At 35.8% G+C, this 144,179-nt stretch overlaps 1 protein-coding gene across 1 annotated transcript; it reads right to left on the minus strand.

Moving 5' to 3' along the window:
- Window positions 1-18,548: 18,548 nt before the first annotated feature.
- On the minus strand, window positions 18,549-109,207 carry kuz (zinc-dependent metalloprotease kuz). The gene is given in 16 exon segments (XM_089094844.1): window positions 18,549-18,750; window positions 22,184-22,313; window positions 24,012-24,056; window positions 24,058-24,177; window positions 26,343-26,459; window positions 30,238-30,462; window positions 45,901-46,072; window positions 48,780-48,960; window positions 51,935-52,109; window positions 56,994-57,178; window positions 70,296-70,503; window positions 77,233-77,379; window positions 85,376-85,698; window positions 94,091-94,276; window positions 96,687-96,953; window positions 109,034-109,207. Coding segments are annotated over 16 exon segments (2,631 nt in total). The 5' UTR covers window positions 109,104-109,207; the 3' UTR covers window positions 18,549-18,670.
- Window positions 109,208-144,179: the final 34,972 nt, after the last annotated feature.

The following is a 144,179-nucleotide window of genomic DNA, read 5'->3' on the forward strand; positions in this document are numbered from 1 at the left end:
TGTGAAATAACCACAATTTTATAAAATAAAAAAACCATGTTCATTTTTCACCCCATCCACAAAACTCACTTCCTCCTAGCATTATTTTAACTAAATACTTGCCTCTACCCCACCCCCTCTCCAGAAAGTTCAGAAAGACGCAATAGTCTATTTATCCTGAAGCATTTCAAGTAAGATGTTTACCAGGATATTGAATAAGTACCATTTTTCACACCCCCCTCAGAACTTAATTTCCCCCTCCTAGCATTGTTTAAGTAAATACTTGCCTCCACCCCCTCCCCAGAAAGTTCAGAAAGAAGCAAAAGAGTGATTTCTTTGACAATACAAAAAAAAAAATTATATTCAGCTATCTCTGAGGGGGGCAGAGAAATTTAAAACAATGGTTGTTGCGGGGGGGGGTAATATTTTAATATCTCTGACACACACACACTCTTAGAGTGTTGAAAAAAAAATAGCGAGAAGAAAAGGCTAAAAAAAGGTTGAAAAGAAATAGATAGATATTTCTATAATAAGGTAGAAGGTAGAGGTAAAATACCTACATTTCCAAATTCAGACTGCACTTGTATGCATGAAGCCCCTGGCAAAGCATAAAGGGGAGCGTCCCTGCAATTTTAAGTAGATGGGAATGATGATTTATGGGAAGCCATCCACTCTCTTCTCATTTATCTGCCAAGTTGTATAGAGGTTTATACAGAGCTGAAACTGGCGTGAGAGGCTCTTGGCATTAAAAGCTGTTTGGTCTTTGACTGGACCAGAGCAGGTGTGATTGAACCAGCATATTTGATGATGGAAGGCCTTGTAGCTTGCATCGATGTGGCATCGTTCCATCTTGCTCTCTTTTCAGGGGGAGTAATTGTAGGAATCCTCCTCCTTAAAAAAAGAAGAAAATTTTAGTATGGAAAAACGATCCCCCTTTTTACAGAAGAAAAAATGAAGATATTTATGCAAAGTTTCAACTAACTATGACTAAGTTTGTTAAAGGCGAGCTATTTTCTTGCGAAAACACACAAAATCAGAAAAAAAAATGCTCATTGTTCCTTTAGTACCGACGCAATTAGACTAAAAATTATGATATTTATGCATAGTTTCAACTAACTACGGCTAAGTTTGTTAAAGGCGAGCTATTTTCTTGCGAAAACACAAAAAATCCGAAAAAAGTTCTCATTGTTCCTTTAGTAACCACGCAAATAGACTAAAAATTAGGATATTTATGCATAGTTTCAACTAACTACGGCTAATTTTGTTAAAGGCGACCTATTTTCTTGCGAGAACACAAAAAATCAGAAAAAAATGCTCAATGTTCCTTTAGTAGCCACGCAATTAGACTAAAAATTAAGATCTTTATGCACAGTTTCAACTAAGTACGGCTAAGTATGTTAAAACCGAGCTATTTTTCTTGTGAAAACACAAAAAATCAGAAAAAAAGCTCATTGTTCCTTTAGTACCCACGCAATTAGACTAAAAATTAAGATATTTATCCCCAGTTTCAACTAACTACGGCTAAGTTTGTTAAAGGCGAGCTATTTTCTTGCGAGAACACACGAAATCAGAAAAAAAGTTCATTGTTCCTTTAGTAGCCACGCAATTAGACTAAAAATTAAGATATTTATGCACAGATTCAACTAACTACGGCTAAGTTTGTTAAAGGCGAGCTATTTTCTTGCGAAAACACAAAAAATCAGAAAAAAATGTTCCTTTAGTACCCACGCAATTAAACTAAAAATTAAGATATTTATGCACAGTTTCAACTAAGTACGGCTAAGTTTGTTAAAGGCGAGCTATTTTCTTGAGAAAACACAAAAAATCAGAAAAAAATGATCAATGTTACTTTAGTAGCCACGCAATTAGACTAAAAATTAAGATATTTATGCACAGTTTCAACTAACTACGGCTAAGTTTGTTAAAGGCGAGCTATTTTCTTGCGGAAGCACAAAAAAACAGAAAAAAAATACTCTTTTTTTTCTTAGTACCAACTCAATTAGACTGAAAAACCGGATATCTATGCTTACTTTCAAGTAACTATGGCTAAGTTTGTTAAAGGCAAGCTAAAATCCAAATTAATAGGAAATTAAATTTCTTCCCAAGAAAATATATTTGAATACGATTTGGCTGTATATCAATTCTGAGTTTCTGGCTATAATTGCACAAAGCCCGTCTTAATCATTCCCATTCCTAAATACCAAACCTTTGTTTGCATAATTTAGATAAAGCACGTGTGGAATCTGATTCCAAAAACGACCCTTTTTGTAGTGATAAACACAGATGGTTTTAGACCGGAAAAGTTTGCACACTCTATTTTTGATAATGGGAAAGAGGACATTTTGAACGAAAAGAAGTATTTGTAATGAATTAAACTCGTAAACATAGGAGGGGAGGGAGGATGGGGTTTACATAAGAGAAAAAGAGCATATTTTACGTGTTCTATCGACTATAATCCTCACATTTTAGATTTTGTATTGTTGGGGGGGGCTATGCCCCCCTGAAATTCGAATTTACTGGAGGGATGGTAAAATTATTTTATTTGGAAATAATTTAAGAAATTTACCAAACTGTACTCACGTTATAAATCGAAGTTGGTATAGCTTCAAAGTCAATAATATTTAATGTATTATCCATGGTATGTTAAAACATTATGGAAATCCAATCGTAATGCATGACCATTATATAGAAAATCTCAAGGACGAATGAAAATCACTCCTTTTTATTTGTATCCAATCACGAATCAAGTTATCGTATATAGAATAACCTCCGCTGTCTCTGATTGGCCCTAAAAAATGGGTGTTGCCTCAAAAAAACCAGTCTGGTTGTCTTATACAATCACAACCATACTCTCAAAACGTGTTTGGCCACTTTATAGGTTTGCCAGCGTTTAAAAATGTCCACGTGAAACTGTATATTCTTGTAGTCGTCAAACATTTACACTGTATATTCTTGTCCCCGTCCTTGTCCCCGTCGCGCCTTTATATAAGTTACTACTATCGTACCGGGTAAAGTTTCTCAACAGGCACTGCAACCCTGCGCGGATTGGGTGGATCAGAGATTGTCTTCCAAAATCCATACAGAGTTTCTCTCTTCTTTTTTTCAGAGTTTGCATTTTAAACTTTGTCAGCAGCTTTTCATACGGTATTTCTGCCTGCTGTAATACTATCATTAGAGCTCTTTCCATCCTGGCGCTTTGCTCAGTCGTCAGTCCAAAATGCCATACAGTAGCTGCATATTCCAGAATTGAGCGAATAAAAGATGTAAATATTCGGAGGAGGGGATCTGGAGGGGCGTCATGTTTCGACATAAGCTAGAGCATCCGCAGCCCAGCATTACTCCTTTTTACTAGACCAGATGTGTTTGCTTCCCATTTACCCTTTGATGCCTGAAGGTTCCCTCAGGAACCACAAATTTTAGAATTTCTTATTATCAAAACTACACAAGCTAGCCCCTCGGGGTTGCTATCATTGTGTGATAGTCAACGACCTCTATTCCCAGTATTTTTGTCAGTTTATGATCGTCAGCCTTTGGGTGAAATAATCACGGTCGAAGTAAGTACTTTTTGCCTCCTTGGATTTTTCAGAAAGGTGGGCATGTATTTTTGTAATTGATAACGGAGTGATTTGTTCTAGATTTTTATTTCCCTGACCTGGCAGAGAGGAAGGTCTGACAGTTTAAATGAAGTGTCGTTTGCATCTATAGTGAGGAAATTAAGCGAAAGTAGGGGCCCTAAGAATCGTGGTTCCTAGAGGAACCATCCGTCAGAAATGGGAACATTTCAGGCGACTGAACGTATAGAGAGTGTGATCATGCTAAGATATCCCGTAACCACTGTTTTTACGCCACAATCTTATAATTTCTGATGGCTCGACCATGCTAAGTAGCTCTGAGGAATCGTCCTGAAGAACTTGAGCTTGGGATTGTCACTCTCAAAAGTAAATTACTAAACTTTCTGTAGCTAAATGACTAAATTTCCTGTAGATACAATTAGTAAGATTGAGTAAGTTCCTCAACCAATACGTCTTTTTGGGGTTGCATTGGACGAATCTACAACAACTGCACCAAAGACAGCGGAAGATGAGCACTCGACAATTATGAAGAAACTATGTTCATGCCCAATTTCATTGACACAAGCTGTGAATTTTTTTCTTAGTCCAGATAATACTTCTGATCTGGAAGACCTGCCAAGCGAAAATGAAGACCTATCTCATACACAGTATGTTCCTCCTGACGAAGTTTTAGAAGAACTGCTCGAAGCTGAAATAGAAACCGGCAGAATTGAGGCCAATGACTGTGACAGTCAGGATGAGTCTCAAGGTAATGGAGGTGAAGAAACCCGACCACAACAAGCCCCAAGTATTCCTACTTCCAAACCAATGAGACGACGAGACATTACTTGGAGGAAAGTAGATTTTATCCCATCAGACACTCTATGGAAAGGTCGACTTCAAGTTGACCAAGAAATGAGCGGTAAGACCCCATTCAAACATATCAGTTTGTTTTTTCACTACGAAGTAGTAGCCACATCTATGATAAGATGACTATATAGGCAATTCAGAGAGATGGCAAGTAATTAAGTATTTCATTGGCTGACATTGAGCGTTTCCTGGGAGTCATTGCGTTTACAGGAATAGTGAAAAGGCCCTCCTATCACAGCTACTGGTCAAACAAAACTCGTTACTCCGTGATGGCCGATGCTATGTCACGTGACAGATTTGAACTGATAAAGAAGTATTTGCATTTCAATGACAATGTATCGCACAAGCCTCAGGGAGACTCTGGTTACGACGAGATTCATAAAATTTGTCCCTTGATAGAGAAGGTTCGAGCCAACTTCATGAAGATACATCCGGAAGAACACCAGGTCATTGATGAGCAAAAAGTTCCGACGAAGCAGCGAATATCACTGAAGCAGTACAATCCGAAAAAACCACATAAGTGGGGATACAAGTTCATCTCCAGAGCGGGAATAAGTGGATTTGTGTATGATTTAGAAATGTACACTTGCGAGGAATCAATTGATACAAGCGATTTTGGGGTTGGTGCTGATTTTTTCCTCCGACTTGCGAGGGGTATTCCAAACCACATGAACTACAAGCTCTTTTACGACAACTGGTTTTCGTCACTAGACCTGGCCCAAACCCTAAATGACCAGGGTATACTTACATTGGCTACAGTTAGAGTAAACAGGTTAAAAGGCTGCACTTTGGAACTGGATAGCAAAATGAAAGCGCAAGGAAGAGGCTCGTATGACTGGCGGGTGGAAACGCAGTCGAATTTTGTAGTGGTGAAGTGGTACGATAATAGGCCGGTTCTCTTGATATCAGCCTATGCATCAGTGGATCCTGAATATATCTGTGAGAGGTGGGATGGCAAGCAACAATAGCATATGGAAGTGAAGAGACCACACTGCGTGAAGGAATACAATCGCTTTATGGGTGGTGTTGATCTTGCCGATATGCTGATAGAGCTGTACAGAATTGACTTCAAGTCTCAAAACAAGTGGTACATGCGAATTTTCTTTTTCTTGTTTGACCTTGCCATTGTAATTGGGTGGATCCTATATTGCAGGTGTCTTCCTACTGGACAAAAACCCATGAACTTGCTGCAGTTCAAAACGGACGTTGCATGCGCCTTACTGTATGGTGCATCCTCAGCGACACCTAAGAGAGGTAGACCACTCAACGAAGCTCTATCCCAAAAGAAAAGAAAGTATAGTTGCCGCCACCCAGACTCGACGAGACTCGACGGCCAGGAGCACTTTCCAGCTTGGATAGACAGCAAACAGAGGTGCCGAGCTTGTGTTCAAGCCCACTCCAAGGTGAAGTGTATGAAGTGCGAAGTGTCTTTGTGTTTCACGCCAAACAGAAACTGTTTCCTATCTTACCACATAAGCTAAGCGATGTGTGACTATGTGCTGTTACTGCCGGATGTTGCCTGTGGGAACCATTCTGTAGTTTCTTCACTTTCATCAATAATTTTTTTTTCTTGACATTTTCGTCGCGCAATGACCTTAAATAAAGCACAGAAACATGCGCGGAATTTTTTCCTCTCTTTTTTCAATATTCAGGCATCAAAGGGTTAAATCACTGGGAATAATAACTCCCAAGAATTTAATATTCCTGACTTCAAGAGAATCAGAGATAGTTGGTAGAAAAATGATCTAGTGCTGAACAAACTTTGCATGACCATTCTGTTTTACGTCTAAGCGAAAATACCATTCAGGATGAATCCGAGGACTTTTGTGAGATAGGCATCACTGGTGGTGCATCTGTTTATAAACTTAGCAGAGGGGAATACCTCTGCTAATGAATTTTGTGGAATAGAAGAAAACAACAACACCTCTGCTTTTGTATTTAGTGTAGCAGGAGAATGTCCTATTGCCCTGAGAAAGAAGCGAAAGATAAAACCTTGCAAATCTTATAGCTGGAATGATACACATTAGTAGTAAAAGAAAGCCTTTGTCAGAAAGGACTATAAAAGGATCTTGGAAGTGCAAGACGAAGTATTCTGAAACAATTCCGGAGGAGACTCGAATAACCATTTTTAGGTCCTAATGGGAATTAGGTAATATTAACAGAAAAATTATATTCTTCCGCAACTTAGTTAACCAAAAAAACGATCTGGGATGTGTAAGAACCAGAAACCATCAGATAATGATAATCATGAAAAAGGAACAGAACAGGTATAACACTGAAAAGGCAGGGTGGAGGGTGTATTCAGTAGCGTGTTCTTTCTGCATCGACATGGAACCTGAAAAAGGATATTGACCGTTTTTCATAAATACACTAGGAATGTCCGAGCAAAGGGTTAAAACTGCATTGAACAAACAAGGGCTTGGTACGGAAGCTACGAAACGGAATGGAAGAGAAATTCCGCAGATTAACCAATATGAGATAAATTAATTCACGCAGGGAGCATATTGAACTTTTGAAAAACGCTCTGAGCCACTATTGCAGAGCTTGATCTAAATCTCAGTACTTAGAAGATGGGATCAAGACTCATGCTGAATTTTATAGACTCTATCAAGAGTGGTTTCTGGAAAACAATAGACGAACTACAAGATCCGACGAAAAAAATGACATTTTTGAGCATGAATTCAATCTCAGCTTTTTCCATCCACAGAAAGAACTAGTGTGACAATATGTTGCGATGGAAAATGCTAGCCCACCGATGAAAAAAAAAGTCGAACACACAGCATAGTGACTACATAAGAAATAACAAAGAAAGTTTATGGCAGAGGAAGAAGAGAGAGGAAAGATGGACCCTGAAAGGATTATCGTATCGGGCTTTGATCTGTAAAAGGTTCTATATTGTCCGTGTGGAGAAGTTTCTTCTAATTTCTATAAGTCGAAACTCGACTGCAAGTTGACAACTTCTCTACGCTCAACCTGTCGCAACTTCTACGCCTGTGTGAAGATAGATGCTCATACAGACGCCACTATCAATAACATAGTGAATGAAGAGTCCCCAAAACAACCTTCGAGGATGGATGGGACTTAAGTAAAGTAAGTCAAACTTGGCTGCAACAATCTCAATACCTATAACTGTAATGCTCACGAAGGAAACTGCTACATGTAGCAAGCAGGCACTGCTAAACGAGGCTCGTCAGACATCGGGAGTTATGTTTACAGATTTGCTGTGAGCATGGGAGAGAAATGAGCAAAAGAATTCGCTCCCCTAAGTGACAATTGCGGAGGGCAAAACAAGAACTTCCCCCCCCCCTTTATTTACACTGTGCCAGTGAATTTACTCACATTTATCTTGAAACGGGGCACACGCAAAATCAAAATCATCCAGTTCATGCTGTGATCAAGATACTTGCTAAGCACCAAAGAGTGTATGTACCTTTTCAGTGGTTTCAGATTGCAAGAAATTCATGTTTGAAGAATCCTTAAAAAGTCAAGGAAATGAGAACGTCTAATTTCTTTGATCATGATAAGCTATGTAAGAAACCAGTTATAATTTTAACGTCGATATAAACAAGGATAAAGTGAACTTCACAGAAATCCAAGTATTAAAAGTTTTTTAATACTTTTAATACTTTATTTTTTTTCTACTTTATTTATTTTACTTTATTTACTTTACTTTAAATACTTTATTTATTTAATTTTTAATACTTTAAAAAATCCAAGTATTAAAACACATTGCCTGACACGATTAGCGTTCGGACCAGCTGGGCAGCTGAAGAATTCAAGATGATTGAAACTGTCGGGAGGTCGAGAAGGGGGAAAGCTTCTGCGAAGGAGCGTCTGGACGGGTCAAGGGGGAAAGCGTCTGGATGGGTCATGCAAATTGTAAAAGCTATATTCTGGTCCAGTTGTAATTCGCGGAGGAGTATACCGCAATGTTCAAGATCTTTGTAAAAAGAAATTTATTCTTGAAGCCTACCACCAGTTTTCAAAGATCTTTTGTTTGATTCTTCAAAAAATCGTTCTGCAGATTCAGGTGATTCTGACTAACGGGATTTTATTTCCCACTTTTGATACTTCGAATATTAATTTTTCATTTTTTCATACTTTGAATATAAATTAAAACTGGATGAAAATTTATCAGCTTGAAAGGAAAATTATAAGTATTATGGTGAAATCTTTGATATAATAGTAGCATAGTATTGACTCTACCTTCCTTCAGCAGGGATTCTCAAATCTGTAACTATCCGTCCAAAAGTGGGACTGAGGAAGGTTTGGTTCTGATGTAAATAACATGACTATCTATGTCCAATTTTTTGACGTTTTAAGCAGGTCAAAAATATTCTGATTAATACATAATCAATATAAAAGAAACTCTACAGTTCGGTTGTTCTCCTATAACTTCTTTAAGTACTGGAAAAACAATCTTCCAAAGCTCTCCCAAAAAGTTATAGTTTTGGACATACGATCGTTTCAATCAAAACCCATCCGGAGGTAGGATAGTTTCATTCCAGTATAGCGGCTTGCTTTTACTTCCCACCGAGTTTGGTTGTGATTAAAATTTGATACCCAAAGAGTACAACTAGGATATATACTCCTACTTTATACAAAATTTTGTTGAAATCCTATAGCCTCTTCTACTTGACGCGATCATAGCAAAAATATAGGAATCCCTTATCCTGGCCACAAGGGCAGCATCTGGCAATGACCCTCAAATGGCGTAGCCATGACAATTAGTCATTACTATCAACAGATATTGGTTGCCCTCAATCATTTTGCTTTTTGTTAAATGTCCTGACAACAGTAATATAGGAACCTACAACAGATGATGATTTGTGTCCGAACCCTAGAATGCCCAACTAAAACACTTACTCTGACTTCCCATGAAGGTTGTTTAAGGTCCAATACCTGCGTTTGCTAGATGTTCTGGTGACTGGAATTTAGGAGTGCTTACACACCCCCACATGTCCCACAGCAGCTGGATCACAAATTGACTTGCAAAACCTACATATAGGGCACTTATTTTACACCAAGTTCCATTGAGATCCGTCAATTTCTTCCGTAAGATATCACGGTCCAAATTATTTAAGGATTCCCCCTCTCGTTTCCAAAAGATACTGGGTGGTACACTTAACTAAAACACTAGCTCTTATTTCCCCCAGGTTCGCTCGACATTTCGAAATCTGTAATGGTAAATGCCTGATAACACAGATTAAGGGGTTTCCCGCAGATAATCACACCAAAAGCCCTAGTTCTGCCTTCCCACTGGCAGAAGTTGGTTGAGATCCAACAACTTCTCCAGGAAAATTTTCGGGAAAAAAGACATTAAGACCATTTCCTCTCTCCTTTTCAGAGTTTGAATCAGCTCCAAACTTATTAAAGGCAAAAATAGTACATCCAACGTTACTTCTGAGTGTTCTTCGTTACTTCTGAGGAGTATGGCAAATCTGGATGGTTATTCCTCTGATGAAAAACGTTTGGGGAGCTCCTCTTTCCTTGAACTCGGATAATGATCAAACAAAGACATGGTTAAGATATTAGCCCTTCCTTCCCATTAAGTTCCGTTAAGACCCGATAAAAGTTTCGATTAAACTTCCTGATACAAATCAAGGGCACTTCTCCTTAAAAATGCTGGACAAGGTATGAACTCCTAAATGTAGACCTAGCAAATTTACTCTCACAATTTCTTACTCTCTACGTAAGCATCCCTACTTTCCAATCAAACTAATGAAGTATAGCATCTTTTCATGAGAAGGCCAGATTATTTGTGAAGCTTGCTAACCCTTCTACTGTTAAAACTGTCTTAGACTAAAGATCAGTTTATGCAGTGGCGGTTCTAGGTCTGGGCAGGGGGGGGGGCAGCTGCCTCCCATTTTTTTGATATTAGATTTCCTTTTATTTTATGTTTTTACACTCCTATAGTATACCTCCCCCCCATCGGATTATGGGGCCTAAAACTGCTACTGAGTTTACGTCTTAACAGGTGCTTCTTTTAGGACAGCAGCAAAAGAACTGTCTCAGGCAGATAGAAAATTTATCGCATTTTACAGAATTTTTATAGAAAGTTTATAGTTGTACAGTTTTTCATGCTTCTCTACTTCTACAAATTTCACGTTTAATTCCTGGTCTGAAATGTTGAGAGCCAAAATAATGAGACAATATCAACGCGGTAGCTCCCAAAGATGTGAAAACACTCTTCATCGCAACTGAGACCACGGCTGGAGGCTCATAGGGAACCGGTTTTAGACTAATTTGAAACCAGTCTCATCTGGATTGCCTCGTGGGCGGGCCCCCACTCTACTTCAAGGCCATGGTCACAAAACAGTTGCGTGCGCAAGGCCTTACTTATGCACAAGAAACTTCCACCTGTTTTCTTGTCTCCCACTTTTGTATATGACAGCTGGTAATATTACCTACAATACACCGGTTTGTAACAAAAAGGTCCTAACTGACATCCCTAGTCGAAATTGAAATATGAACGCTACCTAGCATTATTTTTTACAAGCTTTCTAGTGGAATAATCCATTTTGTCGCTCTCATCCATAATCATCAAAATGGAATAATCCGTTTTGTCGCATGTTGGCTCTCAGCTGAACAAATCAATAATACAACTTTATGGCTAAACTGCGGAGGCTAAACTTAAAGCAAGGAAGGACACTTCTTCCATAGAAGTGGTGAGTTTCTTAGGGTACCAAAGCCGTGGGATCGAAAACCTGTTATTCCAATTGAAAACATCAAATATGTGCATTAACTCTATAAAGGTTTACGTCTCCTCTAAACCAGACATACTACAAGTGCGTTTTTGATAGCATTGATCAAAAAACAACCGCCCACCGACCGCAGTGCAGAAAGCATGCCCAAAAGAAGAAGCGGTAGCCCCCCCTCTCACCGAAAAAGCTGAGAAAGGGGAAAGATAATTAGTAAAGGCCTAATCAGTTACCTTGCTTTGTTGTTTTAACCATGTAGTTGAAACTTCAGGCGTTGGTTTATAATCATTTTGAATTGAAGCTCAATTTAAATCAAAGTAGTGCAAAAAGGTGGAACCTCCGCGTTTACACCCTAAGATAAACCTTGGTTATTCCCAAGAAAACCTTGGCGACAGAGTCGCAACACAGTAAAAAAAGAACCGATGAGCTGTTTGCACTTTTGTCATAACTACCTCAGTAGCAAACAGGAGGGGTAAAAATGGCGTATTCATTTTTGCTTGACCTTTTGACCTAGTATTGTCACAAACAGAACCAAAATTCTACCAAAAGGTGTGCCAGACTAGCGGCTTTTAACTGGTGTTTAATTTTTTTTCCTATATATCATACCTGCACCTTCAGCTCCATGAAAATTAAGTTTCAATTGTATTTTTCTCGAAATCTGAAAAAGTGCAGATACGACCTTTTGCTATCAACCGGGAAATGGTCTTTCACGGCCAGTTTTAGTAGATATCGAAATTAAGGACTGAATCGCCTCACAAAGGTTAAAATGGGATGGACTGCCAAAAGACACAGCTAGGACACGTCTTCTTAGTTCCAACCAAATTGGTTGGCATTCAATAATCCCTTCTGCTGGATATCCTGATGAGAAGAGTTTAGGGATTCCCTCCCCCAAATGGTTGCTTCCAGTCAAACAGATTACCAAAAGGATAAATAGAACACTAGTCATAGGTCCCACAGAGCTTGGTTGAGATTTGATTATTTAGGCCATGAAAAACATCAGTTCAGTCAGTCCTTTATGTCATGAGATGGTGATGACAAATAATAGAGCCTTTCAAAGCCAAACCAATGATGCCAACTTGTTACTTTTAAGGAATCGCTATCAAAACAATTAACTAACTTGCAACTTTTTACATTCACAACCAAAAATAAGGATTGATACCGAAAAATGATATAAACCCTTTTCCTAATTGACAAAAAGTTAATTTACCCTTGTGAACACTTTCTCGAATAAAATCCATAAGTAAGCAAAACAAATGCTAGAAAATGTTTCCAAAAGATAAATGGTGCATTAAAGTCAAAATCACCCATGGCTTTTCATTTTGAATTTATAGTGAACAGATGTCATCTCAATTCCTTTCAGATATTTGTTGCAATTTTTTTTTAGTTGCCCTACATGTTAAAGGAAAAAACTTTTAAAACACCTTTAAAACGTAACACAAAATTTTAATAAAAACAGTTTGCCTTAATACAATGAAAGGAATATATATCCCCTAGACTCAGAGAAAGTGGAGTAAAAAAAGAAAGAAAATATATCAGAGGCATGAATTCATCAGGCACGTAACCGAAGGAGGGCGAGGGGTGTGCGGAGTTGAGGCCTTTAATTCCCTCAAAAAAGAATATTTTTTATACAATTTCAATATTTCGTTGATAAGTAGATCTTTTGTTGTTCTTGTTTTTTCTTTAGCCCCCTCCCCCTTATGCCCTAGCAAATTTCTGCAGCCGTGCCAGGAATTCAACATGGAGATATTACAACACTGGACTGATTCGATATTCAATAGGAAATTTTAAGGCTTTTATATGACCAAATTTATTCCATGTCAGATTCCCTGCTGAAAATCCAACAGGCAAAACAACATCAACGGTTTTTAATTCACAGGCAAATAGTAATCAAGGGTGAACCCAGAGTCTAGATTCACCTCCCAACCATATCTAAAATTTGGAAAATCACTCAAAAATTGACACTTTTTGGCTATTAAATGAGGCTACTAAAACATTTGACCCCCCTTTGAACAAGAATATGGCGAAGTCCTTAAGGACATAAGAACTTCTTCTCTTAACGAAATAAACATATTATAAAGGGTAAAAAAATGAACAAGGAATCAGTAGAGGGTTGTTACAAATAAGAGGAGCCAATACCAGTCCCAACTCAGGCAGTTTTCCCATTAGCTCACCACTTTCATTGCACAGATCACTCAAATAATACAGACATGAAAATATGCTATTGGAATGAAAGGAAAAAGCATTATATACAATTTATACCTAGAAAAATATTTGACCACAAGTGAAAAAAATATCTATAAAAATAGAGTGGCAAACTAGAGAGAAAGGGAAAGATAAACGTTTCTTTCAAAGGAAACAAATGGGCTATTCAGAGGTATTTAAATACAACCATTATACCAGAAATAAACTTTGACTATAGATTGAAAAGCAAAACATAAAGGACATATAATAAATTAACAAAACACTTAAAGAGGCTAAAAAAACAGTATACATAACATAAAATATCAAGAGACAAGTTGAGCGCCCAATCAAAACTGGTCTGATGTTAAGGAGTAGCGTTGAACCATCTAAATAGATTTATTCGTTCAAAAAACCTTATTCAGATTCATAAAAAAGGATAATTCTAAGGTTTATCAATTCTTGTCTTCCCAGGTTTTTGTTTCTTTTTATTTGATAAAGTTCTGTAAAAATTCTAAAAATCACTCAGAATCCTCATTATTAAAACAATATTCCGACTGTATTCATTTTTTTAATATTGCGGTTTATAAGTGTACTTACTTATTTTTTCTTTAATATATTTCTATTAGACAACTTTAACAAAAGTGTGTTCGTATTATAATATTTACTCCTGAAACATTATTTACTGTTATGTGCGCTGGATTTAGGATTCTCTGTCCGAGAGGGCGAGGATTCGAATCCTAGTGTATCCAATTATTTAGTTTGGGACGAGGGTCAGTGGCGTGACTCTGTAAGCTTAGCCAGAGTCGACCCAGCTCTAAATGGGTACCTGGAGAAAACTGGGGAAGGTAAACATGAAGATTATGCGGAAGCACAGGATGGTCAGCCCCCAACCCACCATTGCACTTCCTGGCTGAAGGGCCAAGAAACGGAGATCAGCACCGCCGGTAGGGACTGTAAAGTCCAATGCAGTATTCTTTTTTTTTACCTTTACTAAGTTAATACGTCCGCCCCAAAGCTGCTGTTTTCCGGTGTTTTTTTTTTGGGGGGGGGGGGAGAGAGCTATCAGACAGTTCACAGAGTAAGCAGAAATAGGCCCAAAGAACCCAAATCGGTTTACAACAAAAGCAAGCATATTTTACACTTTATATTTGGATCTTATACCCTAGGATCGATTACAACTGCATTCTCCCCATTTTTTTTGTGAATTTGTTTTATCAAACCTTTTTTTTAATATGATTTTAAAAATTAGGCTGGAGGTAGATGGAAAAAAAATTGAAAAATGAAGGTCAGCAGCAATGTTTTCCAAGTTCAAACTACCGTTTCATTGGATGGGAAGCCGGATTTCAACTATATCTAAAGTTACCATTAAAGAGGGTGTATCTAGAATTAAAATTCCTTCAAACCGTCTAAACCCTCCTACTTTATTGTATATTTTAATGGGTTCTAGATAGAAGAGAGCTTGAAAGGTTATTTTTTTATATTGGATCAGTCATAGCATTCTTGAAGTATTATTCAAAGAACAATATTAGAGATTTTTGTTCAATTTTTTTTTTTTTACAAGTAATGAGAATGGGGAAATAACGAAATATTAGCTTAAACGAAACATGCAAAAAGATGTCTAGAGTTAAACTTCAATCTGCGATGGCTTCAATAAAATATATAAAAAGCTATGTTACAATGAAACATAAGGAAAACGTCGAGGAGTTAAAGTTTAACCTTCAACGTAAATTAAAAAAAAACAATGCCCAAAAATATACGCTTGGCACTTCCATGAAAATTATCTGCGAAACCAAGAATTGTGCAAATCTAGAGAAATGTTAGCATATAGGGTTTATTACTTCCGGCAAGTAATTACAGTTTTGTCTTTTCTTCATAAAATTTAAAAACAGACCGATCTCATATTTGAGTGGGGGTGGAGGGGGAGGGATCAAGTCACAATGATAGAACCCTCTCCTACAGCAGTACTGTACCAATAAAGTGGAATTGAACATACTAAATAGCAAATCCAGATAAAAATGCCCGCAAAGACAGAGATAGGTTTTATGTTGAAAAGAAAGACTTAAAAAATAATAGACCTCAGTGAGTGGGGGGAGGGGAGAGCAAAATAACCTCCAGAGATAGAGCGTTATCTAACAACTTTACTATAATTTGAAATTTTGCTGATAATTGTTCCACAAGGAAATCTCAATCCTGAAATGAAAGGCTTATTGGAGCAAAGAAGCTACATTTTTTTACGACAACTTCATATTTTATTCTAAAAATATAACACTTTACAAATAATTCAAATTTTTTCCTAGGAGCTTTCTAAGTTGAATAAGTTTTACAATTTAGTTTTTTTTTCTTATATAGTTATTTTGTCTTGTTATGAAGAACTAAAATTTTATCAGAAACCACTTTTCGTGCTCAAATATAGGGATGTGCTCAGAATATTCTTTGAATTTCCAATAGTTTCCTGAATTTACAATATTGGTAATTGTCCGTAACATCTACCCAATCACACGAGGTTACACAAGATGTAGTTGACAGCAATATTTATCTGGAGTAACTTTACAATCATAGTCCATTTGGTTTCCAATCATTCAAAGAGAGCATAATCAATTTTGTCTACCGGCTGTTTTTTCCCTATTGGAGGGAAGGGGGTGAAGAGACTTAGAATCTCGCACTTGGAGGAATGGTCAAAATATTTTTATTCTGGCCCTAACTATATTATACACTATGTTTTTTTTGTCTTTTTATTTTTTTTAGATACAAATAAAAAAAAAATTCTTCCCCCGTTTCAAATCAATTCAATTAAAATTCAGTTGAAAAGCCAATAAAAAACTAATTACCTTATAAAAATATCATGAAGCAAATTTTTTTTCTGGCTGTGAACAAAATTTTATTTTTCCAAAATGAGGGTCCTACGCACACAAACAATAAGAGCTTCGCCCCAGATGGGGCACTTCCGTATAAACCTCAAACCCCTTAACCCTCTGGATTCAGTCTTGGGGAGGGATACAAACCGATCTATCGTTCCTTTTTTTATCAACGCCAAGAGCTAGATCAGGCCAATGTATCTGCGAAGGGGCGATATATTGAAGAATATAATTTTTCTGCTTTAAACATTTACAAAAATTTTTTTTATTGTTTTTAATTAATTTTCTAGTTATGTTATAATTTTGAATGGTAATAACTCAGGTGACAAAGACTTGATACATAAGTTATTTTCTTCTTTTTTTTTCTTTCTTTTAGTTTTTTCCGCCACTCTATTCAGGAGATACAAACCAGTCTATCTTTCTTTAATTTATCAATGCTGAGAGGTAAAATCACTAAAAACCAAACAAAATTCACGAAAAATATAAAAAAAGAGTAAATAGACTAGCAGATATATACAAGCACTGAAACTCCGAAAAGTACAAAAAAGCACAGAATAGGAAAATCCTGACGTAATAATAGGGTACACATCAGCACTAAAATATTGATCAGAAGAATGTGCACATCCGTAAATACAATCGTCTAAAAAATATCCGAGAACACGTAACATAAGATTTAGCATGTACATGGAAGAAAATCCGCTAGGAGGGGCTCAGAGGGCTAGAATCTTTCAAAAAACATTTCTTACAACAATAATTTATATTAAAGAAAATACAAGCGTATGTATTTACCATTTCTTAATGTTCATTTTGGTATTTTTTGGTATTTACCACAAAAAAGTTATCTTTTTGGACGTTGTATAATATTTTGATTATGAAAATCGTTTGCAAAAGAACAAGCAATAGATATAAATTGAGGCGATAAAGATATTTGATAGTGATAAAGTAACGTAAGTTTGACAATATTTTGAAACATATCGAATTGACTAAATGAGATTGGACAATTTCATCAAAATAAAGAGTCTACTGATTTTTGAATTAAAGTCAACTTGGTGGAAGTGATGAAAAACTTGGGAGCCATGGCTAATTATAGAAAATACAAGACAAATAGTCCCTGTGAGAGGCAAAGCTGGAAAATATATGCAAATTATGAAATATGAAAATTTGTAAAATTTATGGATGGACAGATTCCTCTTGTACATATTACCTATTTTGGGAGGGGGGGGGGGGTCAGCAGATTTCTAATTGGCAATATTATAATGTAAAGAAGCAATTTCGCTTTATTATGTCCAGACATCCAAATTTCTGAATCTCAAAATACTTATGACTTCCCCGATAATGTCGTATTTACTTAACTCAGGTGTCATTTGTCTGTTTTGTTTCCTATCAGGTTTATATTTTTGAATTTGAGCTTCCGTTTAAGTGTTGGATACCCCCTAAATAAATTGTGCGCAGAATAATAGAATACAATAAATAAAAATGACAACTTCTAATTTGAGTTTTTGTTTCATTTTGATCTCCACGTTGTTTATTTGTCTTTTTATTTTTAGTTGGTCTACAATCGCTGAAGAAGGGAAGACTCGTCCCCCGAAATATCCGTTTGAGGTTATTTGTTTAGGGTGTTAATGTCAGAGAGTTTCTATGGGGAAAGACATGTTGAAAAAGCCCAAGAATTGTATATTTGGAAAATCACAGCTCCTTTAGCTATCATACTGTAACCTCGAGATAATTTTCAATTTCTCAAAAATGTCCTTGAAAAAATTGGTATAGTGTCATACAGCAGCATTACCGGTAAAGTTCGTTAGTGAAATACACAGCAAGGTATCTTAATGTTCTATCTGTACAGCTTTCTCACCACTACGATTCACAACAGAGGCAATCCAAGCATAAATAAACTCTCACGAAAATTGGTTCTATAAATTAATTATTGAAATGGTGAAACACTGATATTGGTAAAAGTTTAGAGGAGGGATTATCGCTAACTCACAAAGTTGTCGGGTAAAATAAATGGTTGTTTGGTAAATATGTTGATGGGCAAATAAATTGTTGTTGGGTGAATAAATAAGTTGTTCGGTAAATAAATTGTTGTTGGTATATAAGGTCGGTAAAGCTTGGCAATAAAAAGTTTGGTTGTTGGGTATGTAAATTAGTTGTTGGGTAAAAAACGGAACGGATATACGATTTCCCAGTCTGGGAAAATACTTCTGCGCTCCTACCTCCATTCATTCTCTAGTTGCAAGACTTGGAAGATTTTGTCTATATTGACTTGAATTTATATTGAAAAAAAAAAAAAAAATTGAGCCTATATTAAAATTTTTGTTATAAGTTAGGCCTTCTATCCATAAAATTTTGAAGTCCCATAAGTAGAAAGGAGTGAGTGCAGGAGGCACTTCCATAGCCAAATTTAAACTGTATACCTGATTTTAAAATTTTTGTTTTATCTTGAAGGACCATAATGTGATTAAGTAAAAAGTACCCTCTTCTATACTTTTGCCCTGATATCAGAAACAATAATTTGACTATATATTCACAGTGGCTATTTCCTTTGTGGTCGCATTTCCATCTGACCACTACGACTTCCATTCGGCCCCGTCCATTCTGCTGTTGGGGCATTGCCTTAAAAAAAAGTTTTGTACAGTCAATTTCTATTCGACATATACTTAGAAATTAAATGATCATTGGTCTCTAATTACCTAAAAAAATGTAAATATTCTGTTTCATTTTTACAAAAAAATGCTTGATTTTTTCTGAAATATGAATAATAGCACAAGAAAATAATCCTCCTCTCCAAGGCCGTATCCAGGGGAGAGGAATGGTAACCGTGTTTACCCCCCCCCCCCCTAGATTTTGTCCGACACGAAAAACCGTAACAGGAATGCATAAACAAATTTTGATGCGTTTTTAATGTTTTTTCGTAAAATTCCCCCGTATTCAAAAAATTAACCGTAAACCCCCCCCCCAACCCTAACAAAAATCCTGGATATGCCCTTGATATTCTAACAATACCCGACAGAATTTTCTCCTTAAGCATTGCAAGTTCTTTTTCTATTCTATCAAGTGAAGGATAATTTGATACAGAACCTATACTGACATTCAGGGGTGAATCTCCAGCATTTTTATTAGGGGGGGGAGGGCCCAAGAGGGGTCCATATCTGGATAGTCCAAGGGCATGGGATGTATAATATTTTTTCTCCAAATTATAGGGGGGCAGCTACCCCTGCTACCCCAAACGACGCCCCTGTTGACATTATAATTCAATTTTGAAACAGACCTTGTTGAGAACATGTGGTGAACAGAGAAAATTTTCGATCAAATTCTCCAAAGAAGAAAAACAAGAAAGCAAAGAAAAAGTAGGAAGAATTATTTTTCGTAAAATTCATCAAAAATGAATAAACAAGAAAATAACTAAAAAGTATAAAGAAAATAGAAAATACTGCTGAACATGCACTCAAAATGACTGCAAAGAAGATGAAGAGACACAGAGCCTGAAGATATAATAAGCCATTTCGCCCAACCGGCATAGTAGGACTATATTTACAGCCTTTATTGTTAAACCAGCCTCAGCTCTGCATACCAACCCAATTCTATTGTACAATCAATAAAAAGTATTTTAAAAACATAAACACGGTTCTATTCGAAAATTTCAGGTAAAAGCAGCCTAGCCCTTAAATTGAAACCATTTTTAATAAACTAAGTATGTTATCGATTTTTTCAATTATGCTGGGCAACACTACCCTGTTCAATTATGCTGGGCAACACTACCCGTTTTAATTCCTACTGAAATCCATGAGAAAGCGACACATTTTTCGGTATTATTAGTTTTTTTAAATTCTTTGAGGTTACCCTAGCAGAGGGCAAGGGCATATTCAGAATTTTTGCTCCGGGAGAGGAGGGGTTGTGTTTTCGAAACTTTAAAGACGAATCAAATATTTGCATGTAAATGCATTTTAGTTGCATTTTTACGAGTCAGACCAAAAATTAGGGGTGGCTCAAACCTGGTAACACCCCTTCCCCTTGATACATGATACATCCCCTCTTGCTCGTGGTAGTTCTTTTTAAGAACTGAATGTATCCTAATCACTATGAGAACGTGACGAGACTGTTATGTATTCAGAATTTGAAATTGGTAAATCATGAAGATTTCTGGATTTCTACAATTTCTGGGAAAGCATGAGTTAGCTTTTAGTTTTCTATCATTAATTCATATCTCTTCGCTCAACAAGTTATGGCAATACCGCTCAATCAATTGTAGATAGTTTGGTCACACAAACTGAAAAGTTTATAATGGAGGAGATAGGGGACCCTTTATTAAGGTATCACATCACCATAACGGCATCGCAAATAGGCTCCGAGATCATTTAATATTAGACAGTTATAGTTAAAACTTAAAAATATTTTCAAGATTGAAAAGACAATGAAATACCACGTAAACTATGTCAGCAAGGTTTTAAATTAAAGCTGTTAGCACCGAAGAGAACTCCCAAAGCTACCAAGTTACTCAAATAATATTTCCTTTAAGCGGATGTTTAGCATTTTTCTAGTAGGTAGGCTTGAATATTTTTATGAACTGACCTTTCATAAACTTTAAAAAACAAATTTTGCTCCATGATTTGCAGTTTCTGACGATGAAAGTTTCACTAAAACTGGAGGGTGATCCGTAAAACTGAAGGGACGAGATAGGGTGATTCTTTAAGGTAGCCCTTGCAAGGGGTAAAGGCCGCATCCAGGATTTTTTGGTGGGGGGGGTCGTCTTTCTTGCAAAGTTCTAAACAAAAAGACTTTAAAAAAACGCATAAAAAATGTGCATGTTAAGGCATTTTGACGAGTAGGGAAGAAAATTGGGGCGGTTCAAACACGGTAACACCCCCCCCCCCCCTGGATACGGTCGTGCTGGTGGTGCTTCTTTTTAAGAGTCGAATGTATCCTAATCATTCTGAGAACGTGAGGAGACTGCTATGTATTTACAATTTGAAATTAGTAAAACAAGAGGTTTTCTGGACTTATAGAATTTCTGGAAATGTAGGTGTCGGCTTTTAATTTTTGTCATTTTGTCTCGTATCCAAGGTATGCAAAGTCGTAGCAAAACCACCCAAAAACTTCTAAATAGTTTGGCAACAAAAACTGAAAAAAAATTATAATGGAGGAGATAGGGTGATCCTTTAAGATATCGCATCACCATAACGGGATCACAAATAGACTCCGAGATCATTTACAATTCGACAGGCATGGTTTATGCTTAAAAATGTGCTTTCTATATTTCCAACATTGAAGAGACAATCCAATTTTACGTCCTTTGTGTATACAAGGTATTAAATCTAAGCAAGTAGCACCATAGGGAGCTCCCAAAAGTGCCAAATGGCCCAAATAATATTTCCTTGAGCGGATTGTTAGCGTTCTTCTAACAGGTTTCTTCTAACAAGTTGTTAGTGTTCTTCTAACAGGTTTGCTAGAAAATTTTGGAGACTGTTCTTTCCTAAACTTTAAAAAGCAAATTCTGCTCCATTTAATCGAAAACACAAGATTCACACTTCCTGAGAAGGTATGTTTCATTAAAACTAAACATTTCATCTCCAGCATAAAACGGGAATTTTTTTTTTGATTTCTAGGAAAGTAGTTGTTCGCTTTTAGCTGTCCTTTATTCAGATCTTTTCGGTCTAAAAGTTATGGCAAGACTGCCAAATCAATTCTAAATAGTTAGGTCACAAAACCTGAAGTATTTATAATGACGAGCTAGGGTGATCCTTCAAGATGCCATATTCGCTGCAAGATATTGCCTTAAGAAAAGACTGATCTTTAAGATTACACCTTCACATGATAAACACTAAAAATGAGGATTAATGCCAAAAAGAAGAATTCTTAATATTACCGTTTTCTTTTAAACTAAAAAGAAAATCGTAAATTTTACAATTTTTCCACCAGTCGATTACAATTACAATCTGTAGAGATTATTATTATTATTATTTTTATCATCCCCTATTTTTTTTTTTTTACGGACTTGGTCAGATTGGCATCTGAATGGTAAAATAAAAAGGTGGCGACGATTTCTTACCCTTTGGTCTGTTATAATGCCCTCTTCCTTCACCATAGCCATGAGGTGGCCCATTTGGAGGTGGTCTACCGGGTGGACCGTATGGGGGTGGAGCTCTTCCTTGAAGACCTCCGCCTTCCCGGCGAGGTCGCTAAACAAAACAAAAGATACGGATATTAGACCTCTCTAAACTTTCAATTTTCTATTTGACAGGACTATTTAATAAAGAGGTCTTTTCTTTCCTTCCTTTCAATCTTTTTCTTTTCCTGTATTTTCTTCTGAATATTTTCAGAAGAAAAGAATACGCATAAAAGGTGTAAATTATACAAAGATGGCTAAAAGATCAAACTCGTGGTTTCGTAAACAGTTATTTCTACACTTACAACGATGAATCGTAAATAAGGGCCACAAAACTCCTACAAATACACAGACGACGATAGGCATTGCTCATAAGGCTAGGAATGTCCCAGTGTCGTTAGATAATTGCGGGTCTCTGCTCCACCGTAAGTACTTTTCCTTGTCAAAGTACTTTTCCCTGGGAGACAAATCCTCCCTCAGCAGCATAAATTGGTGTCGTGGTGGACCTTTCACTAGTTTATATAACGAAAACCCTGAGGGTGGGGGGGCATTTCTTGAGAAAATCATAGCCGAGTTAATATAGTTTCATCAAAAGAAAAATAAATAAATAGACGATTGTGAAAAAACACAAAGCCATTGGAATGTTTCTTATTTTTCTTACTTAGAATATAATTATCAAAATTCTAATGCGATCTAGACATTATCCTTCTCTCTAGAAGTTAATGTAAAAAAGTAAGAGGAATATTTTTCTATTTAAAGTGCCATGATGTCATCATAATACGTATAAACAAAAAATGGCTGTTCTAAAATCTCTGATAGTTCTTATAATTCAAATTAAATGAGACAAAAATTATAAAAATCATATTCAACCTAGAAATTGTCATAACTTTCTCCCAAGGAGTAGATAAGAAAAATATAACAAACTCAATAAATAAATATGTAAATTTTTAATATAAACTAGTAGAATATGTAAATAAAAACAAACCTCATTTGTAAACAACTGGATGGTCGGCACTATAAAAGTTAACACCCAAAGACAAACAATATACTACTACTACCGCTACTAACAACTCAATGCAGCAGCAAGCCGTCAGTTGCGAACATAATTGCGCACGCTCCTCCTTCACCCCAATACATTCAAAGTTCCACTCTTTCTCTTTTACATGAAGTTCCAACTTACTTTAAACCTTCTCTTATGATATCTTTCCAACATAATCGAGGTTGCCGTGATTTTGTCTGACCGTAGATGGAAAATTTCATTGGCCACTTTATTTGAGAAGATGAAAAATAATACTTGGGAAATAATTAAACTAACCCCTGGACCTTGCTATCTACTTCTAATGGAAACATCTTTGTATTTCAGGTGCCACACCCACTCATAAATGCAACAAAGACTATAAAATTTCTATGGCACTATAATGCAAGTAGTCTATTTTATACGCAAGATAGAATGCACTTACTTAGGATAGGGCCATCAAGCCTAAGCTCCTTGCCCAATTTCAAAAATAAGCACTATTTTCCTAGTATTTTCCATATGGTTTGCCTATTTCTCGCTCCTTTTCTAAAACTTGTGCGCCTCCTGGGATGTCGGACATCTCTGAAGTAAATCCTGAGTAAGTCCCTGCATAACAGGCACAGCTTGCACAATGTTTTTCTTTGTAATAGAATTTCGGCCAGGTTAGTATATTAGGCTCATAGGAAACCTCAAATTTTCCTTATTCCTTTCTAGGAGCCCCCCCCCCCAAAAAAATAATAATAGAAAGACACATACCTTTCTCCTTAATGTGCTATAAGGGTGCCGTAAAGTATCAGTGAGTCTTAAGTGCAGGAGCTCTTTTCGGGTTAGATGAAGGCGTGTGAACAGCACAACACTGAACAAATATACCCATGACCACAACGAATGCGATACCCATGAGTAGCACAGCCCACCAGTACTCCTAGAAGAGTAAAAATAAGAACATCAGTAATGAGACAATGGGGAAAGACCCATTTTAAACCCTACATTTAGAAAAATTGCACGATTTGTAGTTTAGTCAAAAAGCGAAAGCTTTTCTGTCGCTTAGTATAAATTGTGTAAATCAGTCAATTCAATGAATGTACTTTTTTTCGCACGGTCGTATGAAATTCAGTTGGGAAGGGGAGGGACTACGGCTAAAAATATAATTCTTGTGGAGGGAGGGGTATTTTACTAGCTTTTTTGAAGATTCGGTTCAATTATATCTGAATTTTTCGAGCCAAAAAGAGACTAGAAAATGCAAGAACAGATTTGTAATTTTCGCATTTCTTTCGTCAAAAAAACTAAACCGACTTATTAAAAGTAGCAAAATATCTAGTCCAAAGATTTTATATGCCACTTCCTCCTTTGGGTACCTTTTAGAAATTACTTTGAATAGTCTACCAATTTCAAACTCAAATGTTTCTGTTTTATTTCCATGGGTCATTCAATCTCCGCCGACTAGTGTACATCTCCGAGTGTCGCTTGAAATGCAATCGTAGCATCTACACAATTCTACCAAGCTAGACGTGTGCCACCCGGTGTACACAATTTTTGAACGTGGACAGCCCCTGTTTTATTTAATACAGTGGTTTCTCAAATTTATTACCACTGCGTGAACCTTAATTCCAAGAGTCGTCCAGTCTCCACTGCCTAGTTTTCATCTCACAGTGCCACTTAATGTCAATCACAGCACACTTCCACCGAGCTAGGCATGTGCCACCCGGTGTACACAACTTTTGAACACGGGCAGACCCCTCGTTTTGATTAAAGCAGTGTTTCTCAAATTTATTACCACTGCGTAAACCTAAATTCCACCAGTCGCCCCATCTCCGCCATCTAGTGCACATTTCCAAGTGCCACTTGAACGTTAATCGTAGCACACTTCAACCAAGCTAGCGTGTGTGCCACCCGGTGTACATAATTTTTGAACGTGGGGAGCAAGCGCTTTAATTAGAGCAGCGTTTTTCAAATCCATTGCCTTTGTGTAAACCTTGTCTTTGCGTAAACCCTGTCATTTTCGAACCTGACATGTCCAAAAGTCTGAACCACATCTCATGCTCTCTTCAACTTCACAGTACCAACTTATCTTACGTAGCCTAAGGTGACAAGGTTCTTCTTCTCAGCAGAGCGAAAGCAGACTTACAAGATAACCTGAACAGATTACAAAGTGATTTCGTGTATCCCCGTTATCTCCCTCCTGGATTCGCCCCTGACCCATAAATTCAAGCCTATACTTGAAAACTACCAAGCAGGTCTTCTACGAATGCTTTCCTATTAAAAAAAATATATATATTAATATAGCCTCGTTGAAACTATTATTCATTTTTTTGGGGACAAAATAAGTAGAATTACACGGAAAAAAGAACAACCACGGCTTGATTTATTAAACACTAATTTTAACAGAGTTTGACTAACCCCAAGATACACATTACTTCTCCGCCAGATTAGATAAATATACATACCATATCTGATATACTATAGTTCGTTTACCTTAGATTTCGTTTACCTTTAGATTCGTTTACCTTTGCTCTTTCAAGTAATCACAGCTAGGTGTGTACCTACATGTTTGGCTTGCAGAGCACCAAGGAAAGAGAGAAAGAGACAAACCAGCCTAAACTATTCCAGGATTTCTGCTAAATCTATTTATTCTATTTATATCTATCTATTTATAATCTATTTATAGATTATAAAATCTATTTTATTTATTTCTATTTTTATTTCTATTATTTTTATTTCTTTCTATATTTTATTTCTATTTTTTTTATTTCTATTATATTTTATTTCTATTTTTTTAAATCTATCTATTTTATAAAATCTATTGTATAATCTATTTATAGGTATAAAATTCGGGGCTTTTAAACATTTTTTCAAATGGGGTGGCACTAGATGCCGCTGCGTATTTGATAGTTTTTAAGAATTTTTCATCTGCGTGTAAAATTTTTCTATACATTTAACTTTAATAAACAGAGCCATGTGATGAGAATAATTTAAGGGACATCAAATTTACGCATAAAAGAGTCCTTTCTATCCCACATAAGTATGTAGCTAAATATACTCTTTTTTATGAGTGTATTTTAAGTAATAAACTATGGTTGAAAAACTTACCGTTACCCACTGAGCAATAGTCATAAGCGTTTCTCGGTTGAAGAGGAGGTTTTTCAATCTGGCCAAAGGTCCCTCAGCATCCACAGCTCTACATTTGAGGAAAACATCACAGTAACCCTAAAAGGTAAAGTTTCCAAGAATTATAAGTATTCAAATGATATCCGTAGTAAATTCCCCTTTCCCCTGGAGTGAGTGCAGTTTTCACTAACATTTACGTAAATCTGTGTAGAAAAACAGGTTCATCAAAACTCTAGGCAATGATACTCTGAAATTAAATATATTCCAGTTCTGCATCATGTAGATTAAAACCTATTTGCCTTTCTTTTCCTTCCCATTATAACTGGTTACAAAACTTATTTTTGTGTAAACCATTGTAAATCTTTTTATTAAGTTGCATCATCACTAATGATGCTGAGAAAATGGAAGGAGTTGATTTGTCTCAGATCGCAAAAGACCAATTTTATAGACCGGTTTTATTAATTTTATTTTTTATTAAATAATGGAATTTTTTTTTTTCGTGTTTAAACTCTTCCTTATCCCCCACGCAGTCTTCAACACATTAATAAACCCAGTGCATAAACTGGTTCTTTCCTATGAATACACAAATATTCAGGCAAAATATTCAAATGAAACATTCAGGTACAAAAATATAGGTAAATATATACGAGATCCCTGACATGGAACAAGGTGAATAAAATAGTTGATTCCTTTTATGTTTTCCTAAGTACACTAATCAATTCCCTCGCAAATCCCCCCCCCTGATGGTCCCTTATATACCTCTAATAATATATTTCTCCATTGCATCAGTCTCTTCATGTGCTATAGCCAGGATTGCCACATGTAGCACGAAAGTGCTATTTTAGCACTATTCTATCCCGTGTAGCACTGTAGCACGTGCTACATAGAATGCAGCACTTTTTCTCTTATATAACCAAATTGAAAATACAGACACATAAAATGCAACAACAGGATATGTCTCACAGCAAAATACGTGTCAGAATATTTTTTATGTACGACAATAATCTAAATACATTTAAATATGGCATATGCGAGTGCGCGCACATTTTACCATTCAGTGCTCCAATCAGCTCAGGATGTATTTTTATTCCTTTACATTAAAAAAGATATAATTGACCTAAAAACTAACCTAATTACACTTAAACGAACCATGCACGTGTCGCAGCACAAGCGACGGCCGAAAAACGCTGTGTAGCACAGAAATTTGAGCAATTATAGCAGTTTATGAGCTAACCTTGACGGCAACCCTGATTATAGCTTCTAAATTAACCCGGTTATCTTTTCAGTCTGTATTGCATCTCTATGAGTGAATGAGTGTGTAATTAACCAAAATATTACTTGAAATGATTTTAAAAAGCGTATAATAGTATAGGAAAACTTGATACTCTTACAAATAAGAACCTCCTACTACTACTACTACTAACAACTCATCGCAGCACTAAGGCACCTGAGGCCAACACAGCTACGCAAGCTCCTTCTCTATCCCAATCTGTTCAAAGCCTCCTTTTTACACCCGCCCAGGAAGTTCCCATTTCCTTTAAAGCTTTCTTTATGACATCCTCCCACCCCAGATGATGACAACCTGCTTTTCGTTTAGCCCTAGACGGTTGGCCGAAAAGGACGATCTTCGGTAATCTGCCATCCTTCATCCGCACAACATGCCCTAACCACCTCAACCATTCTTTCAATATAGACCTAGAGAGCGGTATTGAAACACATTTTTCGTATATCCTATTGTTTGAAATACGGTCAGTCAGCCGGGTACCCAGAACATTACTCAAGCAATTTCTCTTGCAAATATCTAGCAAATGTTCGTCCGCTCTACGGAGCGCCCATACTTCAGAGCCATATTTGATCACTGTCGTCACTGTGGCTTCTAAGATTCTAATCTTGGTTTGCAAACTTATCTTCCTATTCTTCCAGACTTTTTTTAACTGTGAAAAAAACACCCTGAGCCTTGGCTATTCTTTTTTTGACATCTTTACTTCTCCCACCGTCTTTACTAATAATACTACCAAGGTAAGTGAAGCTCTCCACCTGATCAGTCTTTTCGTTACCCAGCGTCACCTTTTCATCTTCACTTATTTCTAGCCTTAGTGACTTAGTCTTGCTAACATTAGTTTTCAAAACCAATACTAGCACCCTGAACTCGCAAAACGTCTAAAACTTCATTCATTTTGCTCACACTTTCATCTAGGATGCTTAAATCATCAGCATAATTCAAGTCCAGGAGACTTTTTCCTCCCCATTTGATTCCATGGTCTCCCATTGCCTTTCCTGTGCTCCTTAAAACAAAGTCCATCAAAATAATCCATATAAAGGGGGATATGCAGAACATTCTTATTAGGATTCTTACCCTTATCATTATCCTTACACAACATATTCAATGTGATCAAACAAAGATTTTAGGCGTAAAACCTCAGAAATCTTTTCTTCTTTTTCTTTTGCTAGAAAAAATTACGGTCACTGAGGAAACAGGAGGAGTAGTTTCGTCTAAGGTCAATCTCACATAAGAACATTTCATAGTACCAAAAAAATCATTAATTAAACAGTACACTCTAAAATGATCTTTCATCGATAAGCTCTTTTCACGTCTACAACGCAAATAAATTCTATGCATAAAGTGAGTTTTTTGGATGGGTTTAATATACCCACTACAGAGTAGTTTAATGGGTCCCTTGCTTTTGTTTATCATTTTATAACCGCATTAATTGCAAGGTATTATAAATACACGTATGACACCTTTCGCCTAAAAGAGGACACCAATAAACTATAACCAAGTGGATTTATTTCAGGGCCCATTCCCCCCCCCCCCAAGGAAATGGTACTTTTCTAGGGTGATTTAGAACTGCTAAAAATATCTGGTCCGAGCGATGAAAAGCAAGTTGCTTCATGAATGTATTAAAAAAACGTTTTGAGGTTCTGACATGTAAGGGTTCTAACAAAATTAAAATAAGCTTGATTCGCCGTAAGTATTACGCCCTTTACTTGTGAATCCATATGTAAGAACCCACTTTTTGGTTCTTTAATCCCACACTCTTTTCAGGCATCAATATGAATAACCACAGACTTATGATGTGTTTAACGGGGTGGAACAAGAACATTGCCTTTCCAAGAATTATTAGCATAGGAAAATTAGTCTTTCCAAGACTAATCGTCAGTTACATTACTTACTTACATTTCCGTAGGAACCAGATGCTCCAAACCTATGGTAAGCAGTGCATATGCGCTGTCTCCAGCCCCTTGCCCAGTAGTGCATACACTCCGAACCCAACCCCCTTCAGTAAATGGTGCTTACACTCTGTCTTCAACCTCGCCATCTATAGTCAATTGGAGGCTGGTCTCAATCGCCGCAGTTGCAAATCAGAGGAACAATGTCTTACCAGACAATATTTGTATCTAATAGGAATTCAGTGAAACAGGAGCTTTCCAGACTCTTAGCAAAATTTCACATACTATTTTATCTCAGTCTTTACTTAGTTTACCGAAATTTTTCAGTAAAAATAATTTGTCTCATAATAATTCATCAATATGTTGGTAAAAGTGAGAAATCTTAAGGAAGAAGAGAAGGAAAAGAAACAACGTTTTCAACATCATACTTAATGGTAAGGGCGAACAAGATAAAACAATGTCTTCCAGTCTGCGAAACAGTTGTTACGCCTAGAAAAAAACCTTACTGTCTTCGTCACAGTTCGCAAAGTCCAGACGACCCGCTTCTTTTTTTTCGATCTTTTTTTTTAAAGCAAATAGAGAAATAAGGAGTGAAAGTACAACATTTGAAAAGAAAAATGTTTCAATGATACACGCATATTCTTGAAATGCAAAGATTCACTGGCATGGCATAAATTGAGCACAAAAACAAATTAGCAAAAATTACCTGGTAATTATCACAAGGTGATCCAGGTCTTAAAAGAATACCACCAGTAATGTGCGTGATCGGTGCCAGCTCACTTGTTCCTCGACACGTGCTATTATCATCACCAGCTTGACAAGCAAGCTCGCATAATCGCCGCTTATCAGTTACCATCGCACTGGTAAGTAGGCACTCTCGCATGCCCCATTTTGTGCACATTGATCCAGTGCATTCTCCTTTAATACACACCTGAAATAAGTGAACACTGAGTGGAAAGGGTAGAAAGTAAATAATATTTTCATTCATAAAAGGGAGAGGGGGGCAGAAGAAAGAATAAATCTAAGATTTCTTCAAAATCTCACCCACCCCATCCCAGGCAAATATTTCTTCAAAATCTCCCCCACCCCATCCCAGGCAAATTGAAAACTTTGTGATAAAAATTCATTCTAGATTTTTAATCCGATCACCCAGAACAAATTCTAAAGATATGAAATTTCTTTGACTTTAGTTCCAAAATGCTAAATTGTTTGAATTGCTTCCGCTGAAATAATGCAGCTCCGGGATGTACAATTGAATACTAAAAAGCTATAATCGATTGATAATATTTTTTTACAACCTTATTTTCTTCGTAATTCGTAACCAATATATAAAAAAATTGTACCCTGTATTGATCAAATTCCACACTGTAACTGAACAAAAAACCAACAATTTTTAAAGCTTGCAATTTAATTTTTAGGGATTGCATGCTTTTTAAAAAGTTATACTGCATATTTTCTCTGATTTCATAGATCACATTTGAATAATAGCATTGGAAAATGTGAAATCTTAGTCCTTCACCATTTCCCTCGAATCTAAGAGATTTCCTGGTGTATTGCAGGAGAGCTATAATACACTAACGCTTTCAGTCTATATCCCCCTCCTTTGATCACAAGATGTCTGCTTGTTTTACATTAGTCTAAAGTCCGCCAATCAATATTTACCTCCTAAGCCCCTCCCCTCAAAAAAACTCCTTTAGCAGTGCTTGCATTACTACCGAAGATAGAACGGAAGACATGCACAGTAGACTATGCGCTTTCCTTTAATACACACCTGAAATAACCTGACACTCAGATGCATAATTGAAGACTGGAAATCTACAATGAGTCGATAATGCTTTTTGGATAATCTTATTTCTTTTATTTTGTAACCCGTATCTTAAGAGTTACTAAGTTAAGAGCGCAATATGAGTTACAATACGGGTTGTAAATACATAAACTGAGCAGTTGCTATACAAAAGGCAATAGTGGAGTTTCTATTATTCGGCCTATACAATTTTTTTAATATGGTAAACAAATATATTTTTTACGGTCGAATACCAGCAAGAGATCGTTGGTGTGGCAAATTCAATACGTATACAAGTGGCTTACAAAGCAATCAGTAATTTACTAGCAATTTGAAATTAAAACTCCATTGGAGGAGGTAAAGAGTGAAGATTTCAATAGATTGGGGTGGACGAGGAGCGTGCGCATCTGTGTTGATCTCAGACCGCTTAGTACTGAAGTGTGTTGCTAGTAGTAGTAGTATACTTATATTGATTTGAAACATGAGTATCATTTTGTGGTGGTATACCCGAGGGGCTAATAACTGACCGTCGCAGGTGTCCCTTCCTTCGTGCTTCGCGTGTTCCTGGAAGCGAAGGAACACAGTTTTATCTTTGGCTTATGGAAAGCGTACGGCGCGTTTTTTACGACGGCAAACGTTCTCCTCTTGAGAGGTTATCTTTACTTGGTCGTGTTGTTTACTGCGTTCGACATTGGAGATCCTGGGTCCTAAAAAGTGGACATTATGCTTTGAACGAGAATTTTATTACCACAAACCTTTACCATTGCCTAGAGATAAATATGCATTCCCTAGTGCTTCTCATTCTCGATTCAAACGGCTTGGGCTCGAACGTCTTTTCAAACACTCCGACATGAAAAGCCAACCGTGTGAAGATTTTTTTTAGGAAGATGCGGTCTCAAACCATCACTTACAGTACTGTAGTAAACTCTTTGTTCCTCCAACTTCTACATCGAATTCGTCGATATGAAAGTATGGCGGATTTTGAAGCTCAATATTCTAATGAACAGTTGTCCTTGCCCAAGGCCAAGCGAATTAGATCCATTGGTGTTGTGTCTGTCAGTTCTGATTTTTCTTTGCCCGGGGACGATGAAATCAAGCTCGAGCTAGGGCGAGCTCGTATTGAAAGCCAGCGAATAATGAAAGCCTTGATACCCGACGACGTACTTTCTGCTTTCGGTCACCAAGTACCGAATGTTCGTCTTTCTGTACTTCACGACAGTGACTCAGACGATGACTCAGAGGAAAATACTCTGTCCAATAAGCAGGAAAAGGCTGCCGCGACTGACACTGAATCGTGCTCGGAAAGTGACGGCATCTTTGAAGATTTGTCAGTGATTGCTCACTGTATGAAACACCGAGTTGAGAAAAAATGGGTTAGTGAGCCTGTGACAAACATGAAGAATTCTAGCTTTTGTCTTGTCAAGACTTCTGACGGCTCCATAACACCAATAAAAAAATCCACGCTGTTGTGGCTTCTGAGGGAAAGTTCTGAAAAGCTGAGTAGTGACCGATTAAAACGGGTGATGGTCCAGGGCCGACGAGTAGGACTACGTGAGTCGCCACAAACCAATGCAGAGGTCGGTGTGAAATCGGAATTGCGTATCGGTCAATGGTGCGTTTACAGACCGTTTGGCAGAGGAAAGAGAGTATTAGTTGAGCGGGTGATACAGTTTGGCTACTTGTCTGGACGAAGATGCCACTCTGTTGACACGCAGAATATGGCGATGCCGTTCCCTGACGACATAGGAATTCTGTGCCAGTGGTTCCGGCTGAATGCTGATCTCACATTAACTGCCGCATTGGTAGACCAGGGTTACTGTGACTCCAGTCTGTATATCATGCATTCAGCAGAACCCGTTTCTATGGAAATCGGCACCAACAATGTCTTTGGTTTTGACTCAGACGTCTTCACAAAGCTGAATTCATTTATCCAGAAAAAAGGGTTCCACTTTTTTGATGTCTCGTCAGCATCGCAATCATCCATGGGCGCCCATATGGGGGGGGCAGGGGGGGCTCTTGCCCCTCCCCCCTGGCTGAATGAGGCTGCCTTATTTTTATAATTTTTTGTCCTGAGATTTCTATTATATAGCATTAAAAGTAGCAATTAGACGAAGTTTGCCCCCCCCTGGAATTCAGCTTATGGGCGCCCATGCAATCATCATGTTAAAAATGGCACCTAAACCCTAAAATGACATCAAGACCATAACCACCACCATCGCCATGTTCTGTGTGTCAACAGAAGGAATTTTGTTTAACATTTTTCAGAGGTAGTTGTTATGTATTTTTCCTCCCCTCCTCCTCTCCAGTCGGTGATATTTTAATACAAAAACATATAAATGTTACAACTTTATACACTATCATATCACCTAAACTTCAAAAAAAAAAAAAAAATTATTATATACCAGTCAATGTATTAGTGGACATGAAGGCACACTACCATTTAAATTTTTTATTGCCAAATATCTATCGCTCTCCCCGTTCCAGGGTGTCCTTCCCCCTCTAGGAGACGCTTTTCTGGTGGCATTTTTACTTCAATTTCTTAAAATTCAAATCCTTAAATTTTCACTAATACGAATTCAAATTTTAAAGGTGGTCTTCCAAAAGGCTTACTCTTACAACTTTAAAATTTTTTAACACAAAAAAAAACTATTTGCTCTCCCGTAGACTGGGTGTCCTCCGACCACAAGAAACCCATTCTTGCGGTTGCACTTTTTTCCTTCTTTTTTTTTCAGCCCTTTTTACGACCAACCTTAATCAACAAAAAAAAAACGAAATACAACCGACCCATCAACAAAAAACCAAAAATAACCTTAATACCGACGTGCATGAGGGCACAGAACTGAATAGAACCTTGAACCATGTCTCCTACGGACGAGGAGGCCACCCCCGGCGGGGCTGGTCCTCCCAGCTCAAGTGCGTGTGCCCCTCGTCCCCCATTCGCTTGAGTTCTTGATATAATTTTATGAGTCTCGAATGCATTCCGAGATCTAGGGCAGCGGAAGCGATGAATACCATCGGAAAACTTGTTATGCTCAGTAGAAGACTTAGTAGTAGAAGACTTAGTGTTTATACTTGTGCTAACCGAGCTTAGTTTGATTTACTAAAGCTCATTTGTCCAGTCTCTTAGGATTGTCATTGGAGCTGTGATTATCGAGATGATTACTGAAATGTACCAATAAATATCTGAGAAACTAGTTATTTTTTTTAGTTGGTTGCTTTACTTAGCGCTTTTTACTAATAACTCGGTATTAACAGTTTTTCTGACTGTTGCTTTACAGTTTTCTCTCCAAATACCTAAAGGCCTGGGTTTAATACCAAGAAAGTTGGATTCTAAGTACATTCGGAAAAAAGGGATCTGTGTTTCTTCCGGAATCTTTCGTGTCAAAGAAGCAGATTCCTTTTTTTTTTTTTTGTACAATTAAGAAACTGAGATCCAAAGGTGCGTATTGGCACAGCCCCTAAACACAAAAGCAGGTATGATAAAAGGGAAAAGGACGTGTGAAGACGTGATAAAAGGCAATTTTTACCGCTGGCCAAGCCATATTGAATAGGGCTGCGAAGCGTGACGTTAATTCTTGGGCGGAAAATTCAAATAACGATGAAACGTGGATGCGTAGACACGTTTTTTCGGAACTTTGGCGAACTGTTTTGGCCTAAAATATTTGTCGTAGATCCTACTAATCCACCAGAACGTTTTCACGTCGAAATAATACTAGGAATATTTACAATCAGTTGTTAGTTACAACTGGAAACCACGTTTCACGGTACTTTGAATTTCGCACCTTGCTTTTTATGTCATCACCGCGCAGCCCTATGCTGTATAACTTAAAAACCGTGTTCCGGATTTTTTTTTTGAAGAAAAATCGGAATTTTATTTTTGACCTGTTGGCAACGCTGCATGCGCAATAGGAAAAAGTGACACCATCAGTGCCATCGTAGGGTTACCTAGTTTTTGCATGGATATCAACAACTTGCAGTCCTCCGTTCTTCTCCTTTAGGTACATATCAGTTGTTTTCAGTCTTGGCGGTTCTTTTCCTTGCCAAATAAACCCGTAAATGATTTTTTCCAAGTTTTAAAAGATCGCTTTTGAAGCTGCTGAAATATTCGACAGATACCGAATAACAGGCAAGCTGTATATATTTACATATTGCGCCCTTTGGAATATTTTATAAGTTTCCTTCCCTGTCCATTTTTAATGCCTCCAGCATGCCTCCGGCGTGCCTCATGCCTCCAGGTGTCCCTCAAAATGCCCAGTTGCTAGCCCCTCGGGTATACCAAAGACAAATTGTTGGCGTAGGAAGTTTAACACGATTACAATCGGCTTGTAAAGCATCTAACAGCTTATTAGCAATTTTTTTTCAACATGAATTATTTTTGGATATTGCATGGAAGGCAGAGGAAGATTTGTTAAATGTTTTCCTATGGAATTGTGGGTACTTATTAAGAATCTAGAATAGACGCGAGAAGGGAAGTTTCGTTAATGCTAATGAAAGAAGACTAAATAGGACGAAAATATAATAGTTTATGAACAAAATTAGGCTATATATTTGCACATTATGGGGAGGGGGGGTGGTGGGGGGGGTGTAAAGCATAGCATATATTAAATATATTACGTAACCTAACCTAGGTACCTTTTTTGCCCCTTCAACCCCAAAAAACTAAAGTTTAAATATTGCAAACGGAGTGAGAAACCTCTGTGCAATGCTTGGCATAGGAATTCTCGGTTGAAAAAAACCTGCTTGACAAGTTTCTTTTATCATGTTTGCTATACAATATATCGCGTCTGTTCGGGATTCTTAATAAGTAGCGAATTGTGTAACATCAGTTAAAAATACTGTTTGACTGACCATATGCCAAAAAACAAGCTGTAAGAAAAATATGGTTCAACCCCATTTTCTTCGGCTATAATGAAAGAAAGGTCCAGGCTGTTAGGCTACGTTTTAGGCTACGGATATAAGGATGACAGACAGTCAAATATTGTTTGTTTTTTTTTTACCATCAAACTAGGTCCAAACGAAAAACAATTCCTCCCCGAATGGGGCGGGAAGAGGCCATAAGGAAGGACTTAATGACATTGGAACTTAATCCGAGGGGATAACGAGTGAAGGTTTGAATAGATTGGGGTGGAGGAGGAGCTTGCGCAGCTGTGTTGGCTTCATGCTACTTGGTACGGCATTAAGTTATATAGTGGTAGTATATTTATATTGATTTTGCATACAGTTATAATTTTTGAGGTCGTATACGAGAAGCAAATCGTTGGTGTGGCAGTTCAACACAAGTACAAGTGGCTTATAAAACTTTCTATCAATTTTTCTTTCCTAGGGGAATTATTTTTGTAAAATAGGGGTAGCCATTTTATTCAAAACCACCACCACCATAGAACGAATTAATACATAAAAACTAAAATTAGACTCGACCAACTAATTAAAATTAGGTCCCCAGTAATTCCAAATTGGAAACAGGCACCCGGTTTTTGTACCACGAAGTCAACTACTACTACAACTAACAACTCGCCACAGAACCAAACCACTTAAAGCCAACACAGCTACACACGCTCTTCCTCCATCCCAATCAATTCGAAGCATCCCTCTTTACACCCTCCGAAGAAGTTCCTATTTCCCTGAAATTTTTCCTTACAACATCCTACCACCCCAACCGAGTATAACATGCCTTTCGTTTAGCCCTAGACGATCGGCCAAAAGAGACAATCTTTGGCAATATGTCATCCTTCATCCACAGAACGTGCCCTGGTCACCCCAACCTTTCTTTCATTATAGCCTAAGGAAGCGGGATTGAACCACACTTTTCTTACGGCCTACTGTTTGAAATGTGGTCATTCAGTCGGGTACCCAAAACGATCCGTAAGCAATTCCTCTGGAAAACATCTAGCAAATCTTCCTCCGTTTTTCAGAGCACCCATGCTTCAGAAACATACTTAACATAGATCATGGTCTTCCATCTTAAGTCACGCTCAAAGGAGCCAAAACAGACAGCAGCTTCAAACCGGACCAATCATGATTTATACAATTTCAACCGACAGCAATTTGCAATTACTATTAACGTCAAACAATCAAGCCACATACCGACTCCTTTGTTACTTACGCCTTTCAAAGTAAAAGGAGTCTTTAACCCCCCCCCTAAATTTCAAGATGTAAGCGATTTTTACAGGATCTTTTATGCAATTCACCAGGCTTTTTAATTCTTTTAATTATACCATAGATGAGATGTTTAACCATCAACTCAACTTTGTCCTCAATAAATTACTTCAATAGGCTTTAATGATTCTCATATTTGGATAAACACATCCATTTTTAAGTCTTAATCTTGAAAAAAAAATAAAAGTCTAAAAAAAAAAAAAAATGGTAATGGTAAGTTCCAACTCCACAGAAAAAATTTATGATCCAAAATTTTATACCGTTATGGTCCTAGAGCATGGGCGATCCATAAAATGGAGAAAAATTTGCTAGATGTTTTCCAGAGGAATTGCCAACGGATTGTTTTAGGTACCCAACTGACTGACCATATTTTAAACAGTAGGCTGTAAGAAAAGTGCGGTTCAATCCCGCTTTCTAGGGCTATAATAAGAGAAAGGATGAGAAGCGTAGGACAATTTCTGTGGATGAAGAATGAGATTGTCTTGTCAGCCAACCTTCTAGGGCAAAACGAAAACCAGGTCGTCCCGATTGGGGCTGGAGGATATATTAAGGAATACCTAAGGAAGTTCTTGGGAGTGTAAAGACAGAGCCTTTGAATAAATTGGGATGAAGGAGGAGCGCGCGTAGGTGTGTGGGCCTCAAACGGCTTGGTGCTACAGTGAGTTGTTAGTAGTAGTAGTAGTATTACTGCTTTTATGGTTAAGATTGACTCAATAAAAGACTTACCGCTTCTTTTTTACCACTCCTTTTTACTATTGCTTCCTTTTATTCATGTATCATCCCAAAGATGTTTTTTGTCAACATTATTTTTTCTACTATTGCTATTATTTTATTATCTGTCATCTTATAAATTCTCGGTTAACATTGCTTTTTAGTATCTCTATTTTTTTATCATCCCCAAAACTTGGAGCTACTTCAGACGCGCAGGGGAAAGAACTATAAAAAACACATACTATGTCAATGTTAATCAGTTTTGTTTTTTTTCGCACTGTATTTTAAGAATAATTATTCTAACCAGTTTTCGGGAAATGAATTTTTTCTAAAGGTAAGACACTTTACAACTACAAAACTACTCTTAGAAATAGAAATAAAAAATAGGAGGGGAGCACAGAAAAAGAAAATAATCCCTAATAAATAAAAATGTATTTGCATTTAATTTGGATGTCATTGAAATCAATACCACGGATAGGGATTAAAAAAAAAGGCACTTCTATGTTAAACGCACTCTTTTATGTAGTGCTAGATTGGTTAATGCTAATCACTAATAGTTTAGAAACAAGTTTGGGATTATATTTGCACATTAGGGGTGGGGGTGGGGGCGGGTGGGGGAGGTTAAAGCATAGAGTATATTAAATACGTAACCTAACCTAACTTAGGTACCTTTTTCTCCCCCTAAACCCCAAAAAACAACAGTTTAAATATCGTAAACGCATTGAAAACCACGCTAAGTATTCATTACTGTATAGGAGTGTCTTGAATTACCCATACAAAATGGGTTTTCTGTCGCGTCTCCAGCTTGACCTATATAAAAGTGCGTTTAACATAGAAGTACCAAAAAAAAAACATTCTTCCACAATATAAGATTCCATTACGACTTGCTATGAGGAAGAAAGTAAATACAAGATCCAAAGAAATAATAAAACCGCCTACTCTTCGAACAAACACTTCTCAAATTCTTTCTTATTATTATCTTATTTATATCCAGTATCTTATTATATTGTATTTTTATTAATTATCTTTAATGTATTTTTAATAATTGTATCTTATAATTGTATAATTGTATCTTATAATATCCAGTGTAATGTTTGTTAGTTTTTCTTTTACTATTATTATTGGGTGACCCTATTATTTATGGCCCTATTATTGGGTGGCCTATTATTTATTATTGGTTGGCTCTATTATTGGTTAAGTCAGGCCTTTGGAATTATTTAGGGCTTAGTTGCTCTTTAAACACAAATTATTCGGGATTTCAGTTTTTTCCATTTTCTTGCCAAATCTATTCCACTCATTTGATTAAAATAAATTTAAAAAATCCAAGAGCTAAAAGGTATTAAATTGGTAGTGTTTTTTTATTGATGATTTTTATTATTTTTTTATAGCGTTTCTTTTTCGATCAAAGCTTGATTTGGTCGATAAGTCTTTTTCAAAAAACATAAAATAAGCAACACTGAGCTTAGTTTTGATTGATTTAAAAAAATTGTTTCCCCTAATTTTTGTTTTTTATATATATTTTTAATCTTACTTTACATATTACAAATAAAAAGGTGTGTTCTAAATTTGGAATAATAATCTAGTTTTTCTGAATGGAAAGATTTAAGGATTAAGTTAAGGCAATGACATGGGAGTACGGAAAGGGGGAAGGGGGCAGCTTCCCCCCTAGAACTTTAAAATTACACAGATATGACTGAAAAAGCAGATGGTTCAAAAAGCAGTTCAAAAAAGGTAGATGGCTAAAAAAGCAGTTGATAAAAGGTAGATAGTTGAAAAAGCTGGAAATAAAACAGCTAAAATGACAGAATAAAAGTCAAACAAGAAGAAATTATCCATAATGTCTTGGAAAGATTTAGCTCTAATCCAGAAGATTGATTAATGCTGAAGCTTATTGATGATTAATGATTTTTGGTGATTACTTATTACAAAGATTTCATACGTATGATAGAACTTAATGGTAATGTAAGTTTTTGTGAACTGCCAATATAACTTCAACCCCCTTCCTTCCTCATAGAATCGGCTGCACCCCCCCCCCCACCCCTAGAGAAGAGGCTACATAAGCCCATGGGCAATGATTATATCTTTTTTTAAACAAGGGTTAGTTTCCTAATAAATTTGTCTTTAAAAATAAATCGAAGAATTTATATGTCAAACTTTCTTTCAAAACTTTGCGTATTTGTCGTAGAAAATAGGGGGTTAAGGAGGGGGCATCTTCCTTAAATACGGAATACTTTTTTTTCTCTCTCTAAACTTTAAGGTCGCTCTTTACTTTCATTTGAAAAATATTTTTTTAATTTAATTAATATCAGTAAAAACACAATTGAACATACATAAAGATCTTTACAATCACGGCGTCGTATAAGGAGTCGCTGTTCCGATAGTGGCTGAAACTCGAAATGGAAATAGAAATGCAAGTTTAGAAACAATATAAGCATCAAAATAGCAGAATTCGGTTATTTTAGATAAAAAAGTAAAGAGTGATGTAATGTTAGCAGTAGTAGTTACTTCTCTAGGCTATTATGTCATTTTCTCTCAGAAACAAGCTATTTACCTCTCTTATCCATTTCGTCTATTTTTTAAACATCCAATTATGACACCTTGTAACAGCGCAGTGGATAAAGCCTGAACGAAACCAGGAGGTTTCGGTTCAATCCCACCTGTTACAAGGAAGAATTCTGAAAAGATCGTACAACTACAATTTTTTTTTCAGGCAATTAATTTTTTTAAGTATTTCTAAAAGTGGAATTTTTATTAATTTGGTCAAAGGTTTCATTAATTCGAATTAAAGAATTAAAAAATCACATCTCTCTGGCCCTTTTCAACTACCTTTGTCGCGTTTTCACAAATTGTCGTTATTGCTTTTTAGAAAAAAAAATACAATATATTACTTTAAATCGCTTAGTCTTTTTTCTGGAAAAGCGCGTAAAGAAAGGGAAGAAATCAGTTATTCTATGATTTGTTATATTCCTCTCTATAGTTCAATTTTTTTGACATCCCCCCACAGCCCTCAGGGCCCCCTGGGGCATATAAGGTTTTTTATAGAAAGGATGGTCATATAAGCTTCGGATGGGGCTCATTGGACTGGTAATCAGAAGTTCTAGTTCTGTATTTAAGAGTCAAAGAGATCGGAGGTCAGCTCCCCCCTTGTTTTGGTTTTAGACCAGGGCACTTTGTATAGAAGGAGTTGTCGGAGAAACTCGGAAGGGGGTTCATTCGATCGGAAATTGCAACTTTTAGTGTCCTTTTTAATAGTCGAAAGGAATTGGAGTGCATCCAGCCCCTCACCCCTCTCCCTACACCAGGGCTGCGACAGGTTCAAGTGGTCAAAAATAGGGACTTAGGGACCTCTTTTTAGTCGAAAAAGGGACCTCTATAGGGACCGTTCTGAACGCATAATGGACCCAGAAACTCAGTTTTTAGTAAGCTTTTGAAGGAAAAAGCACTGACACAACAGCAAATGACACTTGACTAAGAAAAAAAATTTGAATGGTCATTTGCAAACATCTCTCCATGATCAGAGGCCAAGTAATAATTAAGAAACCGACCACCTGAGAATCCTCATGTCATGGGAGGAGCTTTTTCCTTCTTTTTTCTGAACGCTTTACTTCCGAATACAAAAAATCAGATACAAAAATATGATGAAAGAGATAAGGGTACGGTAACTAGAATACACTAACTGCTGCTCTCTAACTGCGACTCTAACTGCTGCTGATTCTTTGAGTAACATCTACCATAGCCTGTGCTAACTGTATCTCGACCATGTCCTTCTTTTCAGTGCCTTTTTCTAGTCGGGTATGAGCTTCCTTCAGTAACTTGTCTGCAGCCTATTCCTTGGAATCAAACGCTTCTTTTTCTTTCTTCGTGATGTTTTTCAAGAGTCTTTATTGTCTGTCTTATCAGAGGTTTTAGCGAGCAGCTCTTCTCTCAGCCGTTTTCTTGCCTCCAAATCCTGCCGCTCTTTCTCAGTTTTTTTCTTTCAAGGCTTTTTCCTGCTGTAGGTACATATCATAGCTCTTTCTAGCAGATTTGGCCAGGTTTATCAAGTCTTCAGAGACAGCAACATTTGCGCACGTCTTCCAAATCTGCCCAACATATGTATCACAAACAGTTTTACATTCAAAGTTCGTTCATTCATCGAAGCTTTCTTCAATGAGACCTCGCCCAGAAAGGGAGAAATCCCGCTCAATCCTGGCAGACCCGTGACAAATGGTCAAAGCATTGTTTACGACTTCAGACAAGTTTGGATATTTCCCTCCCTGGACCACGTTGTTCCACTTGTCGTCGATCCTTCCTGGCTCCGATGAAAGTCCGAATAACTGGAAAAGTTTAAACTCACCAACTAACATGTCTAACAACAACTGTGAGCAGAAATTGGTTTTGAAACTTCATCGGGATGCGGAAACGTTAACGCTTTCGACAACGGCTTTTTGCCGACTTCATTAAGGGTCATGTTCCGGAAATAGGGTCCAAGAGGTTCGGTTAAAAAATAAGCGAACTTAGTTCACCCGAAGGAAAAGTTTTGACCACTGTATCTTGGAACATTTTTCCATATACATCTGCTATTCCGTCTGCGGATTTCCCAGAATAGTCAGACACAATCATCTTCAGAGCCCATGTAATTTCTGTAATTGTTGTTTAATCCCGCACAAGGTAAGCACCTAGGTGCCTGGGCAGTTTTGCTGGTTTGCTGCTCTCTATGGAAGATGTTACCGAGAGATGAACCTGATTCTACGTTAGTTTTATGGTAACATTCTACTCTTCTGGCGTTTGGCAGTAAAACGTAGGAGCCCTTATGACAGACAAGCGATGTATTGCAGATAGAACAGTAGAAAGAAAACAGATATCCCGGAACGGCTCTGCACCACTCTTTCATTTATTGTCCCGTTGCAGCTTTCTCTTCCAACCAATTCTCCCAGAATTTCCACGTTCCCATTCTAATTCAACTCTGAAATACTAATTCTGAAACTTCAAACACTAAACTTTAGAAAAAGAAAAGAAGTAAGTAGAAAAATATATGGGCTATTACCAGAAATGTATTCAAATAAAAAGGGCGCTAAGAAGCAGTCTAATAGTTCAAGAAATGTATGTAAGCTCAAATTCGCGCAAGAAACCTGGTTTTAACCCCACCTCCTTCGTATTTTGTACTTAGAGCAATTCTCTGTTTTTTTCCCCTCTGTGTGCAACAAAGTGACACACAGAAAAGAGTTTCCTACGTAACTAACAGAGCCAACCAAACCTTGCCGCCTCCTTGCCTATTGACTTCAAGGGCAAAGGGGCTTACTCTTTTTCGTTACTAGTCTGTCCGTTCTGTCCACACAGTAGCGCTGTAGCCTATGTAACAACAAGTTTTGTCTTTCTTAGACAAGAAAAAGAGGCCCAAGAACCTCAATCCAAACAAAAATACTGAAAACCGTATACTTACAGGTGTTGGTAGCCTTCAGACTACGAAGCTTTAAATCAAAGCAAGAAAAGGGACTTTAGGGACCTTTATCAATTTGAGGGACCAATAAGGACCTTCACTCGATTTTCGAGACTTTTAGGGACTTGTGGCGGCCCTGCTACACCCATCCTTTCCCCAAATACATCCAATCGATTTTGATATAGCCATTTTGTTTTGCGTGGTTGAAAGGTCCAGCAATTCTGTCTTTGAAGATGACCCCTCCCCACGGCAAGGCTGTGGGGGTTTAACCCCAAGGTGTGCCCCTGGGGCATATCAGGTTTTTATGGAAAGGGTGGTCGTATAAACATTGAAGGGGACTGATTGGATGGAAAATCAGAAGTTCTATGGCCCTTTTTAAGAGTAGGGTGATCAGAAGCCAACTAGCCCACCCCTTCGGCCTATTTTCCTCAAATGCATCCTTTTAGTAAATTTTAAGGTAGCCATTTGTTCAAAAACAGTTCTAAGATCCATAACAAGGTATCTGAGGTTGACACAACCCACCAGAGTCGGGGGGCAAGAGTTTTAAGTTATGCCCCAGGATATATAAGCTTTTTATGGAAGGGGTGGTTGAGTGAACTTAAGTGGAGCCTTATTTGAATGCATAATTAAAGATCTAGTTCCCTTTTAAGAGTCAAAAAGTGATGGAGGGCAACTAGCCCTTGATCAGTTTTGATGGAGACCCCCTCTGTGACACCCTCTTTTCCCAAATACATCCGATCAAAATTGTGAGATAGCCATTTTGTTCACAATACTCCAAAGAGCATATAACAATGCCTTCAGAGTGTACAAAACACTCCAGAGTCCAGGGGCAAGGGTTGTAAATTATGCCTCGGGCATATAAGGTTTTAATGGAACAGATGGTCGTAAAAACTTCCGATTGGACGGGGCTCATTTTTTTAGGAAGTCGGAAGATCTGGTGTCCTTTTTCAGAGTCAAAAGTGAATGAAGGGCAACCAGTACCACCCTCCCCCAACAAGCCTATCAGTCCCCAGAACACATCCGATCAAAATTTTAAGAAGTAGTTTTGTTGAAAGTAGAAAGCAGCACTGTCGAAAGATCTAGTAATTATTTCTTTGGGGATGTCAACTTTCCCAAAGCCCTCGGGTTAAGGGCTGTAAGTTAAGACAATTCTTTCATTGTTTACGTATAGTATATGTTATTGAGAAAGGTATGCATGTTTGACCTTTATTTTCCAAAAATACGAAGGGAATTCAGGTGAGCCTTTCAGAGAATGTTGAGTGGAGTGTTGAACTATATCAAGACGCGTTATGTGTATACGGATTGTCAAAAGGGCGTAACTCAGGAATGACTGAGTATATTAATTTGAAACTTTCAAAGACTACAGATGATCAAAAAGGCTGTCAAGAGGGCGTAACTCGGGAATAACCGAGGGTATTAAGTTGGAATTTTGCATACTACAACTACTACTACTACTACTACCACACTACTACATTTACGATATTGAGGGGAAATTTGAACTAAATCAAAAGACGCTATGTGCATGCACATTGTCAAAAGAGCGTATCTAAAGAATTGATTCGGTTATCAAGTTAGAGCTTTCAGAGAATACTAAAAGGCGAAAATAATCTGACCAAAGAGGAATATGTGCAGAACTAATTCTATTGCAACTACTTGTAAAGGTAATATGTTAATGCTGCTGTTGCTACTAGTATTTATAGTTATATTTTATAGCTAATATAGATACCTAATTAGTTATCTTTTTAGTTTATAGATGGATATTTTAGTTCTGCAGTACCTAAAATTTTGTATTGTTTTAGTTCTACATTCATCTGGGTTGGCTGACTTTTTCACTTAAAACCGTTGGTTTATACTTGCCTGGAAAGACGACCTGTTTTATTATCTTAAATTATTTTGTTTAATTTTTTACATTATTAAATTCTTTAATTAAGTTATTATCAATAAATTGTTAATCATATAATTATATGTATAAATATAATTCATTATTTTATTTTATTAATATTTAAGTTTGATAATTATTTAATTTAATATTACATCGATCAACAATAATAATAATCAATTAGTATCAATAGACAGGTTATTTATTATTTAAATTATTGTTTGTTACTTTATTTTAAGGTCTAGGAGGATAGAGTTGTTTTATAGATGGATATTTTAGTTCTTCGGAGCCAATTATTTTTATTTTCTTAGTTCAGGATTCTTCAAAGTTGAAAGATTTTTCACCTAGCACCGTACATTTAATCACCTGGAAAGACAACCTGTTTGATTACCTTTAAGTGTAGGAGAATATAGAGCCTTACCTTGGTATTACCATTACACTCCGTCTTGTCTGGCTTAGGATCTGATGGTGGGCAGGCTGCACTTCTGCCGTCGCAGTACTGAGACTGACTGCACTCCGTTTCAAAACGACATTTTTGTGCAGTTCTAGGTTGAAAGCGGCATGACTTATCACAGCATGGGCCTTCGCTTGGACTGTTAATAAAAGATAGCGCTTAAAGCACTAGGTAATATTGAAAGGCAAATACACCAATAAACCCCATGTTTTGTCGTAGTTGAATATATGCATAATATTTTTACTTTTTTTTTTGGTATAGAAAAAATAGCTGAAAAGAAAACCTTAATCTTATTTGTAAGCATGATAAGCATTTTGGCGACTTCAAACCAATCTTCTCTCACTTTAGTTGTTGTTAAAGGTATTTACTATTTTAAATCTATATTTTTACATTTAAATTAAATAATATTTATAAATTAATTAAATTTGCTTATAAAATCATATAAATTAAATTCATATTTATATTATATCTATATTTTAAGTTCATTCTGTTAAATTTATTTACAATCCTTTGCTAGAGATGCTCTAGTACTTAATTATTAAATTATATTAACTATTTTATGCAAATCCTTGAAAACCCTTATTCTGTGAGAAGTATTAGAAAATAATGGGCAAAATAAAAAGAAAATCGTGAGATTTCGGGGGGCCTGGGCTCCGGGCCCCGGAGTATATTTATATAATAAAAATACAATTATTTGTATTTTGTATTTTTGTTTGTAGTATGCAAGTTATGAGAGTTAACTTCTATTTTTTATTTTCAACCTCTATTTTTTCCTATATCCTGACTATGTGCTAAAAAACGATTTGTCTTTTTGTCGATTTGAGAAAAAAAATAGTAAAAAACTATTTTAAAGCCTATTAACTATTTTATTTTCAGTGAAAGCTTGTTTCTCATTGTTTTATAAGCCACGCCCCGTGTGCCTCTTGTTCCCAACCAATGCACAAAACCCCATTAGATCCAAAAATAAGTCAATGGTATACGCACATTCCTAGATTTCTATACAAGAATAATAAATGTAAAAATTGCCCTGGAAAACATTAGAAACTCATTAAGAAGAATTAGCTCTCAGTTCCTCATTTAGGACACTTTTTTGAAATAAGTCCTATTTTCAACTCAATTAAATATACTAGCCTGACAATAAAAAAACTCATCTGACAAAGACATTTTACAAGAGACAGAGAGAGAGTGGACAGGGACAATCCAAGAACAAGAGACAATCCAGGGAAGAGAGAACAAGAGAGCTAAGAAGAGGAAGATTGAATAAGGTAATGAAAAAAGAGAGTGGAGGGGGTTGAATGCGGAAGAAAACGGAAAGAAGAGGATCAGATTTTTACAGGTGTGAACATACGAATAATGTCATAATCTTCTAAATATAAGTTAATTGATTTTGGACTGTTCTGAGCTTAAAAAAAAAAAAAAAAAAAAAAAAAAAAAAAAAAAAAAAAAAAAAAAAACTGTGATATATTTAAGGGCCTTGGAAAATTTCTTCACAAATGCTAAATCTGCATTTGTGTCACAAGTAAACTTTTTTCAATTCAAATCTATTTCTAAAGTTAACACAGATCCATTTACGTTCTGGCAAAACAGAAATCCTATGACCACGGATGGAGACCGCTGATTCCTTTCAAACTTTTTGAAATAAATTCTGCTGCGCACATAAGATGAAGAAAATAAAATCAGCTAAATTTCTCAGAACATGCAAGACTAAAATTCTAAAATTCATTTTAACTTCCTTCCCTGTGTAAGTTGTACCAAAGATATGATTCAATTGCACTTTTAGAACAACTGAGATGATTAGGACACGTTCAGCAGATGAGGGATGACAGATTGGCAAAAATCTGCCTTGTCATCCAACCATCAAGGACTAAATAAAAAACAGGTTGTGCCCGAATGGGGTGGGAGGAGTTTACAAGGAAAGATTTAAGGGAAATGAATAGGTTGGGATGGAGGAGGAGCGTGCCTCCTACACCTCCTTTTAGATTTGTATGGAGCTGTTAGGATCTAGCATTGCGACTTTTATTGGCCAAGCCGTTAATGAAATATTACACATACTCTATTTCGATGACCTAGATACACATAGTGTCTTTCAATTTACGTCTGATTCGTCCTTCAAGATAAAAATTTGAGGTCTATTTAACCTCTCCAATATCTCCTGAAAGTTTCAACTCGTTCCTCCAATATTACAGGCAATTTGAAAAGTCGGGTGGAAATAGCATCTTTTGATCTACATAGGTACGCGTGTCGTTTCCAGAGTACACCCTCCGGTAAGTCTGAGAATCTTGGCCTAGCAAACGTTCCCTAAGAGCTTCTAGCTGATCGAAAAACTAAAGCCAAACATGGTCACCTTTTCAACTAAAACCTATCTGTGAACAAAGTGCAATTTATATAATTTCTGGTCGTTGTCCCTTGGGTATAACATTGATGTCGGCTGCAGAAGCAAACTTACTATACCTTCCAACATTACTGAACAAAACCGCTGTCTGGAAATTTTGATCCAATGTCATGAGGTTATGGGGAGGGGGGGGGGTCAGGCCACGGAAACGGGCATAGGAAGGCTGCTGGACGACCCAATCACGTTGGATCTTAAAAAGGGACTTGGACTGCCAGTTTCCAATCGAATGGACTGTTTGACTTTTGTGTTGTTAATGGTTGACAAATCAACGTAAGCGAAAACTACAACAAAGTAAACTAAATCCACACCAAAAGGAGGGGGGCTACCCTTCCTCCCGGATCTAACACTACTTTAGCAATCCTGATCTAAATATTTTAAGATCAGAAAACTTAAAGCTGAGTATACAAAACATTGTTCTAGTTCTACTTTTCTGTACAATGCCCTTCAAGCTTACCTGCACTGTGCCTTTGGTCGGCGAGTACAACCCCTAGCACCAGAGTTGACCTTTAAGTCTGCCTCACTAACAATCCTTGGATAGCAGCACCGATCTTCTAAGCACTCTTTGTCATCAAAACCACAATCACACTCTTCGCCTGGCTCAACAATTTTGTTTCCACAAAACGCACCATCCGATTCTAAAACAAGGATTTGATGATGGGTACCAAATTAAATAGAATCATGAAATAAAATATAAATAAACTAAACAAATTCAATCAAGAACAAAATAAAAAGATCTAGAATCTTTTCTCAGTAATAGGCATATATTTAGACGCAAGGGTTATCCAAATAGCAGTGCTTCCCCTCCACTTAGGCTAAAACAAAATAGAAACGGGCAAGAAAAAGAGTAGGCTGAAGGAAATATAAATTCAGTAGAATTAAGCTGATTTTTTCTGGCTGATAGAAATAGCACCTATCTACGACTTGGTTGGTCCAGATAAAGAAAATCAGCCTCTTCTTTTTGGAAAATCAACCTCTTCTTTTTGGAAACGTTTGCTTGTATTTCTGGAGGTACTTTGGTATGAAACGATACTATTCTCTGAGGCTAGGACTCCATTTTATGAGCATCACCTCCAATACACCTCCCACGCTTTTTCTGCAATATTTCGTCTTTTGTATATTTTCGGCTTGGAAATCTGACGCAATACGAATAGTAAAAGCTATAGCAGTAAGCAAAACCGAGACTATCTCCATACTGCTGTATTTTTTTTACTGAATTAGGTTTCCGAGTAGAAACCTTTAGCAAAGACAGCACAGAGGGTTGTTTTTCGGGATAGCTGAATAAAAAAAACTACATAGTTGTCTACTAATACTTGTTTTTCGTTCAATGATGACACCTCTGAGGATTATACAGCTTTTCTTCAAAATACCTTTTGTAACAATCCCTGCTCTAAAATAAAAAAAAAGGTGCAGAACAACAAATTGTCGAGAGATTCCCCAATCTGCGTTCAAAGGACCCCTCCTAGGACAAATTTCGGCATATATATTTATCTGAAAGCTGTATCTAAAGCTGTTTCTTCTATTAACATAGATATCTTGATATTTTGCAACCTTAGCCTTTAGGGTATAAATATTGTACTGGTATGTTAATAAATTGAGAGGGAATAGTCGATCCGGACCTGTCCCAGTTAAAGATAGAAACGAGGCCACAATTAGTGATACAGAAAAAGTTAAAGAGAGATCGGAAAAACATTTTGAAAATGTGCTAAAACAAGATAGAGTTACAGGAAAAGATATTGAGGAACATGAAAAAGTTTGTGATACCTTAGATGTGAAGGAAGATTTGTTTTGTGAGGAAGATCGACAGTTCTAAAGGATTAAAGAACAATAAGGCCCAAGGTGCTGATACTGTGGTAAATGAGTTTCTTGAATGTGGTGGCTCTGAGGTTAGAAATAAGTTACCGGAGATTATAAATATGATTTTTGGAAAATGAGAAGTACTAAGCAATTTTAGGATAACACTAATTAAACCACAGGGTAAGAAAAGTGATAAGAGTGAGTGTGGTAGTTACCGAGGCCTGGTCTCTGTAGGTAGAAAAAGACTTGTTAATGTGATATTTTGAGACTAAGAAGTGATGTCGAAAAAGTTACCAGAGACGGACAGGGTAGTTTTAGAAAAGTTAAAGAATGTGTAGAGAAGACTTTCTCTCCTAGGTAAGTGATGGAGAAGTTCTTAAGTTATAAAAAACCTTTGGTCCTCAGTTTTATTAATTATGAGCAAGCGTTCGATTCTGTTGATAGAAAAGCTATAACGAAGGTCTTATCCTTGTATAATATACCAGATAAAAACATTAAAGTGATTAGTGCTGTGTACGAGAATAATACTAGGAAATGAGATTAGCAGCTGGATACGTATTAAATCAGGAGTTAAGCAGAGTTGTGTTCTATCCCGTTTTTGTATAGATTATTTTGATGGAATTGTCTTAAGGAGCATAGGAAAGACAATGGGAGAATACGAAATCAAATGAGGAGGAAAAAAACTTTCCTGGAATTAGATTATGCTGATGATTTAAGCATCCTAGATGAAAGTGTGAACGAAATGAATAAAATTTAAAAGGTTTTACGAGTTCAGTGTGCTAGAATAGGTTTAAAAATTAATGCTAAGAAGACTAAGTCGTTAACGCTTGTAATATAAAAACTTTTAGCTTAGCGTGAGACAAGACAAAGAGAAGGAACAGAATAGATGGGAAATATATAATTTGGGGGTAAAATATTTGCACATTAGGAGGTGGGGGTAAAGTATTTGAACAGTGACCCGTTACACTTTACCCCCCCCCCCCCTAATGTGCAAATATATAGCCCAAATTTGTTTCTAAAGTATTATCTTTTCATCATATTCTGTGATATTTCATTAGGAATAGTCAGAAAAACATATTCTATTTAGATGAAGAATTTAACAAAGGCGCTATAACAGATAAGTGCAGAATCGTCTAGTAAAAAATTTGCAATTTCTAAATTATAATCTATTATATTACATTTTGTATATTATAATTTCTATAAATTAAGATTTATATATATTATATAACCCGAAGTAATATAAACCAAGAACAATAAAATCAAGACAAGCTAAGCTTAATATGACATAAAAAGCAGAAACAAGATTCTCTACTAGTTGATATAACTTGTCGAAAATAGGTCATAATAGTTCTATTTTCAGTGAAGGGGATTGTTTTTCTTTTTAGATGTTTCAAAAGCGAACGTGTCCAATTGAAAAATTCCGAAGATACAAAGAAAAAAATTGTCTGTATAATTTTTTATCAGAAGAAAATAAAATTGCTTTATAAAATAAGTTGGCGTTATTAATAAGATAAATTCATTTTCAAAAGGCTATCACAAGCGCTAACAGAGCCAAATTCACTAAAAATGTCCAGTAAAAGAAACCAGAACAAAGAAACAACCAAATAAAACAAAATAAAACTAAAAAATATCAATCAAGCATAGAAAATGGTCAATAAAAATTTAACACAAATTAATAAAGTATAAAAAAGAAAGAAAGAAATCCATGTCCAAGAACTAAAACAAACTGAATGTGATTAATGGAAAAAACACAGAGGGGGACAGCCCCCCTCCCTTCCCTCGCAGTAGAACTTTGAGCAGATACACTGACATTACCTGAGAAGCAGTTTTTCTTCTTCCCCTCATGAACAGCGTCCAGAACTTGACTTATGTTTCCAACGCTGCATGTACTAAATTTAGAATTATTTGGCTTATCGCCACTAGTTGCAGATGCGAACATAATGTAGTTCCCACCTTGACCACCAGGCCGACAACTAACAGGATAGTCATGCTATAAGAGAAAGAAAATAATGCAAACAAGACCTTCAAAAACAATTAGGCTTCAGTTGAAAGGGGAGCATTAAAAATAAATTAATAATAACTGAATTATAAAATGAATCATCTAAATTAAAAAAAAATATTTAATTGAATCACAAGATTCTTTATTTATCATAAAAATTACATAAATCATATCAATCTAACATAATGTAGTTACCGCCTTGGCCACTTACCCAACATTTAACACGGTAGTCTTACTATAAGAGAGAAAAAATAATGAAGACCAGGCATAGATACACTAATCCAAAACAACTTGTCATCAGTAGATTTTTCAATTGAAATGATTCCTTTACACATTGCAGAAATACATGCAGAAAACCGTCCGTATCTTTAGAAACGATGGCTTAGAAAACGCTACGTTTTAAGGCAAAGATTTCAAATAAATGAATCAGCGTGGATGAAGATAAGTTGTAAAAGAAGATTATTGGCTAATTTGACTCTCGCTTTAGTCCTTATACTGCAAAGAAGGCACAGAAGACAAAAATAGAAAGAAATTCAGTCTGAAACAACAAAGATTTTGATGTTCTATAGTCATTTTTTTATTAATTTAAAAATCTTGCCAAGAATCCGTCCTGATTTGACGAAATCTTTGCGGAAAGCTAGAGTTTTTCAAGCACGAAGACGGATGGAATCTCCACACGGATTTCTAAGTCCGGACGGATTCCCGCAATGTGTAAACGAGCCATGAGTGCATTCGAAAATAACACTAATTGTATCTTAGAAATAAATTATCTAAACAATGGAAATTAATTGATTCAATAATAAAAATCATTATTAATTAACAATTCCAAAAGCATGACTCATAAAAAGTACCTTTTTGGCTTCAAAATAAAGATTACCTTCGTTTTTATGAATTTTCACTTACTTCCAAATATTTCCTGGAGTGGGGGAAGATGGTCCACGAAGAGTTTCTGCTATGACAGGTAATAAATCCCTCCTTATCCCCCTCAAGCAATTGAAAATTTGGCAAGCTTTTACAGGCCTTTTTTTACAAGTGCCATTTTATTTGTAAGCCGATATTTTACAAAAGAAGTCAAAATATAGTTCGAACTATGAAGACAAAAGTAACATCTACACAAGAAAGTAAAAAAAAAACCTTATGACATTTTTACTCATAAAACAGCTTAAGTAGCACATATTCCAACAAGGCCGTACCCAGGATTTTTTTTTCGGAGGAGGTTTTACTCAGATCTTTTTTCGGGGGGGGGGGGAGGGGGTAGGGGGGTTTTACACACACACAAAAACTTTTGAAAACGCATACAAAATTTGTTGATATCCATTTTTGTTACGTTTCTATGAGTCAAACAAACATTTCGCAGGGGCAGGGGGGATTCAAACCCCCCGGACCCCCCCCCCCCTCGCGGGGTACGGCCTTGTATTCCAATAATATATATGTAATACAAAGCAATGGAACAATTAAGTTCATTTGGTAAGTAAAATATTCAAGTTTGTATTTATTATGTAAGACTCAAACTTTGAGGGAGCACGGAAAGAGCAGCAGCGGTTTTAGACCTCTTAATCGGGGGGGGGGGCAAGGTTTGCCATAGAAGTATAAAAATATAAATAAAAGGATATTTATGTCAGATGTCAGAAAAACTGGCACTGGGAAAGTGCCGGTTGTAGGGAAAAAGATACAAGTTCAAGTTTTTTATTAGACACATGTAAGGGATATTGATCATCTTCATTATGGTTCTCGCTTTTTATAATAGCTTTCCTATCTTCTCTTTTTTTCTATAGCTATCGTCTAGTTTTTTCTTGCTAGGATTACGAAGACATGATACCGGAAGAAAAAAAAGCTTTAGAAAAAATACAATTGACATACATATGAATATACAAGTTGGAAACCATACCAAGCAAGATTTTTTGGCTTCACAGAGGTCAAACTACAACCTGTTTATAAGTGATTTCAATTTACTAATAATTTATTGCATAATTAGTTATTGTTCATTGCTTTTAGTTTTCATTTTCTGGTTTCTTTTATTCGTCAGTTTTTAGCCTTTGCTTTCTTGGTTACTTGTTTTTACCTTATATTTCTTGAATTTATTACTGACAGTTTTATTTTTGTCACCCCTTTTCTTTTTCTCTTTTTTTGGCACAAAGAAGAGGTCGCGGACATTCAGTCACAGACGTTTCCCATTTCTTTTACTGACCTTATCTGATTGTATGGTATATACATGACATAAGTTTCACAAGGGGGTGGAAAACATTAAATATGTTTCAAACTTGCCTTCCTTTTTCTATTTTTATTAACGATATACTGTTTGTACAAGATACATTTTGAATCATACTAGAAAATGCCATAAAAATTCCTAAGTAAAAAACTAGTTCCCATCTATTTTTGCAGTTGAGATAAGGAAATGTGACAAAATTTAGAAGAAAAGAAAAATAATTAATTATAATTCATTTTTCATTCATAAAATTCATTCATAAAAATTCCTAAGTAAAAAACTAGTTCCCATCTATTTTTGCAGTTGAGATAAGGAAATGTGACAAAATTTAGAAGAAAAGAAAAATAATTGGTATTTATTTAGCCTTGGCCCACCTCATAAGGAGACATGTTAAGAAAACAATTCTTACTTTAAAATATATATAATGATCCTAGTTCTTATATTATCCAAGGGGAGAACCTTTATCATCAAGTCTTTCCTCTAAAAATCCTCAAAAACCACGTTTTTAATTCAATGCTTAAGTCTTTTTAAATTGCCTCCTAATAAGTTCTTTTATAGATAGCGTTCATGCCGGTCTTTTTAATATTTTTTTTTAAAGAGCAGTGGCAAAGGGCGAATAGCAGTGGCGTAAATACAAAATATTAAAAGCAGTGGCGAAGGGCAAATAGCAGTGGCGAAGGGCGAATAGCAGTGTCGTAAATACAAATATTAATAGCAGTGGTTAGGTTACAAAAGATGCACGGAATTTCAATTTACCACTACTTTTTCTTTAAACACGTTTTTTGACACACGTGCTAAATACGTGCTAAACGCTATCTATAAAACAACTTATTTGGCAGCAGTTTATAGCGGCAATTCAAAATGACTTAAGCATTGAATTGAAAACGTGGTGATATTTGGAAACTTTTTCTCTTTTGAGGATTTTTAGAGGAAAGACTTGATGATAAAGGTTCTACCCTTGGATAGTATAAGAACTAGGATCATTATACATATTTTAAAGTAAGAATTGTTTTCTTAACATGTCTCCTTATGAGGTGGGCCAAGGCTAAATAAATACCAAATAATTAATTATAATTCATTTTTCATTCATAAAATTCATTCATAAAATTCCTAAGTAAAAAACTAGTTCCCATCTATTTTTGCAGTTGAGATAAGGAAATCTGACAAAATTTAGAAGAAAAGAAAAATAATTAATTATAATTCATTTTTTTTCATCTTCAGAGTAAAAAAACAAAATGCAGAACAAACAGATTAGGCCAGTCCTTCACCGTGATCGATCGATCAACCGAAAAGGTCTGTAAATATCAGTTTGGTAAGAAAAATGTTACACAATTTCTTGAACAACCGCACCCGGGTTGCATCATTTTTTTAGATGTATTCAAAAGATTCATCACGCGTCAGTAGTCCTTCCAACCTCACACTGTAAGAGGAATGTATTCGGAGAAAGAGCGGTCCCATCGCGTGGAAGATATTAAATATATTGATCAAAACGGGAGTACTTATTGTCATTTTTACATTTGAAAGTTTTTTCCACTGCGTGGCCTCCAAGACCTGTCCAGGAACCCCCCCCCTCCCTCCCTCTCTCTCTCACATCGTAAGCAAAATTCTGACTAACTATAACATTTTCAGCTATGTACTGCACTAAAAACAAGTATATTGTCTCAAATAAATAAACTGATCAAAAATCAAAGTGATCAACTTATCGATTTTGCAAAAAATTATGAGGAACTGAGTGAGTTGCAAAAAAAAAAACATCTTAAGCTAATAAAGTATAATAATTTCATAGAGTTGAGGAATCCAACCACAAAAGTGACTAATTGTGACTTGCTAGTGTAAAACATGCATTTACTGTTTGTACTTACTATGAGCTGAAGTCAGCACATATTCCCAGATCTGTGAAGTTTTTTTTGTGTATGTTTGTTTCTAACACCCTTTTTAGCACCGCCTTTCTTTTTTGAAGCACTTTATTTCAACTTCATCTGTTTATATGATCAAACGCTCAAAAGTCACATCTTCATAAAACAATATATTTGTTTACAGACATAGCATTAATCATATACAAGTAATACCATGGCTGTTGCTTTGCTGAAGTAGAGATAGGCTTGGTATCACCATGATTCTTTGCACGCCAGATTTATTAGTATCCAGCATGAATTGTTGGGATGAAGAAAAGACGTTCTAAAAGATTTGTCAAAAATTGACAAAAAAGGATAAAATAAAACAATTAAATAAAGTTAGAAAAACATCTTCCTCCAAGAACACTAAACAATAGATTTTTTTTGGCTACCCAGTAGGCTGAACTTTTTACGACCATAAATGAAAGCGTAAGAAAGTCATGTTATATTTTTTACGATTGATTAATTATATTATAACAGTAATTATACTAGGCATACTAAAATGATACATTACCCATAAGAAGTATTCAAGGACAGCTTTCTACGTCATGATCATCCCACGCTTTCATTTTTTGTCTTTGAAATTCTAGAAATTACTTATTTAGAAAATTATCCAGAAATATCTAGATATCATTACTACCTAAAAGATTTCTATCTTAAATTTCCATTAAAAGATTCTTTTGTGATTTTTAGTGTATTTCGAATGAAAGTTTGTCTTTTTATATTTTTATTTATTTCTTTTTCATAAAGTATTTTTCAATAGGATTTCATTACCGGTGATCCAAAATTATGTCCTATTTCATGTGCTAGAGTTAACTGAGAGACTTTAGGAGGTACTCTGCTATTATAGTTGACAAACGTAATAATCCCTGTGTTCAAAGATCGCTTCGTCTGTCGATGGTAGCCACCCAGACTTTCAGTGTACGACTTGTATCTTTCGCATATCCCTCCTGATGCTCCTAAAAGAAGAAGAAGAAAGCAAGTAATGAGCTGTTCCTAGCAAAAATACTTGGAAAATGTAGAGATTAATCAGCGAATTATGAAGATGCAATTGAGACTATTATAAAATAACCTAACAATAGAAAGCATGCAAAAGACCATTTTAAGACCATGCTGGTTGAAAATAATTGAAAATATTGATACAAATAAGGGTTATAACATAATATAATAGTAACTTAATAATAGAAAGCATAGGAAAGACTATTTTTAGACCATGATGGTTGACCACACTTGAAAAAAAATTATACAAAACAAGGAACACAATAAGAAAAGGAAACGCTCTAAAATGGGGTTTTTAAGGCCAAACGGGAATTACTGAATAAACAAACAAAGTGAATATTTCGAGAGGAAAACCGCCTCTCTTATTCAGCGTTAAAAGAAATAACGTATTCAAGAAAAGTGCCGAATAAAAAAAACAAAAAAAACAAACGAGGAAAGTCAATGTGAAAAGAACCAAAAAACTAAAAGATGAATAAAATTCAATAAAAGCCAAAACTTACAAAAATTCAGTTGTTCGCTAGTATCCGTCGATGGCAGTTCATAATTTTTTGGATTTTGTGCAAATCGTGGATATAGGCGAATGACTCGCTTTTATGGTTGTTAGGTATTTGGTTTTAATTTTTACAATTTTTGGCTTTTATTAAATTATATTTTTATCTTCTTTTTTTTGTTTTTTCTTTGATGTTTTTTTTACATTGACTAACTGCGTTTGTTTTTGTTGTTTTTTTTCTTCGGCACTTTTCTTAACCCGTTAAGACCCAAGAAAAAATGTCGGAGATTCTAGTTGTCCTTTTCACCAGTTTCTTTTTATCACATAAGTAAGCCAAAAATGCATTTATAGATTTTTCCTTCTTCCGGTTTCTTAGATACAAGCTATCCTATTTATAGGACAGTGGGCTCTAGGGGTACCAAAATACGCACGATTTCATCAAGTATATTTTTAATGCCAAAAACGGAATTAAATGCAGCACAAAACCAAACGAAATCAATACTTAGTGTGGTAAGACGCAAAACAGTCAGTGCACAGGGTAACGTCACATTTCTCACAGTAGCTCAGTGGTTTTTCCTTGTAGTTTTTGCCTTGGCATCGTCGGTGCTTTTCGCGCTTCACTAGGAAGTGTCCTATTCTATCATATAAGGTGCTGACTGGTGGCACAGAAACTGGTCTTCCTTCTAACATTGAAGACCTTGATTCCCCTCTTCCGTAATTTATTTTCAAAAGGACTCGTGTGACCTCCCGTCTAAAATCTACAAGAGTCATTTCCTTTTCTTTGTCAACCACCATATTGAATAGTGTACAAGCATTGACGACAGCCATGTCTAACAGGCGCACGAATAGAGCCCAATACCAATTATTTCCTCTAATAGACACAGCATACTTGCTTACAAGCCAGTCATTTAAATCAACTTCACCCATGTACCGGTTTTATTGTCTGAGTGGATGCGGCTGCTGCACTGCCGTCTTTCCCATCTGTTCCTTAACTCTTCGTTCAACCGGTCTTATTGGATCTAGGCTCAGATGGTTGGATGCTACAGAGACAACGTTATTGTCCTGCCATTTTACGACCAATATATCGTTGGCTGCAACAAACCGATAATCATAGGCTCCACGTTGCTCCTTCTTAAAATCCTTGTTGGAAAGGAAAGGGCACCTTGCCAATTGGTTTTCTCTAACCGTCCCAGTCGCTCGAAATCCAGCTTCTTTCAGGTCACACAAAAGCTGATGACTTGTAAAGAAATTGTCAAAATATACCTCGTGGCTGATGCCATTTTCAACAATTTCCAAAAGTCTTTTCACGACTCGAGACCCTAGGCCTTCTTTAGCAGTCTGAGAAGGGGCACTAGGCTCCTTCCCCGAGTACAGATGAAACTGAAGGCAATAGCCATCCGAAGTGCATGAAGCCCATAGTTTAAATCCAAATCGAACGGACTTGCCTCGGATAAACTGCGTCGGGCTATATTTCCCGTAATACTTCAAAATCATTTCGTCGACGGATAGATGCTGAGAGAAAATTCCAAACTGCTTAAAGTTTACATTGATTATGTCGAAGAGGGACTTTACCTGGGAATCCCACTGATCTTGAAGCTTTGAACTGTATGTTTGTCCACGAAGTAGATGTTTTCTTTCATCTTCATGGACACTGCTTCATGAATGAATTTCTGGGCACTGCTTAGTTGACCCGCTCACTCCCAAGATCCTCATCAATTGACCAATCATGTGATAGGGAACACAATCTATTACAGCCTGAAGAAATTAGTATTCCCACGAACACACGTATTTCGTTAGCTGACGTAGTGAAGTCAAAGTTTCCCTTAGACGTCGCCCTTAGAATATCTAACCGTTTCACGAGAAATGAGGTCAAAAAATTTATCGTCTAGAAACAAAACCAATACCTCTACTGATGTTTTTCCTTCTATTGTTTCTCAGGTTTTCTCAAGCGCCTTAGCTGCTCCCTCGCCCAAGTTTCGCCAAGGAAAGGTTCCTTTTTGCTTCTTCCATTTCGGGTTCACGGCTTTGAACTGCCTCTTCTGTGGCCCACCTCTCGAAGTTGCTGCACCTTCTTCTTCTGTGAGGATGATGTTGTCGATGTCTTCAAATTGTTATTCTTCGAGAGGACTTGGTCTGAAATCTACTTCAACATTCCCGGGATGTCATTTACAATCGGAGCCACCGTGTTGTCGTCATTTCCTTCATCTTCATCAGATGCTTGATCGGGATCAGGAGGCATCACAACAACCTGAATATCTTCACATGCAAATTCTTCGTCTTCTAGGAGGTCTAGAGCTTCGCTAAGTGAAATGCAGGGGTTTCTTGTCTTGATTTTCAGAAATCTGGAAGACGAAGAAAAATTTATAGATATTTTTTCCATGGTGACAAATAGGCTAAAGCTGAAGGATGATAAAGGACCCACATTATTGTTGTTACTTTTACTTATATCCGATCCAATGGGGAAAAACGGATTAATAATAAGAGAAAACAAGAAAAACACAGATGGATATCACAAGTAAACTAAACACATAAGTGAACACTCGGAAGAAAATTGCAGAGAGAATTATGACTGAAACCCAAAAAGCGTGGATAAAGTTTTCCCCAAGTTGTCACAATACAGAATCAACCAAAGACTCATTAATTTTTTTTTTAATCTCAAGTGAAATTAGCAATAAAAACGTAATCCTTGAAATTTCACGTACAAAAAGTAACCCTTACAGCCCACTGTCCTACAAATATGACATCAACGTAAAAAGCTGTAAAACTATGAACTTACTTTTCAGGTCTGTTTTTATTCGGGATTACGATTAAATATACAGTTGTCTAACTGCTATCAAAATCACTACTGTCTAGGGGAATTCTAACTATTTTTTACCGAATTTTGAAAACTACCGTTGTGCAATTATGCTAATTGTGACTTAAATGACATCACTGATCTGATATTGAATGATCAACTGACTTGAAACAATTAGACTAGATAGCTTGGTCGCCAAGAAAGCCTTTATCACTAAAAGCAAATTGTTCCCAGTGTAAATTTAGCCACAAAAAAATTATTTCCTGTAAATAGGACAGTGGGCCGTAACGGGTTAAATACATTATTTCGTTTCGCACTGAAGAAGAGAGGCGGTTTTCCTCTCGATTTATTCACTTTGTTTGTTTATCCAGTATATTCGTATGGCCTTAAAAACCCCATTTGTGATCGTTTCCTTTTCTTATATTATGGCAGGCCAATGTGGTTTAAGAAATTATCTTCAAAGAACACTACAATAATCTTACAACACTAAGAACACTGAACCTTATACTTATACCTGGACCAGGAAGAAGGGGTCCTCTGAAGATCAGTTAAATAGAGCCGTCTCCTCTCCAACTATGTTAAGCTCTTTTACCCTGCTTGTAGCCATTGAATCAATTCAAAAAGTTATTGCTACATCAGGCTATTGGCCTCTCTAAGAAACATGTATATATAAAATGTGAGAACTGTTTGTTTGAGTTCTGTATTAACGAGGAATGTAACAAGGTCTTCAGTTGTTAACATAGTCAGAGGCCGAAGAGGGTGTCAGGAATATCCCCTGGAAGGAAAGGTGGAAAATATGCGGTTAAAAGCAATAGTTTTTAAATTTTCCGAAAAATGGATTTTAGGACGTAAGGGATTCCACGGCAATTTTGCAAAGGGGAGTCCTCCCAAAGAAGTTTGTTTCACGGGAGGGAGGGTAAGTTAGTCAAAATAGTAAAAACAGGCAAGTTGTTTAACAATCATTGAGCAGTAATGTCCCCCGTAAATATACTTTTGGTGATACGTAAGATCCAAACATTAGAAAGGTGACAGAAAAATTCTTCAGGGGGTAGAGGAGGGGGGGGGGTTGAAAGACAGAAAACTTCATTTAGGCATCAGAAAATTCAAAAGCTCAGAAAGGGGGATCCTTCATGTCCAACCGCTTTCTATAAACACGTGTCCACATAGTCTTTTCTGACATATTTTTCAAATCTATCAAATTTACACTGTATAAATTTACACTGTATATTACACAGTCAAATTTACACCTGTACATCTGTATTATTACTGTGTTCGAATTCATAGAGTTTAAAGCTGCCTTGTACATTTTTTTTAATATATACAAAGAATGTTTTAATATATTCGAAAGATTCGAATACTTCTGTTTACTATATATTTGATATATATTTTAGCAAAAATTCAAAAGAATGTTTGAGTCCATTTTATACTTGATAACTGACAAAACACTGGGTTTTGTTCACTTTAGATCCAAAGCATTTTCTCATACTTTCTTTGAAATTCTGAACCCTATTTTCTCCATGTGAATTAGTTGCACTTGTCTCATCCCCTCTTTTCTTTTCCTTGTAATCGTTTCTTCTTCTAGTTTTAGTAAATCCCTAAACTTAAAAAATTCTACAAATTGTAGAAGCTGTCAAAGAAATGACAAATATCAAAATAGAAGTCATAATTTGAAGTCAAGAGCTTAGAAAATGGACTATGAGAAATCTTGCCCTAAATCTTCCTTCAATATATTTAAAGAAATTCAAAGCGTTCCAGAAACGATGCCCTTGAGTCTTTCCAACAAAACGTTTGATAAGCAACAAGGGGTTGCAAATAAAACAGTTCTAAGCTTTTACCCCCCCCCCCCTCCCCCAGCGGATGTCGAAAGAATGAGAAACATATAAGAGTTGGTCTTCGACGATTTAACAAGGAATGATAAGGACTAAAAACTGCCAACGCCTCTGATATTGTAGTGTCTGGAATAAAAAATTTCCAAAAGAAATTGGGTAATCAATACAACTGATTTTCAATATTATTAGGATTAAAGTTGACATTTCATTTTTCTTTTTCTCTTTTTAAGAGGTGGTCAATTTACTGCCTAAAAGATGAACTTAACCTTTGATTTCCCATTCTACGCTCTTTCCTAATATACTTCTTATTACAATTGTATACTGGTCCCCCACCCCTAATACCTGGATATAGTCCTAGGCTATATCCAACAGTTAGCTCATTTTGTATTATATTTCACACTTCTATCTAATAAACGACTACTACTACTACTAACAATTCACTGCAGCACGAAGCCACCGGAGGCCAACACAGCTGCGCAGGCTCCTCCTCCATCCCAATTTATTCAAATCCTCGCTCTTTAAACCCTCCTAGGAAGTAGCCACTTCCCTCAAATCTCTCCTTACGACATCCTCCATTCTTATTCGGGGACGGCCAGCTTTTTCTTTGGCCCAAGACGGTTGGCCGAAAAGGACAATCTTTGGCAATCTATCACCCTTCATCAACAGAACGTGCCCTAGCCATCTCAACTATTTTCTCCAGAAGCGCATCCCAGATTTTTGTTCGGGGGGGGGGGGGAGGGGTACTTTGTTTTTTTTTTGGGGGGGGGGGTTTACACAAAAAACCTCAGAAAAAGCATAAATTTTTTTTATATCCATTTTTGTTAAGTTTTTACGAGTCAAACAAACATTTCGGGGGGGGGGGGTCAAACCGGGTACCCCCCCCCTGGATACGACCTTGGTTTTCTCATTATAGCACTAGAAAGTGGGATGGAATGACTTTTTCACACAGCTTATACCTTGAGATACGATCAGCAGTCGGCTACCCAGAACAATCCGTAGGCTATTCCTCTGGAAAACATCTAACAAATCCTCCTCCGTTTTTCTGAGCGCCCACGCTTCAGAACCATACTGGACCAGTGTCATCACTTTAGCTTCCAGTATTCTAATATTTGTTAACTGACTTATCTTCCAGTTCTTCCCAACTTTTTTCAACTGTGAAAAACATCCTTTGAGGTGCGACTGCGACGGTAGCAATTATTATATTTGGAAAAAGCGTTGAACGGGGAATTGAAGGATATGTTAATTTTTATCAAGTTAGTATATTAATTGCCACATCTACAAAAAAAAACCAAATTTCGCTGCAATTGTCAGAGTTTTTTTTTCAAGAGTTATTTATATCCTATCTGAACGAAATAGGACTAAAGTAGATTGGGAGGGTCTTAACAGGTTAAGTAGGCTAGTCGATCTTAAGCTAGTAGGTCTACAGGTAACAGAGTCCTGCTTTCTTTGTCCTCCTCTACATTTTAATGTACTTGGAAGGACAATTTTGTAGCAGTTTAGGGTTAAACAGGACCGCCAAACGCCAGATGACGTTGGTAATTATTTTTCAGTAGTAGCACAAGTTTCCACGCTTATAAGCTCTCTAAACCTTTGGCATACTATTTGGCTATAATTATAAAAGAATATATCTGATGGCTAAATCAACTTCAAAATATTTTACTTAGCACAGATATTAAGCTTCACATAAAAGTAACATTTCACAAGCTCCATATTTACGAATTATTTCACTATTTCGTCGTAATATTCTATAAATTTTATTTTTATTCGTATTTTATTCGTACTTATTTTTATATACTTGTAAAATATGCTCCGCCAGACCTAACACTTCTTCTGTTTGTTTAGAAATTTAACGTCTACTTTTGTTTGACTTTGGCTGAGTTTCGTTCATCTATTACGATGGCCCCCCCCCCCCCCTTCCTACCTTTTCACACCAATCTTCTTATTATTGTTGGTTGTTTACCAAATTTTATATCATTTCGCAGAAATTGTAGAGTGGAAGAAAAATTCATTTTGAACCCTCGAGAATTTTAAATGACCTGCGACTTGGAAAATTACAACACTAGAAGGTTTTCTAGTTAGAAAACCACTAACATATTGACACTTCGACTGACGGATTCAGATGCTTCGGACTAGACTTATTAGGAGTTTCAGAAACTCTTATCACAGGAAGTAAGAAACCCGAAAATAGGTGAAATAGAATTTATCTACTCAGGGAAGAAGGATGGGGTACATATGCAGGGAGTAGGGCTCATGATGAATAAGAATATTTTCGAAGACCAAACTGCTTTTCCATGACGTACAAATAACAGATCAATAGGGATAAATCATTTTATTAGACAGTAAAAAACAATGATAAAAATTCGTGGTCATATCTTCCCCACACATGCGACGTGTATATTATCAAAGCCCACACTGTCTTTCCATGACTTACAAAGAACAGTTCCAACAGCGATAAGTCTGATGATAACGGTCGCTATGTATACGATCGAAATATTCAGAATTTTAATAATTGTTTTTCACTGTCTAATAAAAGGATTTACCCCTATTTGACCAGTTATTTGTACGTGATGATGGAAGCTGCCAAGTCTTGTTTAGGTTGAGAACGTATCAATAATAGAACGCGAGTCACTCATTTTATGACTAAAAAGTGTGGGGTGTCAGTCATAGTAGTATATGCCCCTCTAAAACCGACTAACAGAGATAGTAGTGACTCAGATGAATTTTACTTACAGCTACAAAAACAAATAGACAGGGTCTCGGGTAGAAATATGGTGTTTTTATAGGGAGATTTCAACTCCCAGGTCGGTAGAAATAAGGATAGTTAGCACCCCTCCTAGGAAGTGATGGCTACAGACTGCTACAATTTTATAGGTATAACAGTCTAGCACAAATTCAGTTTTTGACCATAAAATGGTCCATAAGTAAACATGGTATTCAAATGATGGTAAGACAGCTAACCTTATTGATTATGTTATTGTAAGATGAAGACTACACGGATCGATACAAAATACTAGGGTATATAGAAGTACTGTGATCGATGTTAAAAGTAAAGATCACCATCTAGTAGTGTCTAGGATTGATTCAAAGCTGAAACTTAGGAAGGGTAATTACCTTCCAGGAAACTATGACGTTGATGGACTCCAGGATAAGAATTTGAGAGGAAATTTTCCAGGAACAGTTAAATACTAACCTGGAGGCTTTAAAATTTAACAATGTAGAGGATGGATGGAATAATTTTAGCAAATATAGTTTACAAAGTCGCTGATGGTGTCTAAGGGAATAAAGTTACAAACGCATCTTAAAAAAAAACTAGTGAAAATGCTTTTATGTTTAATAGAGAGGAGGATGGCTTGTACAAGAACTATTTGAGGAACATATCATATGGAAATAAGAGGAATGTAATGAAAGTGGAGACAGGACTAAAATATGAATTAAGGATGTGTGAAAGCCATGGATAACATTAGGAACGGGGCAATAAATAGTGATAAGAAAAGAGTTACAGAGAGAATGCCAGAACATTTTGAGAATTTGCAAACAGTGATAGAATTACAGAAAAAGATTAAAAAAAGTGAAAAAGTTTGTGAAACTTTGGACGTGAAAGAAGATTTATTTTGTGAGGAAGAATTAGTGATGGTACTAAATAGGTTTAAAAAATGAGAAGGCACCAGGTGCTGATAGTGAGGTAAATGAGTTTCTTAATTATGGTGTTGATTACGTTATGAATATGATTTTGAAAACGGGGAAGTACCTCGCAATTTTAGGAAAACTCCTGTATAAAAAGTTGAAAAGTATGAGTGTGATAATTATAGAGGAATCAGTCTGGTTTCTATAGGAAGGAAAATCACTTAGTGTGATGATATTTTTGAAAACTGGAGATGCTGTATATAAGTTTTTAACAGACAAACAGTGTAGTTTTAGGAATGGTAAAGGACGCGTCGACCAAATTTTTACTCTCAGGTTAATAACTGAGAAGTACCTGAGTCATCAAACGCCTTTAGTGTTCACTCTCATAGATAATAAGCAAGTACTTGATTCAGCTGATAGTACAAATTTAGTGAAGGTCCTATTCTTTTATAGTATACCAGATAAATACATTAAAGTGATTAGTGCTGTGTACAAGCATAATACTGCTGCGGTAAGGTCGGAAATGATGTTGGTAGCTGGTTTCAAATTAAATCAAGAGTCAGGCAGGGTTGCGTTCTATCACCATTTATATGGATCATTTTGATTGACTTTGTCCTAAGGAGCACAGCAAGGGCAATGGGAGAACACAAGACAAATGGAGCAGTAAAACTCTCCTATACTTAGATTATGCTGATGATTTGAGCATCCTAGATGAAAATGTTAGCAAAATGAATGAAGTTTTAGAGATTTCGTGAGTTCAAGGTACAAGAAATGATTCGATACACAACAAGATTAATTAAGTAGACTGCTTCACATACCTAGGTAGCATTTTTAGTAAAGACGGTGAATCCAGTGAAGATGTTAAACGTAGAATAGCCAAAGAGTGTTTTCACAGTTGAAAAAAGGTTGAAAAAAGTTTGGAAACATAGAAAGATAAATCTACGAACCAAGATTGGAACATTGGAAGCTTAATGATGAAAGTGGTCAGGTATGGTTTTGAATTGTGGGTGCTCTAAAAAACGGAGGAAGATTTGCTAGATGTTCTCCAGAAAAACTGCCTGAGAATCGTTTTGGGTACCTGACTGACCAACCATATCTCAAACAGTAAGCTGTACAAAAAAAAAACGTGGTTCAACCCACTTTCTAAGCCCATAATGAGAGAAAGATTGATATGGCTAGGACACGTTCTACGAATGAAGGATGACAGATTGCCAAAGTTCGTTTATGTCAGCCAACCGTTTCGAGTCAAACGAAAAGCAGGTCTTCCCCAACTGGGGTAGGAGAATGTCGTAAGGAAAGATTTCAGGGATATGAGAATTTCATGAGCGGTGTAAAGAGGGAGGCTTTGAATAGCTTTGGATAGAAGTGTGTGGTTGTGTTGGCCTTGGGCGACTTTGTGCTGCAGTGATTTGCTAGTATTAGTAGTAGCAAAATCTTAATTTTTCTTCATTTCTGACGTTTAAAACTAGCGTCAAGTAGTCCAAATTAACTATTATTTCAATTAATATTTTTCAATCTCTTCCAAAAACCTGAAAATAAAATTTAAACATATAAAGCTATATCTAGCAATATCCAAACGTCTTTTCTTTGGGGGCAGAATACATCTTACATATATCGATTAGACAAAGAAGTTTAGAGAGTCATGGTAAAATACCTATATAGCGAACCAGGTGCATTCTGCAAATGGGAAATAAATCTAACTTTACCCATGGTTTGATTCTATTAACACAAGGTCTTAAATCACTTCTTACTGGTAAACCTACTGCTACTGACAGATTATTGCAACACCACGGCATCTGAGGCTAACACAGCTGCCTGCGGTTCTCTTTCCGATATTGTTCTCCTCTTTACTTCCTACTATAAAATTCCTATTTCTGTACATCTTTTCTTCCTATCCTATCTCCCTCCTATTCCTATCCTATTCGGGGACGTCAGTCAAATTTTCAGTCGGTAAAAAAAAGATCAGAGCAGCACCACACCGCCTGAGGCCAAAAGAACCCCCAAAGCTTCCCCCGTGAAGTTCCTATTCCTGTATTTTTTTTTAAATATCTCATCGCATGCTATTCGAGGACGTCCTATTTTTCGTTCTGCCTAAAGTCACCCAAAAAGAACGATTTTTGGAAGTCTATTATCGTTTATCTGTCATTATATCCCTAGACAGTGGAGTTGAACAAATTTTTTCTTTATGTTCTTAGAATAGAATTGTCTAAGAATAGTCTTTAGTACTAGTTTGAGTGACCATAAACAATAAGTTGCAAATTTTAACCACAAATTGATTGCAAACTCTTTAGTTGCTTAAATAAGCAAATTAGTGTGCAAATTGCAAGGTTAACTGAGAAGTTCAGATCCTTTGTGAATTTATAATCCTTAAGAGGAAGCTGTACCTAAAAGAATCCCCACATCTTGTCCATTATCAAACAGTTCGTGGTAACGAACTGTAAGTAAGGAGCGGCCCGGCTCAATAGTAACCGAAACTCTAAAAAAAGGAATTTTGATACCAATAGATACATCAAAAGAATCAGATTTTTATGCTGATTTAAAGCATATAAGTTTCATCAAGTTTAGTCTTACCGATCAAAAGTTAAGAGTCTGAGAAAATTTGCTTTATTTTCGATAAAGGGGAAAACACCCCCTAAAAGTCATAGAATCTTAATGAAAATCACACCTTCAGATTCAGCGTATCAGAGAATCCTACTGTAGATCAAGCTCCTATCTGCAACAATGAGGAATTTTTTATTTTTTGCCAGAAGAAGGATCACGGATGCGTGTTTATATGTTGTTTTTCTTTCCAGGGGTGATCGTATCGACCCACTGGTTCTAGAATATCGCGAGAGAGCTCTTTCAAGCGGAAATTAAAATCTCTAGTGCCAATTTTAAGTGACAAAAAAATTGGAGGGCAACTAGGCCCCCTCCCACGCTCATTTTTTCCCAAAGTCACCCGATCAAAATTTTGAGATAGGCATTTTGTTCAACATGGTCGAAAAATATAATAACTATGTCTTTGAGGATGACTTAATCCCCCACAGTAACCGGGGGAAGAGCTGCAAGTTATGGACTTAGCCCAATGTTTACACATAGTATTGGTTATTGGGAAATATACAGATGTTTTCAGAGGGAATTTTTTCTAGTAGTGGGGGAAGGGTCGGGGGTTACGTGGGAAGATCTTTCCATGGAGGAAGTTTTCATCGGGGAAGGGGCATTGCTTTGAAGGGGGCTCCGTGTTTCCCAGCATTATTTAAAAAAAACCATCAGAAATTAAATTAAAAAAAAAAACAAGTTTTCAACTGAATACTTTTCAACATCAAAACTTAAAACAAACAGAAACAATTACGTATATGATTGGGTTCACCCCTATTTAATGCCCCGCTCTTTAAGCTAAAGGTCTTTTATTGTACTTTCATCAGATATATTATTCTATTTAAACGGCCTGTGTGATTAAGGGGTCATATTTAAAGAATTGGAAAAAAAAATTGAACTTTAGCGTAAAGAAAGAGGTATTGACTAGGCGGGCGAACCCCCCTAATAAACGCAATAAAAATATACGAATATAGAAGTTTGTTACGTAAGTTAATTCGTAAGTTACGCATATATTACTAATAAAAACGTTCGTAAATAAAATTAAACAACTTTCGAGAATGCCATTTAGCAACAAAAGTAAAATTAATATGCAAATTTCATTTTAATTATTCATGTACGGTGAGCCAAAATCAAAGTCTGCATTAATTTAAAAACATTCAGAAATTAAGTTTAAAAAAAAACAAGTTTTTTAACTGAAAGTAAGGAACGACATTAAAACTTAAAACGGACAGAAATTATTCCGTATATAAAAGCAGCTGTCCCCTTCTCAACGCCTCGCTCTTTACGCTCTTTACTCTTTCTCACAACTCTATTTTTGGGAACAATAAAAAAACTTTAGCGCACAGAGCAAGACGTTGAGGAGGGGACAGCCCCTTTCACATACGGAATAAGTTCTGTTCGTTTTAAGTTTTAATGTCACTCCTTACTTTCAGTTAAAAAAACTAGTTTTTTAATTAAATTTTCAGCTTACGTCTAATTGTGTCTAATTCAGTTTTTCAGTTTCAGTCTAATTGTTTATGGTCAATCAAATGGGTACTAGAAACTATTCTTTGACAATTCTCCTGTGAGAGCACCTAGTTTATATTTCTAACCATTCAAAAGACCTATCATTCAGGGTCATATTTGACGATGGTCGTTACCATTGGTTCCAGTATCGAAGTCTTAGTTCAAAACTTGTCGTCTTATTCTTCTTACAATTTGACAAATGCAAAAATACCCAGTATATCCTATTCGTAACAGTAATGAAAGAAAGGGAGGGAAACCTGATGCGGATGCAACCCATGCTAGGCCAAGAGTTCCTCCAGTGAAATCACGATAAGTAAAAACATAGGCGAGACAAAAGTCTTCATGGTTTCCTTGGCTGTGCAGGTTCAGGTAATTTGAAACGTCAATATTGGGCAAACAAAATTTAGTGGAGGACTTTGATTCTTCGCCTGAGTATCCAGGTTGGCAGATCTCGTAGTCATCAATCTGTAAAATTTATGATATGGTTAGCACTGTCGTCAGATGATGGAAAGTTGGACTGGCAATAACTCACCGTTTAAAAACAGAAGGTGTTAAATTAACTTGGAGTAAAATTCTACTGGCATTCTTTCTAGTTGGTATAGTACAGTATTTAATTGCATTCTTATCGTAGGTGGCCGGCGTTTATGCCCTCGGCGATTACCCCCCGCGGAAAAATTAGGCTTTTACAATCCTAGAACCGTTATCGTGGAAGAGGAAGAATGTGATGGTTGAAGACACGGTGGGTAGAACCCCTACAACAGCCGGTTCTTCCCCTCTGAAAATGTCCCACAGCTACACAGCCAAGCCGTACTGAAATAAATAAGAAAGGGTTATATGACATTTATGTAGAGTTCAGATTTACAGCCTATATTCTTACCCTATCACCCACCATCAATTGGTCGAATTAGATACCTTGTAATTTATTGTGTTCTCAATATATTTTGAAGTTTCTTTTTTCTCTTTTTTCTCAGTAACTTTGGAAAAAAAATCCTCAAAATTCAAACAAAATAGAAAACTAAGAGCATTAGCAGCTTTTAGACTTGAAGTCATTGCGTCCTCTCCAAAATTCGGCGATTCGGGTTCTTATTAATTGCAACAATCGTATATCAGTTAGACATAGTTATAGAAATTAATATTTTACCAGTTTCAAGTCTTTTTAATTTTTATAAGGCTCTCTTTATGTTTGATATACTGCATAAAAATACACCTGAATGTTTGATTGGTGTGTTTGAGGGAGATCAGCCTGAATATGAGACAAGAAATTCGTCAGCAATTAGAAAACCGACTAAAAGGTCTTCATTTTCGATTCGCCATTTTCTTCGTTCTATATGGGAGTCCCTTCCTTATGATATAGTTAAAGAGACTGATAGCCGACTTTTCGTGGGTTGCTTAGGGAACAGTATTTTGGTATTTATGATTTATGATATATATATATATATATATATATATATATATATATATATATATATATATATATATATATATATATATATATATATATATATATATATATATATATATATATATATATATATATATATATATATATATGTATATATATAAAGTATGGAAATAGTATACAATAGTGTTGTTATATTAGATTAGTATATTACAGGGTCTCAAGTGGTGATTCTTTCGCTTTTTGTGGTTGATTTGGTGGGGTGTTTTTTTTTTTTGTTTGGGTTTTTAGGAGAATCCTTTAATAAGTGATTATCAATTTTGCAGTTTCGAGAATGGCCGCACAAGCCATAATTTTTCTTTTTTTTTGGCAAATTTTTCTTTTTTTTATTGTTTAAAAAAAAAATTTATCTCTCTCTCTCTCTCTTCAAAATGTGTCTTTATGCATTTTTATTACGTTTTTATGAGTCGGACAAACATTTCTGGGGGGGGGGCAGGTTTTCAAACCCTGTAACCCTTCCCCTGAATACGGCCTTGTATCTAGTTTAGCCTGAGGGATAGGTTGAATGTAGGGAAAAAATATACAATTTTAAATTACTTAAAAATGTGGATAGCAATGGAAGGAAACATGATAATCTCATTCATAGATATATACTACGTATTATTAAGCAAGAATTTCGTTTTTTTTAGTTTGATATCTATCCTAAGGCTATATGAGGAACCATCAGGGCGGATAGGGTGCATCGCCAAGAAAGCGATCATGATAATGAGAAATTGTTTAAGATTAGGGAATGTAATGGTACTACTTTTGTTTTATAGAGATGCAACCTTCAGAAGAGCCATAACTCTACAGTGCTACCATTTGCAAAACTCAAAATTTAGGGAGCCTCCCAAAAAAGTCCTTTGTAGCATTGCATCATTTGCTAACACATATCGTTGTTTCAGTCACTCAAAAGCATCGTCTTTTTTAATGATAGCCACAGAAAATGAACAAAATTCGCATACACACTCAGCACTACCAAAAAGAAAAATTGAAAAAAAAACCTGACTTTAAAGATTTTTTAGTCAAACAAATAATGGATGAATAATTATGAGTTTCTCAAAGAATCTAAACTATAAAGCTTTCGCTTTTCTGTCTTTCCGTTCGCTATGCATTCAAAACTAGAGGATTAATTGATCTGAAACTTAGCACATGTGACTGTCTCTGGCAGGGGAAGGTCAAGAAGAGGCTTGTAGGTGAGGATAAGGTGGGTGGACCTCAGAAATTTTCTCTCAATTATTGGTAAAGTGATATGAAAAAGCACTCCAAAAGTAGGCATGATGTCAAAATCATAAGCTTTGCTGGAAAGAGGCGGTAATGAAGGAGGGCTCAGACGTTTTTTAAATTATTTATACTACTTAGCTAAATTTCGTTTCGATCAGCTTTGGATTATTTAGTATATGACATTATTTAGAGTATATGTCACAAGGGGCAAATTTTAGCACTCTTACACTTGAAGAATGCTATACGAAAACAGTGATTTGAAGAATGCTATATGAATATACGAAAACAGTTCATTTAAGATCTTTTTATAAGGTTATCTGTGGTAGTGGTTGCTCTGTCTGTCTTTTACGCAATATTTTCAGTTTCATATATGCCCCCAAATAGAAATTCTTCAGGATAATTTGAATTCTACACAAATTTTCAGTCGCCTAAATAATGAACGAATGCAATGAGTCACACGAATAACGAATAATAAATAGGAAGTCCCGCAAAAATCACACGCTTGACCACCACAAGCATAGAAGCAGAATCAATTAGTAACAGTGTATTGGTAACTTCCGGGTTTTATTCCCACATATTTTTTATTGCGATAAAAATTATTGTCTATAAGTCGAAGAAGGCACAACACATTAGTGATTCTAAACATAGGTGCAAATACGTCCGCAAAGTATCGCGTAGGGAGGGGGCATGTAATTCGGCCAGTAAGTAAAAGGAATTCGAGTCCTAAAAGCTTTTGCGTAAAGTTCAATAATTTTCCCATCTTAATTTGTGAACTAAATGAACAATACAAAAAAAAAAAATAATAATAAGATTAGTCAAGAAGATGAAAATAACATTCTATATGTTACGGTGAAAGACCAGAATCTGGTAAATGTCGACGTTCACCGGCGAATTTCCGAAATTCCTTTTTTTTCTCCTTGGATCAGTCAACTTTGCCAGTCAGATTTGTCGGTCTTGTGCAAAGTTTAATGATAAAAGTTAAATTCAGGTTAGGTTATAAATCTCAGAAATGGGGAAGAAAATCAAGTTCGTTGAAATGGGCAATGGGTAAGTTGTAAATCAACAGTTCGACCGCAAACAATAAGATCAGAACTTCAAACCGGCCGCAAACAATAAGATACAGAACTGCAAACCGGCCGCAAATAATAAGATACAGAACTGCAAACCGGTCGCAAACAATAAGGTACGGAACTGCAGATACAGAACTGTAGAACTGCAAACCGGCCGCAAACAATAAGGTACAGAACTGCAGATACAGAACTGCAAACCGGCCGCAAACAATAAGATACAGAACTGCACTGACCATTTGTGTTACATTCATGCGAACTTCCTACTTCACTGACATAATTTGGTATTACGCTGACCCTTGGGAGGCATATCCAAAATTTATTTTCTTGGGGAAGGGAAGGGGACGAAAGCACGAAACACTGTGTTTCTAGGCCATCATTTCTCTGGGAGGAGGGAATTATTCAAGCTTGTCAGAGAAGGGAATCCCCCTACATCATGTACAAGTAGGATACAAGACATAATTAGTCTATTTTCAATGCAAGGTTCAATTTATGCACCTCGAACCTTGTTTTGGTCCTACCAAGGGATAATGCTGATGCAGAGAAAGTTGAAGAAACCCGCGCATCCATCTTTGGCTTCTAAAATTTAAACCTAAAATCCATTAAAGGTCACAAACTAGTTATACTTGGGTTCTTGTAGAGATCCTTGTCACCATGCTGTTAATTCATACCTGAAGTAAAAGCTGGTGGGGTTCAGCAGCCCCCATAATAGCCCCTCGAAATTGTCCCTAGCCAGAAAACAAACCATCCAATCGGTGACACTAGGTCAGTGTTTCCTAAAGTGTGGTTTGCATACCCTCAGGGGTTAGAGTAGAATTAGGCGGGGGTACGCTGCACCGTGCTTAGTTACCTTCCGTAGACATGTCAAAAATGGAACAGGTTGTTGGACGTGGAGTCACAACTTTGATAAAAACTAGCAGCCATGGAATCAAATTATGACAAATTGTCATCTCAGCACTCAAGTTTAGCACAAATTCTTACACAAAACTATTGGCAAACCTCATTGCTCGTGAGAGTCAATTTTTGTTTTATTTACAATTGTATATTTTTGCCCTTAATCTTACCTATTCAATCTGCTGGTTATTCAAGAGAAGCATACTTGACAGTCTAATTATAGTAACACCATAACTTTTAAAATTGCATTTTTGATGAAACTTAGCTTTTATCATTAAATTGGCAAAAATAAAACAGCCTCTCACACGAAAATAAAACTATTATCAAGTTAAGTATCTTTTAAAAAAAGTGACAGGATAACGGATAACTTGGAAAGTCTGCAATAAACAAACGTAGAATTACACATTTTCTTCACGCTAGACCATTTCAAATCAAAAATTGTCATACACGTTCGTTTATTCTGTTATCATAAATAGCTGCAAAAGCCGAAATTCTTATTCTGAAAATTAGTCAAATAAAAAATCAAAACTGGTTTTATTGCATTATCTCAAATAATTGCATCCTTCCCATTGATCTAACCAAATTTCATTCATAATACAAATTCAGCTTACATTTCATAATGAAAAAACTCTATTTCTCTTTTATTATTGTATAGTGTGTGCACTCAAAAATAAAAAAAAATAAACATGTTTTGATTTTTATTAAAATATATCTCTATTTTCGCCAAGGGTATTCAGCACTAAAAAAAAAAATTAGAAACAGGGGTAAAAATGTTTCAATGGTGAAAGGGGTTAAAACGAAAATGGAGAAAAAAACTATAACCGCGCAAAAACGAATTAACTCCTAAGCTGGAGGAAAGGCAAGGCAAGTTTTAATTTAATGCAAAAATTAGCTGGAGGCACGATGTTGGCCAGTGCCAATTTTCTCCGTCAGCTTTTGGAAGAAAGGTAGGCATATTGCCCCTTGTTAGAAGCAGAATCACAGAGCAATTTTTGATATCATTACTAGAGATAAAAAGCCGGCCTTTGCCATCCCCACCCCTCCCCCACCTTTTTAGGGGTGGAACCATGCAGGGATTTTCAGGAACTATTGAGGATATTAAATCAAACCAAATCATTTATAGAAAATAAAATATACTTTCAAAGACATGGCCCAAACATGGTATCTTTTAGTAAAAAAAAAACTATAATAATTAAGATGTGGTCAACACATGGAAAATTTGTCAACAAGCCCAAAATTTATCAAAATGCACAAGCTACGAATCATCAAAAGCTCAAAAATGGCCAAAGCATCCTTTCTTGAAGTCAAAACTATATAAAAAAAATACTTAACAAAATTTGGTCAACACAGAAAAAATTTGCCAACAAGCACAAAGGTTATCAAAACCCACAAACGCTGAATTATAAAAAGCACGAACAAAACTAAGCACAAAGCTTGGCAAATAACGCGGCGACCTGGAGTAAACCGGTGTCAGTTACGGAACTTTCACAGCCACGTCTATGGGGAGTTAGGATTTAAGAGGGAAAAAGTGGGCGGGAGGAAGTTCTTGTAGATGGAATGAAGGAGGAGGGCTGAGTTAATTTCATGCACAGTTTCTCACGACGGGCAAAAAGGGACTCAAGTTCAAATTCTTTCACACAAAAAGACTAAGGCAACGGAGAGCTACCGTCGATGATTTGTAGTTATCTCTTCAGAACACGTTCAATTTTATCACTTTTTTCCTTTGTTAGAGCGAAATCCCAAATAGGACATGAATATTCTATTACTGGACAGAAGAACATGCAGAAAATTAATTTTAGTTTATATTTGGAACCCGGAAATTTTTTTTAGAGTTTTGAGGATTTGGATAGCGTTGTTTGCCTTTTTTACAATCAACAGTGGGACCTAAAGTGGACAGAAGTCATGGAAGGATTTTCAATTTGTATGACCAAAGCGAACCAACGGCCTCTCAGATTCCCCCACCACCAGCAACATCGCCATCATTGAAGGATTTTCCAATCAGTATGATTAAAGGTGTTATTTAAGGCATATGGACCCTCCCCCTCCTCTCCATGCCACTTTTCTTGCAAAAAGGCAGGCATGTTACACCTCGTTTAACCCGGAATCAGCAAAGATTTTTAACTGCTATAGTCACAAAACTAAAGTTGCAAAAAGATAGGCTTGTACCTTGTCAGAAATTGAATCACAGAAGATTTTACATCTCTATTAGGGGAGAAACAATGTGGGCTAAATAACCAATTTAGCATTAGCAGGTTGTGTTGATAATATATATAAAAAAGAATAAATTTGATTGGGACATGAAACTTCACTTCATTGGGACATGAAATGAAGTGGGTTTTAGGTAGAAACAGTGCATTTTGAGACGGTCTGTAAGGAACACGTCATCACCTTTATTTTAAAGAAATGATTTTTCTTGGGGCCAGCCGTTTTAAAATATTTGAGGGGTTGACCCCTACAACCTTTAGTTGATGGCAAAATAATAAAAGCAAAGCATTGCGGCGATGCTTCACGTTACCAAGGCAACGTAAATCTATTTCACACTGTAAGAGAACGACAATACAAAAAACTAACCTTAATACGTTGAACTTCAAATCTAATCATTCTGTGTTTGTGTTTTCCATCGAACTTGGTATCTTCATATATACTATTTACAGCTTTGACGTGTTGAGCGATCATTGCAGTTATTTCTTCTCTAGTTCTTACTGAATCCCGCTTTTCCTGTAAAATGTACATATAATATTTTTTTTTCAAAACGCTGCTATTAAAAACACTGAAACAGGATAAGGCCAGGTGCTGAAAGTCTGTTAAACGAGCTTTTGAAATACGGTAGCTACAAGCTATGGGCATAGATATGATTTTCTATAAAGTGGCTAAGAACAACTTTTATGCAACTCCTTTCACTGGCGGATCCAGGAGGACCCCGCCCTCCCCCCAAAAATTTTTTCTGGCACCCTCATTCCGTGTTTTTCACTCTTATTTTAAATACACTTATCAATTTGGTCAATTATCAGCGACTTTATCACATTGCCCCCCACCCCCAAGGATTCTGCTCTAGAATCGCCTTTGACTCCTTTACAAGAAAGGTGATAAGAATGAATGCAGCAATTATAGAGGCATTAGGTTGACTCCAATATGAAGTAGTCAGTGATCCAGGGACCGTTATATTTCAAGGGGTGGCTCACATTCGCTCCAGTTGGTTTGAGGGGGGATTCTAGGGTAATCGAGGGCGCTGATAACGAATATCGGGGTGCACAAGTTCGCACGTGTTTAGAACATGGTCATTTTAGCCTATAAAGTCAAATTTGGCCTATAACGACTTCATACAGCTCTTGATTTTATTTACACGGTAAAATAAGCTGAAAACTTTATAAACTTGGCATATTCTGAATCCTAAGAACAAGTAATTTCACCTGGTATTTTTAGTTTTTTCTCACAACCTTCATTTTTTTAGTTAACCCTTATTTAATTTTGAAAACAAGGTTTTTAAATATACTTTTCCTTAGTTTTTTTTTGTTTTTCTAAAATTTTTGCCTACATAAGTATATTTTTTTATGGTTTATTTCAATTCTGCTCGTCATTACGAGTGGAACTATGTTCCTTTTTTCCAAAAAAAATTTAATTCTTGAGCAACTATTTATTTTTTCTAAATAACGTCATAGCTTTCAGAAATTAGCCCACAATGACCAAGTTTTTGTTCTTAGTTGTAAAAAAAAAAATGAAAACGAATCAAACTGCACATCATTCGAACCGTCCAAATATTCTTTACACGTTGTTAATAAAAACAAAGTTGATACTTGAAGCTGCAAGAACATATAAGCGTTTGAACAAGAAAATTCCTCCCCCCCTCAAAAAAAAGAAATTTTTTTGAATAGTGCCGTTTTACTCGAAATATTTTCGAGACAACCTATGATTTTTATCTCACCAAACGATAGATCGCTCTTTTCTTAATCAAATCATTTATTTACATTCTATAGAAGTAATATTTTTAACCAGAAAAAAAAACAGATGCCTAGTTCTGCGATCGCATGCGCGAATTTGGCATATTTTTTATGCTTTATTTGAACTATGCTCGTAATTACGAGTCAAACCATGTGCCTCTTTTCCAAAAAATCTTAACTCTTGAGCAACTATTTATTTTCTCTGTAGTAGTAGGTACCATCTGCCTAGCGTAGGCTTATATACGAATCTCAAGGTGGCGAAGCCGTTTCAACGTATGGTGTAGAGGTGACTAAGGCTGATTTAAGATACTATTTACTTTCAATCCCAGCAAAGCAGGGGTCAATGATCCAATCGGTTAGATTGGGTCAACGACCACTGATGTAGTAGACGGTAAATGTCATGATCAGCTGAAAGTAAGGTTTAGACGACTGCATTAGTAGTTTAATAGCAAAACAAATAAAAAATTAAATATTTAAAACTGAACATGAAACGGTGGCTCAAATCACTTTTTATTCTTCATCTTCGTCTTCAGACTCGTTCTGACTCACATCGGAAAGTAGTCATTTTTGGGGGTCAGCTCCACACTTGCATGCGCTGTCATAGAAACCTATCTTGAAGCGTTTGCAGTGCGAGCCGCACCTCGTCTTGTCACAGTTGCAAAAAGAAAACGATGCTAGTCCATGTGGCATCGCAGATCCTAGGTCTGGCTTCAGTTCATGATCTTCAATTTTCCAGCCCATATCGGTAGCCTGAGGTAAATTAATACGGGCTGTGGATTTGGATCCAAATCAGTGACTAAAACATACACCTTTTCATATGAAGCTGATACGAGATATCAGTTGTTGGTAAACGTCGAATATCCTCCAATCTTGAGTACAAATGTGCTCGAAGATCATTCAGACTGTTGAAATTAGTCACACTTCTGCTATACACTGTAGTCACAAGCTGCTTACAGAAGTTGACTATACCATTAGTTTGCACAGATGATGGCTTCTCTGCAAGGGATCGAACTTCATCACCTAAAAACCCTAGTAAATTTTCTGAAGACTTCGCAGCTCGAAAAAAAGTGGACCTTCCCAATTCCATACAGAAAGCTTGTGGTGTCACTTCCACTCAAGCCGTGGACAAGCGGCAAGGTGTTGCAAAATGTTACTCCTAATTTTTGTGCTGCCGTATGAATTGGTATGCAGTAGCATGGAAACTTAACCCAGAGCTGCTTGAGGTCAAGACAAGCAAGATACTAGAAGTAGTATGCAGCTAGTAAGACGATATCAGTATCGGTGGCTTGTATTATCACAAGTGTGCTCTTTCGTCTTGCGCCAACTGCTGTGTGGTATAACACCCGAGTGTGTGCCTCCTCATGGCAACACGAGATATCGTCATCAACTGAGCTTCTATGGGGCGTAACGGTAACAGCTCTATATCGACTCTCCAAACCTCCAGCGAGATGAACCATCAGACGGGTCGAAATTCTGTACTCCCAGACCTTGAAAAGAATTTTCAAGAGTCCACCTTTGGCTGGGTGACTACTGAGAATCCCGTCCCAGAGTGTTGCAACTTTGCTGGAGGAAGTGAACGGGCTGGAAATATTTCCTCTAGGATCTCCTCTTCTTTCTAGACAGCCAGAGGCTTCTTTGAGGTTGAACAAGTAGTCATCATGGGTTCTATCGTCACCAAGACTGTCATACCTATCACCAACCAAATGGATAGACTGACAAGCTTCGGGTATTTTCCTAAGAATCCCATCGTAAACTCTTATTCCAAAATCTGCTAGCGACTCATTTTGTTCTGGTCGATAACACCTTATGACACTCATGACATCAACTATATAGTCAGATCGAGAAGAGTCTTCAAAAAGCATATATGGAATCATTTTTGGCCATGACTGCAAGCCAGACTGTTGCATAATATAGTTCAAGGCTGTTGACTTTGTACCAGTACATAGCTGAGGCTCCCTACGAATTGATGATAATACTGCAAGTGAGGCCGGATATGGCAGTAGCTCGTACTTCAGCAGCTCACAGAAGGACGAAGTTTGTGTTGAATTTGCAAGATGCAGAGCTCGTTTAAGCAGCTCAGTTTCCCCAAAATATTTTTTTTAGGCTCTTTCTTTTTTACTTTTTTGGCAAAAGAGGCAAAAGTTTGTACTATGCCAACTTTTACTTTCGTGGATATCCCGTCGGGATATAAGCTCATGGCTTCGAAGCCAATGTCGCGGAAGTTCAGCAGAGTATTTGCTACGCTTTCTGGAGCTCTATCCCCTGTCATAAGTTGAACACCTCTGTTCTCATCGTCTTGAATGGGTTTCCGAGCAACTCTACCAAGTCCATAACCCGATTTTTACCTTTTATTGTCAGATTCGTAAACGCAGTGGTATCTTCATGATGCTTCATTGCCTTGTCATCCATATTCAGGTTTGCTTTCAGCGTTCTGGTGACTGCTGTGAGAAAGGGGAGAGTAGCGAGATATCGATCCCTGGTATTTTCATTCGTTGTCGCACCAACGATACCAGAAACTCCTCGATGACCTTTGATGTCCAGGTTCACGGTCGACCCTAAAGCCAGATCCCATGCAATGCTGCAAAACGGCATGGTTGTTTTCCTAACAGCAAAATTGCCACTTACAACCTCTACGTAAACTTCTGGCGCTTTTTCAGGCAGGCCTAGCATTTGTTCTAGGTAGTTAAGCGCAACTGCGGCGTATTATGGTTTCCAGGTGCGAAGAAAATCGGAATCATCTCTTTTGTGGCGTTTAAGTGTGATCCCTAGTTCGCAGCTCTTTCAGCATAAAGATAGTCGTTTCCGGTACGATTAAGATCTATATAGTTGATCCAGAGGCTATGATTCCTTATGGTGGATCTGGACTCGTTGTACTTCGCGAAAAGCGGAGCAATGCTGTCCAACGAATCTCCTATCTGTTTACAAGCTTCAGAACTAGTTGTACCAACATGGTGTATTTCACGCAAGACAGCTGAGCCCCCTAAAATCGTTGTTGCCGGAATCCTTACCTATAGCTAGATCAGATAAATATCCTGAATCCTTTCCTTTCATGTTGTAGTTTTCAGTACTTTATGCAATAGTAAGTGATCCAAGGCTGGCTGTCGTTCAAAAAAAAAGAGAGGGGGTGGCTCACATCAGCCGCAGTTGGCTTGGGTACGGATGCCGGGGTAATGTAAGGTGCTTAAAACGAAAATCGGGGTGCACATGCTCGTACAAATGTAGAACTTCACGATTTTAGCCTATAAAGGAAAAATTAGCCTTTTGTGGCTAAGTAATTTATGCAACTAAAACCCGATATGTAAAATGCTCGGCTATTTTTATAGCTGTGGAAACTAAATTCGCGCATGCGATCGCAGAACCAGGCATCTGTTGCTTTTTTTTGTTTCCTGGTTAAAAATATTAGTTGTATAGAATGTAAATAAATTATTTGATTCAGAAAAGAACGATCTATCGTTTGGTGAAATAAAAATTATAGGTAGTGTTGAAAATATTTAGAGTAAAACGCCACTATTCAGGAAATTTTCTTTTTTTTGCGGGGAGGGGGGATTTTCTTGTTCAAACGCTTATATATTCTTGCGGATTTAAGTATCGACTCTGTTTTTATTAACAACATCTAAAGGACATTCGGACGGTTCAAATGATGTGCAGTTTGATTCGTTTTCACTTATTTTAATAGCTAAAAAAAAAAAATTAAAAAGAAATTGGTCATAGTAGGCTAATTTCTGATAGCTATGACGCTGTTTAGAAAAAATAAATAGCTGCTTAAGAATTAATATTTTTTGGAAAAGAGGCACAAAGTTTGAACCGTAATGATGAGCAAATTCAAATAAAGCATAAAAAAATATACCTATGTAGGCGAAAATTTCAGAAAAATTGAAAAAACTAAGAAAAAGCATATTAAAAAACCATGTTTTCAAAATTAAATAGGGGTTACTAAAGAAATAAAAGTTGTGGGGGAAAACTCAAAATACGAGGTGAAAGTACTTTTTCTCAGGATTCAGAATATGTCAAGTTTATAAAGTTTTCAGTTTATTTTACCATGTAAAAAAAAAAAAAAAATCAAGAGCGGTACGACGTCGTTAAAGGCCAAATTTCATTTTGTAGGCTAAAATGACTATGTTCTACACGCATACAAACTTGTGCACCCCGATATTCGTTGTATGCGCCCTCGATTACCCTAGGATCCACCCTAAAACCAAATGCAGCTGATGTGAGCCACCACTTCCCTTTTTTTGAACGATAGCAAGCCTTGATCACTGACTAAAGCGAATTGCTTAGCAGGATGACAATTATAAGACTAAGAGAGGTTATATATAATGTAAAAAGTGGATTATGTTATGGTTTTAGGAGACTTCCACACATGTAAAAATCAGAAGCTAATTCCCTAATTATATGCAAAAAAAATGTATTAGGAAAGAAGAAAATTCTACAAAAAAAGGTTTTTGAAGTTCATAGTTTTAAACTAATCATCAATCTGTCTGATGGTACTAGGTTAGTAATCGTGACTTTGCTCGGGTTGCTGGATCCAAGTAATCACTGTCTGATACATCTTGCTTCAGGTTTACAATTTTATGAGCAATCCTGGTATTATGAAAGAACATTGTTAAATAGATAAATGATTATACAGACGTTATCGAAAATAAACTTCTGTAAACAGACGTTTGCGAAAACTTAGTTAAAACCATAACGGTGCTCCCAGCGACCAACTTTAACTCACAAAACAATAAGATTATCAAAAAGACTTTTAAAAACGGTTTTATCCCCAATCGCGCAAAAAAAAACCTACTAAAGAGAAAAATTGAAGCTTTTAAAGTTAGAAGTGAAAGCAAGGCTGGTCGAGATTTAAAATATTGCTAGCAATTCCTGATAATGACCCCCGCATGCTTTCACTTTTAGTGTTAGGAATTTTGAACTCTAAGAGTAGCAGGAAAAAGAAAATTAGTTTCTACTTTTCACAGCTTTTGAAATTTATAGTCTGTTTTTTTTTTTTTTTTTTTTGCTCTTTGGCAAATCTTGTAGCCAATGGATGAAAGATTGGTATTTGGGGGGTGAAAGATAAGAATAGGTATATTGGTAATGGTCAATTATAATTAAAGATAACTATCTTCTGAGACACATCGTTAGTTTTTATTTTATTTATTTCTATATAAAAATGTCTTTCTAAAAGATTTTTATTAACAGATCTCTTTTGAAAAAAAATTCTTTCTCTATATTTCTTGATTTCTTCTTATTTTTTTTTCGAAATATGCGTCATCCGATATTTCTATCAGATACAAATTTGTGTAAGGTATTTTTAGGAAATAATTAAATAAGGAACATGTTCATCATGTAAATGAACAAATAAAAATCGTTATACAGTCCCCCAGCCCTCCCTAAAGAAATGACCAATTTTTATTATAAAGAGCGATTTTAAACATCTGCTTTATCTAACTTTCCATGTTTAATTATTTCAAATCACAGTGCGAAAAATGATAAGTCAAAGCATATACTGTCATAACCAATATGAGAAGGCGTATCTAACATTTCTATAATTTTACAGAAGAACAAATACAGCATTTTCAAGCGCATCATATAATAAGAAAAAGACTATGAAAATTAAGAGTGTGTAACTAAATATTGTGGCTTCAATTTGGGATATGGTGCATAAAATTATACAAATTAGTATTTAGCTAAAGGTAGAAACTTTATTAGCTCAAATCATGGCTGGTTGAATGGCAGCAAACTACGTATATAAATCTCCAGATATCTTTTATTATTATAGAAATATATATATATATATATATATATATATATATATATATATATATATATATATATATATATATATATATATATATATATATATATATATATATATAAATATATATATATATATATATATATATAAATATATATATATATATATATATATATATATATATATATATATATATATATATATATATATATATATATATATATATATATATATATATATATATATATATATATATATATATATATATATATATATATATATATATATATATATATGAATGAATACATACATATGTATATACAGGGCTATATTCATTATTTTTCTCGTTGTCATTTTGTGGTGGAGGGCTTGGGTTACCAAAAAATTTTGTTCGGGAGGGGGGGGTGTCAAGTTGGAGAAATATTTCTTAGTTTTCTAGGATAAATTGTCTTTTTACCTGTATTTTTATGACCAGTCTACGAGTCGGAGGCATATTTGGAGGGGGGAGGGGTCAAACCTGGTAATCCCGGGATAAGTCCCTGTGTACTGCATAAAATTAGATTAATTCATTTTTAGCTAAAGGTAAGGTAGCGTTTTTGGTCCTAATTAGCCTATGGCTGATCGCCTCTACAATCTAATCTTTTTGAGGAGTTTAGCTTTAAGATAGCTTGTACCTTGGGTTAACTAAGTTTAAATCCTTCGGAGAGAGGGGGGGGTGTATCGCATTTTCCCATGTGACGATGTTCAAAAACACAATATATTTCAGACATATTTGTGCTGTTGCATCTGGCTATATAAATATGAACGGTTATCCTCGCTTCTCCTACAAGAGTACATAACCTACAACGGTTATCCTCGCTTGTTCTGCCTTTTCCAGGAACAACCAACGATAACTGATTGCAGCTACTACTTCCAGGGTAGTAGCCATTCTAAAATTTAACTTCTTCATCGTATATAAAATATCAAGGGTAAGTAGCCTTGCCTAGCGATAAGTAACCCTGGAAAATTAAAACACTCCATAAAAAATGAACAAATTTACCTGTTCATAAACATGTTTCCAGAGGTAAGGATCCGTCTGGATGAACATGGAGCATGTCCGTTTCTCATTTCCTCTTAGGGTCTCTCTTTTGTTTCTCAATATTCTGCGGGACTCCTCCTTGTTTGCTTCCAAAGTATATTTATAAGACGGATCCTCACTGACTTTTTCTCTCCATACTTCTTCAAGTGTTTTCGGAGTAGACCTGCTGAATTTAGGCTTTTTGGGTGCTTCTATTTTATTTTCTTCCTCTTCTTCTCCACTTCGCTGAACTGAATCCATCCAATGAGAAATTTCATCCGTTATTCCGCATCCGGACACGTGACCTACAAACAGACGTCACGTGACCAAAAATATATATATATATTCTGGGTCCCATCCAGTAAATTCCGTTGTATTAGTGATTTTCATAGTAGCTTCCCAGAAGTTTTACACAATTATACGGAAACTTGGATAAAATCCGTTGAAATCAAAGATATTGCGAGCTGAGTCAAATTTTCTCCCTTGCATCAGCTTATATGCCTACTCAAAATCAATAATTATGCTTCTAAACCCGTTTTTTTCGATGCCAGCGAGGGGAGTTGAAGTTAACTATAAAAAGATTTAATATCAAATTGTTTCAATAGTCAACGCAGTGTTAGTTTTGAGGAAGGCGATGTGGCTCCCCATATTATTAACTTTCATCATTTTTTTTTTGTCCCCAGCCTCATAACACAGAAATAACGATCCCAAGAAGTCGGACAAAAGTCTCACTCAATCGTAAACTTAAAGTTCATAGTGAATATTTAAGGGTTAAAATCAATTGAAAAGCAACCTGCAGCCCCTTCAACATTGACACCCGCAGCTTCACATGACAGCAGGGGAAATTTCAAGTAAATCATCTTAATACCAAACGGTCAAAAGATCAAAAAATTTATGCCTTCTCGGACGACGCATATTCTCATTTAAAAAAGGATCTTCTACCATAGATTACTCATACAACACATTGACGAAATCTGCATTATGCCAAGCGTTTGATATAAAAAGTTCCTGGACCCTGGGGCCCTCTTCTAACTTACAAAGTATAGGTATACTACATCTCTTTCAACTCACAAATATTCAAGAATCATTTAGAAAGTGGTCCAGGTTGAACAATCATATAAAGGTCCCAAATCAAGACACGGTAAGCCCATATTTCAAAAACAATATTTATTTCCATCGAAGTTGGAATTTAAGGATTTTCGAAGTAACTAATTACGAATAGGTGGCTAAAAGTGCAATTATAGCCGAAAGTCCAATTTAAAAAAAATAGTGTGCGTTTCCAATAAGATTGGAATTTGATATTTTTTTAAGATGATAGTAAAGAATATGAGGTTAAAATGGTAACTGCAGCCTTATACTTAATTGCAGCCCCCTAGGCTAGAGTCGCAGGAGCCTGGCTCCCGCCCCCCCCCCAACAAAAAATCGTAATAATATATTTTCTATACAACTTTTGACTCGCAGTGGCGTAGTAAAAACGGTCTGAAACTTTCCCATTACTATTGCAAAGCAGAACAAGGTAAGCACATATATCCCCAACGTATTTTTGACATGACACCTTAAATTAGGTATTGTTTTATTAGACCACACTGCCGTTCTATGAAAAACAAATAATTTTTCAAATGGGGATAAATCCATTTACATAGATAGTGAAAAAACCGGTACAAAACTCCACTGAAGACGGTCGAAGTATAGTGTGACCGAAATATCTGAACTTTTGTACCTCTTTTTCACTGTCTAAATAAATGGATTTGTCCCCAGTTGAAAGTTTATTTGTATATCTCCCACGGTGTTTCATCATGTATCTGAATCAAGGGATCAAATGATACTTTGGTCTGCATAACTGAAGCCCCTAAAGCGAAACCTCGAGCCCCTCACTCCCCCGTCCCCGGCTCAACCTGACAATTGTAAACAGAATGGGCCATATTTGAGTCGTGGTCGTGTGTACGTCATATAGGGAGTATAATTGGAGAACAAATCTGCCGTTGGAGTAACAATTTTAGCACCTCAAACTTAAACACGCCATGCAGCATACATATTTCATAAAAATATTGAATTTGCACCATATTTGAGAATTGTCTTCCTTACCCTTGAGCCTGGGTACATTACACTGCACTATGATTGTGATTGCAAAATACACGAATAATATTACAATGTGGAAAAGCGAAATACATAGATAATATCCCTCCCCCCACAAAAAAAATTATGTTTGATTTCTATGACAGTTGGTACTTAAGGCTTTTTAAAGTCATTAGTAATACTACTACTACTACTAACAACTCATCGCAGCACCAAGCCGCCTGAGGCCAACATAGCTACGCACGCTCCTCCTCCACCCCAATCTATTCAAAGCCTCCCTTTTTACACCCGCCCACGAAGTTCCCATTTCCTTTAAATCTTTCTTTATAACGTCTCCCACCCCAGATGGAGAAGACCTGCTTTCCGTTTAGACCTAGATGGTTGGCCGAAAAGAACAATCTTCGGCAGTCTGTCATCCTTCATCCGTAAAACATACCCTAACCACCTCAACCTTTCTTTCATTATAGACCTAGAAAGCGGTATTGAACCACATTTTTCGTATAGCCTATTGTTTGAAATACGGTCAGTCAGCCGGGTACCCAGAACAATCCTTAAGCAATTTCTCTGGAAAACATCTAGCAAATCTTCATCCGCTTTTCGGAGCGTCCATGCTTCAGAGCCATATTTGACCACTGTCATCACTGTAGCTTCTAAGATTCTAATCTTGGTTTGTAGACTTATCTTCCTATTCTTCCAGACTTTTTTTAACTGTGAAAAAACACCCTGAGCCTTGGCTATTCTATTTTGAACATCTTCACTGCTCCCACCATCTTTACTAATAATACTACCAAGGTAAGTGAAACTGCCCACCTGATCAATCTTTTCATTACCAAACGTCACCTTTTCATCTTCACTTATTCCTAGCCTTAGTGACTTAGTCTTCCTAACATTAATTTTCAAACCAATACTAGCACCCTGAACTCGCAAAACCTCTAAAACTTCATTCATTTTGCTCACACTTTCACCTAGGATGCGTAAATCATCAGCATAATCCAAGTCCACGAGACTTTTTCCTCCCCATTTGATTACGGGGTCTCTCACTGCCTTTTTTGTGCTCATTCAGACAAAGTCCATAAAATGATCCGTATGAAAGGAGATAGAGTACAGCCGTGCTTAGCTCCTGATATAATACGAAACCAACTGTTAATCTCATTTCTTACCTTAACCGCAGCAATGTTCTTCTCTTACATAGCACTAATCACTTTATTGTATTTGTCTGGTATACCATACAAGGATAAAACCTTTACTAAAGCTCTTCTATCAACAGAATTGAACGCTTGCTCATAATCTATAAAACTGAGGACCAAAGGTGTTTGATAACTAAGGTACTTCTTAATTATTAGCCTAAGAGTGGAAATTTAGTCGACACATCCTCTACCTTTTCTAAAACCGCACTGCTCTTCTCTTAAAACTTTGTCTACGGCATCTCTCAGTCTAAAAAGTATCATATTACTAAGCAATTTGCTACCTACAGAGACCCGACTTATGCCTCGATAATTATCACACTCACTTTTATCACCTTTCTTGTAAAATAGCTTAATTAAGGTTTTTATATAATCATTAGGTATTTCCTCTTTTTCAAAACTAATATTTATTATTTTCAGTAATTTATTTCTGACCTCAGAACCACCATATTTAAGAAACTCATTCACTACCCTATCAGCACCTGGAGCCTTATTATTCTTTAATCCTTTTAGTACTGTTTCTAATTCCTCCTCACAAAACAAATCTTCTTTCACATCCAAGGTATCACAAACTTTTTCATTTTCCTCTATATTTTTTCCTGCAACTCTATCTCGGTTAAGCAAATTCTCAAAATGTTCGGCCCATCTCACTTTAGCTTTTGCCTTATCGCTAATTGCCACCCCATTCCTATCTTTAACTGGCACAAGTCCGGATTGACTACTACCTCTCAATTTGTTAACGTGCCAGTACAATATTTTACTATTATGCCGTCTAGCTGCATCTTCTAAATCCTCGGCAATTTTATCCATGGCCTCCACTTCACACCTCCTTAGTTCATATTTCAATGCTTTCTCCACTTTCTTTACATTTCTTTTGTTTTCATGTGATCTATCACTCAGATAATTATTGTAGGCTACAAGTCCTTTCTCCTTTCTATTAAACTTAAAGCTTTTTCACTAATATTCTTAGCTTCAGTGCTAGCTTTCTTCCCTAAGACACCTTCAGCAACTTCACAAATTATTTTTCTACAATTATTCCAACCATCTTCCACATTATCAAATTTTAAACTCTCAAGTTTAGTATTCAATTGTTCCTCGAAAGTTTCTCTCAAATTCTAATCCTGGAGTCTACTTACATCATAACTTCCCGGGAGGTAATTACCCTTCCGATATTTCAGCTTTAAATTAACCCTTGACACTACTAGATGGGGATCTTTACTTTTAGCATCAATAACGGAACTCCTGTATACCCTAGTATCTTGCACTGATCCTGCCAGACTTCGGTTTACTATAACATAATCAATAGGGTTTGCTGTCTTAACGTCACGTGAATACCATGTTAACTTATGAGCCATTTTATGACTAAACACTGTACTGGTTATAACTAGATTAGTATGCCTACAAAATTGCAAAAGTCTGTATCCATTACTGTTTTCTTTTCCTACACCAAATTTACCTAAGCTGGGATACCATCTATCCTTATTTCTACCAACCTGGGCGTTAAAATCTCCCAGCAATAACATCATATTTCTACCTGGGACCTTGTCTATTTGCTCCTGTAACTGTAAGTAAAATTCATCTGAGTCACTAGTATCTCCATCAGTCGGTTCTACAGGGGCGTATACAACTATAACTGATACCTTGAACTTTCTAGTCATAAAATGAGCAATTAGTGTTCTATTATTAATACCTTCCCAGCCTAAACAAGACTTAGCAGCTTCCTTATTCATCATCAGCCCTACTCCCTGTCTATGTACCCCATCCTTCCTGCCTGAGTAAACAAATTCTACATCACCTAATTTCGTACTTCCTGCCCCTGGAATATGAGTTACTGAACTTCCTAAGAGGTTCAGCTCGAATTATTTGAATTCTTCAGTCAAAATGTTAATATAATAGTCATCTTTTAACATTGTAAAATGACAAATTCCAAGTTTCATGTTCTTTAAATCATTGAAATTTGTTTCGCCTCAGGAAAAGCAATGATCCCGGATACCAGTGCAGGACGAGGATCATATATCTACTCAAGGCTACACCGAAGTGCTTAAGCCGGCTTAGAACCGGACAGCAAGAAGTCCCTGGGACCTCCATGAATGGAGGCTTTGTGAGATCCTGGGCCCATCTTGGTCACAACATGGTTTTCAGCGCTTGGCGATGCTCTTCTCTCAACAAGAGTCGAAATCCTCCACAGAAAATCTCAAGCCTATTACCTCCGACTCATTATATATTCATGCCTACAAATATTATGCTACTAAGGGGAGGCAACCCGTAATAGATAAATTAGCTAGGAATAGGTTTTTCAGCCCAAAGACGCCCATCAAAACATACCAAGCCCAGAAGAATTGTCCATTAGTCAGAATCCCGTGCGAATGCTGTGTCGTTTACTAGGCTATAATTTCCTTGAGGGGCGCCACTCCTCAAGTGGGAATAGAGTTGACCGCAAGGTCCCCAGTCTTGCAGGTACCCCGAAAAGGTCAAGGCCGCCGTTTGCAGAGGCAGTTGTCCATAGATCTGGATCTTACGCCCTGCCACAGTTGTCCTCCTATAGAGGATCCTCCCGTGATGGTGTTCTGCATCACCATGCAATTTAACCCATTACTGGGAGAAGGTTTGCAACTCATGGAGCTTGTGGATAAACCAGTGGGCCCTTTTGAGTGTACATTTGAGGGGCCTTCTTCCACCTCCGCCTGTATTTATGACCCCGGGCAAGGGTGCTCCAGATTCTATTATGGACCCCCAGGGACAAGGTCCCCCCTTGGTCCATGCCTCCTATGGAGGTACCCTACATATCTGTAGAGCGTTCCCCTATCGCCACCTGGGGACATGCTAAATGGCCTGGGGGAGGCCAGATAAACAGATCACTTTTGTTTTGCAAAGGCAATAACTCAGTGACATATTTAACCTACTACTTATAAATATACATAACTCACTGACTAGGCCTATATAAGTTATATACAGAAATATATAACTCAGTGACACATTCAACCTACTACTTATAAATATGTGTAACTCACAGACTAGGCCTATATATTTTATATACAGAAATATATAACTGAGTGACACATTTAGCCTACTACTTATAAATATGTGTAACTGACTGACTAGGCATATAAGTTATATACAGAAATATATAACTTGGTGACATATTTAGCCTACTACTTAAAATATGTGTAACTCACTGACTAGGCCTATATAAGTTATATACAGAAATATATAACTCAGTGACAGATTTAGCCTACTACTTATAAATATGTGTAACTCACTGACTAGGCTTCTATAAGTTATATACAGAAATATATAACTGAGTGACATATTTAGCCTACTACTTATAAATATGTGTAACTCACTGACTAGGCCTATATAAGTTATATACAGAAATATATAACTGAGTGACATATTTAGCCTACTGCTTATAAGTATGTGTAACTCAATGACTAGGCATATAAGTTATATACAGAAATATATCTCAGTGACATATTTAACCTACTACTTATAAATATGTGTAACTCACTGACTAGGCCTATCTAAGTTATATACAGAAATATATAACTGAGTGAGATATTTAGCCTACTACTTAAAATATGTGTAACTCACTGAATAGGCCTATATAAATTATATACAAAAATATATTACTGTGTGAAATATTTATCCTACGGCTTATACATATGTGTAACTTAATGACTAGGTACACAAGTTACATGCATAAAAATGTAACTCAGTGACATATTTAACATACTACTTATAAATGTATGTAACTCACTGAATAGGCCTATCTAATATATATACATAAATATATAAATGAGTAACAAATTTAGCCTACTACTTAAAATATGTGTTAGGCCTATATAAGTTATATACAGAAATATATAACTGAGTGACATATTTAGCCTACTGCTTATAAATATGTGTAACTCACTGACTAGGCATATAAGTTATATACAGAAATATATAGCTCAGTGACATATTTAACCTAATACTTATAAATATGTTTAACTCACTGACTAGGCCTATATAAGTTAAATACAAAAATATATAACTGAGTGACATATTTAGCCTACTACTTAAAATATGTGTAACTCACTGACTAGGCCTATATAAGTTATATACAGAAATATATACCTGAATAACTTATTTAGCCTACTTATAAATATCTCATCAAATTTAATAAATAGAACTTTAACAAGTATATAAATTATATAAATTATCATGTATTATATAATATCATGCATCATAATATAATTACCATGTATCATAAATTATATAAATATATATAATATATATAAATTATCATGCGTGTGAGATCTTTTATCTCACGTAACTCAATAATATGATTTGGTAAATATTTACCCATGCTTTAGCCTATAGACCTGTCCCTGAAAGTTTCATTTTCCTAACCTAACCCCTTTCCAAGATAGCCAAAAGTAGCTAAAGTAGAATTTTACTAGCATAGCCCCTCTCTAAGATTATTAGTAATAGTCTATGCTTATTAGTAATAGTCTCATTAGTAATAGTCTATGCGTCATTAGTAATAGTCTATGCTTATTGACTTTGCAAATAATGGCGAGTCTGTCATGTAATTTTTCGACATCCTATCACATTCTCTCCCCACCCTATGATTGTAGAAAGTTGAAAGGGGATTCACTTGATTCCAAATTCTACTTTTCTCTAACATGGCGTCATATCAAAATAGCTCAACATGGCGTCATATCAAATGTAGCTCAACATGGCGTCATATCAAAATAAATAATTCAATCATAATGACTGAAAAAACTAAAAAATATGCCTTGAGCGGTGACATGATGCAGGCAGCTTCAAGGGCAAAAAGTTCGGCAACTAGTATATTTTAGGACATAATAATTGTTCAAAGACACAAACAGTACATAGACACACTACAGTGATAGAAAAGTGAGAAGAAGTTTACCTACTCTGTGTTTCTGCTTGACGCTAATGTCAAGATACGTTGACGTTAAGTGTTATAAAACCACCCCCCACAACCAGTTTTTGCCTTAACCAGTCTCAACATTACTATTCTTATCACAGGTGCTACCATGTACATAACCCTTCTATCGCGACTACTGCTAGCAACGTTTCACAGGGCAGGGAAAAGGGGGGGGAGGGCAAGCCAAAGGTTTTTCCTTGCTTACGTCACTAGGTAATCCCTCCAAGAACACCCTACGGCTACAGTTATTCAGCCTCCCTACTCATATTTGTGTTTCTATGTATTCACTCTTGTTTTTAAAATAATTTTTATATTTAACGTTCAGCCTGTTAACCAAATAAATGACTTATCTTAGTTTCAAGAAAATTTCCAAGCTAAAGAGCCAGGCTTTGACTTGCAAAAAGATGGTTGTATATGCTTCTAGAGCAAAGCCTTCACAGGCGTGAATACTGGGGAAGGAGATGAACGAGAGGATATTGTGAAGGGACCTTCTTTTCCTACCTGTTCTTTTGTTTTCATATGGATCAACGACGTCAGCCTCTTTGTAAATCACGGAATGAAATTTCGCCTTTTCTTCAGGGAAATACTTGTGAGCTCGTTCCACATAGTAAGTCTCGTTTGATGTTATGATTTTTCCATCAAATATGCCATCTTTGATTGAACCAAAGGCGATGCTTTTTGGATCATCTACAGCCCAGAAAATGAAAATTAGTATCAATCACAAGAAAGACTAATATAAGCACTGTCCAGTATCAAAATTAGTCCATCATTTATTTATACATCCGATAGACATTATTTAATATAATTTCACCAATATTATAATTCTATTCCCAATAAACTTGTAATTTCTACTTCCAAATGAAGGGTTCTTGCTGCAGTTTTTACCTGGGAAACTTCGGAAGTAAAATAAAGGAAGGTTATCGAAAATTTTATTTATAAAAAAAGGGTCATCTGTATAATTTTGATACAAAGACATAATTAGAGGGAAAACCACCTTACCTCCAACCTCCAAATTTATTGTGCAAATGTACCTATTTTCATAAAATGTGTAAAAAATTTGTTCCACTCGTAAAAACATAACAGAAATACAAGTAAACAAATTTTTTATGCGATTTTAAGGTTTTTTGTGACCCCTCCCCCATCGAACAAAAACCCTGGATGTACCCTGAGCTACAATGGATAGGTTCTTTCGGAAAGGAAGTGCAAAATCATATCTTATATAATAGTAAAACACGCTGTGTCCCATAATTAAACTTTACATGCTTTATATTTGGTACTAATAACCATATTTGACGAATCTATAAGAAAACACGTTTGTTGCAGGCATTATGTTTTGCTGCTAAGTTCTTTGACGACCGTTTACCTAAACCATTTTTTTCGCCCTATGGGTTCTGACACCAGGAGATCGCGGTCCCATAGAAAACGGATCGCAATCAGTAAGAGCAAATTGAATACTCAATGTGAAAAAATCAATTTTCTAGTAATGAATAGAATTCAAACAGGTACCAAAATATGATTAGAAAATTAAGTTTGTACCTATTTTGAGGGTTGTCCATTCTGACCTAAACAAGTTATATCATCATTTATAGTTTTCATTAGTCATTTACTTTGGCTCCTCATATTTATTTTTTAGTAGTTCAATATTACTTTTATGATCTCTCCAAAAATTTTTTTTATTTTTTTTTTATTTATCAAGTATTTTGGGCAATAGGTTGCATCAAGACTGGGCTGGGTAATTGTAGACAGAGAAAAGCCAAGACAGATAGTCCAAGTAATTGAGAGGCCAATGTTTAAATGGCTGGGGCACGGGTAAATGGCTGGGGCACGGGTAAATGGCAGGAGTATGAATGACTCTCTTATTGGACACATACTTGTCAGGTTAGTTTTTGGAAAGGCATGCCTGCCTAGAGTCTTAGGCATGCGAGTCGACCGAGAGTCTTAGAGTCGACCGAGTCCGTTGATTTTGAATTGAATTTATCAAGTATTTTGGGCAATAGGTTGCATCAAGACTGGGCTGGGTAATTGTAGACAGAGAAAAGCCAAGACAGATATGTTATGTGTATGTTAGTCGTCACTACTTCTGTCATTGGCCTTTTCGATGAGCACTCAGTTAGTGTTTTCTGCCAATCTTCTAGACAGTATCACTACATTAGTTGTGTTGGAGAAGCACAACTACTCCTTTTGCAGTTTCTTTAGTGACCAGCAGTCTGTGCTTTGGAAATGGTAAAAGATGTCAGGAGATGGAACATTCTTTCAGCATTGGGATAGAAACAGACAAAAATGACAGAAAGTAAACATTAAAAACACTTTCGAAAAGATATACATTTAAACCCACTTATGATGGTTCCTACAATAATACAAACGTATTAATGTATATTTATCCTGAAAGATTGGGTGTTATACTATTGTTTATTTTTAAGATGTGACAGGTTTTTTTTCGTCCCAACACTAGTATCAAAGTACCCACTGATTTCAATATTTTACTATACTTATTATTGAGGAAGTGGGTCATATATGCTTGATGCAAACAAATGTTAAAAACAATTCTGAAAAGACATCCATATAATCAAAAAATGCCTGGCTAATCACAAGACGAAGGATAACAACACGTCTTCATTTGCCATTAGATAGAAAGATAGATTTTATTTCACACAAATATAACAACACAAATAACTAAATAGAGCCAACAGGGAGCTAAGCTCGAAAGGAAGGCTAACAATTATAACAATGAGTTCAAGTACGCCAAAAATAAAGATAAAGAAGATAAACAAAAAAAAACATAATATATAGAAGGAGAAGGACAACGGAGACTACCCCAGCACGGCAAAATCTAAAAATAATATTAAGAAATAAATTATCAAGAAGAATCACCCTGTCATCAAAGATTAATAATATATTCTACTAATTTAGTCTTTAAAACTGATCGGCTATTAATATTTTTAAATTTACTATTTAATTTTAGCCTATTTGCTATACAAGGGATTTGGTATTTGGTCGTTGATTTAGACATTATGTCGACAGACTGGTTCAAAAGCTATTTCACTTCCTGCAGGCTCATTTATCATTAAGCCTAAGAAAGAAAAACTAACAAACTGACCTTCTAAATGTCCACTGAAAAAGTGAGATAAATCAACCTCCAGGGAGGTTCCATTGTGATTTTGCACAGCAACATTTTCACTAAAAACTGTTGCATCCCTCTTTAAACGAAGTGCAAAATGTTGACCATAACTATGGAATTTTAGCTGTAGATGATCATCATTGGCTGATCTTCTTACTCTGGAATGTTCTTTCTTTATTTCATGCGAGTCATATGTTAGTGGTTCAAAATAGCTAACATATTCACTAAGAGGTTTATGACATTGACCTGCAATCAGAAAAGAACATTAGTACATTACATGCCCAAAGGCCTAACTATAAGGAGTTTCAGGACAGAAGAGATAATATATGTGGATTTAACTCAGTGTTGGCACGGGGACTGCTAAAAGACAACATTTTAAATTATTATTTTCAATTTCTTCAGGAGGAACGGAGGTTTTCTAATAAATCTCAACAGGATGGTTCCCATTTTCCCAACATACAGTAATACTATAGTAGCTTAATCAATCCATTGCCAACAAAACTAAGGCAGATTAAGCACCCTCAGACTATGTTCAGTTCTTTCTATGTATACAAAAAAATATATAAGCCTACCTTTTTAAGCAAACATTGTCTTACAACCAAGCTTAATCAAGTTTTTTTTTTCTCCCATATGATATAAGGGTACTTCCACGAAGTTTAGCAATCCAAAATCACAACTCATTAAGTAAAATTAAGTTTTTGAGCAATTGCTGTTACTGATAGGAAATTATTAGGTTGTTGCCTGGATTCTACCCCTAACCTAATTTGTCATGCAAAAAACTAGATCTTGAAAAAGATGGTTTTGGAGGTAATATATGGAAAATATGATTTGAAAATTGTTATAATCTGAGTGGTGTAAACTGTTGCAAAAATGAAATATAACTTGAAAGTAGGGTTAATGTACAATAGTAACTATTGGATTTTACAGTTTATTAGTTTCTTGATGCATTAGTTCTTTTATTTCATTGTGTATTATTAGGGTATTTTATTCTTTTTGTGACCTGCATGGCTAAGTTTAACAACTAAATTGTTATTAGGCCTGAAAGTATTTTTCAAGCTTAAAATTTTTTATGCCACCCTATTAAAACTTTCAAGAATACATCAACAGGATAAATCAAAGCCTAGGGTGGTGCTTCCAAGTTTCTGCATTTACCCCTGACACATCCTCCACAACACTGAATTTATCATGAATTCTTAAAACCTTTTGTGCTATGTAAGTAAATAGATTAATAGTCATTGTTACACTCTGGAAAGGGGTTCTGAAGGTGCAACCTACACTCACTCCCTATTTTAAAGACTTGAAATATTTTATGAATATAGAAAGTAACCTAAAAAATGATTCTAATATATTTGGCTGAGAATTTGGCTCAAATTCCAGGAGACATCTTGCCAAGATTTACAGCCGACGAGACGCAGGGTCTAGGCCAAATTTAGCTGTTTAAGTTTTATTAAAACAATCTTTTTGAGCTTGTGATGATTCACTGTTCATAATTTTTCATGTTGTAAGTGTAAATATACTTTCATTTATAATATACGTTCATTTATACTTTCCTGAAATTCCACTTGGAGCCATTTCATATTTTCACATAGAAATACTTGTTTCCTAATAGCTGCTGTAAGTAAAATCTCCAAGTGGGGATTTAGATTTCCAAGTAAAATCTAGTAAATCAAGTAAAAAAATAACTGCTGTAAGTAAAATCTCCAAGTAAAATAAGCAGAAGATACAGCATACAGACGATATCCTCGCCTGCTTGTAGTTTACTGAAAGTTTAAAAATGGCATAGAACTAGTTTGGCAAGTAAATGATAAAGGGAGAAAAACATAGATGTAAGCTGGATGACTACAACTTGGACAACCTCTCTACTTACAGTCGGGCATCTTTTTGAAAGTTCAGTACTCATTGCTAATACAGCTGTCTCAGAGATAGAATTCCAAGAAGATTCAATGCTCTTGTGAGAGAGACCAAGTGTTGAATCAAGTTTATAGTTATATGCACTGAAGCATATAACAGTCTAATTAATAGACAGCAATGGTGTTTCATTTCAAAGCAGTAAATATATTGCTTTTTGTGTTATTATTATGATTGTGCTATCATGTGAATCTAGCTTCATTTCGCTATCATTTTCTTTCTTTATTTTCTCCTCTGTATTATACTTTCTTGTATTGACATTGGTCAATACCTTCATTATTGGTGCTAGGAGGGGGATAATTGTGCCTCTCCCATTGCGAAAATCCTTTTCTATGTAGCATAAAATATTAAATTTGCCTGCCTACTGGCACAGAGGTGAAAAAGGCAAGGCAGGGTAATGAAACTTAACTAGAAATTTCTTCGGGGAAGGTAGCAAGTGCTACCAAGAGGTTTGTTTTCCAAATTCAAACAGTAATATTTCTCTTTTCCTATTTACATACAATGTTCCAAAGTGTTTAAAAACATAGGTATAAAATGCATTTAAACATCAGAGAACCCTACTTAGAGGTTGCAATGGCTTCAGCCATATAGAAGATCAGAAGTCATGCAGAATTTTCATCCACATGGACAATACCCCTCCCATTTTTAAGGAATTATTCAGCAAAACTACTGTTCCTCAAAATTTTTGACCAAATATTAAAATTTTGTTAAAAATTCGAATTCCAATCCAACATTTTAATTCTTAAGCGGAAAAACTAATAAAGTGGGACACTACCAGTCAATTTACACAACAGGGTATTTTAGGGCTGGCCCCCCCCTCTCCCCATTTATCTTGGTTAAGCCTGACATTATTTTAAAAATATATAAAAATAAAGTTTAAAAAACAAGTTTTTTGAACTGAAAGTTGGGAGCAACATTAAAAAATTAAATGAACAGAAACAATACTGTATATGAGGGGTCTACCCCTTCCTCAAACCCTTGCTCTTTTTGCTAAAGTTTGACTTTTTGTCCCGATTCTGTAAGAAAGCCAGTTCAAACACACGGAACATTGAATTAGAATAAGAAACTTTTTTAAAGCAAATTACAGACTTTAGCATAACAAGCAAAGGGTTAAGGAGGAGGCTGCCCTCCTAACATACAGAATAATTTATGTTTGTTTTAGGTTTTAATGTTGTTCCTTATTTCAGTTGAATATTTTTTTTCAATTATAATGGTTTAATTAGTCTATGCATTAATAAGTATATTAGTAGGCCCTTCAACCTCACAAAGATTTGACTGTAGCCAAGAATGCATGAAAGAAATTTATTGAGAACCTGTTCCCAAAGGCTGCTTGGAACATGTTTGGTGTTAATTAAATAATGAAAAAAAAAATTATAAATATTAGTTTGAAGAAATGATTTTATTCAGTGTCATATGTAGCAATGGTTTTAGAAACAACAAGTAAAACCAAGCCTAAAATAAGCGTTTCCACGTTGGTAAATGACATGAAACAATGACGAAAAGATTCCAAATTTCTATCAAAGCATGGCTTGTTTATATACAAAAGACAGAATATTCACGACAATAACTAACTTTCATGTGCAGCTGGTTTGTTAATAAAGCAAAATTTCCGTTTGGCTAATTATTACTTAGTCAATTAGTCAGACATAGGCCAATAACGAGGGTGTTCAGGGAAGTGGTCCCTACAGTGTTGAGATTTCTGCAATTTTTCCTTCAATATCCTATACTTTCTCTACAATTTTTCATTTGTCAAAGCTGTATCTCACTAATAAATGCTGATTTCTCCAAGATAAATCCTGTGTGTGTGCCTGGTTGTATTTATAGAATATTTTCACTTGCATTAAAACATGGCCAAAGTGTGATCAAGAAATATCAGAAGGAATGAATTTACCAAAAAAGATATTACTGCAAAACTGAATAAAGACATTACTTAACTGCACTGATGGACTGAGGATAGAGAACTCTCTTCAATTAATAAGCTAAGGATAAAAACTGACCTTTCTTAACTAATAAAAAACAACAAAAATAAGTGCTGTCCAATGATGGGGGTTGCCTCCCCCCATGGTAACCTAGTAAAGAAAAAACCTCCTCTTCTAGTAACAAGAAATTTAAAACCTGTTATAAAAGCATATTTATAAAAAACTTGTCTTGTGAGGAAAAATTGTTGCTAAACACTGACTCAGAAAGGGTATATATTTTTGGTTCATCTTAATTGTATAAGTTTATTATAAAAACAAATTTATGGGAATTTTTAAAAATAGCTTGCAACCCCTTAAAAATACCTGAAAATTGAAATGAAAAATGCCCCATTTGAATCATCATGGTTGAAAACCCTTATCCAGAGGTTTGCATGCCCCATTTAAAAAAAACAATCCTGTCATATTTTAGGCTGTATAGCACCAATACATCCCTTTTTTCTTTCTTTTTCTCTGTTGCTAGTAGAGCAATGGAATATTATAGAGTAGTTTAATGGTTCAATTAAAAGCTAATGCTTGCATTTATGTGCTATCTATAAATAATAGCAAAAAATGAGATGCATCTTTTGACAAAATCTATAATGAAGTAGCTAATTAAGTAGTACTGTTGCATACAGATTTATGCATATAAATTTCACTATCCAGTCTCAAAGAGTTCAAGGAGTAGCCTTATTTGAAAAAAAATTTAACTTTTTTTTCTTTTACAGCAATATGAACTACAAAGTGGAGTTCCTTTAAGATTTAGGAGACTTGCAAGATTCCTCATTTGATTCAGATCCTTTGGAAGAAAAAAAACATAAATGTAAGGGGTTTCAATTCTAATTTATTATTATGCACTAGTTACTATGCACTTAAAATGGAAGCATGCAAAAAAATGTGCTCAACAGCTCAACAAATTTATTTGGGGTTTAAAATTCTTACCATTCTACATTTACCCCTCTCCTACTGATAAGACATGAAACATTTGAGGACAGGTGTATAGATATGTTTTCAAAATACCTTTCAAACCACAACAGTACAAAAGAGTGTAGGAAGGCCAGGAAAACAACATATCAGGCCCAAACTTAGGTAGATCTATTTTCCTAAGGTTTTATTTGCATAGCACAACAGCCTTCCAAGTTATAAAAGCTGCACTTTTATGGATAGGCCCATTACAACACCACAACTACTTAAATCTTGTGTTAAAAGTGTAAGAGAATAGCTATTTACAAATTGCAGAGATTAAAAGACCAATTTTTACTCATCAAACTACAGAGATATAACTTACCTGACTTGAGCCATTTTTTCTCTGATCTCAGTTTTTCACTTAGGCTTAGTTCTTGGACATATATGACCAAAAAAATCCCAAGGTTATCAATGTTGTCTTTTTTGGACAACTATCTAGGGCCAAATGAAAAGCAGGTTGTCCCCAATTGGGGTGGGAGGATGTCATAAGGAAAGATTTATGCGGGAAATAGAAACATCCTGGGATTTTGTATGCGTTTTATTAGTTTTTTTATTGTGTAGCCCCTCCCCCAAAAAACTGTTCATTTCAGGTTTTAATGCTGCTCTTTACTTTCAGCTGAAAAAAGCTCCTTTATTTACTTAGTTTCTGACTGTTTTTTTTTCAAATCATGTCCAGGCCTAACCATGATAAGATATGGGCTACTGGCTACATTAAATGTAAGTTGATTGGTAGTATCCTAATTTTTAAGATTAAGAATTAAAATGTTGGATTATGATTAAAATTCAGGATAAGATTTAAATATTAAGTCAAACTTTCTGATGAACAGTAGTTTTGTTGAAAAAAATCTGTGTTGGCAACTAAGTTCCTGGATTGTCAGGAAATCTAGTGCTGTCTGAAGCTTGTGACCATGCTAAGTTTTGATACAAATCATGGAGAGATTGCCTATGCCCTGTCAAGGAATAGTCAATGAACTGTGAAAAGTGTCAAAAAAAAATGTTTCACTAAGGAACTTGCCCATCATCAATCTAAAATGCAGACACTTTATTCTGAGAAGGTCAGGAATTCATCTGATCTACTGTGGAAGCTATTACCTTGTACTATCTCCTTCAATTTGCCAGACACAAACGACACTCCTTTGCCTGAATGGATATCCCATTTTTTAAATGAATTTTCTGAGTATGATCCTGTTTTAGAGTCACAATTTTGTGACGAGATCTACAACTTCAATGAGGAATCTCCTGACCTTGATTTTGTTGTTACTTGTGATCCCGTCATAAAAGCCATATCCCAACTTAACAAGAAAGCGTCTTGTGGGATAGATAAGGCGAGTGCTCTACACATCATTAATGGAAGTTATGTATTGGTGCATCAATTCAACCTTCTCATGCAAATGATATTTGTTACAGGTATTGTTCCTTCCTTGTTCTGCATTGGTGATCTGACTCTGATTCCCAAAAAAGGAAAATCTGAGTTGCAATGTTCCTCTTTCCATCCCATCACTGTCTCTACTACAATATGCAAACTTTTTGAGTTCCTTTTTGTTGATGAGTTAATACAGAAACATTATGTTCCCCCATATCAGATCAGTTTTCAGGTTAATCTTGGCTGTTCTCATGCTCTTACAGCAGTTTTTACTGCCATTGCTGATGCTAAATCTTTGGGAGAAAGTATGAGCCTTGCTGGACATGATGTTAAACATGCATTTGATTCCTCAATTCATTTGTCCATACTTTTATATAGAAATCTTAGAGTGTGTTTATACATGATTTTAAAATTTTTGTTAATGTGAAATTATTTTGAGTGGGTGGTAGCAGGCTGATTTCTTTTTGAATGGTTTTGCTTTGTGTCATGAAGCTTGCAATAATGTGCTCTTTTAAATTATGTGTCCACTTTGATGGAATATATTTTGTTATTTTTTTTTGTATTTATCTAGGTCTAGATATATGTTTAGTAGATAATGAATTTTTTTTCGCCACCGCCACCCTCTACCATCACATTCATTAACTTTTATTGATAATGGTTAGAGGTATCGTCTTACCTCCTGGGAACAGCAATATCCTGCAACTTGAAAGTCAAAGGGTTGATTTTTCCAGCCAGTTTAAATGAAAGGATAAATAGAAATTTGGATATTAATGCTACTGAAATTTTCACAAATGAACCATCAAGGTATATTTTTAAAGAAGGGACACTACCCTTGTACTGTGATAGGCGCATTTTGGCCTTAACATTTTTCATTTAAATTTTCAGGGATTGAATTCTGTGCATAATTTTTCATCGGAATTAATTAATACTAATGTCTTTCAGGTGATCGCTTTAACTGAAACGTGGTTAAATGACAATAACTCGCAATTACTACATATCCCTGGTTATAATTTATATGTAAGGAATTAAGAGTATTACCAACATGGAGGCCTAGCAGCTTATATTCAGGCTGAGTAAAAGGTTTCAATAAGAAAAGATATTACAATATATAGAGAGAAACTTTGCAAGTGTTTTGTTCTACGTGTAGCTAGAGAGAATTTGAACTTGTGTATTGTTTTAGTGTATAGACCTGAACAGAGCCTGCTCCAAGACTTTATGGACCTATTTGAAGAACAATTAATGAAACTTCCAATTAACTCTATGCCATGTCTTATTATGGGGAATTTTAACATTGACCTTATAGATCAGTCATCTGCTAGCACTGAATTTATTAATAGAAGTTTATCTAATGGGTTTCATCCTTATATAAATATCCCTACAAGAATTACGAGAACATCAGCTAAGCTTCTGGATAACATCCTTTCTAATGTGCCCTTGAGTCTTCCCATAGTTCTTATCAACAATGTATCTGACCACTTTAGAGTTTCAGCTAGCTTTAGAACTGTAACGAAGGTGGTTAAAGGCAAAAATTCAAGGATTCCAGTGATCAGTTTAAAATGCGAAGGTAAAACTTAAAAAATGATATAGAAAAGGTAGATTGGTATATTGTTCTAGGCGAAGTTCAGGACACAAATTCGAGGTTTGTTTTATTTTATGAAAAGTTGCAGAGTTTGATAAGTCAAGTAGTCACATTGAAACCGTTTAATAGAAAGCACTCAAGTAAAAAACCTTGGATTAGTCCTGTGATTTTGAAGGAAATAAATGTAAGAGATAAATTGTTTAGAGCTCAAATAATTAACCCAACACAAGAAAATAAGCAATTATATAAAATTTATTGAAATAGGTTGAATACAATTTTAAGAAATGAAAAAAGAAACATTTTGAGAAAAAGTTTAAGGAGGTTGAAGGATGCCCTAAGAAAACCTGGGGACTAATAAAAGAAGTGATTGGATTAAAAATAAATAGCATACCTGGTGAATTAATTAGTGGGAAAGACTTTGAATTCTGAAAAGGACATATGCAATGAATTTCAGAGTTAATTTTTGAATATTGGTATGAATTTAGCTATGTCAGTTATACCTGATGGTGGTGATCCAACATTCAAGTCCTTACTGAGGGACCCAATTGATGTATCTCTTCACCTTAGACTTCTAACAGTTGATGAAATTAAAAAAATTATTGATGGGTTGCGTAGTAATTCATCTGGTAGCAATCATATTACTCTAAAAACCCTTAAATGTATTTTTCCTGTTACAGCTGAAGTTTTATGTGGGTTAACTAATGAGTGTTTTTGTCAAGGAAAAGTCCCAGACTTTTTTAAAGTTGCATGTGTAACCCCAATTCATAAGGGTGGTATTCAAAATAACCCAGGAAACTATAGACTGATATCTGTTTTACCCATCATTTCCCGTGTTTTAGTATTAGAATGATGAGTTTTTTGGAGGATCATAAGTTACTGGTAGAGACGCAATTTGGGTTCCATAGAAAAAGGACAACAGAACAGGCAGTGATTTATTTGACAACTATTAATGATGTATTGGATAAAGGTTTTAAAATAGGTGCTATATTTTTATATCTGATGAAAGCTTCCAACACTGTGGATCATGGACTTCTACTTAAGAAGTGTGAGGTGTTTGGTTTGAGGGGTAAATCATTAAATTTTTTAAGAAGTTTTTTTTAGTAATCGTTATCAGTATGTCCAACTAAATGATTCTTCTTCTGAAAAAAAGTGTATTGAAATAGGTGTTCTGCAAGGATCAATTCTTGGTCATATATTATTCTTGATATTTATTAATGATTTACCAAATTGTCTAAATAATTTTTGCTATAGAATAAATGAACTAACAGTAAACCCGACTAATGAAACAGTTTCACTTTTTACTGATGACACAACAGCCATTAGCACAGCTAAGACAGCAGAGCTGCTGCAGATTTCCACAAAGGAATCAGTTAATAGAATTATAGCATGGCTGAGGGTAAATAAATTACGGATTAACATGGCTAAGTCTAACTTTATTATTTTCTTGCAATCATCAAACATTTACCCATGGATCAGGGAATTAGATATGCCCAATGACGTTATAAAACGGACTGCATCTTTTAAATACCTTGGGATTGTGATAGATGAAACTCTATCTTTTAAGGAACATGTAACTTTAACTAGCAAAATTCTGGCAAGAAATCTTGGTATAATGAAGAAACTCCAACATTGTTTTCCCAAGTCTGCCCTTTGCCATCTTTATTTTTCTTTAATACACCCATATATACTTTATTGTTCAAGTATCTGGCTCTCTACTTTTTCTTCTATCCTAAAACCAATAGGAGTTCTACAAAATCATGCAGCAAGAATTTTAGCTGGTATATCTCCATGTATGTCTGTTTGAGAAATTTACCCAACTTTAAAAATTTTGCCAGCTGCAGGCCTTCATGAATTCTATGTATTGTGGTTTATTTTTGGACTGCAGCAGGATGTTCAGCCTTGTTGTTTTGGTGATTTATTGTCCATTAGGTCTACTGTTCATTCTCATGATACAAAGGGTAGTGCAGACTTCTGTGTACCTAGAGGTATATCTTCCCATTCATGTTTTTTATAGAGGTACACAGAAATGGAATAGTTTGAATAGTGATATTAAGACTATTGGTGACCCCAATATTTTTAGATAAATCATTAAGGAACTGCTTTTTGCTGAATATGAGTTTTGACTGATTAATTGATTTATTTATTGTGGGGGTTTTGTTGATATGATGTCCCCAGAGGATGCATAATATATGATATTATTTTGTATTTTTTGTTTAGTGTGATGGTATTAGTGGTGTTGGTGGCCAAGTGTTCTTTGTTTTAAGGATTTTGTTTTCTCTACCTCCCCCATGGACAAGCTTTGCTTTTTAGGGGAGGAAGCAATAATTTTTTGTTGATATGTTTTGTTTTCAATAAAATCCATCAAAAAAAAAAAAAAAAAATTAACTCCCATCCTGTTTTCCCCTGGAATTGGCTCTTCCTCAATCCCAATACAATTGCTGTAATTCTTGTGTGAGGCCAAACTCTTTGAACCTCTCAAATATGCTTGTGATTCATCAGTACCCCATCCTTGTAAAGAAAGGGACTAGACAGGGAACTATCACTTCCCCAACCCTGTTCAATAATAGTGTCCTGGATGCTCAGGCAAAGTGTCTTCCTTCATGCATTCTTGGGAGAATCAATGTGTCTCTTATTTGTTATGCTGACAACACTTTGAATCTCAGCTGTACAATCCAGTAGATTGAGCAAAATTTCAAAATCCTCAAAGATGAATATTTGAAAATTGGGCTGTCTTTTAATCCTGAGAAAACTGAAGTTGACCTTTTCAATTGGTAAAATCCATCTACTTCTCTTCTAAATCTGGACGGTTATCTTGTTAAACCTACAGACCCTATTACATACCTGGGCCTTCCAATTGGCACAACTATTGATCACACACATTGTTTGCTGATTTCTCATGTTGAGCTTAAAATTAGCATTTCTTATGCTGGAGGTAAAAAGTAAACTACATTTCAGCTGTTACCTTCTAGCATCTATTTACAACACCACAGCCCTTCCACATCTGCTTTACATTGCTCTTTTCTGGAAATTCTTTACAGTTACAGATAAAAAGCACTTACAATCAATCTTCTTTAGATTTGCTAAATATCTGTTACATTTGCCCTCTTGGACAAGAAACTGTAAAATTATTCATTTGTATAAGCTAGCTGACCCTAACATTAGAATTAATAAATTTCTATCCTGATTTCAAAGTAAGTTTAATCATCCATGGTCATCAATTTGTACACAATAGCTTGTTTGTATTAATATAATGTATGTAATGATTTTTTTTTGTGATATAGTTGGATTTTGGATGTATGTTTTTTTTTCTATCTATTTGTTACTTTAGTGACTACTCTGTCGATGTAACTTTTTTGACAGGCAATAAATGAATAAGAATAATTCCAGAACCTCAATGATGTGCAGGTGAGGTTAATTGAGGTACTTTTCTCTGCCCAATGGGCACTGACTTTTGAAAAGATTTGTGTTACAAAAATAAAACCTTCAGAAACAGATTTACATCTCAAATCAGGCACAGAAAAGTGCTTTAATTCTAATATTTTAGTTTAATCTGGTAAAATTCTACTTTAGCTACTTTTGACTATGTTGGAAAGGGTTTAAGATAGGAAAATGAATCTTTTAGGGATGGGTCTACAGGCTAAAGCATGACCTGGGAAGGTATTTTGAAGTACCCACCTCCACTACTTCTCCCTCTAGAAGGTTCTGACCTTTAAAAATATGTGTGTTAGCAAAACCTTTCAAAATAGATCTTCTGCTATAATGAAGTACAACAAAATTGTTTTCAGCTTCACAACTTTGGTCAATCCCAATTTATAAGGTTCTAAAGATATGCAAATAAATTTCCTAAATTTTGAAAAAAAAATCATTGATATGGCTTAAAATTTTACTCACATAATAGGAATTGCATCTTAGGAACTAAAGCCAGAGAAAAAGAAACTCATAACTGTAATTTAAGGTAAAATGTTGTTTTTTAAAATTTTCAATATGTATATACCTGTCATGTAGGCAAATTTCAGGACCCTCTAGGGAGGAGTGGAGGTAGGTACTTCAAAATACCTTCCTGGGTCATACTTTAGCCTGTGGACCCATCCCTGAGAGTTTCATTTTTTAACTTAACCCCATTCTAATATAGCCAAAAGTAGCTAAAATAGAATTTTACCATTTAATCCTGATGTGCAGCCTGGGGCTTTAACAATTTGAAAAACTGGCCTACTTCTTAGGTTTAGAGAAAAAAAAATATTGATAGACCTATGGTTTAAAATCCTGTTGAGATTAGAATAATTGCATTTCAAAAACTAGAGCCAACGAAATAGAAAACAATAATGAAGAATTGAGGTAATTTTTTGGTAAAATTCTACTTTAGCTACTTTTTGTCTAAAGTAGGATACATAGCCTAGGTTAGTGATAAATAAATGATGTAGAACTTGACCCATTTAACAAGTTATGATATATTTCTTCACCTAGCTCACAAAATTATCTTTAAAAATATCATTTGAAAAAAGTTTGTCAAAAAAACAATTGTTTACACTTTGCTAGGTTAACCAGGTCTCCTTACCTAGTTGACCAAATTCCAAACATAGGAAGAGTGCCTTTAGTAAGAGAAAGCTAATGTGGAGTGACTCCATGTCTGAACAAAGTTAATTAATAACAACTTATAAATTTCTTTGTAACATCACTCCACTAATTAGCAACTATAAAAGCTTTTGTTCAGTTAACATGTTGAGCCTGAAATTAATAGATATATCTATCGCCACCTATTTAATAAAAACTCTATCTGAATAATTCTGTTAAAACAGGGTTAAAATTAACTTTATCGGGATCATTCATTTAACGTTATCTTCCCAAATGAGCCAAATTAAAAAGTTTGATGAGCATCAGCAACATTTTAAAAGAATGTTTTATGGGTCTCTGATTGACACTTTTATTCCAGCAGCCCCGAACAAAAAGACTGCGCATACTCTCTTTTGATTTAGCTCAACATTTGCTAAAATTCCCTGGAAGTTTCAAATTGATACCCTTTGACGTTTTCTATATATTGCAGACACAACTGAATGGATATAGTGTCTTTTGATTTAGTACAACATCCCCCTTAATATTCTCTGTAAATTTAAACTTAACACCCTTTGCCGTTCCTGAAATATTACACCTATCCCTTTTTGGAAACTTCTATGCACTTGGTTAAGTTTCAACTTGTCACCTCTAGGTATTCCTAAAAAGGGGTATTGGCAGGGCCGTTACTAAAGGGGACTCCCCTCCCTTCCCAATAGGTCCTTAAAAAGGACTTTTGTCTCCCGAAGCCCGGTAAAAGCTATAATGTGTCGGTGCGAAGTGAAGCTTTTGGAAAAAATTTCGTTAGGGGAAGCCCAATAAAACCTAATACTTCATTTGCGCAAAGTCGATAAAAATCAATTGAATCTCTAAAAAACAATTTTTAATTGGATCCCTACAAAACTTGGTATTTTCTCAGTACAGTGTAATATCATAAAAGATTATTGTCGATCAAAGGACAACAAATTTTGCTGCTTCATCTGCACGAACTTGACAAAACCCCTCAGACCCTAGAAAACAAGTGGTCGGGCGGAGTCTTACAAAACTCAGTATTTTGTCTGTCTCACACTATGTCATAAATGACTTCAATTGGGCAAAGACGACAAATTGACAACGTCGCAAAGATACAAAACTACTAGACCCACTAGAAACTACAAGACCCCTGCGCCGCGCCGGCGGATCGACCGAACACCGCCGACGAGTAGCCCGGTTGACCGCCACCGAAGTGTCGCTACCCCGCCGGCGTGCCGTGGGCGTTCCTACGCCAGCAGAGGCAGCGGCATTCGGTTGACTTTAAATTGATTTTGTGGCAATTCTTTATTGCGTCAACCGCAAAGTCGGAGCTTTTCTTTCCTGATTAGAAATCAAGCAGGGCTTGCACTATCCCCGAATTTTCAGGTATTTTCCTGAAAATCTATGCGTCACCCTGAAAAAAATTTGGTTCTCCGAATCCCCGAAAATCACACAATCACGGTACCACCCCTAGCGATTTATCACCAGTGAATTTCCCTGCCAAATATTACTTTGCATACCATAATTCTTCACTATTCACTTGTTCATTAATTTTCGGCTCTTATTTTACTTTGCACAAAAACCAGACAGATGCAATATGCAATTGCAAATATTGCAATATACACAGTTCTTCATATGTTGACAAAAAAAGTATCGTCTTTATGAAATGAGTTTAAATCATTTTGAACGCAGTTTCGCAATTGCTATTTCTTACATCATTCGTAGTCAAGAATTTTGTTTTCAAGTTTAATAGAATTATAAAAGTATTTACTACTATACAGCTTCAGCCTTCAGTTGAATTTTGAAGTTAATAGCCGACAGATTGTTTCTACAGCTGAATTGTAAGTTTGTAGAATTTTTTTTTTCTTTTGCTGCTTTTAGATAAGATTTTCTTAATATTTAATTCTCAATTGTTGAACACCTGATTGATTAAAGAAAATATAATCTTCTTTCTGAAAAAATGTTACCCCCCCCCCCCAAAAAAAAAAACTAAAAAAAAAAAAAACCTTCTATTAAGACAAAATTTAGCTATAAACTAAGCTATGTACAAGATTGGGAATTAAAGATTGAAACGGGAGTTACCCCAAGAATAGGATTCATACAAAAATTGTAATTTTTTTTTTTCAGGAGCATAATTTTATTTAGACACAAATTACAAAAAACAAAGGCCATGGAACATTTTGGTTCGTTAGGCCAACTCCAACTTCCAACAGATAATTCAATATAAATAAACAAAAACAAAACATTACCCCCCCCCGAGGGGCTAACAAAACAACGCAACTAAAAATTCCATTATGGCACTACTAAAAAAAATCAAAAATAAAACAAAAAATAAAATAAAATCAAACAAACTGATAAATATTCTTACAAGAATCCCTCAATTTCCCCCGGAAAATACTACGGTCATGCTCACGCACAACCCCAATTGGTAAATGACTCCAGGAGCTCGGCAAAACATGCCGAGCAGAGAACTGTGACCGGGTTGTTTCACACTGCGGCCGCCGAAAAGCATCTGCATTTCTTGTATTATAATTGTGAAGATCCACACCAGTTATAAACATGCCATTAAAACACTCTGAGGTTAGGTTATTAATAATATCAAACATTAGCATAGATCGATAAAAAAGGAATATACCTGCTAGAGGAAGAATATTCAGTTTCAAATCCACATTTCTCACTGAATCTCTCGGTCCATAATTTGCTAAAATCCTAATGGAAGAATTCTGCAAAGCTCTAAGTCGTTTCAGATGGGATTGAAAAGTTGAAGACCATACCGATCAGCAATATAAAAGGTAACAATGGACAAGGGAAAAATACAAAAGTCTAAGGAAAATTTTCGGACAAATATTCTTCACTTTTCTAATAATTCCAAAATTACGGTCGATTTTAGATGTTATAAAACTTATATGATCTGAAAAACTAAGCGTCTCGTCTACAATAATGCCTAAATACCTAGTCGAGTGCACTCTATTAATAAATGAATTTCCACACCTCAACTTATCTATCCAAGGATAATACTTTTCAGAACGTGCAAACAACACAAAATTACACTTCTTAAAATTTATTTTCAGCTTATTCAACCTAGTCCACTTTCCAATCAAACTTATATCATGTTCAACTGCTCGGATCAACTTTTTTTCAGTTCTTGCGCATACCGTTAAATTATTATCATCAGCAAATAAAACTAATGCTTTTACAGGGATCGCATTTGGGTCTCCACTGTTTATTGAATCAACAATATTAGATAAAATTCCTCATAGATCATTAATATATACAGCAAATAACAGTGGACCAAGGGGAGATCCCTGTGGGACTCCACACTCGACATCATATTCACATGTAGCTTGTTTTCCGTCATTCAAATATAATTTTCTATCACTTAGGTAAGACTTCAACAGATTCAGAGCTCTTCCTCTTATACCGGCATTATCTAATTTACTCAATAGAATTTCATGGTCCACAGAATAGAACGCATGTAAAATATTTAAAAATACAGTTATGACTTTAAGATGTTTATCAAGGCCATCATTGACCAACGTTGTAAGAAACTGAACTGCATGCTCTGTAGAATGTTTCTTTCTGAAACCAAATTGGTTCTTAAAGAAAAATCATTTTTTCTCTAGAAATGTCTCAATCCTTAGGCATAATATCTTCTCCATTATTCTAGCTATAATCGGAAGCAGTGATATTAGTCTATAGTTACTAGGATCTTCTCGGTCACCCTTAAAAATTGGCACTATTTTTGCAGTTTTAAACGGCTGAGAAAAGATTCCATCCTTAAAACACCTATTAATATGTTAGACAAGTTGATCCTTAATAACTGGAAAAAGTTCTTTCAGGACGCGGAGGGATAGAAAATCTGATCCAGCGGAATTGTTCTTTATTCCAGAAATCACTGTTAACACTTCACTTTCATTCGTATTTTGCAGCCACATACTTGTTTCACTAGCTGCCCCAATATATTGGTGAAACAACCCTTCGTTTTGATGTATACTTACTGACTGCCTAATTTCATTACCTGCTTTAGAAAAATGATCGGCCAGTTTTTCATTAAAATCTGCCTGGCATTGTTCACTTTCACATGGCTTCTTGTCACTTTATCCAATTATTGACCGAATAACTTTCCAAGTCTTCAAAGAGCTATCTCTACACGACTCAAACATTCTCGAGAAATAATCCTTTTTTGCTTTTCTTAACAATTTATTGAGCGCGTTATTATAGTTCTTATAAATATTTCGGTCTAATTCTCGGTCAGTAGTTTTACTAACCTTATACAATGCATGCTTCCTCTTGATGCTAGCCAAAAGACTGCGGGATATCCATGGCTTTTTGCACTTCTTTCATTTTTTTTCTTTATAGTTATCTTAATACACACTTCATTGATCAAATTTGTAACTTTTTCATACCACAGTGCAAACCTGTCACCATAATTTGCGCATTCACTTAAACAACTCCAATCACATTCCTCAAGTCACTCTTTCATTTCATTAATACTTAATTTATCAAAATAAGAGTATTGTCTATTTCTATTCTCAGAATCATTATGCATGTCTTTTTCAATATCTATACATACCATAATTAAACAGTGATCGGACACATCATTTGGGATTACAATTGGGCTATCATACTTAACACTCGAAAAAATGTTGTCTATCAAAGTTTCATACGTCTCAGTAATACGAGTACACACATCAATTACTGGATGAAGATTAAAACTAAACATAAGATTACAAAAATTATTAGGAACCACATTTTCCCCATTCTTCATATCAATATTAAAATCACCCATCACAAAACAATGGGCCAAAGATGGTAGTTGCATCAGTTGGGACTCCATATAATTCATAAATTGTTGTAACGAACTTGAAGGAGTCCTATATACAATTACTACATAAAATGTATCCTTATTCATTTAAACCAGCAAAATCATACTTTCAAATACCATTTCACCAAAAAAACTGACAAATCATCTCTTACCTTAGAATTAATGCTTGACTTCACATATGCTGCAAGCCCACCATGTTGATGTATCATTCTATTCTTCCTATAAAACGAGTAACCATTAATATCAAGTAGCACGTCATAATGATCATTAAGCCAAGTCTCAGTCAACCCAACAATATTTATATCACTCACACTATCACACAACTCAGAAATGTACCTAAAACTACTATTTAACCCTTGACAATTCAAATGCATCAACATAGGCTTCCCAGAGCTATTGGGTGAAAATATATCAATGGGGAAAGCATACCTCGCTGGTGGTCCCAGTCTCATACTCCACATATCATCACCATCCTGGAGTACCATATCAACCTCTTCATAAAAGTTTACCCTATTATTTTCTAGTAGTGCCAACTTTTCATTAATCCCTGACATTTATCTTACCATAATAACCATATACTTCAAAGCCCGTCGGCGAAGTTTCACTATATGAACTATCAAAAACTCGAACACTAATATAAATCAAGGAGGCACACTTGTGCCTCTATAAAGAGGCGACCCACCACAATGTTAAGCGATTTCCGGTCCTAGTGGCCGAAGGGCGACAGCGGTGATCGCATTTTGTAGCCCAAGCTCCAACTAAGAAACGTGCAAAATTTCACCCCCTCCGACTTTATCTTCATGGGTAAAAGTGGGCCGGAAGTTTCGACCCTCCGACCACAGCCCCCCTTTAACGTTGTCCGATTGGGCTGAAATTTAGAGGTTAAGCTTTCCTTGGGCCCGGGAGCTTATTCTCGAAATTTCAGCTCAATCCGATCACTCCTTCCCTGTTTTCCAAAAACCAAATATAGCCACTTAAAGTTCATTTCTCTTTTCTTTCTTTTTTATCAGCCACGCCTACAGGCCACAGTTGGCAACGGATCCGGATGAATGAGGACTCATTCGAAGCGGAATTCGACCTGTTAGGGTATTTTAATATTTTCAGACCGAAAAAATTTTCTCCCGAATTTACATTTACGAAAAACCTCGTTTTCCTATAAGAGCCCATGTTAATTTTTCCCACCACAGCCCCCCTTTAAAGTTGTCTGATCGGGCTGAAATCAAGAGGATAGGCTTTCCTGGGGCCTGGGAGCTAATCCTTAAAATTTCAGCTCAATCTGATTACTCCTTCCCTGTTTTCCAAAAACCAAATATCAAGTTTTGCGGGGATTTGCTTGCGTCAAAAATACATCGCACAGATTAATCATAATGTAATGTCTCTGTGGTACAGTGGTCGCTATTCCTGACTGTCAGGCGGAAGATCCGAGTTCGATTCTCCGTCAGAGAATTTTTTTTATATATTGAATTTGAAGTTTAAAAAAGAAACTCAGTTTCTATTTTAAATCCAATCTATTAAATCCTTCGGCTCAACAGGCGTATCCAGAAGAATATCAGAGTCGGCCTTCAGGTTACAGGTAAGTCTCCACTGCTTTGATAACATGGGGCCTGGGGCGGCTGATAAAAATCTTACTGTGCATTTGATTTGAGTATTCAGGAATTAAAAGCCTTAACACAAGAATCTTCAAAAGCGGGGGGTTTGGGAGTTGGCAGTCCCCCATCTTCAACTCCTGAATAGATCAGCTAACAGTTAGTTAAGCAATAATAAGCTATAAACTGTACAAAAACGTGCAGAAATTATTTGAAAAAAACTACGTTTTCTAAAGAGTTAAAGAGGCTGAGTCACAAGTTCGAACCTTAAAACATACATGGATTAGGAGGTGCAGTTGGGGGGCTGCCGCCCCCAAACCCCGCTTCCGTATATGAAAGGGGCTGTGCCCTCCTCAACGACTCGCTATTTACGCTAAAGTTTTTATTGTTTAAAAAAAAGAGTTGTGAGAAAGTCAAACTTTAGCTTAAAGAGCGAGGCGTTGAGGAGGGCATAGCTCCTTTCATATACGGAAGTGGGGGTTTGGGGGGCGGCAGCCCCCCAACTGCACCTCCTAATCCCTGTACGTTTTGAGGTTCGAACTTGTGACTCAGCCTCTTTAACCCTTTAGAAAACGTAGTTTTTTTTTCAAATAATATAACTAAGAAGTGCATACTTTCATAATGTATAGGCTATTCTGGTATTTGAACATTTTTACTGTTGATCACTATATTGCTTATAAAATTGTCTGGGATCTGTTCCATCGTATACTTATCCACAGGAGCATTTGCATGACGTCGAATGCACAAAAGAGGTGGTACTGACTTTGTAACCCAAACGTCCAATTCGCGAATTTGGCAGTCATTAATTTTCTTTCTAAGTGCTAGTAATTTCTGACGAGTTTCTATAACAGAAAGGGCCATATAATCCGTCAAATAGATATTTTAAAAGTTCATGAAAACTTTTCTATTTAGTTTTTTAGCGTTCTTCAAGAAAGCCAGTCAAGTCTCTATACTATGCATCTCAATCTTGATAAATTTTTTCTCCTTTCCATATTCCAAAACCGAGAAATCGCAGTTCTGCCCATATTCTAACCCTTCTTTAACAACCTTCTCCAACACATTTTTGGCTGATTCCATATCGCTTGCCAAAACATTCCATAAAATCACGTTCTTGCGAGTTTTTTTTACTTTCTACTCGCTGGAGATTATGATTAACGGCAGACAACTTGTTTGTTAACCTCACATTTTCATTAGCCAAAACTGAAATTTGCACCTTTAGATTTGACGCCTCATCTTCTATGGCAGAAATTCGCGGCTTTAATTCGGCAACTTCCTTATTTGAATCCGTCACAGATCTCTTCACTTCAAGCAAAGGGTTTTCTACTGTTTTCATGGTGTAAGTTAGACCTTGTAAAGCAGTTGAGTTACCCTTTACTGTTGCCGAAATAATAGCTTTTTTGTCGGTAAACGATTTGATTGACAATTGTTCAACCGATGTTCCTGAAGAAACATTTGAGATGTTTGAGCTGTCAAGTTCTTGTTGCTTCTTTCGTTTTTTTGTCATTTCCAATGAAACCTTGCCAACAAATTTAAAGTATACAAAAGAACGTGCTCCCCTTGAAAGCTCCTTATTTTATCCAAGTGGAGCAAAACGTGCAATTTGCTTAATCGGCCTTTAATCACGACAAACAGCTGAAATCTCGAACATTCAGCTTCTAATTTGCCAATTCTCTCAAGGTAAACGATTATCCTGCTGTTATTATCCGCAAAAAATTTTTCATGAACACTTGCAAATCACGCAATAGCTAGGTTAGAATGCAATTGAAACTACTTGTATGGATGCATTCAGGTAGATTTAATTTCGTAACAATGAAACCACTATCTGAATAGTTCAAATTATAATCCTTTTTAAACTGGTTTAGCTCTTCACACTTTGAACTCTGAAAGTGAAATTACCTTAAGGAGGGGAGGGATAGGGGGTTATCACTTTTAAATGATAATACCTCTTCTTTTTTTTTATTGAAAGCAGGGATGCCGAAATGATAAGTATTTTTTCATTTAAAGTGGAGACGGAAGAAAATGATATCAAATTCCCTGGAAACCATTGAAATATTTTGAAAGACCCACGGCCCCCATTGGATATTTTGCGATTTCTCATAGGCTACTGGCCTAATTTGGCTTTTGTGTGTGCTCCCTTTTAATTAGATTCTTTGGATTTTATTGAATGCCAAGGCGAATCTATGACTCAGTTTTCCATAATTTGAAGTATATCTGAATAATAGGGGGGTGGGCAAAGAAATTTATTATATTTAAGTGATAGTACCTTGATTTTTTTTTATTGAAAGCAGGCATGCCAAAAAATTGAAAATTTGACAAAAATTAACAAGATTTTCGTGAGTTATACTTGATACAGCACTTGTATAGTTTTATCGTCCAAAGGGAAAGGGACACATGCATCCAACCCGTTTTTTTCTTATTGATGAAACGAGTTTACTTTGAAAACATTCATTCATAAGTACCAGGCAGATTCACACTAAAACGAATTGGTGTGGCGAAACCGATATCGACATCTCCACCTAACGTTGCGCTCGAGTGACAATGGCGCCCTTGGTCCAGTGCCCAAATTACATTAAAAGGCCAGGTCATAATAAAAGCTTTCAATTGGGGAGGTTCAAGGAGGGGTCTTTGACAGTCTTATGACCTCAGGGTAAAGATGTTGCAACGTTCTTGCGTATCTACAGTGGTTTGAAAAATTCAATTACCCCACAAATGATGACCAAAAATATGCAGAAATGTAACATTTGGAACATTAGAACACATTTTTCAAAGAAAAGCAAAAAATGCTAAATACCCCTAACTATGCTTGAAAGCTATTTTAAAAGGAAACTCTTTGGAGATTTCCATTGATATGACCATAGCACAAGCTTTGAACCTGGGTGGGGATCAAAGAGGAGTCTTTGAGTATTTTGACCACAGGTGACTTATTGTTGCGACTTTCTTAAATTTGATAATTTTTGTGAGCATTTGGAAATCAAAACTTAAACTCAATAACTGATACTAAGTCTCCTAATATTTTGCTCGGATTAAAATTGACGAACTAGGAAGAAAATCTTAACATCTTGTTGGAGCTACTTCATTCTGCATATTATTTCATTTACTTACATTTAAAACGGATGAACTTTTTTTTACCTAAGAAAATAGTTGGCACTTCATTTTTCTTCATACCGAACAAACAATTAAGTGTTTTTTGCTTCAGTGAAATTGAAGTGTTCTCATGTGAAGTGTTCATCATGTAGTTTTCAATTTGATAAATTTACTCCTTTTAGATGTAGTTTATAATTTAGCTGATATTAGGTATTTATGAGTTTATAATTTGAAGTGAATTCCCAAAATAAAAAATGAATAATATCCAAAAGAGCAGCCAAAAGCAATGAAAAAAGCAGCAGTTCAGCCTTAACCTACATGACATATTCTATAGAGAAGCCAAAAAACTTTAAAATGCATCTTTTTTTAAACTGTTATTAAAAAACAGTTTTGAATACAAGGAAGGCTTTTTAGGAATCCAAAAGAGAAAAAAAAAAAACAGCATCAGAGTCGCCGATTTCAACCGTTTTAAAGGTGACAAAACAGCTAAAGGCAAAGGGTATTATGAAAAGATTAAGCTTCTATGCTCAAACTTATATTCAAAGTTTTTGCCCAGATAACTGACGAATTTTGTGATATGGTATTTGAAGTTTTTTATGCAGTAATGCTCGATGAAAAGAAACAACTAATTTTGATAATTATTTATGTTAAGAATACATAGCTACTAGATACTTCAACTATTATGCAAGGGTTCTGAAACGCCACAGCCATTTCGTTTCTACCAGATTTCTACTTTCTACTTGAGGAATAACGAAGAAGACCAGTATTGAGCCAGCGACTTGTGAAGTTTTGAATTCATGAATAGGCTCGAATCTGTTGTAAATTTAAGCTGTGATTTGAGAAAGACTGATGAAAACATTAATGTTTGCGGTCAACATTTATCACACCGGTGGCGCGCCGCCGACATCTTACCAGCGACGCTTGTTTTGGCCCCGCCACCGCCGGTCTTCCCTCATCGGTGCGGCGCCGGAGTCTAGGCAGGACAATTGTATTGTGAAAGAACTTGTTGGGAAATATTTTTGTTTCTTTCCAAAATATCAGAAGCAGCTGAAATAGCTTGGTAATATATAAGCCCATGGAATTGCGAGGTTATACTAAGCTCTTTAGAACTACACCTTTTTCTCTTATTCTCAAAATCCCTATGACAAATCATATAACCGAGGATATGAAGAAATAAAGAAACAATTTTTGATACTAGATTCATAAATTTAGCTGCTTTGCGACATTATATTTATTTTAAGGCTTTATTTATCAAAAAGCTAAAAAGAAATGACAGGGTTGTATTGCTACTCCAAAAGAATATTCTACAATCCATACACACGACGAAGCAAATTTAAGAGACCGAGAACATTTTCTAGGAAACCAAACTTGTTTGTCAGGATTGAGTAAAGTTTACAGGGAATGAAGTTTTTCAATGATCTAGAAATTTCAATTTGAATTAGTGCGATTTTCGATGCTGCATTTGAACTTAAAAGGACGCTTGGTGCACTATTTTATTTGTTAAGATCACCAGTGCATGAAAATGTTTGAAGAACAGATAAAAAGATTCAGAACTAGAATAAAACTTTCGTGTGAAGTTTGTTTTGAGAGAAAGAAAGATGGAAGGTATTACGAATTTGGCTCTGATTATCAAGCTGCCCACATTTAAAAGCATCATAGTGAGGAACTGAAAAACGGTACCGATTTCAGGATTAGGCCAAAGATTTTGCAAAAGGACACTCCATTTGATATACTAAAACGGCCCCAGACAGGAAGCTCAAAGAGAACTGCAGAAGGTCCTGGTACGAGCGATTTTATTTTGAAGAACAAGATCGCTTAGTACAATGAAGTAAATTGAAAACTTAGATAAGTTCTCGACGGTGCCTTTTGTTTCAGTGCCTTATTCAACTGCTTTAAAACTTCCGGATTCGATTCATAAAAGGAAAACGAACGATTTTTTTGAACAGCAAAGACTTTCTTATAGACTTTTTGGACAAGGCTTGTTTTAGGAAAAATCCTGAGCAATAGAAAGAAATTTTAGGCTCGACGCGAAACATTTAAATTAAGTTCGTAGCATAATTTTGACTATAAACAAATATTGTAAGCTGTGTAATTTTTTAGGTTTTTACATGCATCATGTTTGAAATAAAGCATGACCATGATATATTTCCAGTATATTTACGACCTTCATGTTTTCTCCGGACTTTAGTGAATACCTATATTATACCCGGCAGCAACAGAAAGTTAATTATCATATTTCAATATTTGAATTTTTGAAATAATTATCAATATTTCAAAATTCAAAGATCAAGGTTTGCCACAAAGAAGTTACTCGATAGTTAAAATATAAAATTCAGGGGAAATTTGATCAACGAGGGTTAGTTTGTTGAATCGCAGAAAACTTTAATAAAAATAATTGAAACACTCAATAGTCTGTAATTGATAACCGAGGAAATAATAATAGGATTAGGAATAAATTTTTAAAATCTACGCTTCATTTTTAATTATCAAACAGTTCGTGGTAAGTAAGGAGCGACCCGGATCAATAGTAACCGAAACTCTAAAAAATGGAACTTTGATACCAATAGATATATAAAAAGAATAGGTTTCTTATGTTGTTTTTAAATATATGAATTTCATTAAGCTTAGTCTTACCCATCAACGGTTACCAGCCTGAAAATTTTTCCTGATTTTTGAAAAAGGGAGAAAACAGCCCTTAAAAGTCAAGGCATCTCTATAAAAATCACACCATCAGATTCATCATATCAGAGAACCCTACTGCATAGGTTTCAAACTCCTATCTGCAAAAATTGGAATTTTGTATTTTATGCCAGATGAAAGATCACGGATGCATGTTTATTTGTTCGTTTGTTTTGTTTTTAGCTCTTGTTTTAAAGGGGTGGTTGTATTGACACAGTGGTCCTAGAATATCGGCAGACGACTTATTCAAATGAAAATTAAATATTCTAGTGCCCTTTTTAAGTGACCAAAAAATTGGAGGGCAACTAGGCCCACTCCCCTGCCCTTTTTTCCCACAATCGTCCGATCGAAATTTCGAGATATTCATTTTGTTCACATTGTTGAAAGACCCAATAACCATGCCTTTGGGTATAAGATGATCCCCCACAGCCCCAGGGAAAAGGTCTGAAAACCCTGTTATGTTTCTAAGTAGAAGAGTAAAACCCTGTTAGGTTTCTTTGCCGACACGTAAGAAAAGAAAAAGCTCACACTTGATGCAGTAGACTTTTGTGTGCATTGGAAAACCTAGGTAGTGACAGCGAGCACTATTCTTCAGGGTATCATCAAATTTTGGGATATGTTTTGCTGCTACTGAGCGCTCCAGCTCCGATGGCAAAGGACAGCGCTTTCTTTTTTTGACTCGGCTTTCTCCTCCATTCTCATGTCTTCGTCTTCAATGTCAGACTCAAGAAGGTTGGCTGAAACTGCCCTAGCTTTCTCAATAGCTAGGTACTTCCCGACTTGGAACCGGAAGTAAAGAAGTTACTCGCAGGAATGAAAATTTTGACTGAGCCTCTCCTATAGAGCAACCAGGCATTGGACAGGGCCAGATTAATGAAGTGGTGAAGAATCCGCATGGTCCACTTTTTGGTCTGTGTGTCAAACCAGTAGTAGATGATAATTTTTTCATAGGAGGTCAGATAAACTCCGACCTCCATATTCTTTTCTCAGGTAATTAAATAGAAAAAAACAAGTTTTTTAAACTGAAAGTAAGGAGCGACATTAAAACATAAAACGAACAGAAATTATTCTGTACATGAAAGGGTTGAAAAAACTTGTTTTTTTTTATCAGGAATCAAAATTTTTGAACGTTTTTGAATTAATGCAGGTTTTGATTTTGGCTCACCGTACATGAATAATTAAAATGAAATTTGCATATTAATTTGACCTTTTTTGGTTCAATGGCTTTCTCGAAAATTTAATTTTATTTACGAACGTTTTAATTAGTAATAAATATACCTTACGAATTAACTTACGCAACGAACTTCTATTCATCTATTTTTAATATGTATATTAGAGGGTTCGCCCACTATTCAATACCTCCCTCTTTACGCTAAAGTTCGAATTTTGTTCCAATTCTTTAAAAATGACCCCTTAATCACAAAGGCCGTTAATTAGAATAAATAGCTCTTATGAACGTGCTAAAAAAAACTTTAGCGTAAAGAGTGGGTTATTGACTAGAGGGCTAACCCAATCATGTACGTTATAATTTCTGTTCGTTTTAAGCTTTGATGTTGCTCCTTATTTTCAGTTGAAAAACTTTTTTTTCTTAATTTAATTTCTTATCGTTTTTTTTTAAATAGTGCTGGGAAATCCGGCGCCCCCTTCATATCAGTGTCCCTCCCCCCATGAAAACTTCCTCTGTTAAAATATATTCCCACGTAACCCCTGATCTCCCCCCCCCCCCGCCACTACCAGAAATAAATCTCCCCTGTAAACGTCTGTATACTCCCCAGCAACCAATACTATATGTAAACATTGGGCAAGGTTCATAACTTGAAGCATTTCCCCCGGGACTGTGCGGGATTCAGTCATTCTCAAGGACATAGTTATTATATTTTTTACCATGCTGAACAAAGTGGCTATCTCAAAATTTTGATCGGGTGACTTTGGGAAAAAAATGAGTTTGGGAGGGGGCCTAGTTGCCCTCCATTTTTTGGTCACTTAAAAAGGGCACTAGAAATTTTAATTTCCGTTCGAATGAGCCCTCCCGCGGTATTCTAGGACTACTAGGTCGATACGATCACCCCTGGAAAAAAACAAATAAACACGCATCCGTGATCTTTCTTCTGGAAAAAAATACAAAATTCCACATTTTTGCAGAGAGGAGCTTGAAACCTCTACAGCTAGGTTCTCTGATACGTTGAGACTGATGTTGTGATTTTCATTAAGGTTATATGACTCTTAGGGGGTGTTTCCCCCTTCTTTAAAAAATGAGGCAAAGTTTCTCAGGTGTGTAACGTTTGATGGGTAGAACTAAACTTGATGAAACTTATATATTTGAAATCAGTATAAAAATTTGATGCTTTTGATGTATCTATTGGTATCAAAATTAAGTTTTTTAGAGTTTCGGTTACTATTGAGCCGGGTCGGTCCTCACTTACAGTGATTTGGCAACACTGTTTGAGGCTAGGAAAACGGCCTTATCGTCATACCATTGGGTCAGAGAAATTGTTCTGTCTTCTCAAACGAAACTAAAAGACCTTCAGCTACCAAGTACTTTCAGTTCTCCGTCAGATTTCACCGGAGCTCTTTCTATGCGATTCTTTATCAGCGTGCCTGTTCCTTTGATTCTAGAGTGTTAAGGTCTTCAAGAAGTTTCGTCGAAGTAAATAACCTGTCGGAAAAGAGGTTGGTTCCCTCTTTTATGCCTTTACTTAGATGCAATATGGCTGAACTTTCTATTTCCTTCACTTAAAGGTCTTCAAAGAACATAGTCTCCTGGTAAATGATGAAGTCATAAACCAAGCCAGTTGAACCAGCTAGCACGAATTAATTCAAACCCAAAAGATAGGGTTATTTTGGGCATACTGATTCATTGGACATTGTCCAGAAAACGGGATCATTTGCTCGTTGAAGCTCTGGAACTCTCCTATATCAAAGGATATACATTCACATTCTAGGAACCTCTGAGAAGTACACATTCTACGAACCTCTTCCAAAAGCGGTATGATTTTCCATAGTCGGTCAAAAATTCTGGCACCTTGGTCGCATTCATCTTCCACAGCAAACTTCAAGTTACTCCGGAGATTGAAGTACCTGTCTCAATTTATGTTCTCAGAAATGATTGGGAATTTGAATCTTTTGCTCCAGAACATTCTGATCCTTGTGTATTTGCTATTACCCATCAGAATAGTTACCCAGAAAAATGTCTTCAGTTCCGAGTTCGTCACCACAAGTGATTTGTCTTACGTTTTCTGGTAGTGATAATTCATCGCGAAAGCTATCTGTTCAAAGAAATGGTCTGATAAGTATGCCAGGAAAGATTTGGGAGGCTTCCAGTCGCTTCGGTCTGATGGTCCTTGATCTTTGTCAATTGGTTCAAAATAAAAATTAGCACAAGTAAACTGTTCTAAGGACTTCCATTTGTACAAAGGGCGACATGATTTTCAGGGTCTATATTTTCGACCTGGGCACGAGCATTGGTAATTGTTAGTGCCTACTAAAAAAAAAAAAAAAAAAAAAAAAAAAAAAATCACATATGACATACAATTTGCACTCTTTCAGAGTATACCATTCTAGAGCTCGTGTTGGCAACGGGTTGGACAAGATAAATTCATAATGTATTGTATACGGAATAATTTCTGTTCATTTTAAGTTTTAACATCGCTCCTTACTTTCAGTTGAAAAAACTTGTTTTTTTTATTTAATATTTGAACGTTTTTGAATTAATGCAGGTTTTGATTTTGGTTCACCGCACATGAATAATTAAAACAAAATTTTCATATTAATTTTACTTTTTTTTGGTTAAATGACTTTCTCGAAACATGTTTAATTTTATTTACGAACGTTTTTATTAATAATAAATAGACGTAACTTACGAATTAACTTACGTAACAAACTTCTATATTCATATATTCTCAATACGTATATTGGGGGGTTCACCCCCTAGTCAATACCTTGCTCTTTACGCTAAAGTTCCAATTTTGTTCCAATTCTTTAAAAATGACCCCTTAATCACAAAGGCCGCTAAGTAGAATAAATATATCTTTGAAAGTACTAAAAAATCTTTGGCTTAAAGAGTGAGGTATTGACTAGGTGGTGAACCCAATAATATACGTAATATTTTCTGTTCCTTTTATGTTTTGATCTTTCTCCTTACTTTCAGTTGAAAAACTTGTTTTTTTTTATTTAATTTCTGATCTGTTTTTAAAATAATGCTGGGAAATCTGGCGCCCCTTCGTAGCAATGTCCCTTCCCCCATTAAAACATCCTCCATGGAAAGACCTTCCCACAAAACCACCGCCCCCCCCCCCACTACCAGAAAAAGTCCCCCCTGATAACGTATGTTTACTTCCCAATAACCAATACTATATGTTAACATTGGGTAAAGTTCATAACTTTCAGCCCTCTCCCCGGGGACTTCGGGGGATTAAGTCATCCTGAAAGGCATAGTTATCATATTTTCGACCATGTTGAACAAAATGGCTGTCTCAAAATTTTGATCGGGTGACTTTGGGGAAAAATGAGCGTGGGAGGGGGCCTAGTTGCACTCCATTTTTTTGGTCACTTAAAAAAGCCACTAGAACTTTTAATTTCTGTTCGAATGAGCCCTCCTACAATATTCTAGGACCACTGGGTCGATACGATCACCCCTGGAAAAAAAAATACGCATCCGTGATCTTTCTTCTGGCAAAAAATAAAATTCCACATTTTTGTAGATATGAACTTGAAACCTCTACAGTAGGGTTCTCTGATAGGCTCAATCTGATGATGCGATTTTCATTAAGGTTCTATATCTTTTAGGGGGTTTTTCCCCCTTTTTTGGAAAATCAGCCAAATTTTCTCAGGTGCTTAACTTTTGATGGGTAGGACTAAACTTGATGAAACTTGATGAAACTTGTTGAAATCAGCATTAAAATCTGATTCTTTTTATGTAGCTATTGGTATCAAAATACCGTTTTCTAGAGTTTCGGTTTCTATTGAGCCAGGTCGCTCCTTACTTACATTTCGTAAGTAATACCCGTAAGTAAACCCTAATACCTTTAGGGTTGACACAATCCTCCAGTGCCCTGGGGATAGGGTTGTAAGTTATGCCATGAGGGTATATAAGACTTATGGAATGGGTGGTCGTATAAACTTCAGATGGGGCTCATCTGATTTGAAATTCGAAGTTATAGTGCCCTTTTAAGAGTTGAAGTGATTTTAGAGCAACCCCCCCCCCCACGCCGATCATTTTCCTTAACACCTCCAATCAAAATTTGTATATAACAAATTTGTTCGTTGCGGTTGAAAGGGTCCAGAAATTATGTCTGTGAGGAGGACAGTCCCCTTCTTACAGCTCTCAGAGCAACGGGTTGTAAATTACGCCATGGGGCATAAAAGGTTCTTATAGAAAGTGTGGTCATATATGCTTTTGAGGGGACTCATTGGATTGGTAATCAGAAGTCCTAGTGCCCTTATTCAGAGTCAAAGTAATCAGAGCGCAGCCCCCTCCCCCCCCCCACACACACACATCCGAGATGCATTCAACAGATTTTTGAGACAGTCCTTTTATTCAAAATAGTCCAAAGATCATATAACAAGGCTTTTGAAGTTAATACAAACCCCCAGAGCCTGAGGGCGAGGTTGTAATTTATGCCCCTGGAGCATTTAAACTTCTTATGGAAGGGATGGTTTGGCACAATCGCCTAGAGCCCTGAGACAAAGGGCTTTAAGTTATACCCTGGGGACATATAAGGTTTTTAGGGAATGTTGGTCGTAATAAATTCAGATGGGACTCATTTTATTTTAAATTGGAAGTTCTAGTGCCCTTTTTAAAAGTCAAAGTGATTTGATAGAAACCAATAACGGAGATAAGGGAGATGATCAACTGACCAAAAAGGCAATATTTGCACGCTATTACAATTACAACTACTGCTTCTTCTATTACTGCCACAAGTACTATTACTACTACCACCACTATCACTAAAACTATTACTTCTTTAGCGAGTACTACTTAGGCTGTGGATATTGAAAAAAAAACTGAAGAAACGTTGAGGGGAAAGTTAAACTAAATCAAAACGTACTATGTGTATATGTATATAGATTGCTAATACATGCGTATTAGCAATATTTTGGTACGGCTTTTCATATGAAGATAAGCCCTACCAAAATCTAAGGAGACGTTCAGGGGCATCATGGTTGATATGTCAGTCGACCAGAAGGCAAAATGTACCTGTTACTACTGCTATTAATACTGCTGCTACTACTGTTGCTACTAATAATTATACATTATTACTGCTACTCCTGTTCCTACTACTATGATACTAGTACAATCAAGGCTACACGTATGAAGGTGAAAATTTGACGGAATATTCAGTGAGAATTTGAACTAAATCAAAATATACTATGCGCATGCATATTGTCAAAAAGGCGTATCTCAAGGATTGATTTGGGCATTAAGTTGAAACTTTTGAAGAATACTTAAAGGGGAAGATCAATTGACTAAAAAGTAATATATGCATGCAACTACTAATACCACTGCTACTTTTACTTATCCTACTGCTGCTACTAAACTACTCCAGCTACTATTTCAGTTGCAACAACTTATGACGCTTACAGTATTAAGATGAAAAGGGCCTCAAAAAGGTGTCAAAAGTGCACATCAACGATATTTTTGGAACGCCTTAAGGTGTCAAGGTGAAATTTCTGGGGATCATGAAAGCGATGTTCAACTGACCAAAAGACAATATGCACATGCTATAACCACTATTAATTCTGCTGCTACTGCTGCTACTACCGCTACTACTACTACTAGTACAACACTAACTCTGTTACTACTTCAACTACCACCGAAACTACTGTGATGATATTCCTATTAAGGCTAAGTCTATGAAGGTAAAATTTGAGAGAATATTGATGGCATATTTAAACTAACAAAAGACAGTATGGGCATTTAGATTGTGAAAATAGCATATCTTAAAAATAGATTTGTGTATTAGCTTCTGGGGCATCATGAAAGCGATGTTCAACTGATCAAAAGGCAAAAGGCTACTACCGCTATTAATACTGCTGCTACTACTGCTAATACAACCAATACAACATTAACACGGTTACTACTTCAACTACCTCCGAAACTACTGTAATAATAGTACTATTAAGGCTAAGTCTATGAAGGTAAAATTTCAAAGAGTATTGATGGCATATTCGAACTAATAAAAGACACTATGTGCATTAAGATTGTGAAAATAGCATATCTTAAGAATTGATTTGTGTCTTAAGTTAGGATTCTCGGAGAATATTTAAAGGGGAAAATCAACTGACCAAAAGGTAATATGTGCACACTACTATTAATGCTACTGCTACTGCAAAATTTACTAGTTCTACTCCTACTACTACTATTGCTCCAACTACAACTTCTTTCGCAACTACTTGTAAGGTAAAAGCATTAAGATGAAAATTCAAGAAGTATATGAATATAGGCTACAGGTTATCCAAAGAGCAAAATGACAATATCATAGCAATTGCTAATTGTATTAAGGGTAATTGTATGATATAGCCCCTACCGCTCAAGTAGCTCATTCATTGATGCTGTGAGAATGTGGGAAAGCCATCATAACCTGACTAAATTGTAATAATAGCAAAGTATGACTTTTGAGTAATGATAAAGGTAACAAAGTATTAATTTTCGTTGTGTAAGGAAACAAACAACATTAGATTTTGAACAAGTGTACCCTTGATCCAACAAGGACCATAAAATGCAAATACAAATACCGGACCGCCGCTTCAAACTCGAGGGGTCAGCGACAAGAGATATTAGGCGATTTGTATCACATGACAAAACAGGGTTTTTAATAAAGAAAGCGGAAAGTAACTTTTGAACAAAAGACTTATTATTAGGATTACATCAAAACTGGTCTCTGGCAAATGAGAGAAAAGAATAACAAAATAAGGCAAAACTTAAAATAGGTATTCGGGGACGAAAACAGGGTAGTCTTTTTTAGAACGAACAGCGAGTAAGTGTTTTACTTTGTAATTAAGGTAGACTACCGCTGTCTGTCTGAATTCCCCTTGGAGATAAGAGTTTGAAGATAAAATTAAAATAAGAAGAAAACCTATAGAGATTTCTGTCACTTGGAGATAACTTTAATACATATGTAGGAGAAAATAATAACAACGAGTGCTGAAATCTAACATTTTACTATAAGTTGGTGATTTTGGATTTATAGTTCGGTAGTATTTCCACTTAGACAAGGCTTGAGCCATTTGTACAAAACAGCATTAAGATTAGAATAAGCTAAATTAAATTTCTTCCAAGAAATTTAAGCTTCGAATAGCCGAGGGTTCAAAGAGGAAAGGAACCTGAACCAAGAAGTCAACGTTAGAAGAGCCCTTTGTGCTCCCCTTTTCAGCCTAGAGTTCCTTGGAACTTCGCTTGGCTGTATAAGGACCTTATATCCAAAAATTGGAATTATCGGACAGCAACATTACTTGCCCCCCCCCTTGTGCAATCTTCAGACGTTTATATGACAGGGAACCCTGTTCCCTTTTAATCCTTTTTTCATTTGTTAAACCCGTACTGCATGTTTATACAAAGGTGGCCTCAATGTTTATACAGATAGGTTAAGGGAAAGGGAACAATATTGTCAATTTAAGAATTTCCAGACGTTTATGTCCAGATATTTTCAATGGAGAGTTTTCCTTGCTAAGGTAAAAGCTTACTAAAAGTCCAGGGAACACACAACCCTTTTCAAGAAATATTAAGAGGATCTCTTTGTTTGGGTTAATGTAAATTGAAATAAAATCAAGTACGGTTATTCTTGGCTTAGCTCAGCAATAGTTTGATCTAAAGGATTTTAATAATCCAGAACTCAAGCCTTGACTAGCTAGTCAAGTGTAACTCTTTTAAGTAGAAACACTCAATAGCCTATAATTAACTTAATCTTTTACTTTTCGGTAAACATTTGTGGATGGAACAAGTAGACCATATAAATCAGACCTAGAAGAGGTTTAGAAATACTCAACATAATCAGAACTAGAATATTTTTCTTTTTATCTTCTTTTGTAATAAAAATCAGTTGTCACTGGATTCTGAGTACCCGTTTCTTACCCAATCCTCAGTTTGTAAAACGCTACCAAATTTATTAGCCCTGATAGTAGGGGCAACCTTACAACTGGTAGCAGCGGTACTCAAGTTCGGTGCAACTTTCGTTTAGGTGGGTGAGGATTAACTAAATTTATTAAATTTGGTAAAATCTAGTCCTCTGTCCCTCACAAGAAAGTGTGTGTTCAGTTTTCCAAACCTATCCAAGACTTCTAAGTTTGAAAAAGTGTTCAGTAAAGAAATTTTTAACCTTAAAGGGAAGCTCAGACAGCCTTTTATCTTCCTAAGATTCTTTCTTTCTTCTCCTTTTATTTCTCTTTGATACAAGTTCTAATATCCGAATCGTCTATATATTAACTTAAATAGGGTCATAGGTTAGTCATCCTCAAGAGTTTGTAATTATAATACTGAACTGGAGGGAAAATTTAAATCAAGGTACAGAGAAAATTCTCAGACAATTTATAAATAGACCCATTTTAGCGACTTAAAACACTATAAGGGATCAAAATGTTTCCCGCACTATGAATTGAAAAGAATAGATCCATCATGAGTTCAAATGAAAACAAAATTAAAAAATTAGAAATTACACTACGACAAGCGCAAGAGAAGAGAATAAAAGTAGAAGAGATCGCACAAGCTAGAATAAACGTTCTACAAGAGCAATATGGAGACGCCCCAGTCACAAGCAGGCTTCAAAACCTATTTGTGGAGCAAGCGCCTCCCATCTCGTTACTTACATATCCAAATGAAATCCATTCGAGGATTACCACCCTTAAACAAATACAAAGGAGTTTAGAGAAAGATGATATTGCTATGATAAATCAGGCTATTTGTTATTCGAGAGGAGAGATAAAAAGATTCGCAACAAGTTTAGTCATTCCCAAAATAAGATATTTAGACCATTTAGAAAGACTTCTAAAAGAAGCCTTTTTACATGAAAAACCAGCCGCACAAAGACTACAAGAGCTGCTCTCTGAGAAACAAAGGCCATCTGAATTAGTACACCAATTTTACTCCCGGATCAGGGGAAAGGCAATAGATTATGAAAAAAAAATTCTCCTGATATAAGAGCAAATGACATTACGATGAGTATTTTTAAGAGAGGCATTCTCCCTTCCATTGGAAAAAGAGTATTAGAACAATCCAAGGCCTCGGACGACCAAGATGAATTATTAACACTTGTAAAAAGATTCAAAGCAATAGATTTAATGTATAGAGACTTCTCAGATATGTCCTTGGGAGCTGCGGTAGTAAACTCAAGAGACAGGAATTCCACTAAAGAACCTGGAATTAATCACAGAGTAGAATATAAAAACAAAGGCAATTTTGACTATGAAAAAAGAAAATGTTTTAATTGTGGAAGACTGGGACACATGAAAGTGGATTGCAAAATCCCAAAGTGTACAAATTGTGGGAGATCTGGACATTACCGGAAAGATTGTTGGCAAAATCTAGCATGTATAAAGTGCCAAGAATTCGGGCATAGTGCAGACAAATGTATGGCACCAAATCCTATTGAAAAAACTAATCAGGCAGGACTTAGAGGAAGTAAGTCCCAAGCCTGAAAATAAAATCACAAGCCCTCCTTCTAACCGAAATGAAAATATTTGTTTTAGTGCGTTACAAAAAATAAAACTGAACCAAGTTCTTTCCCATTTATTTGGACTGCTAAAATAACAGACCAAAATTTTGTAAAATGTTTCGTGGATAGCGGGTGCCAAAGAAGCTTGTTAAAGGAGGAAATATTTCAAAAATTTCCAGTAGAGGTTAGTAGACGCCTCAAACCATCCTCCCGAAACGTGAAATCTTTAAGTGGAGAGACTTTACCACTAATAGGAGAGATAAATGTAGCATTTTGCATTACAGATGAGGCAAAACGAAATAAAAGATTATTTTGGAAATTTTTAGTCGTTCCAGACTTGAAATTTGACGTAATTATAGGATATGATATTTTAAACAAACTTGATTGTACGTTAAATTTAAAATATAATAAAATTTCTTTAGGGAACACAAGCACGGAGGAAATAAATTTCCTTGCGTTTTTCACTGAAGAAATTTTGGGAAGGGTTCAGGTTCAGGTTCTTTTATTTATAAACTAAATACAACCACAATATGGGTATGCCTGGCTGAGAGTCTAGCTCGTATTACCAGGCAACCAATAACAAATAAAAACAACAAAGACATAATATATAACTGCATTTGTACATAATCACACTTTTGTAAATAGATAAAAAAGAAAGAAAAATGTAAGACTTACCAAGCATCACCCCAAGCCAGCAGCCAAATGGAGAACAAACTAAAACAAAACACCAAAAAAAGTGAAGTGAAGCCGTGGGGAAACCCTACCAATAAAATGTGCCAGCGGGAAGACCATAACTCAATTAAAAAAAAAAAAAAAAAAATGAAATTAATTAAAATGATCAAAGGTTAGTAAAAGATTTTTTAAATGGCCCCGCAGTGTACCAACAGAAAGACTAATGTTAAGACCCGACCCATGCACATTACAAAGTTTGGTTATGCAGTGCCTGAGTGAGAACCTCGATCTCTCAGTGCAAGCTCGGGGTTCAACATACTTAGAAGATCCCCTCGTTCCATAATCGTGCTCAAATTGGTTAAATAGATCCATAGCATAGAAAATTTTCGGTAGAATTTTAGCAAAATACTTAACACAAAACATCAATCCATGAAAAGATAATAATAAATCCACTGGTAATATATTAAGGAAAGAAAATATACTTTTATTTGGCGATTTTGATGGTAGGCATATTTTGGGGAGGGGATGAAAGTTTTCCGGATACACAGTGCTTTATTTTGCTGTCTTTGAAGTGGTTTTATATGAGTTTTAAATGTATTCAGAAAAATCAGGGGACAATAACTCAGATAAGAATGGACTAGGGCAAAATATACCGATCTCATTGCATGAAAAGGTAGAATAAATTTCAAATGCCGCAATATTCCAACATTCCTTCCCAACTTCATTCGCAATTCAGCAATGTATTCCTTCCAACCATATTTTGGTCAGCTAGCACACCTAAATATCTAATTGTAGATAAACGCTCTAAATAAGTATATTCATCAATGGGTAGTCTACTAAGTTCAGGTAATGACTGGTCAGTACGAGAGAAAATCATGAACTTGGTTTTTTGGCATATTAACAGATAATTTATTTGCACTAAACCCAGTTTCTATCCTCTCAAAAGCTGCCAACAAATTCTTCTTAAGCGATCTTTCATCAGTACCGCTCACTGTGCAGGCTGTATCATCAGCGAATAGGACATTTACCCCGAGATCATCCAGCGCCCTGTTGATGTTGTTAATATAAATAAGAAAGAGTAGAGGTCCAAGTATGGACCCTTGAGGAACGCCGACTTGACCAGTGATACCAAGTAGTGAAGAGGTAGCATTTCCACCATCCACAAACTGACTGCGCCCAGTCAAATATGATTCAACCAGAGAGTTTGTAGGTCCGCATATACCATGATTTTCCAGTTTACGAAGCAAAATCGCAAGACAAATAGAATCGAACGCTTTTTTTATATCTATAAATATAGTAGCTGGAATTTCTTTTTTATCCAAAGTGTCATGTATAAACTGTGTGAGTGTCAGAATCGCATGTTCAGAGCTATCACCCTTCCTAAACCCAAACTGAAGGTCATTAAAACATCCCCTCTTATCAAAAAACTTCAATCTACGGTTGTAAAGACATCGTTCAATTACTTTTGCAAATGAAGATAGGATCGAGATTGGCCTGTAGTTTGTTGGATCTTTCACGTCATCACCCTTATGCAGGTCTAAAACACGTGCATACTTTAAGCAAGCTGGGAAACGTCCACTTGAAAAACATAAGTTGATAACATGAACTAAAAAATCTGTAACATCAGGCATTATCCATTTTAATAGGCTTGTCGACGAGCCATCCGTACCTTCCGACGACCCATTCTTCAGTTGGTATATAACTTGCAGTAATTCATCGGCTGAGACCGGCGTTAGGAAAAGAGAGCAATCCGATGGAGGCGGCATGTAAGCAGAATATGCTGAATCGGGTAAACTTTGAGTTGGTGCCTCAAGCGATGTTACGTGACCAGTATTTGCGAAGTGTTCATTTAGGACACCGACAACATTTCGCTTTCCTTTAACAATTTTTTTGTCTTTTGGTGATAATATCTCGTCCAGAAGGCTTTTCATTTTCTTTTTTCCAAGGCATTCATTAATAATCAACCAAGTCTTTTTTGGTGATCCGTCAGCATTTTGAAGTTCATGAAGATTGTATGACTGCTTCACTTGTCGCAGTAGCTTTGTCAGAAATATCCTTTTCTGGTAACATTTGGTCTGATTTTCATGTGTAGAATCTGCCATGAATTTCCTGACGAGGTTATTTTTGGCATGTATAGAGGACGGAACTCCAGCTGTAATTCATGGTTTCCTCGGTTTAATATAACACCTAGCTTGGCGGCTTGATAAAGGACATGCCTTATTAAGTACTATTACAAACTGGTTGATGAAGCATTTTGTAGCTTTGTCCACGTCGTCACATTCTAAGCAGGGAAACCGGTTGACTTGGGACAGTAAACTTTTCAGTTTATCAATCGAAGCAGCGTCCAGTCTTCTTGACCTCAATGAAGAGGGTTTAGGGGAGGGACACGTTTCAAGGTCACACAGGATCGTAAAATGGTCAGAAGTATCATCAACTATAACGTTACAGCCCAGTATCTCTAAATTTGTGAAAATATTGTCAATTAACGACGCTGACGACTCCGTGATTCTCGTCGGGATCCGGCATGTTGGAAGCAAACCTGCGGATATACAAATCGTTACAAAGTCAACGGCAACATTATTCGAAAGCATTGAATTCACATCCCTATGTACATTACTAATATCAATGTTTAATCACCCAACATCATTAACTTACACTTTCTTTGGGTCATCGGCGAGCTAAGTTCATCGAACTTTTCTACAAATTGTTTAGCAGCCGACCTTGGCGGCCTATATAGGACGCAACATAATACTTTCGAAGGACTTAAATCTAGCTCAATAGCAAAAAATTCAAATGCCATTTCTTCATAAAGGTAATCATAATCATTCACTTCTCTTACAGGTATACTATCATTTACAAAAAAAGCCAACCCTCCTCTCTGTCCACCTATTCTATGTTTAAATAATGACTTATACCCATTTATATGAGCTAGCTCAGAAGAATGCTCATTTAAAAATGTTTCACATGCACCAAAAACATCAATCTTTCTAGTCGAGAAGCAATAGTGAAATATTTTCTAAACTACTCATAATTCCACAACAATTTAGAAATGCTGCTCTCAGACACTTCTTTGTTGGTTTACTCATAATCATTCCTAGAGAAAGGTATTTGTTCATGGGTAAATTATTAATAAAATAATCATAAGTGTTTTCATCCTCTCTATCAATACATGAAAGAATCTGTGATAAATTCAAGGGTCTCTCCTCCAACTCACTCAACCTATCGTGAGTTCCACCACAGCCACCACTATTCAAATTAGAAGAAAAAATAACTCACCCGTATTCTCCACATGGCGGTGGGCCGGGGCGACACAGTGGAAAAAAGTCAACGGCAGTACGTTCCTGTAGAATTTCTGCAACAAAAGATATACGGCAAGAAAACTGAACCAATTTTAATGGGTTTAGGCCTAGGAGCTCAGAGATAGATGAGCAGGGATTTGGAAATAAGTGAAAAATACGGAAAAAAGGAAAGCACATAGGAACAAAAAGAGCAAAAAGAAAGGAAACAAAAATAAAAAAGAACATAGAGAACGAGATAAATACACTTATTTTTAATTAGGACACTTTACTTATCGATCTTCACATTCCTAAGCAGCATAGACTATATACTGAATAATAAAAAACAAAACAAAAACATAATCAATCTGACAAATCATTATATAGATATATATACAACTAATATTAGCATTCGTCATGTGTTACCCATGGGCCAGTAATATCGTTTCTAGTTTGCAGCAATAGTCTGTCCCCGGATTGTTTCACTCGCTTGAACTTGGATATTTGCTGAGCTTTAAGATCACGTGCCTTGGCCAAAAGCTCATTACGTAGGGCATTTAGTGAAGGAGGCAAATCAGTACATATTCTCATACCGCTTCCTTTGGGTTTGCCTACATTGCCAAATAACATTTGCAAGTCCAAATTATTCGCACAAGAAATAAGAACAGGCGATACTCCAGCTTGTTTGTTGTTTCTAACTGTAATGGGGCTAACACTCTTTATGCGGTACACTTTTTTAAGAGCAATGTCTTTTTCAATCTCTAATTTCTCTTTGAATAAAGTCTCAATATTTTCGGTAAGAGATTGGCCTGATTTCTCTTTTGGCAGGCCGTGAATAATTAAATTCAGCTGACGATCTTTAACTTCTAGATCAAGCAACCTTTTTTCAAGTTTCACACGCTCAGCTAGATGGATTTCAATAGAAGATCGTAGTTCAGCTATTTCAGCATCTTTATCTGCTAAGCTTTGCCTGAGTGACTGTATGTCGGACATAACTGTATCGAGCTTGGAAGACACTCCAGCCTGGTGGGTTTTGATCGAAGATTGATCATGAGAAATTGAAATCAGGCGTTCCTTCAAGTCCTTAATTGCTTTTTCAAACGATGATTGGGTTACCGCCATTGTTGATTAATTTTGCTATAATAGCTGCTCAGGAGAAAATCTAGCTTAGAAAAACATAAAACGAAGACTTACACGCAAGGGGGGCAATATTAAACCCCCCACTTTTCCAAAAAAAAATGCAGCTGTAATTTAACTTCAATTGGCAATATTCCTTAGGCTTGTAGTCAGCACGCCAGTAAACCAGTCAAACAAGGTCACTTGGCAAGTAGAAGCTCTTAATTAACTGATATCGAAAACTAGGTCAAGTTCAAAGCCAACTAGATTTCAATTTATAATCCTCTTAGGTGTTCTCTCTTTGAAATGTGAATCAATACTGATTCACATGCTGGGGATCAGCATATATAGCGAAACAGGTCTGTATACAGGCCAATTGTTTCAAAATCATTAAGGCCAAATTGTCGAATCATTCAGCACCCTTTGTAGGTCACGGTGACACTATAATGTTTACCCCGAATATTCAGACACAATTATACATATCTCCGTCGCTATGTGAAACTTATAACAATGCAATAAAAATAGTTTATTTTAATACTAGCGATGAACCTCTAAACTTGCCACGAGGTAAAACCGTTGGTTCATATGAGGTGATAAACAATGAATATTTAACATATACGACTCTCTTAGCAGCAGGAGTAATAGAAAATAAAGAAGAATCCCTCTCTATAGAGGAAGATAAAATAGTATGGGAAGACGGTGAATTTTTAAAAAGAATTAAAACGGGTCCGTTAAGTTCAGAAAGAAAACAAATAGTAGAGACAGTCTTATTAAAATTGAAACGAGCCTTTGCAACTGGACCTTACAATGCAGGGCAAAATGACCTCCCAGGATATAAGGTAAAAATAGACCCAGATATACCTATTAAGTGTGTCAAACAATTTCTTTTACCATTCTTAATGACAGAATGCTTACAAAAACACATAAACGAAATGGTGAGAGTAGGAATAATTGAAATAAGACGTTCTGAATATACAGCTCCAATATTTTCCATAGGAAAACCAGGAAAGGATGGGAAAATTCCACCAAAAAACTTGTGGGATGAAAGTAATAGTCGGTTCCTCTCAGATTTAAGAGCAATAAATAAAACGATAAAAGACTCACAGTGGGGTATTCAAAGAATTTCAGAGGTCATCTCTAATCTACCTAATAAAACCAAACTCATTTTAACTGTTGATATTAGAAATGGATTTAGTCACTGCAACTTAGCTGACGAAAGCCAAAAATATTTTAGTTTCTCAAATAAGGGGATTTCTTATGTATTTAAACGTGTGCAACAAGGGTCAGTTTTCTCGCCCCGCGCTTTTGTTGAATTTTTAAATTAGGTATATGGACCCAAATTTTCTTCATTTTTATCAAGTTATTTAGATGACTTGGCAATAGATACGTCAGGGAACTTTGAAAAACATTTGAAACATATTGAACTAACTTTAAAACAGGCTATAAAATTTAATCTAAGGCTTAATAAGTAGTATGTTACCTTATACTTTGCCCACTCTATGTTCCATCCTGCGTTATTCGCCCACTTTACGTCCCCTGGCAGCTTTCCATGGTTGATTACCAGACTGATTATTGCTATTGATGTCAATTGAATATGGAATTATACAAAACCCACCAGACAGCTTTCTTGGCCAACCAGACAAGTTTCCGGGCCAACCAGACAAGTTTGGGGAGAAAATCAAAAATACTCAGAATCGAAAATAAATGGGATCTGCCAATTGTTTTCGTTTTTGCTTTATTGTTCGACTTGATAGGAATTCTGAAAATGGATGGTCGTTGAAATTTCTGGTCGTTGAAATTTCTTAATAACTAAAGATTTTGTTTTTCTTATAAAGGGCTTAATATTCTCAAGGTTTTAGCTTTTGGGGATAATAATTAAACACAGGATATGTTTTATGAGGAAAATAAATAAGTTTTTTGGTTTATATGAAACGGTAGTTTTAGAAAGCTATGGAAAGTCTGCTTGGTATGCCAGTTGGTTCAGCGTTGGTAACTTCAGCTAGTCACATCAGTATACCTCATTCTTTCATTCTAACTTAACTTGTAGGAATAGGACTTCATTAAAACAACTAAATCAGTTTTATTCTATGTATAATAGTGTACAAAAAGACCATTATTTTTCCTCATTCTTCCTCCCCTGACCAGGTGCTAATGTCTCCATCTCACCCGGACTCAGTTTTCTTCTTAATATGCGATAGAAATTAAGGCTGCGTGATCGCCATACCTCATAATAGACATCATGTGTAATGTAGTGATAATCGTCCAACCTAGGTTCCCGATCTAAAAAATGAAAATTAAAAGACTTAAAATATATGGAATTTGTATAAGATGTAATGAACAAAAATTATTACTTCACGATCGATCTAATATAAATAAAGATAATGTATTAAAAGGACTATAAAAAAAAAAAAATTTCAGGATTTTATTGATGAGAATGTGGATAACTTTTGGTTATCATACCCATTGAGTGAAGAAGAAGAATTGAAACTCTGCGATCTAATTGTGGAGCCTGGCATTATAAAACCAGTGATATATCAACAAATTCAACCATTAAGGTGTCATAGGGAAATACACGACAAAAATATCCCTTTACAAATTTACAACGACTAGAGTGACACAAGAAAAAGGATAAGAAAACTTGTAAAAACAAAGAAAAAGGACAGACATAGTCTTCTGTATAATGCTAGAAACGTGAAACGCTTTAGTCAATTAAATCACGCAATGAAATATCGCTTGATATCCTTATGCTAAACATTCCAAAATATGAAAATAATTCACCGACCAGAGATTTTTTTTTTAATGTTTCTGTACATTATATTTTGGAAATTAAAATGTTATTGTTATCATATCATTGTCACAAGTTAGATCATCTAGGATGAGTATATCACCGAAACTATCAGAGGAAGATTTTATTAAAAACTCTCTTATATACATAATAATCTCTGTTTGTTTTAAGTTTTAGTGTTGTTCCATACTTTCAGTTGAAAAAAAATAGTTTTTTTTTTTTGTTCGGCATAGACCTTTTTTTTTTTTTTTTTTAAACTTTAACACAGAGGAGTAAGTCAAATGGAGCTTTCAGTATTACATACGCTTTTATTGTATACAGGTGCGCAAGGGGAGGAGGATAGATAAAGCAAGTAATTCCCCATTGTTCCAGATATTATATATTTTTAAATATTTCAATGTTTTCGGAAACTCGCTAAAGTTAAAGGCACACAGGGTTAAAGGATCAAGTGATTTTTTAAGGGAAACACGAGGTTTTTATTTTTATTCTGTTTTGTAGTCAAAATTCTGTTCTTTTTTTTACATATTTAAATGTTTTTGGAAACTCGCTAAGGTTAAAGGTGCAAAGGGCTAATGGATTAGATTATTTTTAAGGGAAGTAGGAGTTTTTTTTGTTTTTATTCCTCTTTTGTGGTCAAAATTCTATTTTTTTTTTACATATTTCAATGTTTTTTCGTAAACTCACTAAGGTTAATGGTTCATAGGGTTAAAGGATTACCTGAGACGAACATTTCAAGTGTTTTAAAGGTCTCAAAACAATTACAGCACTACATAAATAAAGAGTGATGAATCTCATCGAATCCTGACAAGAAAGTGCTGACCTTAAAATTGAAATGGGAGGATTCGCCAAGTTTTACTCGATATATTCTTCTATTCGTAGTTTTATTAAGGAGACCCAACTGATCTTGCATCTTGCTTTTTTAATGTTTTATACATTATATTTTAGATATTAAGGGTACTGATATCTTTATCATTTCAATCAACAAAAGATATACTTAAATGTTTCTCAAGTTCGAACGGATATTATCCAGCATATGCAACTCGAATTTCACTCTAGATTTGATTATATTTTTACATATTTCAATGTTTTCAGAAAACTCGCTACAGTTATAGGTATGCAACGTTAAAGGATCAAATGTTTTTTAAGGGGAGTAGGATTTTTTTTTATTCGGTTTTTGTAGTTAAAATTCGATATTATTACATATCTTAATGTTTTCGTATACTCACTAAGGTTAAAGGTGCACAGGGTTAAAGGATTATGTGATTTTTTAAAGGGAGCCGGCATAGATGAAAGGTCCAATACCTCAGTTAAACTAAGAGATTACATTTTGATATTGTTTGACAATCTACTAAATTTCAAGGTTTTCTTTAGTTTCAAAATGTTTTTTTTTGTCAGTCCATCTTTAATTATTCACAAACAATACTGAAGAAAACCAATTTCCACTGTTTATTGACATTAAATTGTTAAGAAGGCTATTATTTCATTGAAATACGCATTTACATTTTTAATTTTCATGTTTTTGATTTTATATTGATGAAGAATTTAAACACAACTTCAACTAGTTATTTTTTTTTTGTTCGGCATAGATGAAAGGTCCAATACCTCGGTTAAACTAAGAGATTACATTTCGATATTGTTTGACAATTTTCAAAATTTTTAGGTTTTCTTTAGTTTCAAAATTTTTTTTTTGTCATTCACCATCCTTAATCATTCACAAACAATACTGAAGAAAACCAATTTCCACTGTTTATCGACATCAAATTGTTAAGATGGCTATTATTTCATTGAAATACGCATTTAAATTTTTAATTTTCGTGTTTTTGATTTCATGTTGATGAAGAATTTTAACACAACTTCAACTAGTTATTTTTTTTTTAAACTTTCACACAGAGGAGTAAGTCAAAAGGAGCTTTCAGTATTACATACGCTTAAGGAATAATGTCATCGGATTAGAAAAATACGTCATATACATAAATCAATGAAATTCAAGAACACTTTCAACCACTGAACTTATGAAAGTAATCTCTCCTTATCTTTTGAGTAAAACTCTATTTCGGAAACCTTTTTGATGCATAAAAAAGCGTTTTAGAAAAGCACGAACTATTTTTATTGCGTTCAGCATACATGGTACAATTGGCTATGGTACGAAAAGAGCGGAAACTACCCCTTAAAAATAAAATTTGCTCACCAAGTTTAGCGAAATAAATTCGTCTATTCACGTTCCACTTCATGCTCCAAATTGTAAGAAGGAACTGAACTTACATAATCCCATTTTTAAGGCATTTTATACGTTATATCTTGGAAATTAAGCCTCTTCTTATCATTATTCTGCAATTCAAATGCTTAATACCCCAAGCATATGCGAGTCAAATTTCACTTTAAAGTACTGGCGTATCTGATGAAATAATTTAAGTCGTATGATCAATTTAGTAAGGACACTCGATATCCTAAAAGTGTCTGATTCAAACTTTTATCCTTGAGCATCAATGTTGTTGTTAGCAGAACCTTTATGTTCCTTCCTGTGCTATTTGGGGCCCCCCCCCCTCAAAGCTATTCTAAGGGTTTATGTGCATTCCCATGCTAGTGTTGTCAATCAAAAGCTATGAGCTTGAGAAAAGAGCTTGAGAAAATTGCCTGATTATCAAAAAATATTATTAGTAGCATATCCGTGGTAATTACCAGGTCTATTTCTACAAACTACTAGAAAATTGCTAATCAGAATTACTAGAAGCAATTGGGACGGCAGAAAAAACCACACAACAAAGTATTTGAGGGGGGCAGCCAAGTATATTCTTGGTTTTCAACCGCAAAAGTAGAGAGACTCTGCCCCCCCCCTTTTTGAAGACCAAAACGCGTCATAAATTCACCAAATAAAATTTTAAAAAGCGTCTCAAAACTCTTTTTTAAGCTTCCGTGGAAAAATATTGTATACAGGTGCGCAAGGGGAGGGGGAAAGATAAAGCAAGTAATTCCCCATTGTTCCAGATATTCTATATTTTTAAATATTTCAATGTTTTCGGAAACTCGCTAAAGTTAAAGGCACACAGGGTTAAAGGATCAGGTGATTTTTTAAGGGAAACAGAAGGTTTTTATTTTTATTCTGTTTTGTAGTCAAAATTCTGTTCTTTTTTTTACATATTTAAATTTTTTTGGAAAATCGCTAAGGTTAAAGGTGCACAGGGCTAAAGGATTAGATTATTTTTTAAGGGAAGTAGGAGTTTTTTTGTTTTTATTCCTGTTTTATGGTCAAAATTTTTTTTTTTTTTTTACATATTTCAATGTTTTTTCGTAAACTCACTAAGGTTAAAGGTGCATAGGGTTAAAGGAGTATCTGAGACGAACTTTTCAAGTGTTTTAAAGGTCTCAAAACAATTACAGCACTACATAAATAAAGAGTGATGAATCTCATCGAATCCTGACAAGAAATTGTTGACCTTAAAATTGAAATGGTAGGATTCGCCAACTTTTACTCTATATATTCTTCTATTCATAGTTTTATTCAGGAGACCCAACTGATCTTGCATCTTGCTTTTTTAATGTTTTATACATTATATTTTAGATATTAAGGGTACTGATATCTTTATCATTTCAATCAACAAAAGATATACTTAAATGTTTCTCAAGTTCGAACGGATAATATCCAGCATATGCAACTCGAATTTCACTCTATATTTGATTATATTTTTACATATTTCAATGTTTTCGGAAAACTCGCTATAGTTATAGGTATGCAACGTTAAAGGATCAATTGTTTTTTAAGGGGAGTAGGATTTTTTTTTATTCGGTTTTTGTAGTTAAAATACGATATTTTTACATATCTTAATGTTTTCGTAAACTCACTAAGGTTAAAGGTGCACAGGGTTAAAGGATTATGTGATTTTTTAAGGGGAGCCGGCATAGATGAAAGGTCCAATGCCTCAGTTAAACTATGAGATTACATTTTGATATTGTTTGACAATTTACTAAATTTTAAGGTTTTCTTTAGTTTGAAAATGTTTTTTTTTGTCAGTCGCCATCTTTAATCATTCAATACTGAAGAAAACCAATTTCCACTGTTTATCGACATTAAATTGTTAAGAAGGCTATTATTTCATTGAAATACGCATTTACCTTTTTAATTTTCATGTTTTTGATTTTATATTGAGGAAGAATTTAAACATGGCTTCAACTAGTTATTTTTTTTGTTCGGCATAGATGAAAGGTCCAATACCTTGGTTAGACTAAGAGATTACATTTCGATATTGTTTGACAATTTACTAAATTTTAAGGTTTTCTTATGCAAGAGTCGGAACACACACACACAAACACACACAAACCCACACACACAAACAAACACAGACAAACACAAACATACACACAAGTTACCAAATTCCACATTATTGCACAGAAATACCAAAACCATAGGTTAGGTTAGCCTATGTACGCGCGCGTACAGTTTCAAAATGTTTTTTTTTGTCAGTAACCATCTTTAAT

Source organism: Artemia sp. Qi Xiang Cuo, chromosome 9 (genome assembly GCF_049724085.1).
Source record: "Artemia sp. Qi Xiang Cuo chromosome 9, ASM4972408v1, whole genome shotgun sequence".
NCBI lineage: Eukaryota > Metazoa > Arthropoda > Branchiopoda > Anostraca > Artemiidae > Artemia > Artemia sp. Qi Xiang Cuo.